The sequence below is a fragment of the Pseudorasbora parva genome, chromosome 5 (genome assembly GCF_024679245.1).
Source record: "Pseudorasbora parva isolate DD20220531a chromosome 5, ASM2467924v1, whole genome shotgun sequence".
NCBI lineage: Eukaryota > Metazoa > Chordata > Actinopteri > Cypriniformes > Gobionidae > Pseudorasbora > Pseudorasbora parva.
The window spans coordinates 17393162-17509940 of NC_090176.1; the positions used below are offsets into that span (position 1 = coordinate 17393162).

Sequence of the window (116779 nt, forward strand, 5' to 3'; positions counted from 1 at the left end):
TACCTTCCGTCCATGCGCCTGTAAATCGATTTTATTTTATTATAAATAAAGGTTTATTTGTTTCTAGTTATTTATTTTGTTCACCCGCATCCACATTCACCCATTATCCTGCGCCGCACTCAGTTGTGCTGGGTCCCGCGGGAGTGCAGGTCTATATTTGGATAGTAACGTTAGGTTGTTAGGGCGGTCTTGCTACACATTAAATCTGTAAATTATTGAAAACAATAAACATACCCCTTGCAAAAAATTATACAGTTTTACTGCCGTATTTTAAATAGTTTAAACTAATATATAAACTCAATAATTACATTTACACAAATTAAATGTACATTTTTATTACAATGCACTTAAATTAGTTGAAGTTCATGCATCTATTTTCATGTTGATTAAAAAAAGTCTACTGACAATGTCTGACATTAACATTTCAACCATTACAAATATTAAAATACAAATATTACTTCTACATCACAATTCTTGAGTTTATTTGAAGCTCGTTGGGCATTGAATGGAGTGCGTAGGGTGCTAGGCAACATGTCAAACGGGTCCGTTTATGTTGCATGGTTTATGGAAGCAAGGTTTCGGAGGTGTGAGACCCAGGCGCTCAGCGCTCATTAACCCCGGCGAGAGCAGTCTTAACTCGGCTCATCCTTCTGAGGACTGCCGCTGCCTGGCAGAAGCCCCTCCCATGACGCAAATTCGCGTCTGTTAGTGAATGAAGCGAATGGATTCAAAATGTTTACGCGTCCAAATTTGCGCGAATTGCACTATTTATTCACGTCACTCGCGTCTGGTGTGAACGCAGCATAACTGTTATGTGTGCTAAACCGGAACTGAGATACCGTCAACCGGAAGTATCGAGTGTCATGGCGACGCCCATAAGACTTGCAGGAAAGTTGTGGATACGCTCTCTCAAAGTACACCTGGCTGCAGCCTGCAGATCGAGGCGGGGCTGCACGTGTCGCCCCGCCCACAACTCTTCTCATTGGTTAGGGCCAAAGTATGACATCGATTGAGGCGGGGTTGCACCTGGAGCGGGACTGCACGACTCGTCCAGCCCGCAACTCTTCTCATTGGTTAGTGGCGTCAAGTCTGATGACGACGTTACGGCAAACAGGAAATGCGGTTAATAACAATGTCCTGAGGCAGTATATGTTCAAGACAGCATGTATTTAGGAGACATTGATGTTCTGAAACACAGTTGTATTAATAAACATATTAGGGATATTATAACAGGTGAAACAGCTACTCATAAAAATGTATTGTGGAACAGTGTATTTGTACATGGTTTGTATAACAACATGCCAAGACAAATAGTTCATTGCACACACACACACACACACACACACACACACAGCTTCTCTATAATTCAATTCAAGAAGCTTTTGGCATGACAAAAAAATACATCTTGTATTGCCAAGGCATTGAAACGTGTGTAATGTATTGCGTCTGAACTCAGTGTGTTTCTCTACTGTCCACCACAGTGACCCTCAGCTCAGTGTGTGTGTGTGTGTGTGTGTGTGTGTGTGTGTGTGTTTGTGTGTGTGTGTGTGTGTGTGTGTGTGTGTGTGTGTGTGTGTGTGTGTGTGTGTGTGTGTGTGTGTGTGTGTATTATATATTATTATTATGATTAATGTTCATGTCATGGGACTTTTTGTGAAAAGTATAATTTTCAATGTGATCACAAGCAATATGATAAGGTATTGAAGTGTATTCCAAAGGCTTTTGGTATGTTGGTTAGAAATACAGTGCCTTATGTAAATGAAGCTCTTCATCTACCATCTTTAAAAGTAAATGGGCAGGATTTTATTATGAATACTTTACCAAACAAAGTAATCAGAACTTTATTAACCCAAGAAAAATTTCCAAATCAATTTGGTCGAAATAATGTGAATACATTTTTTTCGAAGAATTCAATTTTTACATTAAGAACTATGTATCTCTCCTTTCCTATACCCCCCAAAGCCAAGGAAATACATTTTAAAGTGTTTAATGATATTTACCCATCCTTAGAGCTTCTAAGATATAGATTTAATATTGATCACAATAGCTGTACTTTCTGTGATTCTGAAATTGAAACAACAGCACATTTGTTTTTTGATTGCTTGAATAGTAGAGTCTTTTGGGATGGAATGTACGGGTGGCTTAAAATTACAATTAATTCGATTCCTTTATTTTCCATAAAAGACATCACTTTTGGTATATTAATGGAAGATGTACACATTCAATTTTTACTTAACAATATTCTCATTTTGGGGAAATTTTATATTCACAAGTGCAAATGCCTTAAAACAAAGCGTTTGTTTTGTGTTTTTCAGAAAGAATTTTGGATTTTCTGTAAATCTTTAAGAATGCTAAAACGGAAAAATGGTAGAAAACTACTTGATTTATTGAAGAAATTTAAACTATTGGAAGACCTAGTTTATTTTTTTCTTTTTTATTTTTTTTCTTTATCTATATCTAGTTGTGCTCTGTTATTTAGTATTTGATTCTGATTTTGATTTGCCTTATTGTAATTCTGTTTGTTGCGATTAAAAAAAAAATGTTCATGTCATGGCACACGTTAATTTATTATATCTTGGCACCATCTTGTGGTGGTTTGGTGTAACAGCAAAAGGACATTGAGCTGTTTTCTTAGTGGTTGGTTGAAGTCATGTGGCTCTTAAGTTAGAGGTTAACCAGGAAATAACCGCAGTGTTCCAGAATCTTTGAGATCTCTTCTCTCCGTTTTCTTTACGTTTTGTGCCTTGGAAAGGCTTTGCCTGTAAGTTTGTTACCCCTTTTTTCAGTATGTGTACAATGTATGTGCATTTATATAGTAGGGATGGGGAAATGAAGCCTCATGAAGCAGTGACTGCTTTACCCTGACTGTTTCGGGAAAAGATTCGAAGCTTCGCGAGTGTCAAGAACAGCGCCATCTGGTGCTTATTTAAAATAAAGCGGGCAGAAGCCTGTGGAAGATCGAAGCTCTGTCCGATAAAGCAATCACAACACACTCCACCGTTTCAATGCTATGTGTACAAATAAAAGCCTTACATGTTTGTGTTTAATTTGTCCATTAAATAAATTAATTTACCAATTAAAGTGTGACAATAAAATATGAGCTTTATATGTGATTCAAGATCTAATGTAGCCTAGGCATATATTTATAAAAATATACATTAACTTATTAACTTATTTGTAAGTTATTTCTATTGTTATTTCCATCTTATTTGGTTATTTATATTGTTATTATATATCTATATTTTATGGTACACGCATCATTAACATTTAAATAAAAGTTTAATATTCTCAGCAAGTAGGATGTTATTAAAATTAATAGATTATGGATTTACTTAATAATGAAAAGGGTTAAAAAGAATACCAGCATGGTTTGTATAACAACATGCCAAGACAAATAGTTCATTGCACACACACACACACACACACACACACACACACACACACACACACACACACACACACACACACACACACACACACACACACACACACACACACACCCCTATACGGAGCTTCACTTGAAATTGTCTCACATACGCAATACGCGCATCGAAGCTTCAGTGTCATACATAACATCACTATTATATAGTTTTAATTCATAAGTTTGACTTTAAAAACGAACTATTCTACAGTGATGGCAATTTGTTAACAGCAATAACAGTATCTAGAGCTGTATGTAACCTTTGATGTATGTGTTCAGAGAATATTTGTAAATAATGGAACTTCACTTGTGTTTATTTTACGAACATTTTGTAACATAGGTAATCTTTTCATGTTTCAGTTTTACAAAAAAGAGAAAGAAGAGGAAAGAACATTACAGTAAAAATCTCAACATTACTTCTGCGTCTGCCCCTTTTCTGACTCATGTTAGCTATCTGTCAGTGTTGCGTAGATGGGACACGCATCTAGGGCAGAATAGTTCATAAATGTATTATTATTTATGTTCATAAACTCCTAGCTTTGGCAATATTATATGATTTACATTCATGCCAATAAAACAAATCTGAATCTGATCTATATCTGAAAGATATAGAGAAATAGAGAGATATATATCATGTATATAATGTATATGTTCAGTTGTTACATGATTTCTGTATTACATGTTTTATTTTTTATAATTATTTATTTATTTTATCATTAATACTTTATTAAAATGTATTATTTTGCTATATCTAGCCATCTGCACATAGCCTACTATGTCTTTTTATTTTAGTTCTATTATTATTACTAATATGGCAGTGGCGTAACTTTGTTTTAAAAAGTGGGAGGGACATAAATTGCGTATCATATGCACGCGAAAAACTGCGTATGCATATGCACGCCAAAGCTCATTTTGGGGCGCTCATACGTCAAAATGAGCTTTGGCGTGCATATGGTAGGCCTACCCAGTTTTTCGCGTGCATATGATACGCACTATATGGCGTATTAAGGGGGGTTGCATTGCTGATACAATGTTATATCAGATGTAAAATATGTACAATAACAATTGCAGAAAAATTAGTATTAAGATGTCAGGAAATCAATTCAATAGTTAATTTATTGATATAGATCTCGTTTAATCATTGCATCTAAACACAATATAGAGTTGTGCCAAGAATTTTCACGTGAAAAAAGGCATATAGATTTGCACACTTTGCTTATAATCCCTGGTCTAGTCTGTTAAACTTGTTAGAAATTCTTGTTTCTAATCTGCCCTCGTAGCCTATTATTTTTTTTCTCTCATCAAAACCGAATATCATCAGTACATCAAGAGCAGGGGCAGTTTTTATGCATTTTGTTTCGTGATCTGACCGGAACAAATAGAAAGTCTCTGCAACAGCGTTAAGCATTAGATTAAAGCACTCGTCTGTGTGAAGACTGCATGAGCCGCGAAGGAAATCTGCAGCACTGATAACAGCGGCAACGAGCGCCAGATCGCCTCTTATTTAACAAACGAACAAAATGATAGTGCCTACCACTGGCGTAGGAACCGGGGGGGACGGGGGGGACGTGTCCCCCTCAATATTGGAAAATGCTGCATGTGTCCCACCCAAAAATTAGCCTATAGGGCTTGGGCGTCATGACGTCATTACTTGGCGTGGCGGCCATGTTGATGGCATCCTTTACTGCTACTCGGACTACTGCGCACTGTTTATAGACGTACTCCCTCTCAGTCGTGTGTCTTAATTTGATTATTTTGGCGTTATTTCAACTATGGTAAACCGTTGCTGCATTTTGGGGTGTAACAGCGCAACACATAATCACCATGGGAAATGTCGAAAATGGATTAACTTTCCACCGCTTTCATGCTTGGAGGCGCAACCACGGACAAGAAGTAATAACAGTACGATATGCAAAAAGCAAGAATTGTCACACAATCAGATGTTTTTTAGTGTTTATTTGTGTTCATCTCTCTGCATTGGCTACCACTCGCTGCCCGGATCAAATTCAAAGCCCTGACTCTTGCTTATGGATCTTCCACAAGCGCAGCACCCGCATACTTCGACTCACTCCTACGCGTCTACACACCCACCAGAAGCCTTCGCTCAGCTAATGAGTGGTTACCATCACAGAGAGGCATAAAATCCCTCTCTAGAACTTTTTCTTTCATTGTTCCGGGTTGGTGGAACGATCTTCCGTCCTCCATACGCACAACAGAATCACTCACTTCGTTCAAAAGACAGGTAAAAACTCATCTCTTCCATGATCACTTAATCTTACATAAAAAAAAAATATTTCCCCCTCTATTTCTCCTGTCTTCTTTCCTTTTCTGGTCTTTGCTACTCTGAGCAGTGTACAAATCTTGGTATTTAGGGCACTTTTTGTGTTTCGTTGCCTCTTCTTGGATCTCTTCCTGTTCTCCTGAGTTGTAAGTCGCTTTGGATAAAAGCGTCTGCTAAATGCATAAATGTAAATGTAAATGTAAGTAGTGCAACCTGAGAACACAGAAATGTGGAATGCTTCAAGGTAAAAGGTTACAAATAAAAAATGAACACAGAAAACGGAGTGCAAGTTGTTGCACTTTATATAACGGAATGCACTTTATATAACAATAATAAATACACTTTTAAAAAAAATAAATTCTTTCAATACTATATTAGCAAATAAATAGGTATCTATAAAATAACAACAAAAGACAGAAAATGGAGGAAGTGCAAATTATAAATATAGTAAACAATAACATTGCAATAACAAATAAAAACGGAGGCAGTGCAATTTCTTATATAATAAAAATATATACGTTTCGGTTAGACTTTATTTCGATAGTCCACTTTAAACATTCCACTAACTATGTACGAAAACGATGTACGACAGCATGTCAACTAACACTAATTAGAGTATTAGTAAACTGGTAGGTTATGGTTATGTGTTGGGGTTTGGGTTAGTAGAATAAGTTGAATTGTAGTTGCAAAGTTACTTATAGTCAGTAGAATGTCTGTTGGGGACCAACAAAATAAAGTTTTCATCGTCGTCGGTGCTCCGCTCTTTCTTTGGAAATTCATGTGGATCCAAAACTTTAATAGTTCCGATTTTGTCTCTATAGCGGTCCCTGCCTTCCCTTTTTAACGTATCCTGGTAAATTCCACTTCCCTTTCGGGATTTTAACATGTTTTTTCTTTCTCCCAACTCTGCTTCTCCTCATTCGACTTGCTGTATGTTTACTTTCGCGAGGCCATCAACATGGCCGCAATGTCCCAGAATGCAACGCGGCGCCCAAGCCCTATACGCAGGGACAAAAACTGTAACATTTGTAACTTTATTTTGAAAGCGCAACAAAGAAGATATTCGGTTTTGCCAGTCAAACCCAGAGTGATTTCATGCTATGTTTGAATAATCACCATTCGCAAATCACCAGCTTCATAATGCACGCGCGTTGCTACGGTTAACTTCCAGTGTTTGTTTATCGGTCTGGCTGTAGATAGTATGGAGCACTACTCAGTAGAAAAACACATTTTTGACATACTATTCTTGGATAACATTATATATTAACAATCAAGCAGAGAGCACACCAGCGAAAAAATAAATAAAAATAAAATAAAGAATAAAGAGTGTGCGACTGACCAAAAAGCCTTGAATGCTTCATAAATATCATATCTGACTGCATATGACATTGGCGTCTACTGTAATAGCTGTATGTCTAATGTGATTTACTTGTTATTTATTTGCTTGTAATCAGAAATAATCTACTGTAGAGGGAACTTATTGTGGCTGCGTTTACACTTGGCGTTATGCGATCACTGTGATGCGATCAAGCAGATCACTTTACATTTGTTCACGTTGTAACAACAACGACTATGAGTTTAATGTCTCGGGGAATAATTAACTCAAAAGAGATTTAATATTCAATATTCATGAATTTATGAATATAATTTGCTAGTCGTTCATTACGTATTAAAAATTTCCGATAGGGAAAAAATGTTTAATTAAATACAAGTAACCCTTTACGGAATTGCTTGAAATTATCTTACCAAGTTTGCCCTGCAAATTAGTTATAGACTTTCAAATCAATTCTCAATAAGGGATTACTGCTTTACGAGCGCATAAGAAACATTAACTTTACTGATCAGGACAAGTTCAATATTTCAAATGGTCATACAGTTTACTTTACCAAAATAGTAGCATAAGCAGTTAGGTAACGTTAGATCGTGAGTTTCATTGACTTTGTGTATGTGGAAGAATAACAGATTCAACTCATTAAATGTCTTTTGGAAGTTTAATAAACACAGACTAAAAATAACACTACGATTCACACAGAAAGTACATACTAAATATGCATCAAGACAGTAGAAATATAGATAGTAACGAACGAATACATAAACGAGAATAATGAATAGACTAAAATTAGAGAGATAAAAAGAGAGAGAGAGAGAGAGAAAGAGAGTGTGTGTGTGTGTGTGTGGGGGGGGGGGGGGGGGGCAGCTTCCTTCAGTTCATCAAATACAACCTTCACGGAGTTAACTTGTCCCAACGGGAAAATAACACACCCTCTTAACAGCAGTTTGAATTTGGAAATAAGAATACTTGCATGTTCATTTATAGATGGTTGTCTATAATTTGAGGCAAAAACGTGTGTTTTACAAGCTTTAACTTTGGACTTTTCATGTGGCCAAATTCTTTTGGGCCGTAAAACGTCTTATCAGATGGTTTCCAGGGTAACGGAGAATCTTTCTCTGTTGTGTTGGGGGAAGGTCTGTCAGTAAGCACAAAGCATTCAAAACATATTTGTTAAATGTAACTGGCGATTGTGTGTTTGATTCGCCTGAGTCGCTACAACGTCAAGTGGAAGCCATCTTGAGTAACTGATCGGATTTGTGTTTACCGCAAAAATTAATGGCAGTGCATAGAGCACGGGATTTTTGTGATGCAATAGCATTCATATACAATCAATCTCAAATAGGGTACTTAATCTACAAGTTTAAGTTTCCCAACTTTAATCTTATATTATGAAACAAAGAAACGTGTTATTCTGATGCATTGTATAATTGAAAGGCGAGTACGCACGCATTTGGCTACTGTACAGAAAACGGCATAGGTCAAAGGGTTAGTTCACACTAAAATTTGAATTCGGTCATTATTACTCACCCTCATGTCGTTCCAAACCCATAAGACCCTCGGTCATCTTCGGACACAATTTTAAGATATTTACAGGTTTGGATCGACATGATTGAGGGTGAGATAATGACAGGATTTTCCGTTTTGGGTGAACTACCTTTTAAGGAAGCCGTTTCCCCACTCTATATTGAAGACAGAAATGGGAGATTATTTATAATAACAACAAAAACATATACATTAAGATAATGTTGCACAATTAAAATAAAAGATGATAACGGCAGAACGCATAAGAAAGATAATGCAGCCTCTCTTAACCAGAAGTTAAGTTTGAGCCACAAACGCGCGCACGCGCAGTAACGTTTGTTTATGTTGCTGCCGTTCGGAGCATCTGATTGGTAGATATTACACTAGGAAGATACAAATACGTTGGTGCGCACCAATTTTGAACGACTCGACTTTGTATGAGGTAAATTAGTCTCAGTCAAGCGGTTTAAATTAGCAAGCTTTTAAAAATTGAATTATGTATACGAGGCATATGACATTAAATCAATAATGGAATTTTGTATGGCACTAATGCTATGCTTTGGAAAAGGTTATAAATAACGTTACGTTAGATAGCTAAGTTAGCCATATAGATATATAGCTGGCAATCGATTTCTTTGTGTTAACCTTAGCAAAAGTAAAACATTCTTTCATCTAATTTCAGCATAGCCTAATGCCACCCCAGAAAAAAATAAAAACAAAGGAAATAACGTTGCTGAAGTTTTTTTACGAAGAGTAAGAATATTGTCTTATTTAGAATAAGGTCAATAATTAGATCACTGCTGTCCATGTAAACGTAGTCACTGAGGCAGGGAAATAGGAAACACAGGTGGGAGAAATCAAACACTAATTAGATAACAAGGGGGGAGGGATCAGACAATGACAGAAGCACAAAGGCCATACTGACAAAACCTAGCCTGACAAGCCAGACCCACATCAAGATGTTTGGTCTGGAAACTCACCATAGACAGGGCTCAATCCGAGGGACGGGATAAACGGTTGTCTTTCAAACTCCATCTGCACGCGATAGGATAGCGCTACACCAACCAGAGCAACGAAGGTGAAGCGGAGCTAGTTAACAGATTAAACATTCGCCGTATCCAAACACATATTCCCGCTCTTTGTTCTTTTCTCAGAGAAAAGCTTAACTCCAAGTCTTCCAGAGTCGCGGTCATATGGGAGGCCGTTTCAGCATAAAAACGTTCCAGCGTTACTCGTCGTAATTATATTCAATTCAATTATAGAGCTCTGTAATTCAACTGTTACTAGTTACAATTACGATTGTAGAGCTCTCTAATTGAATTCTTACTAGTAACAATTCAATTAGAGAGCTCTGTAATTCAATTATAGAGCTCTGCAATTACACATATCCTTAATGTGTATTTTTACTAGTAATAAATCATTTGAAGAGCTCTGTAATTCAATTGTTACTAGTAACAATTCAATTAGAGAGCTCTACAATCGTAAGTGTTACTAGTAACAATTGAATTACAGAGCTCTATAATTAAAAATGAATGGAAGTCAATGGAGACATATGACTAGTAATAAATGAATTACAGAGCTCTCTAATTGGAATTGTTACTAGTAATAATACAATTAGAGAGCTCTATAATCATAATTGTTACTAGTAATAATACAATTAGAGAGCTCTAAAATCATAATTGTTACTACTAAAAATTGAATTATAGAGCTCTATAATTGTAATTGTTACTAGTACAAATTAAATTATAGAGCTCTTTAATTGAATTGTTACTAGTAAAAATATAATTACGACGAGTAACGCTGGAAGGTTTTTATGCTGAAACAGCCTCCCATACGGTCAAAACTGATTCGAAAGACCGCCGCCGTTTGCCAGTTTCTGTGTTTACTAGAAGCACGCAAACGCAACTCGGCCGTCGTCATTATGGCCCCGCCCGCCGACTCTATACATGATGTGATTGGCCCGTCCAGATTTTGAGGAATACAGCTCAGAATGGTATTGAGAGTGCCTAGACGACACTTGCGGGCAGATTAAATTTGCTGCCGCTAGGGTGTGTCTAGATTTCTAGGCTAGACAAAACCGACATGTGCACACAAGACAGGATAGGCATGTGACAGTTACTAGTAAAAATTGAATTATAGAGCTCTATAATTGTAATTGTTACTAGTACAAATTAAATTATAGAGCTCTTTAATTTAATTGTTACTAGTTAAAATATAATTAAGACGAGTAACGCTGGAATGTTTTTATGCTGAAACGGCCTCCCATAGGGGAGGTGTTACGGGCTTCAGTGTTTCTCCACCAGGTGCCGTTGATCCGTGTTCTGGAGTGAGCGTAAGGAACAGGTGAGTGACTGCTCGAGTACAAAAGGGAATGGCGGAGTTGGATTGAGGCTGTTCTTTTCCTCTTCAGTTCCAGATTATTGTTCTTTTATTTATTTTTTCTTCAGTTTTGTATTATTATTTTGACTTTTTTTCTATTAAATGTTTATTTGTTAAATTGAGTTCCATGTGTCGCCTCCCCTTTTCTTATGTTGCTTCACCTTGAGCCAGGTGGACGTAACAGTAATGCATTTGTTTTTAAGGAGGTAATCATTTATAAATGGCTTACAGTGTTGATAATGTGAACGAGTTACACCTTCCACTGAAGCTCACATCAGCTGCACAGTGTTTAAAGACTCCATGTGTATCAGAGAAGACTATTCCTTCTGTCAGCACTTACACTGCAGTATGCACTGCAATGTTCAACGCCTGTTATAGATGTGTAAATCTTTTACAAAGCTTTCTGCATCCCCTAATCTAAAGTATAAACCATCCATCACTTGTAATTGTGTCACATATCATTTGTAAATCTTTCTTAACTTTTTTTACATTGTGTGTAGGCCTATGTGTATACAACACATTTACAACACTTTCTGCATCCCCTGTGTATACTATTCATCACTTAAGGATATGGATATACGGATATAGACGGTATAGCATATCACGTATTAATAATTTATGAATGTATTAACTATAATCATTCAAACATGACTTATAACTGAATTAATAAAACAATGTTAATATATCACTTATTAAAGGTGCATTATGTAGTATATTTACAGTCAAATATTTAAAAAGAACTAGGCCAGTGTTATATATTTTATCTATTTGAGTTCTTACAATATCCCAACTCTTTCCAACTATTTGTAAATTGTGAGAAAATTGCTATTTTAACCTTTTTTTCCTATTTTGCTGCTCGCGAAAAAAGTATTTAGTCAGCCAGCAATTGTGAAAGTTCACCCACTTAAAAAGATGAGAGAGGCCTGTATTTTCATAATAGGTACACTTTCAGCATGCCACTGATCCCAATAATGGGCAATTGAGTAGTGTCTTCGTAAGAAGCATTTCTATGTCCTGGAGCGGCCTAGCCAGTCTCCAGATCTCAACCCCATAAAAAAATCTTTGGAGGGAGTTTGCCCAGCAACAGCCCCAAAACAAAACTGCTCTAGAGGAGATTTGCTTGGAGGAATGGGCCAAACTATACCTGCAACACTGTAAAAACCTTGTGGAGACTAACAGAAAATGTTTGACCTCTGTCATTTCCAACAAAGGGTATAAAACAAAGTATTGAGATGAACAGTAACACTTAACAATACGGGTGCACTAATATGCACTAATTCATGCTTAACTAATGCACAGCTAATCATGAGTTAATGTATTACTAATGGTGAACTAACCCATTTATTAATGATTACTGCATCAGCAACTAATGAAGATTCTACATGATTAATATATTAAGTAATCCAATTAAATTGTTATTAGTTCAATATGTCATAATGTATTAGTTCCTTAATAACATATATTAATGAATAATTTAAATTAACGTGTTAATTACCACAACAGGTCAAAGCCATGCATTTCAGCTTCCAGTTGTCTGCAATATATATGTAACCGGCCGTACACAGTATTATATAGTATAATCCAGATATCACTGACTACGCCACCTTGGGAATTACACCCAAGGAAATAAGAAAGGAACACAGGTCGGTGGTGCAGTGAAAAGACAGAGTCGGGTCATCCAATAAACCAATGAAGAGTTTTATTTAAAAGACAGAAAGTTAAAATGTTTCACTAGCATCGTTTAATCATGGTATAAATCACTAACATTTATTGTAACAATAATGCTCATGGTTAGAAAAAGACTCCTCCAATCATGCCTGATTCAGATACTGCATCAGATCAAACAACCGAACACAAAAACAATGCACTGTTTTCACCAAATACAAAAATAAATAAATGAAAAGAAAAAAAAAGAAAAAGAAAACAAGCCTAGAGCTTACCTCAGGGGCGGCAACCTAGCTGTAAATAAGTGTTCCACCCCTTATGTGTGCACAGCAAACAAAAACAAGAGGTGCCAACCCTGGTGCATCAAACTCACAGCAAATGTCGCACTCCCTTGACTTGAAAAAGAAAGGAAAGAAAAATTAGTACAGTGCAAATATACAAAACAAATCAGACAATTCTGGTGATAGACCAAATCAGCTGGTACATGGATAAAATCCCTCCAACCTCAGCGGCACTATAAGGACCACAAAGCTATCAATGAGTGACAGTTTGTCAGATGGCACATCCGCTATTGAATACAACACAACTTGGTCCTGGTCGCAATGGCCAAACTGCAATACAAATATAACAAACCACACTAATACAGAAAGAAAAACGAAATACAGGGATTACTAAAATCATGAAAACAATTCACAACAAACACCCAAACATCTAATCACGAAAAACAGCAGCACGACCTGGGTTAACAATCACGTGGTACAAGAGACTGCAAAACAAAACATAACCATCAAGCAAAGATTTACTCCAAGTCAATCAAATTTATTTCTGTAATACAAGCATTCACTAGATCATACATACCCTTGATGTCAGGATACACTTGCGAATGTCCTGTTAAATACACACAATAACCCCCATTAAACCCAACTAACAATAAAAACCCGCACCACAACGGTGATCGCCGACGTACCTTAAAGCTTTCAATGAGCGCTTAACGCAACTCCCAGCACGTCACTGAGGCGACTACAGCGATCACTTCAGAGATCACTTCAGAGACAAGGAAACATACTTTAACAACTTTACAACCACGCAAAGCCGTACATCACCTCCGTCACTTACCTCCACTATACACAAATCCGCCGCGAACTTTATGGGCGCCGCCATCTTGCCTGCCGCCATTACTGCGTGCCTGCGAAGTGCGTGACGGTGTGACACTTGCCGGTGTCCTCTAATGACATTTCAATGAAAGTGGATCCTGCACATTAAAAAAATGTCTGGTGAAAGGGAACATTGGGTAGATGATGTCAGGCATTGGCCAAAACTTACAGAAAGGTATTTTATTTACAACAGGATGTATTAATGTATAAATGAGTCTGCCAAATGTAATGTAATTAAGACAGCAATAAAACTGAACACCGTCATTGTGAGCTGAGAAGTGTTTTCGTGTACGCACTGCTCTAAAGTCCTTAGCAGCAAGGCACGCAGTAATGGCGGCGATGCTTTACTTCCGTGTTTCGCCGGATTTGTGTATAGTGACCAAGGCGGTAATCTAGCGCTCGGAAAGCGATCCACCCATAGGGGCTGCCATTGCTAACCAAGCCATCACCTGCTGTTAGCATCCCATTGACTCCCATTCATTTTTGAGTCACTTTGACAGTGAATAACTTTACATCTGAGACGTTTAAAGACTCCATTTGTCCATTGTTTATTTCTAAAGAAACACGACAATGTATAAAAGGCTCCGTTACCTTGTATCTTACACTATCGCACCGCAGAAGCTGTTTTTGTAAAAATAGGCTAACGATTGCGTCATAACCAACGCGACCCTGTCGCACAGTTGAGAAATTACCGTATAGACCTGAGGAGACGCTCGCAGGCAATCTTTTACTGTCTATGAGGCAGTCGGGGGGACGTGGAGACATAAAGTCTGATAAAGTCAAGGGGGAAGAATGGGGAGAAGCCCATAGTGAGCCGAAAGCAACGGGAGAAAATATTTAAACAACGTGATTCAGATTTCACTTTCCACATCTACTAGAAGACCTACAGCTGTCAGACAGGTTGCTCACGTCACATCTACGTCCTCAAGCTCAGTCTGAGCCGGCGCAGTTCGCTCAGCCATCAGGAAGTGAGTGCCCCTAGGTTGACTTCATTATTTAGCCGTTGACGTCAATGGGATCGCTCGGTCCATTTCTTTTACGGTCTATGATAGTGACACCGATAACCGGAAGAGGGGCGGGTATGACAATCTACGTTTGAAGGTTTCCTGTCTACACACTTAAATACACTGGCCCTAATTATCATGCACACCCAGTCTCATATAAAGGATAATGAACGCAAAAAGAAAAAGCCCCTACTACTACATAAGGCCAATATTTCAAAAAATGTTGTCTTTGTATTGGTCTTAAGTAATATTGTAATTTTCTGAGAGACTGCATTTTGGGCTTTTCCTTACTTGTCAGTTATAATCATCAAAATTAAAAGAAATAAATATTTGAAATATATCAGTCTGTGTGTAATGAATGAATATAATATACAAGTTTCAGTTTTTGAATGGAATTAGTGAAATAAATCTACTTTTTGATAATATTCTAATTTTATTTGATCAGCACCTGTACATTTCATCTCAGTTATCACGAAGCACAGCTCCGTTTACAGCCTCCTCCATCCTCCAGTTGTTGACGTTGTTGAATGTCATGTTTAAGGGATGCCAAAGTTTCTACTGCCTAAAATTACCAGGCTCTGGAAAGGCTGAAACGGGCTCTGCCCAAAAGTCTGAGCCAGCCCTCCTGTGCTGGCTTCCCGGGGGCAGAGGCCGGAATTAGGTGAACTGTAAAGTCCTCTGGTTGGCGGGGATGGACTGGATGATCACGACCTGAACTGCTCTTACCGCAATAATCAACACAGAAATCAGACTCACTTAGAAGAAGAACATAATTAATTAAGTCTTTTACAGACTTATCGCAAACGTCAGGAGATAATTGCACGAACAGGTCATCATCCAGTCCATCCCGGAAGCACGCATTCACCATCGGATCTTTCCAGCTCACCCGATCGAAATGTTCCAGAAATTCCTCCACATACCTCTCCAGCAGACGCCCACCCTGCCGGAGGGAGAGAAGGAATTCCTCTGCCACAGAGCACCGAATTCTTGGCATCTTGGTCATGTCTTGTTTGTCGTGGTCGGGTCTTCTGTTACGTGTAGATGTAACGTAGATGAAGATTCCAAGATTTCTAAAACTCAAAGGAACTTTATTTACAATAAACTGGTATTTACAAGAAACAGCTCACAATTTGGGTATAAAGACTCCAGGACGAGGGTATATACCTTTATACCCAGTATATTTGAGACTAGACAGTATAAAGAGACCAGACAAGGAAGGACAGAACACGAGGGAACTAAATACACACTGATGACTAGACAAACAAGGGGAACAGGTGATACAGATGACTAGACACAGCTGACATAACTAAAGCTAACAAGGTGACTGAACAGTGGCGGGGAAACTCAGAACAAAGGAACATCTGACTAAAACGAAACCAGGAAGTATAGGGGGAAACACAACAGAGAGAACACACATGTGAAAATGAGTGCTAAATTTGATCATTCAGTTATTTTCAAAGACCAAGTAGAATTTGTTGTCCTGGTGAAACCTCAAAACAAATGGTATCTCTGAAAATCCTTTTAATGTGCTCTTTACAGGACATCCAGAAATTAAAAACTGTGACGTGTATGTTGTGAGAGAAATTCACTTAAATATAATTTCCTTGTTTGTGGACAGTGGCAGGTTGGACAAACCCAGGGGGTTAAAAAATAATGTGTACAGAATAAAATAACTGAACTTTTCATCAGGTTTTATGTTGTCTATGATGTCATGAAGCAGACAGGAGTTGCTTTGGAGGTGTTAGTTGCAGTTTGTGCAGTAGGAGAAAAGGAACCAGAATGTCTTTTACTATCTGAAATAAACACAAATGCTTTGACTTTACAAAGTATGAAGACCTTCGTCACAACAGCGGAGAAACAGCTGTGGAAACACTGTCCAAAATAGAGTGGAGATGGCAAGCCTTGTTTACCCCGACAATTTTTTTCATTATGCTAAATGGCTGCACGGGTTGGACTACGCAGCCAAAAGGGGAAATTGTATCACAAATTCATTTTTTTGCAGTAGATTCGTAATTCGTAACACACGTTGAGAATGCAACCATAAAAAACTAATTGGCAAAATGTTGTGAGGACACTGGACACATGGGTGAAAGGCCCTACCAATTGTGTTGATGTACATGAGAATGGGGAAAAGACCCAAAGCAAATTTAAGCCCGTTTGAAATCGTCTTTGGAAGACTGCCATTTACGGGCATGGAAGGGGTAAACAACAGCTTCCATCCACAGATCAGCACGAGCATGACATGTTGAATTATTGCAAATAAATGATGTCTCTGTTATCTAACATCTGTGTGCAGGTAAAGGCAAAAGCCAGCAGAAATTCCTCTCCACAATATCAAACCAGGTGATTTTGTGGTAATACGAGACCTGATGAATAAGAGCTGGAAGGCGAAATTATGGCTAGGACCTTTTGTCGTGCTGCTGATGACACACACCACTGTGAAGGTTTCTGAGAGAGTAACGTGGGTGCATGCGGGCCATTGGAGAAAGGTCCCAGCGGTGACCGAGGAGGAGGAGCCGAGGGGAGAGCAACAGGAAGCACATGTCTTGCTGGCAGAGGTCAAACATAAACATCATCTGCCATGATCGATACAGGAGCAGGGGCATCGGCCAAGAGTGGTAATGAGAGAGCCAACATTCAAGTTAGAGCCCATTGAAAGATATGAAGCTACTGTTTATGTGAAAATGCGAGAACTGAGACAATTTCAAGAGCTAGTGATAAGAGATCCGAGCATCCCTGAGGTGTGCTCAAACGCAGCTAACATATTCCAAACGGGAAAAGCAGTGATTATAAACAAAATGAATGGGTTGGGGTGGACTGTTCTAGCAATAGCTAACAGCACTGCTTTAACAATGTTGAATGAGGAGTGAAACATTTTAGACATGTTAAAAGCAGAAAAGGGGAGAGTTTGCAAATTGTTGGGACTGTCATGTTGTTTTTACAATACAGATTACAGCAGCAATGTCACGAACGTCATCGACCATATGAGAATGGCAGTAAGGTAGCCTGAGAAATGATGATTCCTGGTTTGGGTGGATAACAGATCTGGGGATACTGGATAGGGTTTACTGCCAATTTTAGCAATAATTGTTCTGATATTGTTGTGTCTACCATGTATTTTTCAGTGCATTACTGGACTACTGTAAAACCTCGGATGATTTAGATGACTAGCGATGAGACACTTAAAATGAATTAGGGGATTTATATTTAATTTAACTATACTTTGCTTGCAGCAAACAGGGAATATATCCTGCAAAAATAGCCTATGAATATTTTCTTTCTTCTTTCACAAATTTAAGCGTGATCATTTATACGAAAATAAGAGATGAAAGTGTGATGAAGACACTTCTGTGCTGTGTTTAACACTCTTGCCATGTGTGGAAAACTGAGAGGGATTGTTTTGAGAATGGGGGTATAGAGATTGTGACTTCTGTTATGTCTTCAGTTCACACTCGATGCAGGCACTGATGACTGTGTTGACTGTGGCTCTTTCTTGCAAGAAATAGACCTTTATAAAGATAATTGGCTAATGTTTGTCTCTTATTCTGTAAAGCGACAGAGTTAATTGTTTTGCCAGTACAGTATCTAATGTTCGAGGGTGTGCTGTATATTGACATTTAACACTTAAGAAAAAAGGTACAGTGTTGCCACTTGGGTGGTACACCCTTACAAATAAAGGTGCCAGGAAGAACCAAAAATGGGTTTTCAAAGTGATGTCGTAGAAGAACCATGTTTGGTTCCCTAAAGAACTGTTTTGTGAAAGTTTATTTAAAGGGTTACTTCAGCGATTAGCATATGGCTTTGTATCAGTAGAAGCCCTGGAGTATATTCAAATGATTGTGCTTTCCCCCCCTCATATCCCCCTGAGACAAGAGATTTATGCATTTTATTTCTGGAAAAATTAGGAGGAATGTTTGGCCAAAGGCTAAAGACTACAGCCAGCAGAGGGAACCATTTCCGCATGTTTTGAACCTGCGCATGGGGGATGGAGATTACACTCAGCTGGCAGGGAGAGCTCAGGTCGCAGCTGCAGGCACTCATTTAAACGGAGCTATGGTGAGCAATGTAAGTCTTCTAACTTCTCAAATTAATTTCTATGAAAGTTAAGCTTGCAAAGGCATGAACTGAAACGCGCCAGACTGAACTCGCGTTGTGAATGTATGCCGCGAGTGTAGTCGCGATTACCTCAGCTCTCATCACGAGAGCTCATTTATCTCACTCCTGCAGTTAGTGCACAGTGCTGTAATACTGGCGCGTGACTCACTCATTATATTGAACACACATGTTCAGTTTTTAATTGTAGTGTCCTCTCCAACTCAGTCACAGTAGCGGTGGCTTAGGGAATGGCCTCACAGGGCAGCGAAGCATTCTGGGAATTGTAGTCTTTCATCCCCATGAGACAAAAAAAAAACATTTTTTGTCTTTTCTCAGTCTAGAAGGCACCAAATTCAAAAATTCACATTTCTACTACATTGCCCAGACAGCAAGCTATAGCATTGAATCAATATTGATTTTCCATCTGAATCATCGTTATGGTTGATATTGAAATTTCAATGCAAAATAAACGTTGAATCAACATTGCCATATCGATGAAACCTGACGTTATTAATGTTGATGGCAACAACATTGGAACAACATTGATATATAGTTATTTTTATGATTGATTATGCATTGATATTTGGTTTACCGGGCGATTGTCAACTGTGTTGAAAAGTCATTGATTTAGAGTTGACCGGGAAACGACCTGTTGTTGAAAAATCATCGACATATAGTTGACCGGGAAATATGATTGAAAATGCATCGATATATGGACGTAAAGAGAGCATACACGTCATGGACTGCAGTGCGAGAAGTCGGCATTTTCTCTACGTCTTTGGATGGACCGAGTGAAAGACGATTTAAGAGTAAGTAAAGACAAAAAAATTAAGTCATTATCAATGTTTTTTTTAATAAGAGTATTTTGAGATCAATTTTAAGGGGAAAAAGTCAGAAAAGAGCTTTAAATGGAAATATTCTCGGTTTTTGCCTCATTCGCCTCAAACGGCCTCAAGCTTTGAACTGAAGAGACACTTTTAATATAGTGGGTTTCTTATTTTTTACGTTTTTGAAGTAACTTATGTTAAGAGAGGGTTATCAACAGATTTACAGATTTTGATTAATTTATCTTCGCGATACAACTTGAATGTAAATTAATACTTCACTCAAAGAAACAGGCAATATGTAATACGCTAAAGGTTGAATTATGTGTATATTTTGAAGGGATGTTAAAATTAATGTTATGTATGTAATATTTCAGATTATGAGTTTCGTGTTTTCATCTTGCCCGCGCCGAAAGTAGGCCTAACCGTCACGGGTGTCGGGTCGACGGCTGTGTGTGCGAGGAGAGGCACGGCGCGGTTGCTCTCGCGACCAGAGGGAAAGACGGTTCATGGTAAGTAGCCGGTTTAAAAATTCCACGATGTTATCAGTTGTTTTTGAAACCATGTTTGCTTTTTTGTATATTTACGTTACCAGGCCAGAGACCTATGAGTGCTTCTTCTGAGTTTATGTGAGTTTATTTTTAGAAAATAAATGTTTCTGTTGTCTCCTCCCTGTTTACTTCAAATGTCTTGCTCACATTTTAACTAAATCACTAATGTCCGTGTTATTCATTGCAGAACTCAAACCAACTTTGGAGAAGTGGTCATCTTCTTGGTCTTCCTTTCTTAAAGGGATAGTTCACACACAAAAAAATTGTCATTTACTCACCCTCATGTCTTTCCAAACCCGAAGACTTGTCCATGTTCAGAACGCAAGTGAAAATATTTTTAATATTCTCAGAATTATTTAAAAATCAATTTAAAATATAGATATTAAATATCAACATTTCATTCACTTCAAAAATACAATATAGTATATTGTATAATCAATATACAATATAAGTAATCCATTTATATATGAATGAAATTCTAAATGCCATATAAAATGATATATTCAGACTTGCAATGGATGGACAAAAATTGAGTATTTAAAAAATATCTTAATTTTGTATTCCAAAGATTAAACATTTTATGGTTTTGGAATGACATGAGTGTGAGTAAATTATGACAATTTTCATTTTTTGGTGAACTAACACTTTAAAGAGCAGCCCTCCAAGTTCATCAAAATGTGTAAGGTATGTGTATGTCATGTCTGTTTTAATAGTTCAACAAAGTAATAGTTTAGTAGTTTAATTTAAATTAACAAATGCACATATTGGGCAATTTTGAAAAGTGCTTTGAATGTAGGGAAAACCTGATAGGCTAGCCTACAACACTGGACAAATTGCCTTATCTGATCATCCTAGGCCTAGGCTACTGAATTTGTTTCCAAGTGTGCAAATATGTTCTGTTTAACTTAAAAGCTATTTTGCACTGTGCTTGTTTTTTCTGTTTTAGATGCTCTTACACAGCAGATAGGGACAGCCGCCGTCACCCAATTTACTTTTGCCCCGGCTGTGGAAAAGTGGCTGTGCTATACACCACACCGGCCAAAAGGGACTGGACAACAAACCATTCAGACATCAGAGGACCATGAACTGTAAATAGGCTAAACAGGACAAATAATGAAATTTGAGGCCAATAAAATGTTGTTTTTTTACCTTACAGAGTGTGGTGTGGTCTGTGTTTTAGGCTAGGCTATAGGATAGGCATACAAACTTTCAAATGTTCCATCACTTTTTAACATCCTGTATGTAGATAAAGCAGGATATTCATTATAGGCTATTTAATTTAATCACATTTTCGTATGCCTAGTAATCATTTTCTATGGCTTAATAATGATTGAAATTCCATTGAAATCACGTTGATCCATAGTTTGGTTGAAATTTTAACATTGTTTCAATATTCCTGATAGTTGAAATACCATTGAAATTCCGTTGATCTATGGACAGGATTTCAACATTGTTTCAATATTAAAACAGGGTGCAAAATGATGTTGAATCAACATCAGATTTCAACGTTGATTCAACGGCTTAATGTTGACAACACAATGTTGATTTAACATTGTTTCAATGACTGTTAAGGTTACGTAATATTACTGTTGCGGGTCAGCGTTGGGTTCCGAGGAAAAAGATAGATGAGAGATGGGATCATCTTTAGCCGTTCACGGCATATTTATTATTTTTGCTGACGACACATCAGTCTCACGGTCAGACAGCTTTTTAGTCAGAGACTACCACAAATCAACTGGGACAAACATCCTCAATACGCACACGCGTCTTTTCTCTTTTCCTTTAGTATACACTTTCAGTGCCCCCTTGTGGCATACACATATGCATAACAATGAACAGTATAACATTATATACAACTGAGGACATAATGAACATATTTTAACACCCCCACTTGTACTCAGGTTGCTATACAGACAAAAACAAAAAGTAGAATGAATGTGGACCTCTGTTATACACATATCAATCTCCAAAAAGAGCACCTGCAAACCTAATCCGTTTCAATTTATTTACAGGTTTGGTCATTACATCAGCAATCATGTTATCAGTAGAACAATACCTCAAGGTTACTCTTCCCTCATTCACAGTAGACCTGATAAAGTGATACTTTATGTCTATGTGCTTGCATCTTCGTCTGTTTACGGGGTTTTTGGCAAGAGCGATTGTTCCCTGATTGTCCTCATGTACTACAGTTTGTGTGTACTTGTAGTTATCTATACCTCCCAGTAACTGCTCTAGGTATAAACACTCTTGTATGGTTGAAGCCAGCGCCATATATTCCGCTTCACATGTTGACAGCGCAACAGTTGGCTGCTTTCTAGTCTTCCACGAGACTAGAGAGCTGTTCTGACTAAGTTTCACACAGTATCCCGTAGTACTGCGCCTATCACTGGTATCAGCTGCCCAGTCAGCATCACTGTAGGCTTGTATACCTAGTTTCTCACAGTCATTTCTCCTAAAACTTAACCCCTTCTCTACTGTACCTTTGAGATACCTAAGTACATGCTTCACAGTGACCCATTGTTCCTCTGTAGGTTCAGCAAAATACTGTGATAACCTGCTCACTACGAAACTCAAATCTGGTCTGGTGCAAGTAGTCAGATATATAAGACTTCCTACAGCTTCTCTGTACATTCTTACATCTTCCATCTTTACTGCATTCTCAGTGTACTCTAACTTTTGCTCGCAGGGTGTTTCTCTGGTCCTACAGTCTTGCATATTAAAACGTGGTAATATCTTGTTAGTGTACTTTTCCTGTGTCATTTTTACACACCCATCTGATTGACTGAAATCGATACCCAGAAAATGTTTGAGTTCACCCAGATCTTTCATTTTAAACTTTTCTGCAAGCATCTCTTTCACTTCTTTCAGTTTCTCGTGATTGCTTGCAGCAATGATTAAGTCATCGACCCATGTAATTATGATTACTTTTCCTTCTTTAGACTCTTTGGCGTAAACACAGTGGTCGGCTGGGTTTTGTGTGAACCCATTCTCAGTAAGACAATTGTGTAAAACCTTATTCCAATTTCGCCCCGATTGTTTTAAGCCGTAAAGTGATTTTTCTAGCTTGTAAACTATACCCTCCTTCTCTTGGTAACCCTCTGGTGGATTAATGTAGATCTCATAGTCTATGGGAGCGTGTAAGTACGCTGTTTTCACGTCCATTTGGTGCAGGAGTAAATTTTCCTGTGCTGCTTTCTGTAGCACTACCCTTACACTCGTCAAGTCTGCCGTGGGTGAAAATGTCTCCTCATAGTCTATTCCCATTCTCTGGTTGTAACCCTTGGCCACAAACCGTGCTTTGTATTTTTCTTTTCCATCTACATCAACCTTGATAGAGTAGACCCATCTACCCCCCACTGTTTTCTTGCCTATTGGCAGCGTCGTCGGAGTAAACGTTTTGTTCTCGTTTAGAGACTGGATTTCCTCATCCATGGCTTTTACCCATTCTTTTGAGTTTGTTGACCTCATTGCTCCCTCAAAAGTCCGTGGAATACCACACACCGCTCTGCAGCAATAGTCTACCGTGATATTAACCCCGTCACTATCACTGTCTTCGGTTACGAAGTCATCTAAGTAACTCGGTGTTTTTCTTTCTCTAGTCGGAAATCTCCTACTCTGGGGTTCACCATTTGTCCCACTCTGTTGTGTTTGATTGTGGTCACTAGACCTCATTACTTCACCTGGACTATCGCAATGTGTACTCCTACTCTGTACACTTGGCTCTGGAGCATTTTCGGTACCCCTACTCTGTGTAGCCTCACTAGTCCTAGGATTCACACTGCTGTAGCCATCACTTAGATATGGCTCGCATGTTTGTGTCTGTTTCTCCACAGCTATCTTTCTCACAAACTTCACTAGCCTGTGTTTTTGTACTTTGTTTGTATCTGGATGATACACCAAATACGCCGGGCTGTTTTTGTCGTAACCTACAAAACGACCCTGGTCACATCTGGAGTCAAATTTTCCCTTGTCCTGTTTGTACGTGTAGCATACAGATCCAAACTTTTGCATTTTAGACACATTAGGCTTCTTTTCTGTCAACAGCTCATAAGGGGTCTGCCCTGTACGCCTGTTAAAACACCTGTTGCGTACCACTGCTGCTGTCTGCACCGCATAGTGCCATAGCTGTTTTGGTAGTGCACTTTCGGCTATCATGCACCTACCCATCTCAAAAAGAGTACGCCAACCTCTCTCTGCCATTCCGTTCTGGTGTGGGGAATATGGAGCCGACGTTTCATGTCTAATTTTGTTTTTTCTCAACAATGCTTGAAAATCATTGCAAGTAAACTCTGTTCCGTTGTCGGATCTCATGCACGTCACTTTCCCATAAGGGGATACATCTGCTAGGAACTTTTCAGTAGCCTGTATGGTGTCACTTTTCCTCTTTAGGAAATATACAAATACTGCGCTTGAGTAATCGTCAGTGAATGATTGCACATATTTGTAACCATCTATCGACTCTGTGGCTACCGGACCTGCAAGATCTGTGTGTACCATCTGTAAGGGAGCCTTTGCTCTGGTATCGGGGTTCCTATTTCTGGTTTGGGCAAATTTTCCCTGAATACACACCTCACACTCTTGTTCGGGTTTGCATGCCTTACCCTTGATCTGCATACCTTCAACTACATCCTGCAACTTAAGAACATCGTCATAGTTACAGTGGCCTAAAATCTTGTGCCATGTTTGTATGTCGTGACATGCATTACACTTATCATTAGATTCAGCCCCGGTGTGCAAATAATACAACTTGCCATATACATGAATGTTGAATCTGGCACCGTCTCTGGTTATCAGGGCGTCTTTATCTTCTTTGAAAACAACCGTAGCCCCACTTGTGGTGGCTGCCTTCACTGAAAAGATGCTTTGGGGGTATGACGGTACAAACAAAGCGTCTTTCAGCACCGCCTTGCGTTGCTGTCCTCCACTGTCGATGAGGGAAACCTCTGCATTTCCCTTCCGCTGAGCGACCCCGTTGCACCGAGTGCCGTCTGCCAGCTCGACACTGTGCGTTTCTGGCCTGAAAGTGCTGTCAAAACTCTTGAACATGGTAATGTCTGTGATGATATGAGAGGTAGCCCCCGTGTCCACCATCAGACCCTTCTCCTGAATGTTGCATGTAGGCCTCCACTGGACACCGGTCACTTCATCTCTCATCTTGAACACGTAGTCCTCAACATCTTCTGAGGCTTTACTCACACCATCCTTTTTGTCTTTAACGTCCTTGTCCTTACGCCTACATGTTGCGTCTTTGTGTGTGTCGCTTCTGCAGATACTACACCACGCTTTCTGTCGACATGCTTTCGCTCGATGGCCTTTTGTACCACACTTGAAGCATACTATCTCTGTGTCGTCCCTGACCCAGCCACGTGCACTCGTCTTTGCGGGCTGCCGTCTGGTTTTCCCTTGTGTTTTCATCACGCTGTCGCTCGACTCAGCTGCTTTTATCTTTTCTGTTTCTTCAAAACTACGCAGTTTAGTCTTGAACTCCGCGAACGTGATTGTGTCATCTGTATGCGCCACATGTATTGCGAATGGCTTAAAACTCTCAGGCAATCCCTTCAAGACCATAGCCACTAGCAGTCCATCTCCTAACGTTTCACCTGCGTTTCGCAGTGCCGTGATGGCTGTCTCTGCTCTGATGATATAGTCCATTACACTTTCATCATTTGCCTTTTGAAGCGATGTCAACATGGTGTACAAGCTGATTATGCGGGGCTTTCCCCTCCCTGCATAATACCCTCTCAATATTTCCAGGGCTTTTCTTCCGTCGTTGGGCGCATCCCTCATAACTAGTGAGAGGCTTTTATCATCTAACAGTAAAATCAACTCGGCACATGCGTCTGCATTTTTCTTTGCATCCGCTGCTATCTCGGCTTCTGACTGCGGTACTTTTAGCACCGTGTCCTTTAGCCCTGATAAATGAAAATGTCCCAACATTTTGGTCTCCCAAAGTTCATACTTAGTCTCATCTCCGTCGAATGCCAGTCGAGGTAAACTGTACGTCCTCCGTTGTTCCGCCATGTTAGCACGCAGTCCGTCGCGACTTTCTAAACGGTGGAAAACAACAAACTTTTCTCCCGAACAACTTCTGGGCCAATAACCTGTTAAGGTTACGTAATATTACTGTTGCGGGTCAGCGTTGGGTTCCGAGGAAAAAGATAGACGAGAGATGGGATCATCTTTAGCCGTTCACGGCATATTTATTATTTTTGCTGACGACACATCAGTCTCACGGTCAGACAGCTTTTTAGTCAGAGACTACCACAAATCAACTGGGACAAACATCCTCAATACGCACACGCGTCTTTTCTCTTTTCTTTTAGTATACACTTTCAGTGCCCCCTTGTGGCATACACATATGCATAACAATGAACAGTATAACATTATATACAACTGAGGAGATAATGAACATATTTTAACAATGACTATTTGCTATCTGGGTGATGACCCAGTTTAAATACAGATTCATCTTCCCAGCGCTGAAGTACCCCTTTAAAGAACCATTTTTTCTAAACATTTTATTGTCTAAAGAACCTTTTTGCACTACAAAGAACCTTTTGGGCAATGGAAAGGTTCTTTGGATATTAATGGTTCTTCATGGAACCATACACCCTGCCAAAGAACCATTTAAGAACCTTTATTTTTAAGAGTGTACTCTAACGTACAAAAGTGAAAAGGTACATCTTTGTATCATACTCATCTCTAAATGTTACATATTAGTACCTTAAAAGGTACATATCAGTACTTTAAGAATGCGTTCACACTTGTCATACTTGGTTTGATTAAAAAAAAAAACGTGGTGCAATTGCTCAGTTAGTGCAGTTTATTTGAACAAATGTGAACACTGCCATGATCCGGACCCTGGTGAGCACCAAAAAAGCGGACCGAGGCCCATCTTTTTAGCAGAAAAAGAACCAAAAGAACTCTGGTGCAGTTCGATTGATACATGAACACAATATGGACCAAAGACATGTAAACAAACCAAAAACAGGATATTATGTAACACGATGTACTTTATTCTTTATTTTGAAAAGACATAATGTAAGCATACCTGGTTCTTACCATCAAAGGACCTGTGTTGCCCATTAGTCGGTACAGATGACAGAACTGCCATCTCTTTGCAGTAGATTTTCGGAGTTAGGACGATTCTAAGGGCCCATGCACTTTTGGGGCCCCCAAAGATCGGTTTTATTAGTAGTTACAGTACTAGTAATAATGTAATAATTATACATTTCAAATGTACCTAAGAGTTACAAATAAAAAAATGCGGCTTATTAATGCATTTCTGGAGGCAAGTGACCCCCCCTCCCGACCCACACTGCATGGTTGCACGGTTACTGGAGTGCAATCCTCTACTCTGTCTGTGGGTGGCGCATACACCCCAGGGATTTTCTAAATAAAATAAAAACACTTTTCCTCCGGTGAAGACGCTGCTAGAAAGCATCAAGGACTGGTTGAAAGCTGTGAGAGAGAGAGTTTAGCCGCATGATGCGAGCTTCTCAAGATACCTCCGGTAAGGATGTTGATACTAACGCGAGTGTTATGTTGACTTTGCTATCCTCATAATGGCACAAAATACTCTTCTTCTAAAACCAATCGGAGTTTGTGACCCTGATTCTTGCTTTTTGATACCATATAGACACGGATTCAGATTGTTTTATGTTGTTTAAAATGTTCATGAAAGATCGCTAAACGCGCTAGCCGCGTGTAAACCTCTAACATATAAATGTGAGTTTGGTTATATACTAGCACTGCTGTTAGCTCAGCTAAGCTAGTAATCACTGTAGTAGATCTTTGATAATATTCACACCGCTAAAGATGCATTTATACCCTGTTCTGTTGACTTAGAAGTCATTTGATTGATGGAGTATTTATCCTCTTGTTGTCATATGTAAAGTAAGGGTGATTTAGTTCATTTAATTGCCAATATACATGTTTGATATGTGTATGATGAACAGAAGTTTATTGTAACTGTTAAAAAGAATGAATATATTCAATTGTGATGTTTAAAAGGTAATTAAGATACATAAATAGATTTAAAAGATTAAAAACATAAATATCTGGTTTCAGAAATCTCATGATTTTATTTCTATACTGTGAGATGGAAGTACATTTTTGATTGACTGATTGTTGTTCATTGGAACTGATTTATGTTATGTGGTGTGATGTGTATCTATTCATTTACATAATGTTTAGAGAATATATATATCCTTTACAATCGGTTATATTTGATCTGACATTTTGATGGCGATAAATTGATCAGATTTGAACAGAAATGAGGCAACAGTAACTAATGTATTCTGTACTATACGTATAGATTGTTTTTTTTGAGTGATGGATCATCTGAATCTGATGAAATCAGTGAACGGACCAAGAGCCTGGTGTGGCCAGCCGTGGCATCTTTGGAACCGTCATAATCCTGTGCCTTCATTTGAAATGAAGATAAGAACACACATAAATCTACCCTGGTAGTGAAAAGAACATACATAATCCAAAAAACACACACCAAGGACTTTCATAGACTCTTTCTTTGTTTAAGGTTGTTTATTTTGGTTTTATTACTGTGCGCTTGTGCACTCAGGAAGCCGGCTTAGATAGGCAGGGAATGTAAATAACTGTCTTTATTTTTTGTATAATACACTTCTAAAACTTACCTATTTTGTGTTATCTGTTCTCTGCTGACCTTTCACTACTTCAGGCTCCGTAGTCGTACCTAGAGTTTCTGATATCAGCCCAGCTGTATTTTATAGCTAATTCAGTCATTATCAGTTACACTAACCCTGAACCCCGGGTTACAAGTGGCGAGCCAGCCAGGAGTCTGGTTGTGTGTTAGCAGTGAACCATATTTCAAGTGTGTAAGCTCTTTGTTATCTGTTATAGATCACTCTTTACTAAAGATTGAGTTCATAACAAGCTCAGGTATTAAAGTCCTTAATGCAGTAATGGTGAGTGGTTTCCTTGAATCACTAAAAGATGAGGAGATCATAGACTTCCCTAGGAAGTATGGCTCCATGAGACCTGTCCCAGTTACTGACACTAGCTCAGAGTTTTATTAAAAAAAAACAACTGATTATTGAGTATCAAGATTGTGTTGCTATTGAGGCCTTGGCCCCTCTTCTGTCCTACACGCATGAATTTAAGGCTAATCCAGAAGTAAAGTACTATGTCCAGGCTCTGGCAAGTGTGTACACCACCAAAGTTGGCTGCAATGTTACCAAAGCCTACCTTGATGAAATAAAGAAGTTAGCGAAATTGAGTGGACGGGGCTTCGAAGAGGTGCTGAAAGACATGATGTCAGAGATCAGTGAGACAATCGAGACTGATGGCAGTGGTGAAAATGAGTTTGGAGCCAGACAGCTCAACATGTCTCTTGACACATTTGAACCAAGCCTGCAGTCTCCCTCTCATTTACTGAAGCTTTCGCACCTCGATCGCCCCCCGGTGACCGGTCCCAGTATAGCCGCCCCTCTGTGATTTCTAATGGACGCGAGGCAAACGAAATAATAATATTACACTTCAAAAATGTTTCCCCAAAGTTAGTTTATGTCACTGAAGGCAGTTATCATCACGATGATTTCATTTCAGGTGTTCGTTTTAAAAATAAGTTTAGTTTGAGTTAGTTATTTGATGCTATAAAAACGGGGGTGTGACATCATGATTGACAGCTGAGACTGACGGCTTCTCTGAGTGAAGTTGTCACTGAGGCACTAACGGACTTTTTTCGAAATTTTTGGGAGCAGATTAGAGCTTTAGCTTTAATTTCTACATTTCCATAACTGTTTATTTCACACCAACATAATTAATTGTTCTGCATCTGCGAGAGTGTGGGCGGGCTTTTGATATTGCGGCTGTACTTCCTGCTCTACTTCCTGCGCTCTACTGCGCAACTCCGGTCCCGAAATCGCTACTGCGCAGACTCGGTCCCAAGATGTCAGCGCCGTGCAAAAGGCCGCCTGAAAGCTTCAAATATGGCAAGCGGAAACGGATGATGTCGAGTCGTCCATATTTTTTTACGGTCTATGATTTGAACCCTTACAGCCTCAGCTGCTCCCAGACTCTTCTCGGGAAAGGTTCATTCATAGTGGTGCTGAGCCATGCCCAACAGCTGATGTGAAGCGAAGTCTGTCCATTGTGGAGAGTGACCTGAACCCACCTGAAATTCAAAAAGTCATTGTGGAGCACATTGTGAGGAGAAATGAATTAAATGCACAGTCACACTTTCCCATCAAGCTTTGTTCATTCTCAGGTAAGCTCCCTAGATCCAATGGTGAGACAGACTACAACACATGGCGTTCACATGTTGAGCTTTTCAGGAAAGACCCCACCCTGTCTAATCTTCAGAAATCACGGAAAATCTATGAAAGTTTGCTCTTCCCTGCAGCAGATATTGTCAAAAGACTAAGCCCTGAAGCTACTCCTGAAACCTACCTTCAACAGCTGGATGCTGCACAGCAGGTGGCGTCTCTGCAGAGCCAACTCACTGCGTTGATGTCTAAGAAAGCCAAAAAGGCCCCAAAGACCAAGGGGGACACTAAGCATCCATCAGGTGGGCCAACATCTAAACTTGACCCTAGAGCACAAAGCTGGAAACCTACCAACTCAAAGACAAGTACCCAGCCGAGACCTTGGTATTGTTTCAACTGAGGATGGTCACATCTCCTCAGCTTGCAGTAGCAATCCAAACCCCACTCTCATCAATGAAAAAAGAGAGCAATTGAAAGAAAAGCAGCACCTCTGGGAGGCAAAAGAACACTCACCAGACAATAGGGATTTTTAGATGGAGTGTCAGTGCAGGGCAAACTAAGGCTGGAGCAGTTCACGAACGCCCTGCTTAGGATAAAAGTGATGCGAACCCAAGTTCAGTGCTGCCTTGAACCAATCTAATGTTAAAAAAAAAAAAACCTCAGAGTCCCGCAAAAACTCATAGGCATAAAAAGTACAGGCCAAGTTACCATCCAAGGCAAACAGTTCAGCTGTCTCCTTGACACAGGTTCACAAGTAACCACAGTCACCAAGTCCTTCTATGACGAATACTTACCTGAGCAAAAGATTGAACCACTCTATAACCTTCTGGAAGTTGAAGGGGCCAATGGTCAATCTGTGCCCTACCTCGGATATGTTGAAGGCACAATCGTCTTCCCAAAACAATTCCTTGGAGCTGAATGTGAAGTCCAAACATTGGCCCTGGTTGTTCCGGACAGCAGCACTTTAGGGCACCAGATACTGGTTGGTACAAACACACTCGATGCAGCATATGGTATGTGCAGAGAGAAAAGTCAAGCAAACTGCTACCCTGTCCCAAACGGCTACAGGATGGTGCTGAAAGTACTCCAACAGCGACAGGAACAAAGCCATGACAGTACCATTGGACTGGTAAGGATGCAAGGCAGAAACAGAAAACTCATTCCAGCTGGAGGAACAGTTGCTCTGGAGGGGGTGGTCTTAGTTAAAGAGATCCATACAGAGAGGTCTGCTATCATGGAGTACCCTTCATCCTCTTCTCTGCCTGGAGGGCTGCTAGTAAAGCCCTGTCTTGTTGATCTACCAGTCAGACAACCAGTTGTGGTCTCAAATGAGTCGGAACACGATATTATAATCCCAGCTGTGTCATTGCTGAGCTCAGTGCAATCCAGACCATTCTGTCTCACAGACATAGTGTGACTAACCTATCTGAACCAGAACCCTCCAAGGCAGCTGACCTAGCCTTTGACTTTGGTGAGTCCCCAGTCCCTCCAGAATGGAAAGACAGAATTATTCAAAAATGTAATAGCATGCCTGAGGTTTTCACTCAAAACAACACTGACCTTGGAAGGACAGACAAAGTCAAGCACCACATCAAACTGTCCGATGAAACACCATTTAAACTCAGGGCTCGGCCAAGCTGTTCGTCAACATCTTCAAGAGCAAATTGATGCTGGGGTGATTCGTGGAAGTGAGTCTCCATTCTCCTCTCCAATCGTTGTAGTCAGGAAGAAGAATGGCCATGTACGCCTCTGTATTGACTACAGGAAATTGAACCTGCAGACGGTGAAAGATGCGTATGCACTTCCGAGGATGGATGACACCTTCACAGCACTCTCTGGTTCCAAGTAGTTTAGTGTCCTCGATCTATAGTCTAGGCTACTATCAGATCGAAGTCAACGAGGTTGACAAGCCAAAGACTGCCTTCGTATGCCCGCTTGGTTTCTGGGAATTTAATCACATGCCTCAGGGAGTGACAAATGCCCAAAGTACCTTACAGAGACTAATGGAAAAGTTCATGGGGGACATGAACTTGAAGGAGGTTGTCGTTTTCCTAGATGACTTGATAGTTTTCTCAAAAACTTTAGAAGATCATGAAGCCAGACTCACCAAGGTCCTTAATCGCCCGAAGGAGTATGGGCTCAAGCTATCCCCGGAAAAATGTAGATTCTTTCAGTCCTCAGTCCGGTACTTGGGGCATGTGGTCTCAGAACAGGGAGTGGAGACTGACCCGGAAAAGATTGCAGTGCTAAAAACCTGGCCAGTCCCTCAGCATCTAAAAGAGTTAAAAGCCTTCCTCGGATTCTGAGGGTATTATAGGAAGTTCATTAAAGGCTATTCAAGTATAATGAAACCTCTAAATGACTTAACATCCGGCAATATATATAGATAAGATTTAGCTGGGTTTTCACAGGCAGGGTCACAATTGGCTACAATATATGAAAGGCTTTTGGGCTAAGGTTCTGTAGCGGCAATGGGAGATGGTAGTGAGTTAATAATTAACCATCTGTCCGGATGACCAGAGGTCCGATAATCACGTAGCCTGGGATGATGTAATCACCCTACAGAAGTCCCTTGTTATAGCAACTATACTACTAATTAACTGATGAGGCGCCACATTATAATCCCCAAAGAAAGGATTTTGTGTGTTGAAGTCCTGGACACCTCAGGCCTTTTAGGCTGCAGCATACACGTCACCCAAACAACCCCCCTGCTTTCGACCTCTGACCCATACACACACACATACACAGAGAAACTGCTCTGAGAACACACAGATCAGCAATATATGGACTTTTAGATTAAATTACCTCTTCAATGTACCAAACATATGTATTGTGATGATGCAATGCTTTATATGATGTTTTGAAGTAACTTGGATGTTTACTGCATGTAAAATCAATTTCTGTAGGCTAGTAACTGTAAATTCTATATCTCTGCATTCTTGAATGTCAATACTGTCATTCATGGTATCGTTAAAATCGCAAACGCCCGACGCCAACGAATTCAGTATTTAAATATGTGACAAATGGCATCAATATGAAACTATACACTTTCCGGGAAAAGAAAGAAAAATGGGCTCTTAATACATCACCCATCTTTGTTTGAGTCACAAGGAAGTGGGGGCTTTCAATAAGAACACAGGGGGTCTTGTGACCACTCATCTCCTGATTGAATTATCTCAGCCTATCTCATCTATAAAACCTAGACCCACAATGACTCTTTGCGAGCGCCTTTCACCAAAGAGGGACCCACGCTTCCAACTTGAGAGATGGGATGAAGAGATGGCACTTTTCCGCCACTCTGGAGAGATGAACGATTGAGCACGAGAGCGGGCAAGGAGAAACGAGAAAACCAGCCATCACGCCCGGAAAACTCCTCCAAGAACATCCAAGCTTCATTGCCTTGAAGAGAACCTTAAGAAACTGCAACAGACCTACACACCTAAAACTTAAAACTGCGCTTAAAGGTTGTCTTGACCATTCTTGTTTACGGGAATAGTATGAATTTAACTGGGGCCTCTAAAAGTTGTCTCTCTCTCTCTCTCTCTCTCTCTCTCTCTCTCTCTCTCTCTCTCTCTCTCTCTCTCTCTCACTCTCTCATTCTATGTTACTTTTGTTTTATTCGTTTAGATTTTTCCCTGTATGTTGTTTTGTTACCCACATATATGCATGTTTTACCCTGTGTGAAATCGTAGTTTTGTATACTCTAGTGTCTATGAAAATCCAATAATTACATTGAAGTGAATGCCTTGCTCATGGATTTGAAGTCAATGATGACGTAAGATCTTGGCTACAAATTAAGCTTGATATTTGTGTTACTATTTCAGTAATACAAATTGTAAAAATTTATGAAGTATTATTTGTCCTGATCAAACAAATTAATATTTCTTCGAGTTTGTTAGATTGATACTCGATGAAGAAATCCCATTTTCCACTCACAAGTCGAGAGGAAAATCTGGATGACTGAAATCGACTTTGATAATAACAGGATTAAAAGGCCCGTTATAAAGTTAATAACTAATGTACAATCAGCGAGTCACATTATAGACTCATGAATATGAGTCCCATTTAAATAAATTATTCCCCGAGTCTCGTTATCGCTACAGTTAAAAAATTAGAACATTTTTAACACTGTATGCTGTAAATGTGCATAGTTTGCACAACTGTTAAGCTAATTGTCACATTTAGCTGAATCTACTTTTTGTACTAAGATCATGATTGACAAATTTTGGATACTGCTGGAAATGCTGGTGTTACAAAAGTAGTCTATTTATTATTTTAGGCTTTTTTGTGTTCTATTAATATAACTTTTTAGGTAGTAAAACTCATTTCATATCAGCAGAATAGTGTTGTACATAAACTCTATGTCCACGTAGAACAGGTTTTGAATTAATGGTATATCCTTTGGATATTCCAGAGCCAGGATGTTCCTTAGGCCAGTCTGTCAGAGAGGACACAGAAAGGGATTTAAAGACAGCAGATGAGGCTCAGGAGAGTATAAGTAACAGCAGCACAGATGAGGAGGAGGAAGCAGTCAGGACTTTACAGTGAGGTTAAGATGGACACTTTGGATACTGATCCACATGACCTGCTGTCAGTTGACCAGGGTTTGTGGCCTAAAAAAAATAAGTGACAAAGACAGAGCAGCTATCGTTGGTAAACTGGCACAAAGAGAAGAAAGAGAAATGCCTATTGATTCACAGGGAAAGCAATTTCCAGACTACTTGAAATACAGTAAGGCTGCAAGTGGTAGAGAAAAGATGAAAAGGGATTGGTTAATTTAGTGCAGAGGCACTGTTTTGCTAGCCTGGTCTGGTCTGGAAACTCACCATTGACAGGGCTCAATCCGAGGGGCAGGATAAACGGTTGTCTTTCAAACTCCCTCTGCACGCGATTAGATAGTGCTACAACTAACCAGAGCAATGAAGGTGAAGCAGAGCTCGTTGACAGATTAAACTTTCGCCGTATCCAATCAGAAAAACTTAGAACACATTTTCCCTTCTTCAGAATGACTTCAATGCCTTTCTTTGTTATTTTCTCAGAGAAAAGCTTAACTCCAAGTCTTCCAGAGTCGCAGTCAAAGCTGATTCGACAGACCGCCGTTCGCCAGTTTCTGTGTTTACTAGAAGCATGCGCAAATCGGCCTTCATTATATTAAGCCCCGTCCACTGACTCTATACACGATGTGATTGGCCCGACCAGAGTTTGGCGTTTACAGCTCAGAAGTGAATTGAGAGTTGCTAGACGACACTCGCGGCAAATTAGATTTGCTGCCGCTAGGGTGCGTCTAGATTTCTAGGCTACTGTTTTGCATCCCATGTGTTCTTTTTTCTCATGGGCAGAAAAGACCTTCTCATAGTCTTCTAAATAGTGACCAGGGGTACAAGATGTGTGATGTTAAATGCCGTTGTCATGTATGATAAACTCCCAAACCATGAAAATAACGAACTCACAGGGACTGCTATTTAAAATGGAAAAACCTGCAGTGTTCTGTAAAAGCTGCAAGTGGCATCGACATTCAGATGCAGAGAGAGTTACAGTCTGAAATGAAGGAAATAAAGCTCTCTTGCAGAGGCTCCTTGCTGTAACTCTGCACTTGGCATCAAGGAATTTACCTTTCAGAGGTAAAACTACAGACTTAGATGATGTCCATAACGGAAATTTCTTAGGCACTCTAGAGCTGTTGTACCTTTATGATCCACTGTTGAAAGACTACTTAGAGAAAGTCAAGGAATCCAAAAAAGAAAGCAGGTTAACCAATTATTTGAACCTAAACACCCAAAATGAGTTCATTGAATTGTGTGGCAAAAGAGTACAGAAAACTCTTGAAGGAAAGGGAGGATGCCATATATTATGGGATCATTTGTGATGCTACACCTGACATTTCCCACACTGAGCAGAATGTTGTGCTCATGCGATATGTGCATTACAATAAAAATGTGGATGAATGGGAGATTACTGAAAGATACAGAGTGTACTTGTGGACCGAGGGATAGACATCAGTGACTGCAGGGGGCAAGGGTATGATAAATATGTCAGGGAAGATCAAGGGAGTCCAGGCCCAAATATTACAAAAAAATAATCTTGCCACATTTTCACCTTGTGCCTCCCATACATTGAATCTTGTTGGTGTGCATGCCGCAGGGTCAAGCCCTGAATGTCTACATTTTTTGGTTTCATCAATCACACAGTTTTGTAAGTGCCAGTCCACAGTGATGGGCTATATACAAAGACATTGTAGGCTGCTCTGTACATAGCTTGTCTGACACTCACTGGAGTGCTCGTATTGATGCTGTCAAGCCTGTGGCAAAATACTTGCCGGATGTCATAAGCCCCGTTTCCACCACAGGAACTTTACCCAAGAACCAGGAACTTTGGGTGGTACTTCGTGTGTTTAGACCGCAGGAACCAGGGTCTAAATGAAGTTCCGGGTAAATATTTCCCCCTCCAAACGGCCCTGCTCGCGAGGTAGTACTTTTTCTAAGTTCAGGAACTTTCGAGGGGCGGGACTTGGGCGCTGAACATGCTGATTGGTTGAGCTGACGCAGCATTTTATTTCAACTCGGCATTTTTAAAAGTCTTTTGCGAGGTTCGGTCTACGTTCAGTAATAATCTTCTTACACGCCGCGCTCATGTTGACAAGAGAGGAAAGTTAATTTTTCTGAGGGGTTAACTTTTTATTTCGTAAGTTATGAATATAATGTTGGAGTAATGACACAGCGTATATTGCCCCAGGCAGTTCTTACTTTAACTGCGCCTGACAGAATTTTTTTTTTTCTCAGATGATTATTTAAACAAATAAATAGCTTATAATATAATACTGTATTAGTCCTGGTGGCCGTTAAGAGTTGCTATGGCTTCAGTTAACACACTCCAGCTGCTGGAGAAAACAGCGTTGACATTTTTGATGTGGCAGACAAACTGCTTATGTCACAAAATGATTGCGATTGAAAGTCATTACATGTAAACACCAAATCGGTTTAGATAACGTCTCATGTAAACAGTCCACTAAATCTTTCAATCGGTACACACAAAAATGATTACTGTCCGTTAGGGCTGTCATTTTTGAAAAAAATCTAATTCGAACGGAATTAAAATATCAAGCAATGCATTCGAATATATTCAATTATCTACAAAGCCGTCATCTCCAGCAGCTGGAATGTGTTTACGGATGCCATAGCAACTCTCAACGGCCACCAGGACTTTACGGTTTTATAAAAGCTATTCATTTGTTGTAAAGTGTAATAATCATCTCAGAAAAAATAAATTCTAATGTCAGGCGCAGTTGAAGTAGTTAATGATTGTTTGCTTACATAGGCTTAGGGACAGTGTCATTATGCCAACATTATCTTCATAACTTCTTATGAAATAAAAAGTTTCTCCCTCAGAAAAATGTATTTTCCTCTCTTGTCATGCTTGGTGCATGAGCGCGACGTGTGCTCTTCAGTTGTGAAGGCGTGCGCTGTGCCTACATCACATAAGGACGCACACTCAAAAGTAATCCGGTCAGGTCGTTTACATGGTGAAATGTTTAGTTTGATCGATTCATGAAAAGGTTTATCCACCCATCTCAAAACGATTACAATTTCATTCAGTTTGGGCATATTTATTACGATTGAGGTGTTTATATGGAGCATTTTCCTTCAGATTGGACTTTTAAACTGATTACAGTGCTCCATGTAAACGCACCGACAGTAAAAACAATTGCGCTACATGGCACTTTAAAAAACGGATAGTTTATTTATAGTTCGTTTACGGATATTTCACGTCATCTTCGAATGCATATCGAAAAGTGACAGCCCTGGTCCGTCACTGGCTTGGAGGAACAGTCGCGTGCAGTCCTACATCACCGGACTAATTTGCCTAATCTTCTCGGAACTTTATCGCGGTCGAAACGCAGACAGCTGCAGGTCTGGGGGGGAGAAAAGTTCCTGTAAAAAAGTTCCTGGTACAAATTGTTCCGGGTAATTTTGGTGGAAACGGGGCTATAGATGCCCTGAGTACCATACTGAGCACATGCAGTTTTTCAAATAATGCCAGGGCAGAAGCTTATGGACTCAGAAAGTACTTTACCTCATTTGATGCTATAGTGCTTTTAAATATTTGGGTAAAAGTTTTGCAATGCATTGATGACAGGAGTAAAATTCTCCAGTCAGGGAAAATATCCCTCGAGGCAGAGGCAGCTAATGTAAGGGATCTTAAAAATGAGATGCAAAATCTCAGGGAGTGTTGGGATGCTCTCTTCTCAGAGGCCTCCTTGATTTCCAGTCAGATGAGGGTGCCACCTAGCCTAGATATCAAGACGCACCCTAGCGGCAGCAAATTTAATTTGCCCGCAAGTGTGGTCTAGCAACTCTCAATTCCTATCTGAGCTGTATTTCTCAGAATCTGGACGGCCCAATCACATCGTGTAGGTAGGCTATAGAGTCGGTGGGCGGGGCCATAATGACGACGGCCGAGTTGCGTTTGCGTGCTTCTAGTAACACAGTCTTCTAGTCAACACAGAAACTGGCGAACGGCGGCGGTCTTTCGAATCAGCTCTGCCTGCGCCTCCGGAAGACTTGAAGTTAAGCTTTCCTCTGAGAAAAGAACAAAGAGCGGCACTGAAGTCATTCTTAAAAAGGGAAGATGTGTTCGGAGTTTAGCCGACCGAATACGGCGAATGTTTAATCAGTCAGCGAGCTCCCCTTCACCGTCGTTGCTCCGGTTGGTGTAGCGCTATCTAATCGCGTGCAGAGGGAGTTTGAAAGACAACCATTTATCCCGCCCCTCGGATTGAGCCCTGTCTATGGTGAGTTTCCAGACCAAACATCTTGATGTGGGTCTGGCATGTCAGGCTAGGTGCCACCTAAATTTAATAAGGAACTAGGTCGTGAGAGGAAGAGAAAGAGATTACATGACGAGATCCCTGGCTCTGAAGAAGGACAGTGGTGACAAAGTGTTTCGCAACACTGTTTTTTTCTTTGCCATAGAAAAAAAAAAAGACCTGAAATCTGGTATCTCAATGCAATATTTTCAGCCACTTTCTTTTGCACTCTTCCTGTCACTGTTGCTGGTGGAGATACGGTATTTAGTAGGCTTAAATTGATAAAGCACTCAACCTCAGGAGAGGTTAAACAACCTTGCCATAATGTCCATTGAAAGCAAGTTGGCTTTAAAGCTGGATTTTAAGGATTTGATTGAGGATTTTGCCAGCAAGAAGGCCAGGCGTTTGACTTTTGGCATTTAAGTCACTTTTGGCATTAAATCAGAAGGCCATTTTCTTATTTATGTTTTGTCTAATTTATTGTTAAAAATCACAGTTGCAGTGTTTTACATTTTGCACTCTGTTTATACATTTGGGTTTAATATAATGTATGTTTAATCATTGTTTAAGAATGTTGCATTTTCAATAAATATTTGAGTACTGTACTTTTCTTTTTACATTTAATTTGCTTAATAAATCATCTGCTAGCTACGGCTGTGGTAAGTCTCTGACTAAATACTGATACCTAGTGGTCAAAAGCAATAGTAATATATTAATAGTACAAAATATTAGACAAAGAATTTGCTTTATGTTTGGTGCTGATGGGTGCCGTTGGGGGCCCAATCTCATATTCTTTCATAGGGCCCAAAATTGCTAGTGATGCCCCTGCCCTATAGTGCGTATTAGTACCTTAAAGGTAGGTCTACATTGTAATACCATAAAGGTACATATAGGTACATAAAGGTACGTATTAGTACCTTTTCAGTTTTAGGGTATCGCCCCAGATTTAGCAATGTACCTTTTTTCTGACAGTGAAACAAACTAAAATGTATTCAGACACCTTCACCATTTTCTCACATTATCACAGTGTTTGCTATTGTTTAGAAAATGGCAATAAAATATGACAAGAAACTAATGTCAGAACAAATTCATCTTAATAATGTCAGATAACTTGTATAGATGGCTATGTAATGGAAAAAAACACTTAAGCAAAACATGGTCAGGTGTCTGAATAATTTTGGTCCCAAATGTTTATACATTTTACTGGCACTCTACTGAAAAATGTTGTGGTATAAGATGTCACTGTTTACTTTATTTTGCTATTATTTCATAAATTAACTATAGTGTCCTGCACCCAATAGTAAAAAAAAAGATATCTGTTGTTTGGATAATGTTTGGTTTGACTGTATGAGCGCACATAGGTACACATAGATTCTATGCAAACAAATACAAATATTTAAATTATAGAGCTTCTTTATTCACTGTTAAAGTTATCACATTCCACTGTTACATTTATAGCAACAGCATGAGTGCTTTGTGACACAAACTTTCACATAGGCTCCTTGCAGGTTATCACAAAATTAAAGGGTTTGTTCACCCAAAAATGAAAATGATGTCATTAACTTCTGGAAAGGGACAGTATACTGTGCATACGTTTTCAATGGAGAGGCAGAATCGCTCAGACTAAATCTAAAATATCTTATACTGTGTCTGAAGATGAACGGAAAATGAACAATTTCATTTTTGCGTGAATTAACCCTTTAGTTACACAAATAATGACTGCTGACATATTGAAGACATCTGAGGTAAATTTAAGTTTAGCTTAAATGTATTCTTAAACACAACAACAACAACAAATATACATCATAGTTGTCCATAGACAGAGTTGTATCTCTCAAAGTACTGACTGTTTTGAGTCTGTATCCTTCCTCTTCTCGGTACTTGTGGCTAAAGTAAAATAAGAAATTAAACTCAATTACTCAATGATCTAAAGAAATATTGTTTGTATGAAAAGAATCATTTATGACTAAGGGCCAGATTTATTAAACAGGGCAAATTAGCGTGCGAGTGCAATTAAAAAAAAAAACACAGATGGAAGAGGAATTATTTAGCACATGATCTACCATTAAAGAAAACAGACGCAGCCGGATTTTTCATTTTCTATAATGACCAACGCAAACTACCAAGAGCTGCGCAAATTAGCAGCTGGTGTAGGATATGCTTTTTTGGCCGGTAAATAATGCCGCAAATACCAGTGCATACGGGCGCAAACCTTAGTAAAGCACCTTGCGCGATTCATTTAAATACTCTCCTCACATAAATTTTGCATCTGAAAGGGAAACAGATGCATATTATGCAATAAGGTCAGCCGCAAAAATAACTCTGTCCGCGCATTTTCAGTTAAAATTTTACACATTGCGTGTCGTTAGTAAATACCGACAGACGCCAAGAGGGTTTGCACTGGCACAAGCTGTTAGTAAATCTAGCCCTATTTTATTCATGCAAAGGGGAAAACTCACAATGTCCTGTCCTGTTTCTCTGTCATTCTGTTTGTTGTTTTTACATCTCCTTTAAATATAACAACAAAAAACCTGTTCTCACATTTGTACAAATGTTAATGATACTAAAACAATTACTAAAATGTGGTCAACTTTGCATCTCACATCACTTTCTAAGTAAAGATGACACAATAAAGCTAGAGAATAAAATATATGCATAGGCTACTCATGAATATGTGATACATTTTACAAGCACATATAAGGCAAGAGTTAATGTTAATGTTAATGTTAATTTAAATTCTTAATTTAAACAAATAAAACCTGAAGTCAGTAAACAATCTCAACACTCAACAATCTCATGTGTCAGTGTCTCTCACCTGTGAATGCAGATGCTGATAGTGATTATCAGACAGACCATAATGACTCCAGAACATGAGACGATGATGATGATGATGTAGAGCGGCATTTCTCTGGGTGACGCTGGTCTGTTTTCTGAAAAGAGTCAAACTCAGATGATGTCAACCGGCACTACTAGATACTAGTAACTGATTAAAACGTACTTATAGTGCACTTGTCTGTAAAGAAAACAAATCCAGCAACTGAAATCATGTAATAACCTGTTATTGTTAATATCCATCTTATCGCTGCTGGAAAACAGGTGTAGTTTCCTGCATCAGACGCTTGTATTTGATATATTTTTAATTCTCTTGGAGCTGCTGGGTTGATGTAAATCCTGTTTGAGCTGAAGTTTGTATTAGTTATGTTAAAATCAGGCACCTGCCTAAAAATAACAGAGTTGTTCATTTTCCATGTGAAATCATCATCATATGAGGTTTTGTTGCAGTGAAGTGTAACTGTTTCTCCCACAAACACTGTTTTGTTGATGTGCTGTTGAATCTTTTGCTCTTGATTTGATTTGGAACAATCTGATGAAAAGACAGAAAATCACATAGCACTGCAGGTTTATAGTAACAGCATCAGACAGTATAAGACACATTTGTGAATACATGTATGCAAATGCTCATGAAAGACACCATGTTGCTCATTAGTCAACTCTAACAGACACAAGGACAACACAACACAAAACTAAACAATCACAAAAAACAATGTTACAACATACCTATGAAAGTCAGTAAAGTAATGATGACCCATATATTATGATGCAGGATCCTGGTTTGTAAAACCTCCATTAACGCAGAAGGTAGAAATTAACATGTCACTCTCCCTTCAACATTTCAAGCCTTTCTGATCAACTGCGAGTCTGCAGACAGGAACAAGGGGAAGTGGTTACATGAGAGTGGGACACCGCCATGAACCACTGAGCTCAAGAGAGCAACATGATGATCTAAAGATACTGATTATTACAGCTGCTCTGTGACAACCTAAGAATTAGTCAAGTAAATGCACCTTCATTTATATAGCGTTTTTTACAATAAGGATTGTTTCAAAGCAGCATCACAGTGATAATAGGAATTTAATGAAAGAGTTTTGACTGTACAGCAGCTCTAGAAAAATTATGGACCAGCTAAAGTAAATTTTTGATTGATTAAATTTTTAATTTTTAAATTTTGTAAATAAATCACTAGTTTTTGATTTTGAGGACACTTACACACCATTTTCAACCAAAATATAAAACTTTTAATGCTGGCCGTTCATTTGCATGGCAACAGTGTTTGGTGGCTTGAGAATGCTAACGTTGAAATTGACAGTTTTGAAACGATGCCATTATAATCGTTGCGTAACTTCAAAAAGCATGTGTCTGAGAATGGTGACGGCATGCACAGTCTATAAGCGCGCTTGAATGCATATGTGTGCAGGCGGGTAGTTTTCCTTTACAAAATGACCACCAAATTACTTGTATAGCATACAGCATGTTTAGTCGTTTCCACAGATCCATGTGAATGGGAATCATTTTGATAAAGTTTTTACTATTATCCATAAGAATATTCAGAATTCAATATTTCTTACATTATATTTAAAATGTATTGTATGGGTAAATTGCTTTTAAGCACATATTTGTTCCTGTTTGATCAACATCAAAAATTTGTTAAAATGTATAAAAAAAAATGTGTTTTGCATTCATTAGTTCATTTAAAATGGTCCTATAGTGTGACAAATGCATTTTTAATTTAAAAGTTGAATAGTTTCCTCAAAGATTTGATCATTAATGTATAACAATAAAACAAGTTTTAGATGGAGTTTAACATGTAACACCAGTATATTGTCATGTTTAATTAAAAAATTATTCTTATTCTAATGATTTATTGCTATATTTTTGATTAAGTCTCAGGGCTGTAAAAAAAACATGGTTCTTGTATAAACTAAGGCAGAAACTAAGCATTCGTGCTTGGCCTGTATGGTGTAAATGCACCCAGAATTCATATGGAAAGTTAATTTGAAAAAGTAACTAATGTAGTGGCAGGACTAATATAAAAAAATAATTCAGACACTAAACTTAAGTGCATTAAGATAGTCTCTTTGATGAGTTTTGAGACAAGCCTCATAACCCACACACTTCCTGTATTCTAGGACCCTCTGTACCTTCGAAAACATTTGCGGATCGATGCCAAAACACGTGCAAACGTCTTCTTTCATAAGCACTTATAATGACCTACACCATTTGGAATGGACTTCTTCAATGTGGGTGAAAATGAAAAAAGGATGTAATTCGAACATCACCTCTGTTTAAAACTAATTATAAAAGGGATGGTTCCAGTTCTGCAAAACAACTCTCTTTACAACATTGTATCAGGGACTATATTGTACAGTGGAAAAATGTCATTTTTTGATAAAAATTAAAACATTCAGCTTGTGCTGTGACTGTACTGACAATACTGCATGACCTGTGATATCTTATTAAATAATTGTTTGTGTGAGAATGGAAAGATCTGTACAATCAGGTTTGTAGGTAAATGATGCATGTGGTGAATAAATTCCATGGTCAAAGCACTTGAAAGGAATACATGCACAGACCGTTGTAACTTTTTTCCGCCTTGGTAAGCGTCATAGAAGAAGCAGATTTGAAGCAAATAGACCAAAAACCACTACAACATGAGGTGTAGATATGGGCTTGCATAATAGGGGATTGGTTTAATTCACAAGCTAGTAAAATAGTCTTGTTTATTTAGTCTCCTGTCTTTTATTGACACAAGGTGTCATTATAATTACATAATGAGTGCAGTAAAAAATGCTTCAATAAATCTTTAATTAATGAATCATTTTAAATGTTCCAATGAATTTGCTGGCCTGGTCCAACAGTTTCATTTCAACTTATAGCATACATTTGCACATTTGTTTTATCAATGACCAGCTTAAACGCAATATGAGGGAAGATAAAGTGTAACTTTTCATGATGGTGGTTTTAATGTTGATTGCTGTTTTAATGTAACAAAAATTGAGCTGCACTGAGGTAACCTTTAAACACATTTTCAACAGGCCACATTTGCTTTAAATAACTATGAATACCATTTTCTAGACAATTGCATTTTCAAGTCAACACAACAAATTCAAGTCAGCATTTTATGTTTTTTGTTTTTGTTTTTTTTAACTGAAATACATACATTCAATCAATTATGTACATTACAGTTAAAATTGTTTAGCAATATATGTTGTACAATATGATATTTTAAATTCAAATTTCTATATGACTCGAGCGAAGTAGAGCGAAGTATCTTTTACTAACCGCATACACTTTGCTCCACATTGTAGCGTATTCTTGTAAAGAACCACCCACTTACAAAGGAAGAGTCCGTCTGACGGATATATAAAGCGACCAATCACAGTTTGTTTTGTTTTATGTTCCATTTATGGGCGGGTTTATAACTTTTTAAGTAGTTAATATCACATTATTAGAATGACATGGAGCAACAAGCAGTGTTGTTTCACAGTCAGTTGCACAGATAGCAGGAAATGAATAGACACTTTGTATAATTGTCTAAAGAAAAGCAGAATACACAGACTGTCGATAATTAGTTTAGTTGCTAAGTGCCTCTAACAAAACTCTGAATGTCTTTCAAAGATTGAATGCCACAAAAATGGCAAACTTTGGCCTATCCAGTGATTAGTTCTTCCTTAAAAGCTTTTTATTGGAAAACAAGTTTGTTTCCAGGTGCACCCAAACCAGACACACAGACTGAAACTCGAAATCTTCAGACAGTATTTGGTAGTTTGGGGGCAGTCAGTGAAAAGACTTGTGAGACTTGTGTGTGGTGTGTCATCTTAGACTGAAACTACATTAAAGTGAGGCATTATGTTCATGAAGTAACTATCTTGAAGAGTGGGAGGGCTGTCAAAAAAAAAAAAAAAAAAAAAGTTGTCATTTGCCGTCTAGAAGGTCATGCAACATATCACCTTGGGTTAAAAGCTTCTGACATAAAACCACAGAGAGAGACAGGAAGGGGTTTTATTAGGCCCACAGAGAAACCTAGGAAGCGTTAGGACGACCGTTTCACATGATCAAAAATATTCCACTGAAACAGCTACCTGAATTTATAATAGTAGGCTACATTAATTATTAAAAGCTAGGTAAGATATAGTAAAAGTGCAAAGTGAAATAGACATTTAGAGCACGAGCATCTCCTCACCCACAGTCCTTTCACTGATGATATGATGCATGCTGCAAACAACATTGAAAAGACATTTTCAATCTAAACTATTTTGGCTGATTGTAAGTGAAGTGCACAGATCAGATTCATAAATGCAACAACTTAGTTTGGAACAACAATGCACCTGAAAGTGGATTGTATTCATACTAGCCGCAGCATAGAGTAAACAGTGTTTGATTGTCTTGCTTGTCAGTATCTCTCTTCCTGTCTAAGTGAGCCGATCTTGGCCTGAACAAGCTGCAACATTGGAGTTGCCGTTTAGTCAATGGTCTGGTGGTTACATGCAAAACTAGGTTGAGGGGTTTAATGGAGTTCAAACTAATATTGAAGTTAAATTGTGTGTTTTGTTTATTATGCATTTTGCATAAATAAGTGTTCTAACACTGAATACACATATACTAACTCTGCTAAATTACTTGTTTATATGTTTGTCATCACATTGTGACCATTTGATAAAACAAAATAATTAATTCACTGGATGATTGCTTGTGAACAAAAAGATTTAAATAATGTATGTAAAAAAAGAATGATAGCAGTGGCCTAAATTTGTTCTTTGCTAGTCTGAGATGTTTTCTGGAAACTATTTTACACCTCAACCACAAGGCAGAAGTGTCAAAGGCCTTCGCCGCCTTTAGTGCCCTTTCAGGTTAAAAGACTTAAAAAAAGAACATCATGAATAATATAGTAAATAATATAAAAGTTTATAATATTAAAGGTCCCATTCTTTGCGATTCCATCTTTCAAACTTTAGTTAGTGTGTAATGTTGCTGTTAGAGCATAAATAATACCTGTAAAATGATAAAGCTCTAAGTTCAATGCCAAGCGAGATATTTTATTTAACAGAAGTTCCCTTTCAAAGCCTACAGCGAACGGCCGGTTTGGACTACACTCCTGCACTTCCTTCAGAAATGACGTCACTAAAACCGTTTGTTGACGAACCCTCCACCCACAAGAACACGCAAATTTGGGGGCGTGGTCCTTTTGCTCTCGCAGGTCGAGAATAGGAAGCGTTGTTTTGGTATAGTGTGTTTGTCGCCATGCCATTGAAACGCTGTTATTTTCATCCCGGAGTCAAATCACCTTTGTTTTGTCTTCCCACGGACGATGTACGTAGAGATCAATGAAACTATGTGCAGCACATTTTGCTGAGGACTGCTTCCTCAATCTCAATCAGTTTAATGCCGGATTCGCAGAAAGATTATTCTTAAAAGATGACGCAGTTCCCTCTTTGTCTGGAGAAGGCGTTGATTATGGTGCACAACCGGTGTGGCAAGGGGGGCGTGGTTCAGCGAGGTCTGCAGCGGGAGAGAGAGCCGCGGGACGAGCGGTAAGTGAGTGGGTTGGACGCAGATTAATAACACCTGTCTCTTGTTCCAGTAATGAGCGCGGAGAGGGTATAAAACCTCGGTGGAACCAGAGACCAGGGAGAGAGAGAGAGACGGACGGTTGATGCACAAACCCCAGTAACCGGAACCCGGAAGTGCTGACCCGGAAGTGATCGTTGTGACATTGAGAAAGAGAAACTATACACCACTGAGTGTGTTTTGACAGTGAATGAGAATAAATAAAGAAAGCATCAACCGTCTAGCCGACCCCCGTGTCCTCTTCCTTCCTCCTATTAACGAACTTTGCTACAACCGGTAAGTGTATTTTATTATTTAAGTTGGTCCGTTTAACAGTTTATGTAACTCATGACACAAAGTGCAACGCTGTTTAGCTTTGTTAACTAACGTTAGATGGTAATTGAAACTAATCCGAAAAACGTAGTATATAAAAGTGTAGTAATTCATTCAGACACCATCGATTGTTGGCGTTTGTAATGATCAGTTTAAACTACTGAATAGACAGCTTACCATTCTGAAACATTCAGCAAAAGTCTTTCCTGAGCAGGTTGTAATCAATCCTCTTCGATATTCTCCGGGTCTGATTCCGGCTCAAATTGATAAGGCAATATAGACATTTTTGCAATAACATTGAGCGCGTTATGGTAAGAGGCGGGACCTTTCCGGGCAAAGTGTGCTAAGCTGCTGTCCAATCACAGCGCGGGAAGCGCTGGCCTAATCAGAACTCGTTACGTATTTTTGAAGAAGGGACTTCACAGAACAAGGAAATCATCAGGCCGTTTTTAGGACAGAGGAAACAGCGGTATACAGATAAGTAAATTGTGTGAAAAATACTGTGTTTTTTTACATGCGAAACATGAACTCATGTTATATTGCACACTGTAAACATAATCAAAGCTTCGAAAACATGCGAAAAATGGGACCTTTAAATTATATTGTAAAATATTAAAAACCAGCAATTGGGTTGTTTTAAGCAAACATTTAAACCAACTGCTGGGTTAAAAAAAAAAATATTTTTAAAATTACCGCTTTTGAGGTCCGAAAGGGATAGAAGGACATAGGACCACGCCCAGGTCGCACTTTCCCATGGCGACTGCCCTGAGTGTGACAAGATAGCGCTGCAAACCCTGAGACCTCGCCCCACCGGCGCCTCTAAAACCGCGCAAAAAAAAGCACCGTGATCAGAGGCCACCTGAGCGTTCGGGCAAGTTCTGAAGTTTCTGTAAGTGTACATACCCTGAAAGTTGCCTCCGTTTTTGGAGCCGAAAGTTGAGCTTATCCACTAACATACTCTTAAACATACCAAGGGATGTCACATAACCTGCTTTGACATAGGCTTGACATAGGCTTGACTTATCCTGCTTTCTCAGGTTTGAAATACTGAAATACTATTCTGAAATGGGGAAAAAAAACAGTGTCCCTCATTTCAGGGTTAACATACTCAGAGTTTTCCCTTAACCTCCTTTATGGAACAGGTAACTGGATTTGTTTTGTATTTCCTGTCTTAGTGCCATGTTTCCTTAATCTAGAAATCTAGACGCAGCCTAGCGGCAGCAAATCATATTTTCGCCGAGTGTCATCTAGCAACTCTTCATAGACTTGTGAGCTGGAAAAAACAAACTCTGGTCAGGCCAATCACATCGTGTATAGAGTCGGTGGGCGGGGCTTAACATAATGACGGCAGAGTTGCAACGGTTTTGTTACTTGTAAACAAAGAAGCTGGTGAACGGCGGTCTTTTGAATCGGTTTTGGCCGCGAGTCTGGAAGACTTAAGCTTTTCTCTGATAAAAGAACAAAGAACAGCACTGAAGTCATTCTTAAAAAGGGAAGATGTGTTCGGGAAGATGAGTTTTCCGACCGGATACGGTGAAAGTTTAATCTGTCAACTAGCTCCGCTTCACCTTCGTTGCTCTGGTTGGGTGTAGCGCTATCCAATTGCGCACACGCCGTGCAGAGGGAGTTTGAAAGACAACCGTTTATCCGCCCCTCAGATTGAGCCCTGTCAATGGTGAGTTTCCAGACCAAACATCTTGATGTGGGTCTGGCCTGTTAGGCTATGTTTTGTAGTCCATTGTAGTTTTTTGTTGTTGTTGATTAGTCCTTTAATTGTTCTCAGGTGTGTCTTGTTTTCCAATCACCCCATGTGTATATACCCCAGTGTTTCTCATGTTCCTTGTCTGGGGCCTATTGCACAAACTAGGATAAGGGATTAAGCCGGGATATCTTGGTGATCTTGTCATCTGTATGCAAAATTTAGTTCACTGCTGTCATGTAAACGTACCCTGAAGGCACACTCACACCAAGAATGATAATGATAACGTATCCCGGCAAGATATTCCCTGCTTAATCCATTATCCTATTTTTGTGCAATAGGCCCCTTGGTGTTGTCATATGGATGCTATGTGTGTGTGTTTGTTGTCAGTTTTGTTTGCCTTCCTTGCCCGTGTCTGGATTAATCAGTTTTGGATATAGTTTGATTATGTTTGTCTGAATAAATGTTCGCTTCATCTGAATCAAACTCTCGTTCCTCTGAAACAGCCACCGTTACAAATACCCACACTTGAAGTCTTGGCCATTTAAGAGCATGTACACGACGTCCGCAAGACTGTCTCATGTTTTAAAAATACCAAAGTGCAGTGCAATTTAGTGCCCCTAATGCACACTAAACCCACACTGTCTTAAATACCACTTCGGAGCGGCCTCACTCTCTGAGTATGCTATATAATAATAATAATAATAATAATAATAATGCGTTCGATTTATATAGCGCTTTTCAAGGCACTCAAAGCGCCGGTTTAACCTCGGTTCAGGACCTCGGTTTAACGTCTCATCCGAAAGACGGTGCTCTTTGTCAGTATAGTGTCCCCATCGCTATACTGGGGTGTTAGGACCCACACAGACCACAGGGTGAGCGCCCCCTGCTGGCCTCACTAACACCTCTACCAGCAGCTACCTGGTTTTCCCAGTTGGTCTCCCATCCAGGTACTGACCAGGCTCAGCCCTGCTTAGCTTCAGTGGGAAACCAGTCTTGGGCTACAGGGTGATATGGCTGCTGGATAATATGTGTATTTTGTACAACATTTGCAACTGCTTTTAACACTTAATCAGAAGCAACTGACATATTACATAGCAACTAAAGAACAAGTTTATTTTAAAACGCAAAGTATTGAAAATAAAAAACAGGCAAATATAAAATACAATGAAAACAATCATGAAACGGAACATCACCCTGACAGGTCTGATATCCAGCACAAATTAAGCTTATCATATAGAGTATTTATATTCTTCTAGCTACCTTTTTGGACAACCTTTATAGGAAATCGACATAAATCACATGCTTGCTGCAGCACATTAATGTTAGGCTATATGGGATTCATATAATTTCATCATGAATGCTTACAACAGATGCAAATAACTATATTTGCACACTGTCTGGGCATCTACGATTTTGGTTTGGAAACAGGTTAAAATTTTGTTTTTGTTGTTGTTGTTGGTATTATATCATGCATGTGTGTATCTTTCCACCACATGTTGTTTGCACAGAGCGTTTTGAGCAGGAGGGGTAAATCTGTCACTCCACTCAAATACAATGTTCCAGTAGGGCTTTTAGTCTGTGCGTTGCTTGGAGCTTCATGATGCTTTGGTGTTTTGTTTTTTTTGTTTTTTTACTGTGGGCCTGTCCCAATACACAGATTTGTGGTCTTTGCACTTGACCACTTATATTTACCTAACCTATATCCTGTGTTTAGCCGATGGTGTTTCCTCGGGTGTGAAGACCGCAGGTGTGCATATCATTTTTGATTACCTGATGGGACACTACAAAATTTGGGTTGCAAAGAGCTTTATTTACACATTTATTAATACTTGCACTTTAAACTAAACCTCTAAATATCTGTTCAGTAGTTCCTTTGCGGCACTTCTAATTAAGAGATTAAGAAGAAAGAACAAAAACAGTTGAAAACAATTTACAAACTACACATACTTATTTCTGCAACCATAAAATGTGCAACACTTTACGTTTTAGTACAAAATTATACATTATATCTTATTATTAATTTACTGTACACTGCAAAGTTTTCCTCTGCATTGCATTATGTAAGGTGACATGAGTTCCTGGACATGCTGAATGAAGGGAATTAATTAATAATTATTGATCTGAAGCATTAAAGATTACTTGTTTATAGAGCTGTATTTAGGATTTAGTGTGTGTTAAGGGAACTGATCTTTGACATTTTTCGACCAGTTTTGGCCACAATCTTACCTACACTTCCTTTAAGTGTGATGTCCCACCTTCATTTAAAAAAAAAAATATATATATATATATATATTTAGAATTTAGAAAAAGGTATCACTGAAAAAAAAAAATCTGAATTATTTAATGGTTTATCCAAAACAAGCACATCCAAACACAAGTGTGATATATTTATGTGAAATAGAGAAGGTAAAAATATGTTAAATACCTATTTTATGTTTATTTTGTTTCAGTGTCTTGCCTAAGAACATAACGTTTTCAGAAACTAGAAATATGACAAAATGATCTGAATTTGAATTGTATAAATCCGCATTATTGACAAGTGTAATCTAACAAAATTGAATATTATGTTGCATTTTACACAGTTCTGAATTTTAAATTTTAAATGTTGAATATAGAACATTTGAAATTGAACACATCTAAAATGTTTTTTTTTAATGTCAAAATTGTGTAGACATGTATTTTCAAACAGCAGATATTTTGTTCTGAATTAATAGACTGGAAATATTCAGTTTTAAAAAAAAATACAGATTAAAGATTTCAGATGAAGAAGAAATTCATCCATCCATCCCATCTATCCTTTATCTTCCGCTTATCCGGGGCCGGGTCGCGGGGGCAACAGTCTAAGCAGAGACGCCCAGACTTCCTTCTCCCTAGCCACTTCCTCCAGCTCCTCCGGGGGAACCCCGAGGCGTTCCCAGGCCAGCCGGGAGACATAATCCCTCCAGCGTGTCCTGGGTCTTCCCCAGGGCCTCCTCCCGGTGGGACGTGCCCGGAACACCTCCCTGGGAAGGTGTCCAGGAGGCATCCGATATAGATGCCCGGGCCACATCAGCTGGCTCCACTCGATGTGAAGGAGTAACGTCTCTACTCTGAGCTCCTCCCGAGTGACCAAGCTTCTCACCCTATCTCTAAGGGAGCGCCCGGCCACCCTGCGGAGAAAGCTCATTTCAGCCGCCTGTATCCGGGATCTTGTCCTTTCGGTCATGACCCACAGCTCATGACCATAGGTGAGAGTAGGAACGTAGAATAACCAGTAAATCGAGAGCTTCGCCTTACGGCTCAGCTCCTTCTTCACCATGACAGATCGGTACATCTCCCACATTACTGCAGATGCTGCACCGATCCGTCTGTCAATCTCCCGTTCCATCCTTCCCTCACTCGTGAACAAGACCCCAAGATACTTAAACTCCTCCACTTGAGGCAAGAACTCTCCACCTAGAAGAGAGCCAGGCCCGGGGTTGGGGCTCGTATGCGAGCGCCTGATGGCCGGGCCTTCCCCCACGGGGCCCGGCTGGGCTCAGCCCGAAAGAGCGACGTGGGGCCGCCCTCCTGTGGGCTCACCACCTGCAGGAGGGATCATAAGGGGCCGGTGCGTAGTGGATCGGGCAGCAGTCGAAGGCGAGGCCCCCAACGACCCGATCTCTGGACACGGAAACTGGCTCTAGGGACGTGGAAGAAGAAATTCAGATTATCAAATTCAATATTCTGAAATTCAAACCACAGAAATTCAGATCTTATAGAAAGTAGGCCAGAGGTCATCATCAGGGAAGAGTAAAGGATGTCAGAAAAGTCAAACGGAGCACCATCTTAACAGTTCATTTCCTATTTGTAATGGAATTAAGAGAAACAATCAAATGGCCCTTTTATACTTTTTTGTTTAGTTTAGATTAATGCATGGAAAATTAGATTTCAACTAGATTTCTCATTTTTCTTTATTATTGCTGCGGCCCCATTCTCTAACCCATGACAATGATTTACAAACATCTTCCTGTATTGAAATGCTAATTAGAAGAGTGACAGACACATAACAACAAAGACTATGGCAACATGAGGGCTTAATGCTCGGAATTATCGTATTTACGAGTTTTCTAGGTAAAAATTGCACATGAACCCTCACATTTCAAAATTTGAATGCGATGAGCTCGTAATCACGACTTCAGAAGTGGGAATTATCAAATTTCCGATAGCACGTGTAGGCAGCATTAATACACAGACTAATGACTGGACAAGACCCACCTGTGAACGACATGACACAGGAACACGTGGCAGGAACACATGAGGACATAGAATCACATGACACAACCAGGAAGTGCATGACAAAACATCCCAGTGAGTATGATAAACTCAAAAACATGAAGCATGAACCTACACCAAAACACCCTGTGACATTCAGCTCCAGTTCAAAACTGTTGTGCAACTTCAACTTATAAGTGATAACCTATATTTATAGTTGTTCATTTATAAAAAAAACTATTTTCAATAGATGGAACAAAATTTTACAAAGAAGTAGTTTGATTGCACAACATTTTTCCATCAAGTGTGTCAGTGATATTTGTTATGTTTTGCAGCAGTTGTGGCCGGTGATAGATGGAGGCAGTTAAGAAACCTGGTGAACATGGTGGAGGTGTGTAGGTGGGTGTCAAGTTGAACTGACTTACACAGTACATGTTTGTTACAGTGAAAGATCATCTTTGCCTGTACAATTCATGCGCACATAGAAAAAAGTGTGAAGTTGAAGTGTGAATCTTTTAGCAGGGTCCCGGGCCATGCTTCCTTGTGAGATTTATTTATTAATGTACTGTATTTGTTCTTTTGTGGTATCATCCACACATGCAATTATAATAGCTGCAAAAAAAGTAATAGCCTATTTAACTTGTTTACAAATAGGATATGATGTATTTTATTTTATTTAAGCCCCAAAAAAACGTATCAGTTTGACAGAATTTTCTAAATTGAAGCGCTATCATAGGTCAAACTAACTGTACTTAAAATGTCCTTATTTTGAAAATGTACATTTTCTGTCATCTTTTCAAATATCTGAAAGCCATGTTTATCTAGAGTATTAGCAGAACACATTTTACACATGGGGAAAATCAGTTGTTTAATCAATAATTCAAGAAGCTTCTAACGTGTACTTGGCCTTATGAAAAGTAACAGCAGCAAATTGTATTTGTTTAACTAGTGTTTGTTACAATAAGGAGTTAAGACAATTGATGACTCCTCGTTACCATGCTAAAGCACATGTTAACCCTTTTCTTTCCTTTTTTATCTCTATATAGCATTCGTAATGAAAACTCACACACAATTAAATAAATCAGGCTTCGTTGGCAGTGGAAGACCAATGATTTTTTGTGAGGTTTTTATGACCCTCTGCTCTTTCAGCTGTGCGTGCCCAGTCTCACACTCTGTGAGTGTTCACTGAGAAAGTCCTTGATCCACACAAAAACAGTTGGTTGCTAAGGCCAACTTTTGGTATTAAAAGCAGAGGTACAAATATATCCTTGTTCTCCAGATGTTTCAGTGCAGTGTAGAAAGCAGTATTTATTGCATCCTCTGTGGATCTATTTGACCTGTATACATATTGATGGGGGTCTAAAGTGGGAAGAAGTGCAGATGTGATGTATCCTAGAATGAGTCTTTCCAAGCATTTGGGTATGATAGGTGTAAGTGCTATTGGTCTACAAAAAAAGGTACAAAAGTATAAAGTACAAAAGTGAAAAGGTAGATCTCTGTGGAAATGGTACATATTAGTACCTTAAAAAGTACATATCCATACTTTAAGAGTGCCTATTAGTACCTTAAAGGTACGTAGTATCTTTTCGGTTTTGTACCTTAGGGTACCACCCCAGTGACAGCAATGTACCTTTTTTCTGACAGTGTAGTCATTCAGGGAAGTAATGTTGTACTGCTTGGGCACTAGGAAGATGGTGGCAGTTTGGTTACAACAGCATGTGCAATTGAGAAATTAAAGATATCTGTTGAAAACCTCTGCAAGCTGATGGACACAGTCCCGGAGAAGCCTGCCTGGGATCCCATCTGGTCCACCTGCCTCCTTGGCATTCACAGTTCTCAGGAATCGCTTAACCTTGTGTCTGGAGGGTGAATGTGCAGTCGGCAGAATCTAGATGTTGTGAAGCTGCGTTGTCCGGTCTTCTCTCAAATTGGGCAAAGAAGCAATTCAGTTCCTCAGCAAACATGGTGCTGCATGCTATTACTGGTTCTCTGCTGCCCCTGAAGTTGGTTATATGATGCATACCCTGCCACATGCGTGCTGTGTCTCTGAAATAAAAGTGATCCTCAATTTTCTCCTTGTAGGCTATAGCTGATTTTATCCCTCTATTGAGTTTGTGTCTTGAAGTGCTGTATTTATTACTAGATCTAAAAGCTGCATTACAGGCTTTCAGAAGAAGTTAGACCTCCTAAGTCATCCATGGCTTCCTGTTTGGGTAAACGTGGATGTGCGTTGATGGTGACACTTTCCACACCGCATCTAATATAAAATATCACAGTATATGTATTCGAAAACAGACTCCAAACAGTGCTTTGAAAGCAGTCTTGCAGGTGTGAGGATGCTCTCTCCGGCCAGGTTTTAACCACTTTAATAACAGTTTGCTGTCTCATAACCCTTTCAACTATACGATCACACCAGTGTGATCAGTCTTGCAGATTAAAGTAAATTAGTAATAAATGAATAATAAAGTAATGTTAAAGCCCAAAATTATTAAATGGTTATTTTGCAACAAACCATAATTCAATCACTTTGTTTACCGTCAGATCTTTTTTGTATTCTTTTCTCCTGGCAACACCCTGATTATATGGAAAATGGTAAATGATAGTATCTAGTAAGGAATATCCTTATTAAAATTCACATTACTCTGTAAAATAACAATAAAGGCATTTATTTGGTAGATATTTTAATCAAATAAGCAAATTTAAGGACAAAAACACATACTCTGACAAATCCATTTAGGCTGTATGTGTACATATTATTGAGATGGTCCCATTCTCTAACTGATGAAAACGACTGACAAACATCTTCCTGTATTGAGATGTTCATCTGATCAGCGACAGACACATAAACTTGTGTCTTGAGAAGGAAAGATCATGTTCATGAATCTGTATAAAGACTGTAGACCTGATGAAAACAAAGATAAAGCAAGTCAAACACACACAACAGGCAATTCAGTTCCAGTTTTCAATTAGATTCAGAAGTATTTTTACAAAGTATTTTTTCCATCGAATAGTGTGTGTGTGCGTGCGTGTGTGTATGTCTCAGTTGGTTATGTTTTGCAGCAGTTGTGGCCAGTGATAGATGGCGTCTGTGAACAGACATCATGATGTGGTGAACACGATGGAGGTGTGTGTCATGTTGAACTGACTTACACAGGCTGTTAATGTGTGTTTGTCACAGTCAGAGATCATCTTCACCTGTGCAGATCATGCACACAACATAAAATGTGTGAAAATATGCAATATTTAACAGATCTTTTACTGCAGGGGTTCCAAAACATTTCCATTCCAGGACCCACATAGTCAAGTACAAGACCCACCAAAATAATTTTAAAGCATGAATGTAGGATGAGGGTGAAAGGCGTTAAAGGGCTAGTTCACCCATAAATGAAATTTATGTTGTTCCACACCTGTAAGACCTCCGGTCATCTTTGGAACACAGTTTAAGATATTTTATATTTAGTCCGAGAGCTTATCTAAGTTTAACCACACTATACTCTCCATGTCCAGAAAGGTAATAAAGGGTATACTGTACATCATCAAAGTAGCAGAGGTGGACAAAGTACACAACTTCATTAGTTGAGTAAAAGTAAAAGTACTACTGGTCAAATATTACTCCGTTACAAATGAAAGTTGTAAAAACAGATTTTTACTTAAGTAAAAATACAGAAGTATTTGTTTTTAAAAGTACTTAAGTATCAAAAGTAAATTTCCTTTTTTATGTCAACGCATTATTTTATTTTTGTTGTATAAATGCACATTATGCCATCATGGTTTAAGCCAGTTAGTGATGCTCCATCCAACACTAGCATACAACTAACTTAAACTCATTTAAATACTTGTATAAAAGTTACAAAGCTGCTGTCACTTTAAAGGTGCACTATGCAACTTTCCGTTTGCTAGAGAGCGCCTATTCGAAACAAATGCATAGTTTGATGACACAAATATTGAGCGCAGCATCTTGGGACATGTGGTCTTCACCTCACAGCCGGTGGAAAATAGGACCGGGCAGAAATCACGTTCATGCATCCGGTTATTAACGTTACTATAGTATGAAGCGGAGCAGGACAGAGTGTTGTGGAGCTGAGCACGGCTGTTGGAGCAATTGTTAAACAAATATCCACCTCGCGAACACCGGGGCTTTTATTATGACGGGACGGTACACAGTCGCCAGGCGCCTGCACTGATCTGCTCTTCCGGTTATGATTATGAGGTAATGTTTAATGAGCTCTGTTTGTCATATTAGATACATTTAAGTGTGTTGAAATGATGTTATGACGTTACTCTGTGCGTTCACTGGTTCACACTGCTAAGAGTAAAGCGCTCCTGCCAAATAAAAGCCGAAACCGAGGGTAGCGCAGATATGACGCAATTGACAGGAGACTTCCTCAAACGCTATGCTGAAACGTCCCGGTCCTTGGTTAAAATAGCAATTTTCTCACAATTTACAAATAGTTGGAAACATTTGGGATATTTTAAGTACTCAACTGAACAAAATATATAATACCGGCCTAGTGGTTTTTGGATATTTTACTGCAAAAATACTACATAGTGCACCTTTAAGGCTGAATGCACAGATCCAATACACTGATACACATCTGATATTCTCCAACGGTTTACCTAAACTTAAGACATCATCAACTTTGTTTATGTGAATACTCGCTAAAATGAACTTTTTGACATCCGTCTTCTTCCATTTTGCTATAAACTGATCAGTGTTAAAAAAAAAAAATGCTGTGAAATCAATCATTAAACTTCACGTGACTCTACAAGAGTGATTCCTGAAAGGCTTTCTGCAAAAACCCAAACACCTTTTAAAGAAGAAAAAAATCATCCACTGACTTTCAAAGCTTCTACGGAAATGACTTTCGACTTTGAGGACCTTGATAGAAATGTAGTGGAGTAAAAAGTATGATATTTGTCTTTCAAATGTAGTGAAGTTAAAGTCATAAGTTTCCAGAAAAATTATACTCAAGTAAAGTACATATACTCAAAAAGTGTACTTAAGTACAGGACTCAAGGAAATGTGCTTAGTCACTGTCCACCTCTGCAAAGTAATCACTATGTGACATCAGTTAGTCAGTAGAATCTCTTGAAGCATCGGAAATACATTTTGGTCCAAAAATAACAAAAACTAAGACTTTATTCAGCATTGTCTTCTCTTCTCTTATTATTCAAAATCAATAAGCTGATTCATGATTCGGATCGCGTGTCAAACTGCCAAACTGCTGAAATCACGTGACATTGGTGATCCGAATCATGAATCAATACGCTGATTCATGACCGCTTGAATCTTTATTTGTGCATAGACTTAGATAAGCTGTCAGACTAAATATAAAATATCTTAAACTGTATTCCAAAGATGAACGGAGGTCTTACGGGTGTGGAACAACATTAGGGTGAGTCATTAATGACATAATTTTTTTTTTTTTTGGTGAACTAACCCTTTAATTCTCTTAAGAGCAGTTTTTTGTCATAGTATGATTGACATACACATTTCATTGCAATAAAAACTTAGGGTACATTATAAAAAATATATGGAAGAGTCTACTGTATGTGCTGAATAGCCTGTGGTGTGGTAAATATACTTACATTCTCCTGAACGGTTTCACTGAGACCATACTTCATATTCAGCATCTGTTTCCTGTTAAATGATGAAGCATTATCACATCATATGATGCAGTTTAGTTTATTATGATATACCTATCAGACTACAACATAAATATATATATATATATATATATATATATATATATATATATATATATATATATATATATATTGGCCTTCTTGTATGCTGTTTGAACTGTATGTCTGCATTCCTCTGCTGGCTTGTTAATAAATTACTGCAGATGACTATGACCTCTTTTCACCCAGGGGACTTTTACAAACAGCCCTCTTAAAATGTGCCCAGGAAATATCACACTAGCAACATTCATCTTAAAATCGCCACAATGATTTAACCTTATTTCAATTTGTGGTATTTAGTGTTGTAGTCAAGAACACCTAAACAGATACCAAGTCAAGACCAAGACCAGCATGTGCGAGGTCAAGACAAGACAAGATCAGATTAAATTAACATTAAAATATTAACATTATTTAACATCATTCATTTAACATTAATCATTTATTCAACTGATTTGTTCAACGCAGCTGATTCATTTATAACGCAACATTGCCCAATTAGTAAAGACAGTTTCAAATGTAATATTACAATGTAATAATAACTTCTTGTTTTTTGGACATTTGTATAAATCAATATAATTTGCAGTCATATTCATGAAAACAGCTCTCTTGCTATTGTGATATTGCTTAATTATATTCTATGTTATATAAAAAACTAAATATCTGAATTTTGTGGGCCTTTATATCAATTTGGGGCATTTTTAACACAATGCTGCATTGATTTTAAACACCACAGTAAAGTAAGAAGTCACATCACGTTATTGATTGCATTTTAAGTACATAAAAATCTCAATGATGTTAAATCATACTTTCAATTTAGACAGATCAATTTAGTGATATCCTTGCAGTTGTGGTCTGGACTGGTCCGAGACCGAGACAAGACAGAGGAGAAATGTCAAGACCAATAAAAGACCATAACCTTCAAAAATGGGTCTTAAGACTGGTCTCAAGACTGGTACTACAACACTATTTACATTATTATTATTTTTAATTTTACAAATTAAATGGCTCGTAAACATACTTCATCAGTAGAAATCTTTTGAAATAACTTATTAAACATGAACATAAACGAGTATTATAAAATGATTTAAGACAACCTTCTGAGCATCACTAATTCTGTAAAGAACATTTCAACCAAAGAGTTATTTCCATCACATCTCAAACAATTATTATGTTTAATAGCATTCTGTGGTATAAACATTTGAAACATTTGTGGAATAAAATGACTAACTCCTTTGTCTTACTTAGATTTATTTAATTGCTAGCATTTTATGTAGGCCTTTATGTCAGGTTAAGTAATATCTTCACATTTCCATAATTGAACTAAATTACAGCTTGACTGTATATGGTACAAAGTATAATATACAGACTTTTCTTTATTTTCTTCACTCATCAGATACATTTTTCATCAAATAGAATTATTATTATTATTATTATTATTATGATAAAATATAGATTGTGTTAACATGTAAATAGGTCATTTTCACACAGTGTTGAAATGGTTTGTGATTATAATAATTTAGTTGTTTAGTGTTTAGTCATACAGTATTGCAAGATTATCTGTGCATTAGGTGATTATGAGATAATGCACATTAGTTCTCCTGTATTGTAAAGGGTTACCCAAATCTGTTTGTTTTAATAAGAATCAACCCCTGGGACATAAAAGTGTGTCTGAGTTGAAGAGAGATTTATAGAAATATAGTGACGTGTGCATAGCCTACTTGTGAAACATTTAAAGGATATTCATAAAAGCCAATTGAAAAAAATAAAATTCAAAAAGAATGTCTCTCACCTGTGAATGCAGATGCTGATAGTGATAATCAGACAGACCATAATGACTCCAGAACATGAGACAATGATGATGATGATGTAGAGCGGCATTTCTCTGGGTGACGCTGGTCTGTTTTCTGAAAAGAGTCAAACTCAGATGATGTCAACCGGCACTACTAGATACTAGTCACTGGTTAAAACTTACTTATAGTGCACTTGTCTGTAAAGAAAACAAATCCAGAAACTGAAATCATGTAATAACCTGTTATTGTTAATGTCCATCTTATCATTGCTGGATTACAGGTGTACACTGTAAAAACTGTTACTTAAATAAAACTCAAAAAAATTAAGGCAACATTTTCCAACTACTTTTTGTAAGTTTAGTGAACTTCTTGGTTTTTTGAGTTGGTAAAAATCAGTATTATCTATTTTACTGTATGCTAAAAAATTAAGTAGAGTCTACAAGCTAAAGTAAAACATTTGAGTTTAACCATTGTGTTAATGAGCAGCATATCAACCAAATCATACTTAGTTAAAATAAGTAAAATTTAAAATAAAAATTGTTTTTATTTTAATTAATTAATTTACTCATTAATTTAGACAAATTATTTCTTAATCCACTTTAAATAATTAGTTACCATTGCCATAACTTTAATAAATAAGGAAAGCGATGTATTCGTTTCCAACGTTTATTGCTCTATAACAGCTGTCATAAACAATTGGGTACATTTTCTGTAATCAATTTTAATGTAACAATAATGGTAATGTAAACATTTGTAACATAAAAAATTACAGAAACTTCTGACCTCATCTTTAAGTGCAGCATTGAACACCTTCAAAGTTCAATCTGTGTACTCTTAACACTGACATTAAAATACAGTGACTCTTCACCTGAGCGATACATAAAATGTACAGTACATTACCTTTTCATATTTATTAAAACATAATAAATTAATACAAGAACACATTTTAAGTACAATCTGTGCCATATTCTACTAGCCAATTAACAATTAAACATTCAGAACAATCTTCTGAAAAACACAAGATTGCCATTTATGAGTGTGAGGCTGGCATTTGACCAACTAAATCAGAAGTTTGTTTTTTAATGTCATGAATCAAGAGGAAGGTTTTGGGCGCAGTGTGTCAAGTCCCACAAAAAGTCTTTGGAACATCTCAGATGTTTTGCAGAGTTGTGGTGGATACTGCAGGTTCAGAGCATATGTCATACCCAGAAGCAGGCAACATGCCCTAGGATTCCCTCAATGATGATGCCCACTGCATCTGGTTCACGACAGACATATATCTGCATATTGCGCAAGTCCTTGTGCACACTGCTCTCTGTTTTTCCCTGTATGAGACATAAACAGAACAATAAATGGCAACAGAGAACAATCTTCAAAAGCCTTCAATAAAATCACACATTAAAAGTTCACAAAAGGTTTTAAGTTTGGTCGAGCCAGCTCCTGCACAGTAAGCCTGGCCTGTTGAATTGGCTTCATAGTACAACTTTCAGTACAGTCTCACTTGACACAACCAACCTGCGAGACTAAATCACATACACAAGTCACCTCCAAGGCCTAAATCCTTAAAGGGGAGAGGGGTTCAGCTGGTAACACATAGGTGTGGTTAAGTAAAAGTATCTGAAAATGCCACTCTTACAATTATATCAGCAGATAATTAATAACTCCTGCATTCATGTAAACAAGGATTTTACTTCTGTGAAGCTGCAGTTGAAAAATATGACAATATATTTTAAATCAAGTTTACTAGCCACTGGAAGACTAATTTTGATTAGACTAATTAAAAGATTAATTTTGATAACTGGTTTCTGTGCAGACATTTGGTTGTTTGTAGGTGTGTTTTTGAACTTTTGACTGAGCCATCAGACAAGCCATTTCCACCCAATTATAGTATTTGTTCTTAGACAAGCTAACCAATCCTCAACTCCAGCTCCGTATTAAACTCAGACAGACATAAGATTGATATCTGAGGAATAAAAGCTTCCCCCCCAAAAAAAATTAAAACTATGCTTTTTAAACAATACTTACATAGTAGTCAGAGATGAGCTCTTGCCCACTCTCTCCCATGTTTTCGCATCTCAGAGTCTCTCCTTCACCACAGAGGTACTTGGATCCTATAGTTGGCAAATGAATAATGAAAAACTGAATCTTGCAGGCAATATAACTACAATGCAATTATCAGTGTGGGTCTGTACTACCTATTTAACAGGGCTTACCGGCATATTTCTTTCTTTTATATTTAAAATTAATTAGCAGCTGTAAACAAAAATGTTTTTTGCAATATTCATCTATTGACAAGAGAATAAAGTACTTATTGTATGAATATGCCCCTTCAACATTGTTACCACTTTTGCCTCACCTGTATCAGTTCCATTAACAAGTTATTGATGCGTTGACCAACCGCTCCACCCTTCGCACTAAACAGGTCGAGAAGTTTTGGAGAGTACTTGTCCAGCTGGGACATAAACACTGATTCTAGTGGAACTGCAGCACACCTTCGGAATTCTTCATTTACCTGCAATACATCAATTGTTTAACTGTTATTTGGAACACAAGAATTGACAACCTTTCATTTTAATGCAATCCAAAAATCAGAAAGGGATGATACTTTTTTTTTTCCGTTCCTTTTTTCCTGACACTCAATAACTGACTTTTGGTTACCTTAATTCCTTTAAATGACAGATAACAACAAACCTCTGAAACATTTATCTCAATTCAACCTACAAAGCTTAAAGCTTACCTACTCCATGAACTTTTCCTCCCAATAGATTTGATGGTCTTCTAAAGAAGCAACACAGATGAAACAAAAGTTTATTTAGGAAAATATCAGGATCATTGATGTTAATGCAACGCAAAATAAATATATAATCTTTTTACTAGATCAAATGGTTTCAAAATATTTCAGACAAATATATCAACAGATTAAGTTAAAGCATTTAAAAACTGATTAAACAATGTTGAAGCGGACTAGGTCCATAAACAGCTGCTTTGCAACACAACAACACATTTACGAATTTTCATGATACCACGTTGCAGAGACACCAGGAATATATTATGTCATGTCCTCATATTTTTCAGCCATGCGGGGATAACAGTAACTACAAACCTAACAGTTAACGTAACTTTTATTGTTAATTTCACGACCTTCGGTAGGCCTCATGCGGCGCCAGCAAAACTGACAAACTTAATGCTGTCTGAAACAGGCGACGCTTTTACATTTTAGTTAAAAAATGCGTGCTCATTCGGCTAAAACCTAACATGCAATGTAAATAGCTATACTTACATCGGTTGCACGTTGTAAGATCCTCAAAAACTCCACAGAAACCCGAAACTGGTCCGGTACAGCCAGGTGACAACGCGCAACGATCTTGTTCGTTGTTTTGCTGCAGCATGTGGGCGTGTCGTGACGTTTTACTTTAGATATAAACACTTAAATAGAGTTTTGTAGAAACAATTTATTGTGAAGGTCAGGGAAATCATTTTTTTGATAGGTAATAATAAGTTGCAAAAACATTCACACTTTTTACTTATGTAAAACTTAAATTAATTCAAAAATAAAAGAAAATCAATTTATTGGAATAAATATACTTTTTAAAATAAATTCCTACAGACAACACCCTGAATTACTTTTTACAGTGTAGTTTCCTGCATCAGACGCTTGTATTTGATATATTTTTAATTCTCTTGGAGCTGCTGGGTTGATGTGAATCCTGTCTGAGCTGAAGTTTCTCATAGTTTTGTTACTGGTCGAGTCATAACTAAAAATAGAAGAGTTGTTCATTTTCCATGTGAAATCATCATCAAATAGGGTTTTGTTGCAGTGAAGTGTAACTGTTTCTCCCACAAACACTGTTTTGTTGATGTGCTGCCGAATCCTTTGCTCTTTATCTGATTTGGAATAATCTGATGAAAAGATAGAAAATCACAATTACTGCAGTTTTACATAACTTGAGTGATGATAAAATCATGATGAGATTTGATCTTTTAACCTGATTAAAGAATTACATAAAATAAAAATAAAACATTATTTATTAACATTAACATTAATAAAGCATTATTTTAAAATACAATATAATCAATATATATTTCAACAGCTCCAAGTGAATTATTTTATCATCAAACTATGTTGAGTTTTATACTCATATCATCTAGCATAATCCTGTTTATCAGCTTCGAGACGAGGGCATCATAAAATAGTCAGGGTTTAAAGAAATGTTGGTCTTAAATCAGTACCTGTGTAAGTCAGGAGAATAATGACGACACAGAGATCCAGATGAAGAATCCTGGCCTGAAAATTTGCCATAACAGACACTCAGTTTAAGAGCTGTGAAGGAGGATAAACTATCGTACTGTCCGCTCAGTATCTTGTAGACGTGATGCAGAGACTCAACTAGTAAAGGAAGAAGTGAAGACAGCGGGCGAATAGAGCTGATGAGTTTATTGAACCTAAAGTAACATAATAATTACTAAATAATGTGGAATAACTTTTATGATTTTACACTGTCAGCCATGTGTTTGAAATACATGAATATCAGAGTTAGAAACAAAACCCTTTAATCAAACTGAATTCAGAGATGTTTAAATGGTGTACATACAGCATATGCACTCAGAATAAGTGCAAAGTATAATAGAATATTTTAAGTACAACATATTAATAACAAAATTCAAAACTTTTTGAACATAGTTTGGTAAATGGCAAGACAAGTAGATCTGCCTTTCCATTAATTGAGCTAATTACTTAGCAAAGTTAAGTTTAAATTAATCAAATGTATTATTTAAACCATGTTTAAAAATAGGATTATTTAAACGTTATAATGCAATAAACAGAAGAGTAAAGTACTGAGTTTAGAATTCATGACACTGAACGCATCTTGTTGAAGTAAACCAGTGACGATTATAGGTGACAGGAAAAGACAAGCAGGAAGCCACAGAGAGAAGCCAATGATTCACTCTAATCAAGATGCTGCAATGAAGCATATAAAGCACATGTGGGAATATGCAACTTAAATCACAAATGTGTGAAAAAAAGTTGAAATGTTAAACATAATACATTCACTCTTAAATTAATGGAAATACATAAGCGGCCATTGTACCTTAACATGGTAACTGAACACTTCTTTAACCACAAATGGGTGGTTGCATCTCTGAAAGAGATAGTCATCATTTATCATATTAGCCTAAAACTTCAACCTAACCTTAAACTTTACTTGTTACATGATCAAACTTCTTGATTTGAGGTTTATGGTGCCACATTTGACATTGAAATTGATCAGTGTTTAGATTCTAGAGTAAATAAAGGCTTGAATACCTGTTCATCATGCAAAGTGATTGTTTTCCTTCAGAAGACTTACAACATTTACATTACGGAAGTGTTTTTCAATAGCATACATCAGATATTAGCAGTTTGCCCATTTTACATCATTTAGATTAACCCTTAATGCATACCTCGGGTCATTAGCAAACCGGGATGTCATTTACTATCCTCCTCCTTATTTATTTTTTTAAGTTAGACATCAACCTTCTTAGTCTTCCTCAATCAATTTATTATGAACAATATAACAAGAAAAAACAATACAATTATAAAAATGCCTAGCTTGTATAGGGTCGCTAATGACCCAAGTTGTGTAAAAGTGTACTTATATTTATTTCTGCACAACAATAAGTGAATCTTTAATGACGGAATAAGTGCAATTCACCTTTATTCCTCAAGGAACAAGCACTGTCTGATACGCATGATGAAGTGACGTTTCACTCACTTACTGCAGACAGAAAACTGGAAATGGCTCAGCGATTTACTGCAGAGCAAGGGCTGAACACAATCAAATATTAGTGTGACAGTCACTTGATGGAAGAAGCTGTCCGCGATCAAAATATTGATTTTGAAGATGCAGGAAATTATAGTTTTGAGAATGTTTGAGATGGCGAATATAAACCAGATGCTGAATGTACTGGGAAATTGTCACGGGAATAAAGGCATGAACAGAGCAGAGCGATCCTCTGAGAACAAGCAGAGTGATCCTCCGTGAGAGAACAGAGCGAAGTCTGTGCTCAGGTAACACCAACGATCCTGCTGGAGAATGAGAGAATGCCAACACACACACACACACACACACACACACACAGGGAACAAAGCAAACGATCTGACAAACACAAGACGCTAGACACTAGGTATAAGTAGACCCAGGAAACAAGTGGCAACTGGTGCTGTAATCAGCAGAGTGATAATCAGCTGCCACGCCCCCCACCACCACACACAGACACCAATACTCACGTACCACATGACACAGTGCAGGGCGAGAGGGTGAATTCATGAACCGTGACAGTACCCCCTACCCTAGGAATGCCCCCTGGCGTTCCCTGAAAAGCTAACACGTTGATTGAAATCATCAATAAGAGAGTGATCCAGAATGTCCCTAGCAGGAACCCAACTGCTCTCCTCTGGACCGTAACCTTCCCAGTCCACCAAATACTGAAATCCGCATCCCCTCCGTCTCGAGTCCAGGATACGATTGACTGAATATGTTGGTTCCCCATCTATGAGTCACGGCGGTAGAGGAATCGGGACCGGCGGATTAATATGTGAATGAAACACAGGCTTTTATTTGGAAACATGGAATACAGAATGGATCCTCCTGTACACTGGAGGAAGTTTGAGGCAGACTGCCACCGGATTAATGATTTTGGTGACAGTAAACGGGCCAATAAATTTGGGAGCTAACTTATTGCTAACGGCGTGGATCGGAATATTCTTGGTAGAAAGCCCCACTTTTTGACCAACGACGTAAACGGGAGGCTTCTACTGGTGGCGATTGGCAGAGTGTAGTGGTTGGCCTGGTGCAGAGTCTCGCGGGCTCTGGTCCATGTGCAGCGACACCTCTGGACGAAGGCGTGAGCAGAGGGGACTGCAACTTTGGATTCCAGACTGGGAAAAATTGGTGGCTGGTACCCTATACTACCTTCAAACAGAGTGAGACCCGTGGATGACACTGGTAATGAATTGCATACTCCACCACAGAGAGTTGTTGGCTCCAGGAGGAAGGATTCTTGGCAACCATACATCGTAACACTCTCTTGAGATCCTGTTGGCTCGCTCCATCTGCCCATTGCTCTGGGGATGGAAACCCGAAGACAGACTAACCATTGCCTCCAGCAATCTACAAAACTCACGCCAGAATTTGGACACAAATTGGGGCCCCCTGTCAGAGACCACGTCTATCGGGAGGCCATGTAAGCGAAAGACATGGTCTATGACAGCCACCGCTGTCTCCTTGGCAGAGGGTAATTTGGCCAAGGGAATAAAATGAGTTGCCTTCGAGAACCGGTCCACGACGGTTAAAACCACCATCTTGCCCTGGGAGGGTAGTAGGGCGGTAACAAAACCTAGCACTATGTGGGACCAGGGTCTTGAAGGAACAGACAGCGGTTGGAGTAACCCATCTGGAGGGCGATTGGAAGTCTTACCTGTGGCACAGACTGAAGAAGCCAAAACAAAATCTCGGATGTCACGAGCCATAGTTGGCCACCAGAATCGTTGCTTGACCAAAAAACTAGTACAATTAGCTCCTGGATGGCAAGCTACGTTAGAACAATGACCCCAACAGATGACGTCTGACCGTAGCCCCTCTGTCACAAATAAACGACTCAGTGGCCCACCGGGCGGAGGCATTACCCCTTCTAAGGCCGCTTGGACCTTTGACTCGATCTCCCATGTGAGTGTGGAAACAATGATGCTTTCCGGCAAAATACGCTCGGGAGTAGACGGGCGTTCGGAGCGGTCAAAAATACGAGACGACGTGTCGGGTTTGATGTTCTTAGAACCCGGCCGGTAAGAAAGCGAAAAATCGAAGTGACCTGGGTATGTCATCCAGGTAGACATAACTGAAATGATCTACCATGTCTCTCAGCACGTCATTGACGAGTGCTTGGAAAACTGCAGGGGAGTTGGACAGCCCGAAAGGCATGACCAAGTACTCAAAACGGCCCCTAGGGGGGTTAAACGCTGTTTTCCATTCATCCCCCTCTCTTATGTGAACCAAATGCTATGCATTACGTAAATCCAGTTTTGAAAAAAAAGGATGCTCCCTGTAACCTCTCGAAGGCTGAAGACATTAACGGCAAAGGATAGGTATTCTTTACCGTAATGTTGTTTAACCCTTGGTAAAAGGGTTATAAATGGTATAAAACATCTGCTCAAACTGAACCCTTCCAAGCTCGAAAAGGTAACAAAATGCTTTATTTTATTCTTCTGTTACTCTAATTTTAGGAGAGTTTTATATTATCGTGATAGGTAGAGATCCATCTGTGTTAGATAGCCGGGTCGCTAAAGACCCGAATATGTAAGAATGATTGGCGAAACAGTCATGCGTTTAAGGGTTAAGCAATATGAGATTATATGCAACCCACAACCAAATCACAGTCGTGCTGATATTCAAAACAATGGCACTCTTCCTTTTTTGATAATGTTTAATCTCTATGCAATAACAATATAAGCAGATTATTTAACCCTTGGACAGTGCAATTAAATTGTGTTTTAGCCGATCACCATCAAAACCTGAAGTAGTTAATCTTGCAAGTAAATTGTGTAACTATGGATTTGTCATTGGAGAAATTCAAGCTGGAAGTATTACCTTCATGGTTTAATCAAACTAATTAAAACTAATAATATAATAAAATAGATTTTTGTTATTATGCCAGTATTTAGCTTATCTGAAACGAGCAGATCCAATAGTGTGTGTTCATGTGGAAGGTGAAATATGCTGAATGCTTCTTCATTACTTTCTGCTGTTGTATTGCCTCTCGAGTTTTCAGAGACTCTCCTTCTTCATATTTCCTGTTTGTAATGCTGCATTTCTGCATCAGCTCAGTGTTTGCTATGGCCCCACCTTGTGTCCTCCTGCACTGTCAGTCACATCAGCAGTATGTAAACTGTAATAGTCCAAAATAATTTATGTGTTCACATTTGTTATAGTCATTTGCAGCCAATCATAATTCAATCACTCTGTTTACCCTGTCAGATCTTTTCTGTATTCTTTTCATCTGGAAACACCCTGATTATTCGAAAATGGTAAATTACAGTATCTAGTAAGGCAAATCCATATTCCTCTGTCTAAAAATAATAATAATAATGATAATAATAATAAAGACATTTATTTGGAAGTTTGTTTAATCAAATAAGCAAAGTTATGGACAAAAACACATACTCATACAAATTTAGACTTGTACATGGGATGGTCCCATTCTCTAACTGATGAAAACGACTGACAAACATCTTCCTGTATTGAGATGTTCATCTGATCAGCGACAGACACATAAACTTGTGTCTTGAGAAGGAAAGATCATGTTCATGAAACTGTATGAAGACTGTAGACCTGATGAAAACAAAGATAAAGCAAGTCAAACACACACAACAGGCATTTCAGTTCCAGTTTTCAATTAGATTCAGAAGTATTTTTACAAAGTATTTTTCTATAGTAGTGTGTGTGTGTGTGTGTGTGTGTGTGTGTGTGTGTGTGTGTGTGTGTGTGTGTGTGTGTGTGTGTGTGTGTGTCAGTTAGTTATGTTTTGCAGCAGTTGTGACCATGAACAGACATCATCATGTGGTGAACATGAGGTGTGTGTCATGTTGAACTGACTTACACAGGCTGTTAATATGTGTTTGTCACAGTCAGAGATCATCTTCACCTGATAACAGATAGAAAGAAAACACATCACAGTAATCACAATCAGAAAAGATGAGAGACCAATAATAAACAGTGGTGTGGTAAATACTTACATCCTCTTTTGCTGAACCAGAGTTGATCTTTTGCCTCAATTTCCTATTACAATGATGTAGCATTTGGAGGACAACAGAATGCAGCTCAGTAAATAATAAAAGCAGGGGATGATTATGTAGTATGTGTGGATATCACAACTAGCTGAGATCTTTGCATTTTTTTCATATCCTAAATACAAATAATTTCTCAAAATAACATGGCTGTATACCCAGCAAGCAATAGCCGTCATTTCACCGTCTTGTATTATAGACCCGATTTAGTCCGGCTATGAGTAACCCACTTCTAGCTTAAATAATGCTTGAATTTGGGTACATGTCGTTTTTGTCTAAATAACTTGTCTAGTCTATTGACTAGTCTATGTTCTTGGACTATGGTTAGACTTCTGTTAAATTTTCACTGACAGCCCAAGTTTTGTTTTGTTTTCTATTACATGTGAAAATGCTTGCTGGGGTTATGTGTGGCAGGTGCTATTTACACATTTACAAAGTGTAAAAAGATACTGTGGTACAGTGGTAAAAGATATACTGTTTGCAATTGCACAAGATTGTTGTTATCAATAACTGTGATAGATGTTCATACACACTGTAAATAGAAGTGTAGTGCTATCCGTGCTGAATGTAAAACCTCAGCAATGGAGTTAAGGAAAATAACCTTTGTCAATCAAGCTGCCGGTTTGTGCTGAGTTTAAATAGACACTACCCACAAATATACATTTTAGGAAAAAAAGAATGAAAAAATATGAAGCAGTTCATCACTTGGCATGTACAGTACACTCTAAAAAGTGCTGGGTTAAAAACAACCCAAGTTGGGTTGAAACTGCACCGACCCAACAATTGGGTTGTTTTAACCCAATGGTTGAGTTGTTCTTACCCAGCAATTGGGTTGTCTTAAGCAACATTTAACCCAACCACTGGGTTAAAACAACTCAACCACTGGGTTAAAACAACTCAACCATTGGGTTAAAACAACCCAATTGTTGGGTCGGTGCAGTTTCAACCCAACTTGGGTTGTTTTTAACCCAGCATTTTTTAGAGTGTAGCTTATGGTTTATTTCTATTGCACAGGTTTAGTAGCTATTGATGAGCTGGAAGTACATCTAAAGGAACAAAATGTTGAAGAAAAAAAAACTAAATGTCTCTCACCTGTGAATGCAGATGCTGATAGTGATTATCAGACAGACCATAATGACTCCAGAACATGAGACGATGATGATGATGATGTAGAGTGGCATTTCTCTGGGGGACGCTGGTCTGTTTTCTGAAAAGAGTCAAACTCAGATGATGTCAACCGGCACTACTAGATACTAGTCACTGATTAAAACATACTTATAGTGCACTTGTCTGTAAAGAAAACAAATCCAGCAACTGAAATCATGTAATAACCTGTTATTGTTAATATCCATCTTATCGCTGCTGGAAAACAGGAGTAGTTTCCTGCATCAGACGCTTGTATTTGATGTATTTTTAATTCTCTTGGAGCTGATGGGTTGATGTAAATCCTGTTTGAGCTGAAGTTTGTATTAGTTATGTTAATATCAGGCACCTGCCTAAAAATAACAGAGTTGTTCATTTTCCATGTGAAATCATCATCATATGAGGTTTTGTTGCAGTGAAGTGTAACTGTTTCTCCCACAAACACTGTTTTGTTGATGTGCTGCTGAATCTTTTGCTCTTGATTTGATTTGGAACAATCTGATGAAAAGACAGAAAATCACAATCACTGCAGTTTTTACAGTAAATAAAAGGAATGGTAAACTTGTGAAAACCATTTACCAAAACTACTTTCATCATGCAGTAAATAAGCAAGTGTGTACCTTGTTTTAATCTGATGAATAAAACATATTTTTTCTTCACTTCATTGTAATATAGTAAATCATATTGTTTAGTCATCAAACTATATGGCCTTTTACCCATATCAGTTTGCTAAGGGTATATCCTATTTATCGGCTTTGAGACACCAGAAAACAAGTGAGGAATGGAAAGAAATGTTGGTCTTAAATCAGTACCTGTGTAAGTCAGGAGAATAATGACGACACAGAGATCCAGATGAAAAATCCTGGCCTGAAAATTCGCCATAACAGACACTCAGTTTAAGAGCTGTGAAGAAGTATAAACTGTCGTACTGTCCGCTCAGTATGCAGACGTGATGCAGAGACTGAACCAGTAAAGACAGAAGTGAAGTCAGTGGGCAATGCCTATAAGACAGCTGATTTTATTGACATAAAAATAACATTGTCAATTATACAGAATGCAGTTTCCATTATCCATTATACGTGTACAAAAAATAAGTATACTTAATTCAAGTTCAAGTTTGCTTTTTAATATACTTTATGTAGTAAGTATACTAATATTACAAAAGGATCACATGAGAATGCATATCAACGAGTATGCGTCTGCAATGTAGTGGAATGTATACACCAAAATGAGTGCAAATAGTGTGCCGTATTTTGCATGCATATGATACGCATTTTATGGCATGTACATATGTCACGCTCTTGGGTAGGTTGAGGGTGAGGGGTTAAGGGGTTCGTGCATATAATACACCATAAAGTGCGTATCATATGCACGGGAAAAACTGTCTGTCATATACACGCGAAAAACTGTGTACCATTTGCACGGCAAAATGAGTTTTGGCGTACACATTTCACGACATTGCACACTCGTATTATTTATACGCATTTCCGTGAGATCTGTCTCAGTATTAATGTACTGCTTGGGACTAAATTCATTCAGTAACGTTAGGCTGTTTTGAACTTATACATGATGTTTAATGTTTGAAGTATGGCTGGGAGATAAAACGATAGTAATTATCACGATATAAATTTCCTCGATAAAATGATAACAACAGTTCGATAAATTCTCAATATAATGCTTGCGTGCTATGATTAATGCTGCGCATTTGTATTGCAGACCGGGCTTCTGGGTGCTGCACGCGCTGTTGTTTACAGTCAGTGTCTGACAGGCTTGGAGGATCGGAGTGAAGTGGAGTGAGAAAAATGAGCGATAGAGTAGAAAACTCAGAGCTCACGACCAGCTCGGACGACACCGATATCACTGACAAGTTAGTTCGCTCGACTTCAGTGGTTTGGAGATATTTTGGCGATCCCATCCGACATAAAACAGCGACGTACGTGGACTGCTTATTATAGTTCTTGTCACCACACAGAATTTAGTTATTAAATTATCGTGTTTCTTCGAAGTTCTTTCATATAACATTGAGCCCAACACAGCGGTAAATCTACATTAACTACATTCACACACAGGCTTATTATCACCTTGTTAGTTGCGGTGGGTGACTTACAACAAAATAACACTACCAAACTATAGACCAGACCATGCTCTCAAATGGGGCCCTAAGGCTTTTCTGTCAGTATAAGTCAAGTATACTCCCTAGTGAAAAAAAGTATACTTTATTGTATTTCAAATATATTCTCTTTTCCGATAGTATATTAGAAATATACTTACAAAAAATGTACCATTTCTAAATATACAAAAAATATATTAGCATCATATTTCACAATACAACTTTTAACACACTTTAAAATAATTGTATTTTAGTATATTTTCTAAAAATATATTTTAGAAAAATATACTTTAAATGAAAGTTCAGTGTGCTTTTGTAAAGTGTACTTATTTGAACATTACTTTAAAATATATTTTTTATATATTTTAAACTTATGCTCAAAATTGTCATTGTTAACAATGCACTAAAAGCATATTTTAAAAATACATAATTAATATCATTAAGCTGTATAAAAAGTTATAAATACTGTTTAAGGTTATTTATTCATGCTTAACTGTTCAAGCTTAAGCATTAATAAATAAGTGATAATAAATTATTATTTTATAGGCCTAAATAAAATATGGACTAAAACCCCATTTTTAAATATACGCAGTGTATGCTATAAGCCCTAGTTTAGTTGTGATTTAAGTGTAAATATGTTTAATAAGTTTACACTGACAAAGAAGAATCCAACAGAACACTTAAAATACAACGCAAGAAAATATGAGTTAAATAGTTGTTTCTTATCGGAATTCAAATGTCTCTTCATTGATCTGTGACCAATCAGATTGTGTTGCTCAATGCCTGCATCCAATCAGAGGCAGAGCTTCTGACGGTACTCGTCTGTATGACGCTCACTCACGGGAGGTTTGCAGCCTTGCAGGTGAAGTACAATGTTGCGTAACATTAATTATTTAATAAAACACTGAAAGCGGAAAGCACATTGCTCATTCTTCGGACCAGTTCAATTACGTCACATCGCTGCCTGACCTTGATGGTGACGATAAACTGTTTTGGAATAAAATGGCCAAACGTTACGAGATCCCGAAAAGCACCGGAAAAAGTCCTTCTGTTTGGAGGTAAGTAAGTTAATATGTAATGTCACTAAACGTGAATAAAAAGTTAAATGAACATGCACCTGACCTTATCTCGTATATTCTGTTAACAGATTGCGTTCTTCACGAGTGTTTGCTGTCAACTGTCCCTGATGATGTGTAAGCGGCGATCAGACGCAAGTGTAATGAGCAGCTCACCAGAAAATTTAATATAATGTGTAATTTATATTTATGTATTGAGATGGTCAGTGGAATTAGTTCAATTATATGTTTTCCAACATCTTCCAGTGTTAATTTAATGAAAAACATAGTTAATTTTGTTTAGCTTTGCTGAAACCATGTGAAACCATTTATAAAAATCGTTGGGCTTGTTTAATGAAATGTCTCTTCATTAGTTATGTGTGTTAGATTATATTAATTTATTGTAATGTCCTTGAAAACAAATGCATTCAACATTGGGAAAGTAAGTCAGTAAGTAATTCATTAAAACGTAAGGTAGCACATTAAAATACTGTATTGTGTGACATTATGTAATTCAAAGTATATTGTACAATGTATAGCTAAGTAATAACACATTAAATTGTTATTGACTACAAAGTGTATATTTTTAGTCATTTGAATGAGTCAAGGTAAATAAAATATATATTATATTCATAGTATATTGCTTGTGTGTTCTGAATATACTGGTAATTAATTTGTAATTTATTAAAACACAAATAAAGTATGCTATAACAAAGTGTACAAATAATACAAATAAAGTGTACTATAACACGAATAAAGTATACTTATAATACAAATAAAATATACTTAACACAAATAAAATATACTTATAATACAAATAAAGCACATTTAATATCACTAAAGCATGTAATTAGTCACTATACTTAAAGTGTACTAAGTATACTTAAATTTGTTCCAATTTAGCACACAAAAGTATACTAAATACACTTAAAGTTGTGCTTTAACACAATTTAGTTACAACTTAAATATACTTAGTACAAAATTAGTTGTGTCAAAATAGCACACTTCAAGTTAACTAGTCATTAACACACTTCAAGTATACTGAAAATGAGTCTGGCCGCAAGTATACCTAGTATACTTTTTTTCCACTAGGGCTTAAGTGCAATTTTAAGTATATTTCTGAGAATTACATAAAAAGCAGACAAAGAATACTTTATTTTTGGTTTACAAGAAGTACTAATAGCACACTTGAATAAACTTTTTCGTAAGGGGAGTCAGTCATGATTTTTTTTTTATGCAGTCTTTGAAAAAAACAATGCCTAACCCATTTAACGGTTAAATACAAACACAGGTCGCCTAAACATAATGCTCACATATGCATTACTTATATAATGATTGTATAATCTGATTAATTTTGTGCTCTTATCTGCAGTGACCTGTGAAACCACAGAGCTCATTTTCCACAGAAGAACTGTCACATCCTGTCACTATCTACGGTGTTTACTTGTCTTATTAAACAGCTCATGCTTGTTCATGTTTTACTTTATTTTGTCAAATATATATATATATATATATATATATATATATATATATATATATATATATATATATATATATATATATCAATTACTCTTGAAACTGAGTTTTGCTCTGCTCTATTGTAATCTCTGGTATAAACAGAATATTGTTCTGTTATAGTAGTAACATTATTTAAAATGAACATGCAAAATAGCTGCAACATTGGGAAGACTGACCAATATAGAAAAAATATCTAATCGTGTCTTTAAATAAAAATATATACATTTTACACAATTTAATCATCTAAGCCAGGCAGGGTCGGTGTTAAACTGAGACGTGTGGGTTTTATTTTCTCAATAACAACACAAACTAGCCCCACACACTCTTTCATAAACATTTAAACTCTATAAACATATAAAGTCTCTGACTCTGTAACACAGTCTCGCCCGGGACTCTCAGCTCTGTCACCCACCCACGAGTCCTCAGCTGGTCTCTCTCCCCAGCCATTGTTCCAGCGTGGTTTTAGCCCGTCTCTCCGCACCAATTACTGCAAGCAGACACAGGTGTTTATCATCATGCAGTTGACCTACTTGCTCACCGCGTTTCTCCCCACTCTCTCAGTACGTGCAGAACCTGCTAAACCACGCCTCCATTGCCACATGATACCAGACATGTTCCCTGTGGTCCGAGTCAAGTCTCAAGTCTTTAAGGTCCAAGTTTAAGTCAAGTCTTTGTTCTATTTTTTGCATATTTTTTTTTATATTTTATTTTTATATATATTTATTTTTTATATATATATATATAAAATTATTTCATAGATGTGATTTCCTGCATTATGGTGCGTTTTAGGCCATATCCCTTTACTATACCAAAAAAGACCTCAAACCAGTCAATACAAATAGTCTAATAAAAAGGCTATATTCATTTAACTGCCATAGAAATCAACAGTTTCACAGATAATGATAATGAACAAGTTGCATGTTTTTTATGCTCCGTATCCAGACAGAAAAAGTGCTGTTTACTAAACGATTGATTGGGCCAGACAAAATTACAGAAATCACTGAGATAATTACCATGGCTTTAGAGTAGGGGTAAGACCATAAGATGCATAGCATATGTTTTGACGCATATCGCGAACATAGGTTCGAATCCGCCTTTTGCCACCCTCGCTCTACTCCCTTTCCCCATCACATATCAGATCGGAAAGGTATTTATTTTGAATAAAAAAATAGAAAATATTAGAAATGGGGAAATAAAGTGTTTAACATGTGTTTATTAGTTTCTTAATAAGTTTCTCGGTTAAGGGGTAGTCAATGTAAGCAGACATGTGCTGAAAAAGAGACGATAAAAGTTAGTGGGTCCAATATCATTGGTCTTAAAAAGTGGGTGGGTCTTGTCCCACCCACACACAATGGTTCCGACGCCCATGTATACATATATATATATATATATATATATATATATATATATATATATATATATATATATATATATATATTTTTTTTTTTTTTTTTCTCCAGCTAGTTGTTTTAATTAACAGTGTATTGAGCTATCAAAATAGATACATTTTACTTTAAAATTGCATAATAAAGCACACAAAATACTACCTTAATCAGTACTGTTACTTTCTGGTAAGGCTTGACTAAATTGTTACTATTTGCTGCTAATTTATTTAACAGCATTTTTCTAATGGTGATAAATTTGTGTGCCTCCAGATGCGTCACACGCTTGCTGGCTGTGTGTGTTTAGAAAAGTTATGTGATATTTGCTGCTGCAGCACATATTTGTGAACGAATGAATAGTAAAAGGTCCCGTAGTAAAAGGTTTCCTGCTGTCAAGAGGGGTAGTAAATAGAGAACGTAATCTAGAATGCCGTGCCAAAATACTTGCATTTTTTCCACAAGTCCATGTCCAGTCCAAGTCAAGTCTCGAGTCTAGTCTTGGGCCAGTTGTTCACGAGTCCATGTCCAAGTCAATTCACAACTTGCAACTTAAGTGCGACTCGAGTTCAAGTTGCAGACTCGAGTGTCCATCTCTGCCACATACCCCACTGCCCGACTCAGGCCTAGGAGCCATACAGGAAGCAGAAAGTGTCCCTTAGTTCCCTGAGTGGGAGCGAGACGCTGCGTCACCGCGCTGGGAACGCCTCTGCGTGATTGCGTCGTGAAGCACATATGTAATCAGTCCAATAGAGAGACGGAACTTCATAGGCGGGTGACGTCATAGACCTGGAAACTATAAAGCCTGCCAGCTAACACATGCCCCCAGCTTATGTAAAGAGACTGAAGCGAAACGCTAGTGGGCAAGCGGGGAGTATGGCTGGGTGACGCAGCGTCTCGCTCCCACTCAGGAAACTAAGGTTACAGACGTAATTGAGACATTCCCTATTATAGGAACTCAAGCTGTGTCTCCGCTCTGGAAATGAGAATACCCACGTCCCCATACGATCTGGGTGTCTGCCTGTATCATTGTCTAAGGAGCGAGCACACAAGCCCCAGGAGTGGAATTTACGTCCAGTTCGTAGAGCCTGACGAAAGTGTGAGGCGATGACCACCCTGTCGCGTCACATATATCTTGCAGGGAGGCCCCTTAGTGATGTCCGGTTCGCGAACGAATCGTTCTTTTTAACCGGATCTTTATAGTGAACCGGTCGAACCAGTTCACCAAATCGAACTGAATCGTTCTAAACGGTTCGCGTCTCAAATCAGGGCTGATCCCACAAATACTGTAGATATTAACTTTCTGCCATCAGTGACAGTCTCTCAAACTAAAAAATAAAACGAATATCTTGAAGTAGATGTTGTAACTCCAATCGTTAGCTGAAGTGAGACATGTTTTGCTGAGAGATCTGATGAACTCACGAGCAGCTGATACTGAGCATGCGCGTGTAACCGAACGTACCGGTTGTCGGATCCTCGGATCAGCAGTACAGAATCAAAACCGTTTCTGTCGGACACGTTCGATACTGAGAACCGATGAGCCAATGAGCTGCGCATGCGTGTTATTTGTTCAGAGGAACGAAATGCAGGTTAAGTGTATAAAACTAATCACGTTTGGAAACATTATAACAAAGCTGTCACTGTATTATTTTAAAGTTTTGGAAACAATAGATTGTAAAACGGTCAAATTAAACATTTATTTGTTTTATCAATAATGCATGATATTTTCAGGAACAGCTTTTATCTTATTTAATTTCTAAGTCGATAAAGATTTTAAAATAGATGTAATCAAAACAGTAGGTTTGATATAGACTATTCAGCTTGCAGCAGTTCGCAGCTCAGCACCCTGTGCTCAGCACACACACACACACACACACACACACACACACACACACACACACACACACACACACACACACACACACTGATACAGCGGTTCTCGAGTCAGATCGACCGGTTGCAATGGATCACCGGTACAGAATTGAGAACCGTTTCTATCGGACACGTTCGATCTTTCGAACATGTTCGATTCTGAGAACCGGTGAGCTGAGATACTGAGCATGTGTGATAGCGTAGTAACCGAACTGTTTCTCTCGGACTGGGACAGCTGATGCTGATAATACATGAGCCCGGGTGAACACTGAGGATTTGTGTAAGTAGGCCTATTCTGTCAATGTACGTTTATTTAATCCGTGTAAAACATCAGTGTTTGCACGACAGTGACAGTGACAGTCTCTCAAACTAGAAATAAAACTAATATCTTGAAGTAGATGTTGTAACAATCGATTCAGTTCGATTTGGTGAACTGTATTTAGTGCTGTTGCAAAACATAAATGAAAAAATGTTTCCAAGATGATGATGATGTCAATTATAATTATTACTATACTAAGTTTTGATTACAAATACTTTATATGGATGTGTTTGAATGTATTTTCATCCGCCGGGATGATAGAAATGACGTCATTACGTAAAGGCGTAAAAGTACCGGTGATCCGGTTTTTTTAACTGGATCATTGAAACGAACTGTCCGAAAGAACCGGTTCGCGGAAAAGAACCGAACTTCCCATCACTAAGGCCCCTGCCAGAAGAGCCTAAGAGCCTGCCGTACCCCGGGTTGAGTGGGCCCGCATAGCCAATGGAGAAGGCTGTCCGACCGCCACATAAACAAGTGAGATGGCCTCGACCACCAACTCGCTCATCCTCTGCTTTGACACCAGACATTTCACTGCGTCATCACAAATAAAACACACACAATTACCCAATATGCTTACAAAATCCTTTTAATAATATTTGAATAAAGATTGTCGATTCAAAAAAATGTTAATTGTATTAACTCAAATTTTTAATTTCAATTAACTCAAAAAGGCAACAGGGTAACTTATTTGTTTTAAACATTTTTTTACAGTGTAGGTCTTGAATCATTATATTGTGTACTCAAATTCAGGCACTGACCCTGGCTCACACATTGGGACACTCTCTTCCATCGACATGACAACATAATTACTGGTATTTATGGTTTATATGACAGCAGAACTAATTTCTTTTTGACTTTATTTTAAAGGGGTACTTCAGAGCTGTGGGAAGATTAATGTGTATTTAAATTGGGTCATTTATGTAGTAGAAACGTGAAATAATTATTTGAATTTGGTGCCTTCTGGACTGAGAAAAACAAGAAAATATTTTTGGCTCATGTGGATGAAAGACAACAGCTCCCAGAATGCACTTGCTTCGCTGACCTACAAGGGCACTCCCAAAGCCACCACTTCTGGATCACTTGCCCACTGTGGAACCGCCCCTACCATTGTTTTTATTTTCATAATATCATTTTCATAAAATAAAATAATTTAGTTCAGTTAGAGAACAGAAACTACAATTAATAAACTGAACGTGTCTGTTCAATATAATGTGTGTGAACCGAGTGAGTGTCATGACACAAACGCAGCAGGAGTCAGATTATATTACTAGAGCTGAGGTAAGTGCAGCAGTCATTCACGGCACGTGTTCAGTCTGGCGTGTTTACAGTTCATGCCTTTGCTTTGCCAAGCTTAACTTTCATAGAAATTAATTTTAAAAGTTGAAACACTCACTTTGCTCGGCACCACTCCGTTTACAGCCGAGTGCTGTAAGTGCGATCTCACCATGGACCGGTTGAAAATATGCGGAAATTGCTCCTACTGCTGGCTATTGGAGGATTTTTCCAGAAATTAAATGCATAAATCTCTTGTCTCAGGGGGATATGAGGGGTTCAAGCTAGATCATTCAAATATACTATCAGATTTCTACTGATAAAGCTTAAAGCTACACTGTGTGATATTTTCCCCCATCTAGCGGTGTAAAGGTATACGACAATCCAGTGAATATTAGTTTCTGTTCCTCTCAATTCCGATTTCGTTTTAACTCCTACAGTGGTCGATTTAGTGCAAGATTAACATGGCTTCCAGTTCGACCTTGTCAATGAGTGCCTTCGAGTGTTAAAACGTGAAAAGCGAAGCTTGAATTTACGGGTATGTCCCTCTTTGGCTAATGTACTTTCAAGATGGAGGGGCAACATGGCGACCAGCATTCGAACCCCTCACCCATATGTATTTTCAATGGCATATTATAAACTTACGAGAATACTTTATTACTTGAAAGAAGTAAATATACATTAATGAGCACATATATTTTTGAAAGAACTAAGTGTTTTTAGCTAAGAATAAACTAAAAAAGTTACATAGTGTAGCTTTAATGCTAAATTGCTGAAGTAACCATTTTAAGTACATTATAAAAAATAGTTTACTTGTTACATATAGGCCATGTGATGGAAATATTTGATATAATGGCCTCAGAAATTGTAAAAGGATTATTTAACATGAAACTACAGAAAAAAACGCAGAATAAGGATGTTCAGGTCAAAGACCACCCAAAAAAAGTGCTTAAAGGACAACTCCGGTGAGAAATGAACCTAGGGGTAATTAACAGATGGTTACAGAGTAGATCGTTCTCTGGGATGCGTTTTCATGGAACTTGAATGTAAAGAGTTTTATCTCTAAAATCAGATTAGCTTATAGTGCTTGTCTGTGGGGCACAGAGTAGTGAAATTAAATCGCTAATACCACTAACAAGGCTAAAAATAGCCTCACACTAACACGGTAGCATAATGAGGGTCCCTACATGCAAACCGAAGCATTGAGAACTTTGTAAGAGTACAAACAGTTTAATAAGAAGACACTTTATAAACATAGTACATTACGCGTTCACGGACAGGCGCCATCTTGGAAAACAGTCTCGACTCATCGAGCGACGAGAGCTCTGCTAAGTGATGAACTGTGACTTGGAATCTTATATGGTCCGTTGTTTCCGGAAGAAAACACTGAACACAACAGAGAAAATAAATAAATAAATACAAAAATGTCCATGTTATTACATTTCACAAACTTAATTCCTATCGACCAGCTCACTTAGAACAGCGCTCGTAGATCGATTCATCGAGACTGTTTTTCGAGATGGTGCCTGTCCGTGAACGTATCTTCTTATTACACTGTTTGTACTCTTACAAAGTTCTCAATGCTTCGGTTTGCATGTAGGGACCCTCATTATGCTACCGTGTTAGTGTGAGGCTATTTTGAGCCTTGTTAGTGGTATTAACTAGCGATTTAGTTTTACCACCCTGTGTCTACCCTGTGCCCCATAGACAAGCATTATAAGCTAATCTGTTTTTAGAGATAAAACTCTTTACATTCGATTTTCAAGAAAACGCATCCCAGAGAACGATCTACTCTGTAACCATCTGTTAATTACTCCTAGGGTCATTTCTCACCGGAGTTGTCCTTTAACACAAATAGAAGTCATATGATAGAACATTATAAACCAATCGCCAGAACCAATCACAGTGAAGGAAACTTGAGTGACATTGATTTTCACTCAAGCTGTATTGTTTAAATGTACATGTTTCTTTCTGTTCAGGAGACTCATTTGGTTCTTGTGACCAGTGATCTCCCGGCCTGTGAATAAAACTTCATTTCAGCAAATAGCAACTTGGGAGTGGTGTCAGTTTGCTACGTAGCTGAGAAATAGAAGTACTCAAAGATTCTGCGCTTAATAGATCACAGCAGCAGAGACAGTAATAGTGTTGGAAGACTACAGAGACATCCTCCAGGTGAGGCTATAATACGAAAGTATTAAGGATCCTGCAGAGACCAGCATACTGCTGAGAAGGACGGTGACAGTGTATAGATGCTAAAGATCTGTGTGCTCACGTGTGTTTGAGTAAACGCTAGTGATAGTAGCTTCTCGACGGGACGCCATCACTTTACTTCGAGAGGCGAATTACCTCGAAGGATTGAAATTGTGTTAGATGTATATTCGAGAAGGGGATTACCTCGAGATACTTTAGTTTTATATCAACAACTGTGAGTTGTTTTGAATTGTTCGTGGTGAAGTCAGATATTCGTATTGAGAATTTCCACGACAGCCACATGCAACATTTTTAGCATAACTTGTACCTAACGTGTAATTTATTACCTGTCTAGTGATGTATGTTTATGCTGAAATATAAATGAATACTGGTTTGTATTTAAAATATTTATTGCATTATGTTTCACACTTCAGAAAAGCAAAATAGTGAGCATCAATGCCCTCTGATTTTCACGGTGCATTGTGGGACTTTTTAAGGAGTGACCGTTTCAGTGCACTGGTATGATTTTGCAGCCATTAAAATGGCTGACTCCCTGATCCCTGTCCTGACTACTGAACTAGGGTGCTGATTGAGACACATACAAAATGTGCAAATTGGTAAGAGAGCCACTGTTCTAAAAAAACAAAAGTTACTGAAATTATTTGAAGGGTGGAACATTTGATCTTTTTAGCATCTGTAAGTGTACTTTGGCATGTCCTTTAAAAAAAACTGGTTGGTTTTACAAACTACATTAACCCCAAAATTATATTGTTACGATATGATTTTAACAATTTTCTTAATTATTGATTGAAAACACACACACACACACACACACACACACACACACACACACACACACACACACACACACACACACACACACACACACACACACACACACACACACACACACACTCATACAGAGCCTGTACTTATATTTATTATTGCGATGGTCCCTTTCTGTAACTCATGAAAACGACTGAAAAACATCTTCCTGTATTGAGATGTTCATCTGATCAGCAACAGACACATAAACTTGTGTCTTGAGAAGGAAAGATCACGTTCATGAAACTGTATGAAGACTGTAGACCTGATGAAAACAAAGATAAAACGAGTCAAACACACACAACATTTCAGCCCCTGTGCAAAATTCTGTGCAATTCATAAATTATCATATAATTGATTAATATAAATTATACTATTATCAAGATATAAATGAATAATTATAATTAATGTAAATAATAATTATCTTTTAAAATGTGTTATGTTAGCAGTTGTGTACAGTGATAGACAGGGACAGTGAACAGGATGATGAAGGTGTGAAGTTTAACTGACTTACACAGATTGTTAATGTGTGTTTGTCACAGTCAGAGATCATCTTCACCTATGCAGTTCATGCACGCATAGAAAGAAAACACATCGCAGGAAGTTTAACTTCTCAATTGGGAACATGTATAAAAGCCCAATAATAACCTGTGGTGTGGTAAATATACTTACATCCTCCTTATGTGGTCCAGAGATGGTCCTCTGCCGCAATTTCCTATTACAATGATAAAGCATTTGGAGAACAACAGAATGTCTTTTAAAACAAAATCTCAGTTTACTTTATTTGCCCATCAACAGTTTAATGTGATTGAATTTATATTTTATAAATGGTTGAATAATTTAGCTAGCATTTTATATATCCTAAATACAAGTTTGAATGAAGATTGAATGTTTGGGTCCTGGACAAGTGTTAAATAATACAACCCCAAATCAGAAAAAGTTGGGACAGTTTGGAAAACGCAAATAAAAAAAGATTTCTAAATTTACTTTGACTTGTATTTCATTGCAGATAATATGAACACAAAATATTTAATGCCTAGTCAACTTCATGTCATTTGTAAATATGCATTCCTGTCATTTAGACCTGCAACACATTTAAAAAAAAAGTTGGGACAGGAGCAATTTAGGACTAATAATGAGGTAAAATGGTTAAATAATGATGTGATTTGAAACAGGTTGTGTCAACAGGTGATTGTAATTATGATTTGGTACAAAAATCCAAGAAAGTTCTAATCCTTTAGGAGCAAAGATGGGCAGAGGATCGCCAGTTTGCCAACAAATATGAATGAAAATTATTGAAATGTTTAAAAACAATGTTCCTCAAAGAAAGATAGGAAGAGATTTGGATATTTCACATTCAACAGTGCATAACATAATTACAAGATTCAAGGAATCTGGAGGAATTTCAGTGCGTAAAGGACAAGGCCACAAATCTCCGATTTTGGTGACATCATCGCAGACTTCACTTTCTTGTCAAATCTTCTGTCCAATCAAAATGCTCTCTAGAATCTAAAGCCCGCCCCATTACACTGCTGAAGCTGCAGAAATCGGTCAGTTGTTTATACACGTTTACTAATTTCTACATGGTGAAAGGCACATAGCACACTATATGTGATAGGAAATGATTCAGTGTAAATATGCTTTCATTTGAGGCAAATAAAGTCAGTTTTCACGTTAGTTTCACGCACCGCCTCGCACACCCCAACGTTTCTGTTCTGTGTCAGCCGCGGGGCGGCTGCGTGGCGTTTTCTCTGCCTTTGCACACCAGAAGCGTGTCTGATGCGGCGCTGCTGCTGCTATTAATGTACAGGGAAGCCCTATACTTTATGTTAAATATAAATATATATTTAACATAAAGTATATGTTCTTCCGGCCTATTCTATTTTGCCTGGAAACACTTCCAACATGCTTGCGTGTCGCGTGAAAAAAGGCGTCTCTTCTAATTGAAGCATGCACGCGTTGACCGCGTGTCACGCAGGCAGTATCCAAGCTCTAACCGGTTAACATGGGAGCCGAAATAAAAACGGACACGCCACGCAGCCGAGACGCTCACGACACGCTTGCAGTGTGTCCCCGGCCTTAGACTACAGACACGAGAGCGCAGCGCGGATCATATGCGAGAGTCCGCGCTGACAACAAACATATCGACCCATTTGAATTCTGCACAGAATGCTGCATTTCAAAAGCGATATGGAGGAGATTATGATGGTAAACAGTGTTAGAGGAAACTGACTTTACCAAACAGAGATAGGTCCGCTCTTGCGCTCTAGCCAAACTGTATATTAACGAAACGCTATTGGCTGTTTCAAAAAAGGGAAGGAGCTGCTAACAGCTGGAGCCGTTTCAGAGGAAATTACGTCAACACAATAGGCTTGTTTGACTTCACCCAGCGATGCGCAGACCAATCAGCGGCTGACTTGAAGCACTGTATGCCGGTTAGAAATTTTGTCCGACTTGAGGCAGCGCTGACGGCACGTGAATGTGACGTATGTCAACAAAGTACCGCGAGAGCGATTCGAGAGCAGCCGGCTGATGCAGCCGCTGCAGATTAGGCTTGTTTGAGATGCGCCTTGCCTCGCCTGAAATAAAGGCGAGACTAGGCGGCTTCAGTGAGGGGAGGAGTGAAAAAAGAGCAGGCAAGCCGGACAGTTCTCTCCTCTCATAGTGGATCAGACACCTGCGAGATCAGTTGCGGATATCGCGGAATTCACTCTCGTGCGCTCTGTTGCTGATAAACTGGATGTAATTTCAGTTCTGTTGCCTTTATATGAAAATAAATATTATGAACAAGACACCCAAAGTTTTAGTTATATATTTCCATTCAAAAGATCTGTTTATCAAGCATTTTTACTTTAATTACATACATGTTTTTATATATTTTTATTAATATGACAACAATCACATAACCAACAGAGAGATCGCACTCTCCGAGAGTTTAAGAATATTCACACATAATTTATTCACATAAAAACATGATATCAGAGTTTTAAAATCAAATATTTAAAAAAAATAACTATACATCACGGTTGTTTAAACCAATAAGCATTAAGCTGTGTCGTCAGCAAGTCGTTTCCCATCATGCTTTTGGTCAGCGCAGTCGGTGGAGAGCAACTGCGCTCGACTGCAGAATCCGACACGTCCGCCTCGCCATCGCAAGAGATTTTTGACATACGTCAGCATGACATCAGAGCAAGGCGGACCGCCCTCGGACACATTTCTAACCGGCATGCATCTCGCGCTGATCACCGGTGATCGGTTCTGCGCAGATTTTGCTCATCTCAAACAAGCCTATTCTCAAGGGGGACTGCAGGAGGAGGCAAGAGCTCTGATGACGACACAGCTGATCCACGATTGGCCGATTCACCACATGACAGCGATCACGTGCGTTTCCTGTTTCTTCTAAAACCTTATGTTACACTAATGCTCACAAATCATTAATTTATAATAGTAAAACTTCTTTTCATGTACTCGCAATGTTTTATTGTCATGTTTATCAAACTAAAACTGATAAAAACCGTTGACAACACTTCATTGATAGTGTATGTTTATATGTTAAACATTAATCTTGTCCAAATAGATGCTTTATTAAGCAGTACATAAAGTATTGAATGAAAATATCATTAAAACATCTGTGTGTTTGAGAAATATTGCATTTATTTAACTTCAGCTGTGATAAAGTTTGCAAACACAGCACAAGCGTCACCACGGGAAGCAGAAAGTGTCCGACTTAACGTCTCCGTTTGCTGCTCCTCCCCGCCTGCACTCGGCTACTCTCGCGGATAGCATGCATCCAGCCGCAGCCGATGTCGAACACACCTATTGAATAATGCGGCGCGTTCCAAAGGACTTCAGTGGGCCTTTAATGAAAATAACTTTTGCAGACAAAGTTGGATATTTCTACTCATTTTAAACAGGAGGTCAAGGAGCTGCAATACATGTCAGAGTACATGTCAAATCTAAGAAATGTTGATTTTTTTTTCTTCTTTTTTTAAAAATCAATATCTCAATCACCTCCCTAGTTCAGTAGTCAGGGCACTGACCAGGACAGGTCAATGAGCTGACTCCCTGATCAGTGCCTTGACTACTGAACAGGGAGCTGATTGAGACGCACCCATTGTCTCTCACCTGTGAATGCAGATGCTGATAGTGATTATCAGACAGACCATAATGACTCCAGAACATGAGACGATGATGATGATGATGTAGATCGGCATTTCTCTGGGGGACACTGGTCTGTTTTCTGAAAAGAGTCAAACTCAGATGATGTCAACCGGCACTACTAGATACTAGTGACTGATTAAAACATACTTATAGTGCACTTGTCTGTAAAGAAAACAAATCCAGCAACTGAAATCATGTAATAACCTGTTATTGTTAATATCCATCTTATCGCTGCTGGAAAACAGGAGTAGTTTCCTGCATCAGACGCTTGTATTTGATGTATTTTTAATTCTCTTGGAGCTGCTGGGTTGATGTAAATCCTGTCTGAGCTGAAGTTTGTATTAGTTATGTTAAAATCAGGCACCTGCCTAAAAATAACAGAGTTGTTCATTTTCCATGTGAAATCATCATCATATGAGGTTTTGTTGCAGTGAAGTGTAACTGTTTCTCCCACAAACACTGTTTTGTTGATGTGCTGTTGAATCTTTTGCTCTTGATTTGATTTGGAACAATCTGATGAAAAGACAGAAAATCACATAGCACTGCAGGTTTATAGTAACAGCATCAGACAGTATAAGACACATTTGTGAATACATGTATGCAAATGCTCATGAAACACACCATGTTGCTCATTAGTCAACTCTAACAGACACAAGGACAACACAACACAAAACTAAACAATCACAAAAACAATGTTACAACATACCTATGAAAGTCAGTAAAGTAATGATGACCCATATATTATGATGCAGGATCCTGGTTTGTAAAACCTCCATTAACGCAGAAGGTAGAAATTAACATGTCACTCTCCCTTCAACATTTCAAGCCTTTCTGATCAACTGCGAGTCTGCAGACAGGAACAAGGGGAAGTGGTTACATGAGAGTGGGACACCGCCATGAACCACTGAGCTCAAGAGAGCAACATGATGATCTAAAGATACTGATTATTACAGCTGCTCTGTGACAACCTAAGAATTAGTCAAGTAAATGCACCTTCATTTATATAGCGTTTTTTACAATAAGGATTGTTTCAAAGCAGCATCACAGTGATAATAGGAATTTAATGAAAGAGTTTTGACTGTACAGCAGCTCTAGAAAAATTATGGACCAGCTAAAGTACATTTTTGATTGATTAAATTTTTAATTTTTAAATTTTGTAAATAAATCACTAGTTTTTGATTTTGAGGACACTTACACACCATTTTCAACCAAAATATAAAACTTTTAATGCTGGCCGTTCATTTGCATGGCAACAGTGTTTGGTGGCTTGAGAATGCTAACGTTGAAATTGACAGTTTTGAAACGATGCCATTGTAATCGTTGCGTAACTTCAAAAAGCATGTATCTGAGAATGGTGATGGCATGCACAGTCTATAAGCGCGCTTGAATGCATATGTGTGCAGGCGGGTAGTTTTCCTTTTCAAAATGACCACCAAATTACTTGTATAGCATACAGCATGTTTAGTCGTTTCCACAGATCCATGTGAACGGGAATCATTTTGATAACGTTTTTACTATTATCCATAAGAATATTCAGAATTCAATATTTCTTACATTATATTTAAAATGTATTGTATGGGTAAATTGCTTTTAAGCACATATTTGTTCCTGTTTGATCAACATCAAAAATTTGTTAAAATGTATAAAAAAAATGTGTTTTGCATTCATTAGTTCATTTAAAATGGTCCTATAGTGTGACAAATGCATTTTTAATTTAAAAGTTGAATAGTTTCCTCAAAGATTTGATCATTAATGTATAACAATAAAACAAGTTTTAGATGGAGTTTAACATGTAACACCAGTATATTGTCATGTTTAATAAAAAAATTATTCTTATTCTAATGATTTATTGCTATATTTTTGATTAAGTCTCAGGGCTGTGAAAAAAACATGGTTCTTGTATAAACTAAGGCAGAAACTAAGCATTCGTGCTTGGCCTGTATGGTGTAAATGCACCCAGAATTCATATGGAAAGTTAATTTGAAAAAGTAACTAATGTAGTGGCAGGACTAATATAAAAAAATAATTCAGACACTAAACTTAAGTGCATTAAGATAGTCTCTTTGATGAGTTTTGAGACAAGCCTCATAACCCACACACTTCCTGTATTCTAGGACCCTCTGTACCTTCGAAAACATTTGCGGATCGATGCCAAAACACGTGCAAACGTCTTCTTTCATAAGCACTTATAATGACCTACACCATTTGGAATGGACTTCTTCAATGTGGGTGAAAATGAAAAAAGGATGTAATTCGAACATCACCTCTGTTTAAAACTAATTATAAAAGGGATGGTTCCAGTTCTGCAAAACAACTCTCTTTACAACATTGTATCAGGGACTATATTGTACAGTGGAAAAATGTCATTTTTTGATAAAAATTTAAACATTCAGCTTGTGCTGTGACTGTACTGACAATACTGCATGACCTGTGATATCTTATTAAATAACTGTTTGTGTGAGAATGGAAAGATCTGTACAATCAGATTTGTAGGTAAATGATGCATGTGGTGAATAAATTCCATGGTCAAAGCAGTTGAAAGGAATACATGCACAGACCGTTGTAACTTTTTTCCGCCTTGGTAAGCGTCATAGAAGAAGCAGATTTGAAGCAAATAGACCAAAAACCACTACAACATGAGGTGTAGATATGGGCTTGCATAATAGGGGATTGGTTTAATTCACAAGCTAGTAAAATAGTCTTGTTTATTTAGTCTCCTGTCTTTTATTGACACAAGGTGTCATTATAATTACATAATGAGTGCAGTAAAAAATGCTTTAAAAGATCTTTAATTAATGAATCATTTTAAATGTTCCAATGAATTTGCTGGCCTGGTCCAACAGTTTCATTTCAACTTATAGTATACATTTGCACATTTGTTTTATCAATGACCAGCTTAAACGCAATATGAGGGAAGATAAAGTGTAACTTTTCGTGATGGTGGTTTTAATGTTGATTGCTGTTTTAATGTAACAAAAATTGAGCTGCACTGAGGTCACCTTTAAACACATTTTCAACAGGCCACATTTGCTTTAAATAACTATGAATACCATTTTCTAGACAATTGCATTTTCAAGTCAACACAACAAATTCAAGTCAGCATTTTATGTTTTTTGTTTTTGTTTTTTTTAACTGAAATACATACATTCAATCAATTATGTACATTACAGTTAAAATTGTTTAGCAATATATGTTGTACAATATGATATTTTAAATTCAAATTTCTATATGACTCGAGCGAAGTAGAGCGAAGTATCTTTTACTAACCGCATACACTTTGCTCCACATTGTAGCGTATTCTTGTAAAGAACCACCTACTTACACAGGAAGAGTCCGTCTGACGGATATATAAAGCGACCAATCACAGTTTGTTTTGTTTTATGTTCCATTTATGGGCGGGTTTATAACTTTATAAGTAGTTAATATCACATTATTAGAATGACATGGAGCAACAAGCAGTGTTGTTTCACAGTCAGTTGCACAGAAAGCAGGAAATGAATAGACACTTTGTATAATTGTCTAAAGAAAAGCAGAATACCCAGACTGTCGATAATTAGTTTAGTTGCTAAGTGCCTCTAACAAAACTCTGAATGTCTTTCAAAGATTTAATGCCACAAAAATGGCAAACTTTGGCCTATCCAGTGATTAGTTCTTCCTTAAAAGCTTTTTATTGGAAAACAAGTTTGTTTCCAGGTGCACCCAAACCAGACACACAGACTGAAACTCGAAATCTTCAGACAGTATTTGGTAGTTTGGGGGCAGTCAGTGAAAAGACTTGTGAGACTTGTGTGTGGTGTGTCATCTTAGACTGAAACTACATTAAAGTGAGGCCTTATGTTCATGAAGTAACTATCTTGAAGAGTGGGAGGGCTGTCAAAAAAAAAAAAAAAAAAAAGTTGTCATTTGCCGTCTAGAAGGTCATGCAACATATCACCCTGGGTTAAAAGCTTCTGACATAAAACCACAGAGAGAGACAGGAAGGGGTTTTATTAGGCCCACAGAGAAACCTAGGAAGCGTTAGGACGACCGTTTCACATGATCAAAAATATTCCACTGAAACAGCTACCTGAATTTATAATAGTAGGCTACATTAATTATTATAAGCTAGGTAAGATATAGTAAAAGTGCAAAGTGAAATAGACATTTAGAGCACGAGCATCTCCTCACCCACAGTCCTTTCACTGATGATATGATGCATGCTGCAAACAACATTGAAAAGACATTTTCAATCTAAACTATTTTGGCTGATTGTAAGTGAAGTGCACAGATCAGATTCATAAATGCAACAACTTAGTTTGGAACAACAATGCACCTGAAAGTGGATTGTATTCATACTAGCCGCAGCATAGAGTAAACAGTGTTTGATTGTCTTGCTTGTCAGTATCTCTCTTCCTGTCTAAGTGAGCCGATCTTGGCCTGAAGCTGCAACATTGGAGTTGCCGTTTAGTCAATGGTCTGGTGGTTACATGCAAAACTAGGTTGAGGGGTTTAATGGAGTTCAAACTAATATTGAAGTTAAAATGTGTGTTTTGTTTATTATGCATTTTGCATAAATAAGTGTTCTAACACTGAATACACATATACTGACTCTGCTAAATTACTTGTTTATATGTTTGTCATCACATTGTGACCATTTGATAAAACAAAATAATTCATTCACTGGATGATTGCTTGTGAACAAAAAGATTTAAATAATGTATGTAAAAAAAGAATGATAGCAGTGGCCTAAATTTGTTCTTTGCTAGTCTGAGATGTTTTCTGGAAACTATTTTACACCTCAACCACAAGGCAGAAGTGTCAAAGGCCTTTGCCGCCTTTTGTGCCCTTTCAGGTTAAAAGACTTAAAAAAAGAACATCATGAATAATATAGTAAATAATATAAAAGTTTATAATATTAAAGGTCCCATTCTTTGCGATTCCATCTTTCAAACTTTAGTTAGTGTGTAATGTTGCTGTTAGAGCATAAATAATACCTGTAAAATGATAAAGCTCTAAGTTCAATGCCAAGCGAGATATTTTATTTAACAGAAGTTCCCTTTCAAAGCCTACAGCGAACGGCCGGTTTGGACTACACCCCTGCACTTCCTTCAGAAATGACGTCACTAAAACCGTTTGTTGACGAACCCTCCACCCACAAGAACACGCAAATTCGGGGGCGTGGTCCTTTTGCTCTCGCAGGTCGAGAATAGGAAGCGTTGTTTTGGTAGAGTGTGTTTGTCGCCATGCCATTGAAACGCTGTTATTTTCATCCCGGAGTCAAATCACCTTTGTTTTGTCTTCCCACGGACGATGTACGTAGAGATCAATGAAACTATGTGCAGCACATTTTGCTGAGGACTGCTTCCTCAATCTCAATCAGTTTAATGCCGGATTCGCAGAAAGATTATTCTTAAAAGATGACGCAGTTCCCTCTTTGTCTGGAGAAGGCGTTGTTTATGGTGCACAACCGGTAAGTGTATTTTATTATTTAAGTTGGTCCGTTTAACAGTTTATGTAACTCATGACACAAAGTGCAATGCTGTTTAGCTTTGTTAACTAACGTTAGATGGTAATTGAAACTAATCCGAAAAACTTAGTATATAAAAGTGTAGTAATTCATTCAGACACCGTCGATTGTTGGTGTTTGTAATGATCAGTTTAAACTACTGAATAGACAGCTTACCATTCTGAAACATCCAGCAAAAGTCTTTCCTGAGCAGGTAGTAATCAATCCTCTTCGATATTCTCCAGGTCTGATTCCGGCTCAAATTGATAAGGCAATATAGACATTTTTGCAATAACATTGAGCGCGTTATGGTAAGAGGCGGGACCTTTCCGGGCAAAGTGTGCTAAGCTGCTGTCCAATCACAGCGTGGGAAGCGCTGGCCTAATCAGAACTCGTTACGTATTTTTGAAGAAGGGACTTCACAGAACAAGGAAATCATCAGGCCGTTTTTAGGACAGAGGAAACAGCGCTGTACAGATAAGTAAATTGTGTGAAAAATACTGTTTTTTTACATGCGAAAAATGAACTCATGTTATATTGCCCACTGTAAACATAATCAAAGCTTCGAAAACACGCGAAGAATGGGACCTTTAAATTATATTGTTAAATATTAAAAACCAGCAATTGGGTTGTTTTAAGCAAACCGCTTTTGAGGTCCGAAAGGGATAGAAGGACATAGAACCACGCCCAGGTCGCACTTTCCCATGGCGACTGCCCTGAGTGTGACAAGATAGCGCTGCAAACCCTGAGAGCTCGCCCCACCGGCGCCTCTAAAACCGCGCAAAAAAAAAGCACCGTGATCAGAGGCCACCTGAGCGTTCGGGCAAGTTCTGAAGTTTCTGTAAGTGTACATACCCTGAAAGTTGCCTCCGTTTTTGGAGCCCAAAGTTGAGCGTATCCACTAACATACTCTTAAACATACCAAGGGATGTCACATAACCTGCTTTCTGGAATACCCCAGGTTAGGTTCACAGAGAAAGTTACGATGGTAACTAAGTATAAGTTGCCTCTCTTTCAGAAATAGGCTTGACTTATCCTGCTTTCTCAGGTTTGAAATACTGAAATACTATTCTGAAATGGGGAAAAAAAACAGTGTCCCTCATTTCAGGGTTAACATACTCAGAGTTTTCCCTTAACCTCCTTTATGGAACAGGTAACTGGATTTGTTTTGTATTTCCTGTCTTAGTGCCATGTTTCCTTAATCTAGAAATCTAGACGCAGCCTAGCGGCAGCAAATCATATTTTCGCAGAGTGTCATCTAGCAACTCTTCATAGACTTGTGAGCTGGAAAAACCAAACTCTGGTCAGGCCAATCACATCGTGTATAGAGTCGGTGGGCGGGGCTTAACATAATGACGGCAGAGTTGCAACGGTTTTGTTACTTGTAAAAAAGAAGCTGGTGAACGGCGGTCTTTTGAATCGGTTTTGGCCGCGAGTCTGGAAGACTTAAGCTTTTCTCTGATAAAAGAACAAAGAACAGCACTGAAGTCATTCTTAAAAAGGGAAGATGTGTTCGGGAAGATGAGTTTTCCGACCGGATACGGTGAAAGTTTAATCTGTCAACTAGCTCCGCTTCACCTTCGTTGCTCTGGTTGGGTGTAGCGCTATCCAATTGCGCACACGCCGTGCAGAGGGAGTTTGAAAGACAACCGTTTATCCGCCCCTCAGATTGAGCCCTGTCAATGGTGAGTTTCCAGACCAAACATCTTGATGTGGGTCTGGCCTGTTAGGCTATGTTTTGTAGTCCATTGTAGTTTTTTGTTGTTGTTGATTAGTCCTTTAATTGTTCTCAGGTGTGTCTTGTTTTCCAATCACCCCATGTGTATATACCCCAGTGTTTCTCATGTTCCTTGTCTGGGGCCTATTGCACAAACTAGGATAAGGGGTTAAGCCGGGATATCTTGGTGATCTTGTCATCTGTATGCAAAATTTAGTTCACTGCTGTCATGTAAACGTACCCTGAAGGCACACTCACACCAAGAATGATAATGATAACGTATCCCGGCAAGATATTCCCTGCTTAATCCATTATCCTATTTTTATGCAATAGGCCCCTTGGTGTTGTCATTCTATGGATGCTATGTGTGTGTGTTTGTTGTCAGTTTTGTTTGCCTTCCTTGCCCGTGTCTGGATTAATCAGTTTTGGATATAGTTTGATTATGTTTGTCTGAATAAATGTTCGCTTCATCTGAATCAAACTTTCGTTCCTCTGAAACAGCCACCGTTACAAATACCCACACTTGAAGTCTTGGCCATTTAAGAGCATGTACACGACGTCCGCAAGACTGTCTCATGTTTTAAAAATACCAAAGTGCAGTGCAATTTAGTGCCCCTAATGCACACTAAACCCACACTGTCTTAAATACCACTTCGGAGCGGCCTCACTCTCTGAGTATGCTATGTAATAATAATAATAATAATAATGCGTTCGATTTATATAGCGCTTTTCAAGGCACTCAAAGCGCTTTACATAGAAGGGGGGAATCTCCTCAACCACCACCAATGTGCAGCATCCACCTGGATGATGCGACGGCAGCCATATTGCGCCAGTACGCTCACCACACACCAGCTGATTGGTGGAGAGGAGACAGAGTGATGAAGCCAATCAGAATAGGGGGATGATTAGGAGGCCATGATGGACAGAGGCCAATGGGCAAATTTGGCCAGGATGCCGGGGTTACACCCCTACTCTTTTTCCGAAAGACATCCTGGGATTTTTAATGACCACAGAGAGTCAGGACCTCGGTTTAACGTCTCATCCGAAAGACGGTGCTCTTTGTCAGTATAGTGTCCCCATCGCTATACTGGGGTGTTAGGACCCACACAGACCACAGGGTGAGCGCCCCCTGCTGGCCTCACTAACACCTCTACCAGCAGCTACCTGGTTTTCCCAGTTGGTCTCCCATCCAGGTACTGACCAGGCTCAGCCCTGCTTAGCTTCAGTGGGAAACCAGTCTTGGGCTACAGGGTGATATGGCTGCTGGATAATATGTGTATTTTGTACAACATTTGCAACTGTACATGAATGTTAGGCTATATGGGATTCATATAATTTCATCATGAATGCTTACAACAGATGCAAATAACTATATTTGCACACTGTCTGGGCATCTACGATTTTGGTTTGGAAACAGGTTAAAATTTTGTTTTTGTTGTTGTTGTTGGTATTATATCATGCATGTGTGTATCTTTCCACCACATGTTGTTTGCACAGAGCGTTTTGAGCAGGAGGGGTAAATCTGTCACTCCACTCAAATACAATGTTCCAGTAGGGCTTTTAGTCTGTGCGTTGCTTGGAGCTTGATGATGCTTTGGTGTTTTTTTTTTTTTTTTTTTTTTTTACTGTGGGCCTGTCCCAATACACAGATTTGTGGTCTTTGCACTTGACCACTTATATTTACCTAACCTATATCCTGTGTTTAGCCGATGGTGTTTCCTCGGGTGTGAAGACCGCAGGTGTGCATATCATTTTTGATTACCTGATGGGACACTACAAAATTTGGGTTGCAAAGAGCTTTATTTACACATTTATTAATACTTGCACTTTAAACTAAACCTCTAAATATCTGTTCAGTAGTTCCTATGTTGCGGCACTTCTAATTAAGAGATTAAGAAGAAAGAACAAAAACAGTTGAAAACAATTTACAAACTACACATACTTATTTCTGCAACCATAAAATGTGCAACACTTTACGTTTTAGTACAAAATTATACGTTATATCTTATTATTAATTTACTGTACACTGCAAAGTTTTCCTCTGCATTGCATTATGTAAGGTGACATGAGTTCCTGGACATGTTGAATGAAGGGAATTAATTAATAATTATTGATCTGAAGCATTAAAGATTACTTGTTTATACAGCTGTATTTAGGATTTAGTGTGTGTTAAGAGAACTGATCTTACCTACACTTCCTTTAAGCGTGATGTCCCACCTTCATTTAAAAAAAAAAAAAAAAAAAAAAAAAAAAAAAAAGGAAAAAAAAAAATATATATATATATATATATATATATATATATATATATATATATATATATATATATATATATATATATATATATATATATATATATATATATATATATTTAGAATTTAGAAAAAGGTATCACTGAAAAAAAAAATCTGAATTATTTAGATGGTTTATCCAAAACAAGCACATCCAAACACAAGTGTGATATATTTATGTGAAATAGAGAAGGTAAAAATATGTTAAATACCTATTTTAGGTAGGTATTTAACATATGTGGGGCCGCCCTCCTGTGGGCTCACCACCTGCAGGAGGGATCATAAGGGGCCGGTGCGTAGTGGATCGGGCAACAGTCGAAGGCGAGGCCCCCAACGACCCAATCTCAGGACACGGAAACTGGCTCTAGGGACGTGGAAGAAGAAATTCAGATTATCAAATTCAATATTTTGAAATTCAAACCACAGAAATTCAGATCTTATACAAAGTAGGCCAGAGGTCATCATCAGGGAAGAGTAAAGGATGTCAAAAGTCAAACGGAGCACCAGCTTAACAGTTCATTTGTAATGGAATTAAGAGAAACAATCAAATGGCCCTTTTATACTTTTTTGTTTAGTTTAGATTAATGCACGGAAAATTAGATTTCAAATAGATTTCTCATTTTTCTTTATTATTGCTATGGCCCAATTCTCTAACCCATGACAATGATTTACAAACATCTTCCTGTATTGAAATGCTAATTAGAAGAGTGACAGACACATAACGACAAAGACTATGGCAACATGAGGGCTTAATGCTCGGAATTATCGTATTTACGAGTTTTCTAGGTAAAAATTGCACATGAACGCCCTCACATTTCAAAATTTGAATGCGATGAGCTCGTAATCACGACTTCAGAAGTGGGAATTATCAAATTTCCGATAGCACTTGTAGGCAGCATTAATACACAGACTAATGACTGGACAAGACCCACCTGTGAAGGACATGACACAGGAACACGTGGCAGGAACACATGAGGACATAGAATCACATGACAATAACATGACACAACCAGGAAGTGCATGACAAAACATCCCAGTGAGTATGATAAACTCAAAAACATGAAGCATGAACCTACACCAAAACACCCTGTGACGTTCAGCTCCAGTTCAAAACTGTTGTGCAACTTCAACTTATAAGTGATAACCTATATTTATAGTTGTTCATTTATAAAAAAAAAAAAAACTATTTTCAATAGATGGAACAAAATTTTACAAAGAAGTAATTTGATTGCACAACATTTTTCCATCAAGTGTGTCAGTGATATTTGTTATGTTTTGCAGCAGTTGTGGCCGGTGATAGATGGAGGCAGTTAAGAAACCTGGTGAACATGGTGGAGGTGTGTAGGTGGGTGTCAAGTTGAACTGACTTACACAGTACATGTTTGTTACAGTGAAAGATCATCTTTGCCTGTACAATTCATGCGCACATAGAAAAAAGTGTGAAGTTGAAGTGTGAATCTTTTAGCAGGGTCCCGGGCCAGGCTTCCTTGTGAGATTTATTTATTAATGTACTGTATTTGTTCTTTTGTGGTATCATCCACATATGCAATTATAATAGCTGCAAAAAAGTAATAGCCTATTTAACTTGTTTACAAATAGGATATGATGTATTTTATTTTATTTAAGCCCCAAAAAAACGTATCAGTTTGACAGAATTTTCTAAATTGAAGCGCTATCATAGGTCAAACTAACTGTACTTAAAATGTCCTTATTTTGAAAATGTACATTTTCTGTCATCTTTTCAAATATCTGAAAGCCATGTTTACCTAGAGTATTAGCAGAACACATTTTACACATGGGGAAAATCAGTTGTTTAATCAATAATTCAAGAAGCTTCTAACGTGTACTTGGCCTTATGAAAAGTAACAGCAGCAAATTGTATTTGTTTAACTAGTGTTTGTTACAATAAGGAGTTAAGACAATTGATGACTCCTCGTTACCATGCTAAAGCACATGTTAACCCTTTTCTTTCCTTTTTTATCTCTATATAGCATTCGTAATGAAAACTCACACACAATTAAATAAATCAGGCTTCGTTGGCAGTGGAAGACCAATGATTTTTTGTGAGGTTTTTATGACCCTCTGCTCTTTCAGCTGTGCGTGCCCAGTCTCACACTCTGTGAGTGTTCACTGAGAAAGTCCTTGATCCACACAAAAACAGTCAAGCCAAGGTCAAGCATCTTTGTGAATAGCCTACTGTGGACGATGGTATTAAAAGCAGAGGTACAAATATATCCTTGTTCTCCAGATGTTTCAGTGCAGTGTAGAAAGCAGTATTTATTGCATCCTCTGTGGATCTATTTGACCTGTATACATATTGATGGGGGTCTAAAGTGGGAAGAAGTGCAGATGTGATGTATCCTAGAATGAGTCTTTCCAAGCATTTGGGTATGATAGGTGTAAGTGCTATTGGTCTACAAAAAAAGGTACAAAAGTATAAAGTACAAAAGTGAAAAGGTAGATCTCTGTGAAAATGGTACATATTAGTACCCTAAAAAGTACATATCCATACTTTAAGAGTGCCTATTAGTACCTTAAAGGTACGTAGTATCTTTTCGGTTTTGTACCTTAGGGTACCACCCCAGTGACAGCACTGTACCTTTTTTCTGACCGTGTAGTCATTCAGGGAAGGAATGTTGTACTGCTTGGGCACTAGGAAGATGGTGGCAGTTTTCAGGCAGTCTGGTTACAACAGCATGTGCAATTGAGAAATTAAAGATATCTGTTGAAAACCTCTGCAAGCTGATGGACACAGTCCCGGAGAAGCCTGCCTGGGATCCCATCTGGTCCACCTGCCTCCTTGGCATTCACAGTTCTCAGGAATCGCTTAACCTTGTGTCTGGAGGTTGAATGTGCAGTCGGCAGAATCTAGATGTGGTGAAGCTGCGTTGTCCGGTCTTCTCTCAAATTGGGCAAAGAAGCAATTCAGTTCCTCAGCAAACATGGTGCTGCATGCTATTACTGGTTCTCTGCTGCCCCTGAAGTTGGTTATATGATGCATACCCTGCCACATGCGTGCTGTGTCTCTGAAATAAAAGTGATCCTCAATTTTCTCCTTGTAGGCTATAGCTGATTTTATCCCTCTATTGAGTTTGTGTCTTGAAGTGCTGTATTTATTACCAGATCTAAAAGCTGCATCACAGGCTTTCAGAAGAAGTTAGACCTCCTAAGTCATCCATGGCTTCCTGTTTGGGTAAACGTGGATGTGCGTTGATGGTGACACTTTCCACACCGCATCTGATATAAAATATCACAGTAGATGTATTCGAAAACAGACTCCAAACAGTGCTTTGAAAGCAGTCTTGCAGGTGTGAGGATGCTCTCTCCGGCCAGGTTTTAACCACTTTAATAACAGTTTGCTGTCTCATAACCCTTTCAACTATACGATCACACCAGTGTGATCAGTCTTGCAGATTAAAGTAAATTAGTAATAAATGAATAATAAAGTAATGTTAAAGCCCAAAATTATTAAATGGTTATTTTGCAACAAACCATAATTCAATCACTTTGTTTACCGTGAGATCTTTTTTGTATTCTTTTCTCCTGGCAACACCCTGATTATATGGAAAATGGTAAATGATAGTATCTAGTAAGGAATATCCTTATTAAAATTCACATTACTCTGTAAAATAACAATAAAGGCATTTATTTGGTAGATATTTTAATCAAATAAGCAAATTTAAGGACAAAAACACATACTCTGACAAATCCATTTAGGCTGTATGTGTACATATTATTGAGATGGTCCCATTCTCTAACTCATGAAAACGACTGACAAACATCTTCCTGTATTGAGATGTTCATCTGATCAGCGACAGACACATAAACTTGTGTCTTGAGAAGGAAAGATCATGTTCATGAATCTGTATGAAGACTGTAGACCTGATGAAAACAAAGATAAAGCAAGTCAAACACACACAACAGGCAATTCAGTTCCAGTTTTCAATTAGATTCAGAAGTATTTTTACAAAGTATTTTTTCCATCGAATAGTGTGTGTGTGCGTGCGTGTGTGTATGTCTCAGTTGGTTATGTTTTGCAGCAGTTGTGGCCAGTGATAGATGGCGTCTGTGAACAGACATCATGATGTGGTGAACACGATGGAGGTGTGTGTCATGTTGAACTGACTTACACAGGCTGTTAATGTGTGTTTGTCACAGTCAGAGATCATCTTCACCTGTGCAGATCATGCACACAACATAAAATGTGTGAAAATATGCAATATTTAACAGATCTTTTACTGCAGGGGTTCCAAAACATTTCCATTCCAGGACCCACATAGTCAAGTACAAGACCCACCAAAATAATTTTAAAGCATGAATGTAGGATGAGGGTGAAAGGCGTTAAAGGGCTAGTTCACCCATAAATGAAATTTATGTTGTTCCACACCTGTAAGAGCTCCGGTCATCTTTGGAACACAGTTTAAGATATTTTATATTTAGTCCGAGAGCTTATCTAAGTTTAACCACACTATACTCTCCATGTCCAGAAAGGTAATAAAGGGTATACTGTACATCATCAAAGTAGCAGAGGTGGACAAAGTACACAACTTCATTACTTGAGTAAAAGTACTACTGGTCAAATATTACTCCGTTACAAATGAAAGTTGTAAAAACAGATTTTTACTTAAGTAAAAATACAGAAGTATTTGTTTTTAAAAGTACTTAAGTATCAAAAGTAAATTTCCTTTTTTATGTCAACGCATTATTTTATTTTTGTTGTATAAATGCACATTATGCCATCATGGTTTAAGCCAGTCAGTGATGCTCCATCCAACACTAGCATACAATTAACTTAAACTCATTTAAATACTTGTATAAAAGTTACAAAGCTGCTGTCACTTTAAAGGTGCACTATGCAACTTTCCGTCTACTAGAGAGTGCCTATTCGAAACAAATGCATAGTTTGATGACACAAATATTGAGCGCAGCATCTTGGGACATGTGGTCTTCACCTCACAGCCGGTGGAAAATAGGACCGGGCAGAAATCACGTTCATGCATCCGGTTATTAACGTTACTGTAGTATGAAGCGGAGCAGGACAGAGTGTTGTGGAGCTGAGCACGGCTGTTGGAGCAATTGTTAAACAAATACCCACCTCGCGAACACCGGGGCTTTTATTATGACGGGACGGTACACAGTCGCCAGGCGCCTGCACTGATCTGCTCTTCCGGTTATGATTATGAGGTAATGTTTAATGAGCTCTGTTTGTCATATTAGATACATTTAAGTGTGTTGAAATGATGTTATGACGTTACTCTGTGCGTTCACTGGTTCACACTGCTAAGAGTAAAGCGTTCCTGCCAAATAAAAGCCGAAACCGAGGGTAACGCAGATATGACGCAATTGACAGGAGACTTCCTCAAACGCTATGCTGAAATGTCCCGGTCCTTGGTTAAAATAGCAATTTTCTCACAATTTACAAATAGTTGGAAACATTTGGGATATTTTAAGTACTCAACTGAACAAAATATATAATACCGGCCTAGTGGTTTTTGGATATTTTACTGCAAAAATACTACATAGTGCACCTTTAAGGCTGAATGCACAGATCCAATACACTGATACACATCTGATATTCTCCAATGGTTTACCTAAACTTAAGACATCATCAACTTTGTTTATGTGAATACTCGCTAAAATGAACTTTTTGACATCTGTCTTCTTCCATTTTGCTATAAACTGATCAGTGTTAAAAAAAAATGCTGTGAAATCAATCATTAAACTTCACGTGACTCTACAAGAGTGATTCCTGAAAGGCTTTCTGCAAAAACCCAAACACCTTTTAAAGAAGAAAAAAATCATCCACTGACTTTCAAAGCTTCTACGGAAATGACTTTCGACTTTGAGGACCTTGATAGAAATGTAGTGGAGTAAAAAGTATGATATTTGTCTTTCAAATGTAGTGAAGTTAAAGTCATAAGTTTCCAGAAAAATTATACTCAAGTAAAGTACATATACTCAAAAAGTGTGCTTAGGTACAGGACTCAAGGAAATGTGCTTAGTCACTGTCCACCTCTGCAAAGTAATCACTATGTGACATCAGTTAGTTAGTAGAATCTCTTGAAGCATCGGAAATACATTTTGGTCCAAAAATAACAAAAACGAAGACTTTATTCAGCATTGTCTTCTCTTCTCTTATTATTCAAAATCAATAAGCTGATTCATGATTCGGATCGCGTGTCAAACTGCCAAACTGCTGAAATCACGTGACATTGGTGATCCGAATCATGAATCAATACGCTGATTCATGACCGCTTGAATCTTTATTTGTGCATAGACTTAGATAAGCTGTCAGACTAAATATAAAATATCTTAAACTGTATTCCAAAGATGAACGGAGGTCTTACGGGTGTGGAACAACATTAGGGTGAGTCATTAATGACATAAATTATTTTATTTTTTTGGTGAACTAACCCTTTAATTCTCTTAAGAGCAGTTTTTTTTTGTCATAGTATGAATGACATACACATTTCATTGCAATAAAAACTTAGGGTACATTATAAAAAATATATGGTAGAGTCTACTGTATGTGCTGAATAGCCTGTGGTGTGGTAAATATACTTACATTCTCCTGAACGGTTTCACTGAGACCATACTTCATATTCAGCATCTGTTTCCTGTTAAATGATGAAGCATTATCACATCATATGATGCAGTTTAGTTTATTATGATATACCTATCAGACTACAACATAATATATATATATATATATATATATATATATATATATATATATATATATATATATATATATATATATATATATATATATATATATATATATATTGGCCTTCTTGTATGCTGTTTGAACTGTATGTCTGCATTCCTCTGCTGGCTTGTTAATAAATTACTGCAGATGACTATGACCTCTTTTCACCCAGGGGACTTTTACAAACAGCCCTCTTAAAATGTGTACAGCCCAGGAAATATCACACTAGCAACATTCATCTTAAAATCGCCACAATGATTTAACCTTATTTCAATTTGTGGTATTTAGTGTTGTAGTCAAGAACACCTAAACAGATACCAAGTCAAGACCAAGACCAGCATGTGCGAGGTCAAGACAAGACAAGATCAGATTAAATTAACATTAAAATATTCACATTATTTAACATCATTCATTTAACATTAATCATTTATTCAACTGATTTGATCAATGCAGCTGATTCATTTATAACGCAACATTGCCCAATTAGTAAAGACAGTTTAAAATGTAATATTACAATGTAATAATAACTTCTTGTTTTTTGGACATTTGTATAAATCAATATAATTTGCAGTCATATTCATGAAACAACTCTCTTGCTGTTGTGATATTGCTTAATTATATTCTATGTTGTATAAAAAACTAAATATCTGAATTTTGTGGGCCTTTATATCAATTTGGGGCATTTTTAACACAATGCTGCATTGATTTTAAACACCACAGTAAAGTAAGAAGTCACATCACGTTATTGATTGCATTTTAAGTACATAAAAATCACAATGATGTTAAATCATACTTTCAATTTAGACGGATCAATTTAGTGATATCCTTGCAGTTGTGGTCTGGACTGGTCTGAGACCGAGACAAGACAGAGGAGAAATGTCAAGACCAATAAAAGACCATAACCTTCAAAAATGGGTCTTAAGACTGGTCTCAAGACTGGTACTACAACACTATTTACATTATTATTATTATTTTTAATTTTACAAATTAAATGGCTCGTAAACATACTTCATCAGTAGAAATCTTTTGAAATAACTTATTAAACATGAACATAAACGAGTATTATAAAATGATTTAAGACAACCTTCTGAGCATCACTAATTCTGTAAAGAACATTTCAACCAAAGAGTTATTTCCATCACATCTCAAACAATTATTATGTTTAATAGCATTCTGTGGTATAAACATTTGAAACATTTGTGGAATAAAATGACTAACTCCTTTGTCTTACTTAGATTTATTTAATTGCTAGCATTTTATGTAGGCCTTTATGTCAGGTTAAGTAATATCTTCACATTTCCATAATTGAACTAAATTACAGCTTGACTGTATATGGTACAAAGTATAATATACAGACTTTTCTTTATTTTCTTCACTCTTCAGATACATTTTTCATCAAATACACTGCATGAAAAGTGGGATTTTCGTCCCCGTAAACGGCCGGAAATCTCCCTGATTTTCGACAATTAACGTCAGTTTACAGCCTGTGAACGTCGCGTTCGTCTGTGCCACATATTGACGGAAACAACCATGACGTATGTGGAGCTTGCGGAGCATGCTGGCGCCGGCGCTAATGGCTCTAATTAGCGTATGAATAGCAGCTCTGGGCGGCGCCTTGCCGGAATGGCTTGAATTTCCTCACTCAGTATTGGTTGAAACTACTACATTGAAACAAGAAATATCACTCGTGATTGGTTGGCAGATCTGTTACTATTGGTCAACCTGGGTAATAAATTAATAAATTTAAACCCCCAAATTATAATAATTTTACACACATATATATATAAAATTATGATTTGCATATTATTTTTTAATTGTATATATTCATGTGATATGCTATTATGTTTAATATTCATGTCATTGTTATCCTATGGACTACGCTATTATAACCATCAAGGACATTCATTTATTGAGGAAAGGAAAATATGCCAGGGACGTGCAGTTTATTCAAAGAAAGAGCTTTATTAGAACAAACACACAACCAAATGCAAAACGTTTGAGATCTGCCCACACAACAATAGGAAGCTCACGAGAAGCCCAAAATCCTACAGCACCATGAAGTCTCTGTTTTCCGCTTCAGAGCTGTAGGTAACTAGCGCCATTCTGTCTGTTTTAAGTCCATTTTTCAGACGTCTGTCGTGCGTTGCCCTGTTCTTTGGAATCGCCTCTAATCTCGATTGCAGCGTGGCACAGAGCTCGGCGAGCTCCTGGCTGGTCGAACAGTCCATCCAGACACCGCGCGAACGATGCCGTCTTCCTCATCAGACATCAGGTCTATGGTAGCGCACTTCCAAAGGCCCACCTCATATCCTCAGCTAACACACTCTTTCTTGCTTGTAGCAGCTGTAAAAAAACAATAAAGACAATCAGTATTGCGCGATGTACTGCGTAAAATGCACCTGAAAAATAGTCACACTGACCAAAAACGGATCTAATCTAATAAATCTTACCCTCTTTCTTCTCAATCGACTCCGAGCTGAACTCTTCACAGCTTCTGCGTGCGATGCAAGAACTGGATGTTTGTACCTCCTGCGTACTGTCTCTATGTCTTACATGCAGCTGGAAAACAATGAAATGAGTGTTATGACGAAGTTGTGAAGACGGCGTGCTGCTTCCTGTAAAATGACCAGAAAAAGAAAACACTTTTATAAAACAAGGCTAATTTCAGCTTGTGCTACTTAAAAAGCTTTACTTTAGGTTACTTTAGCTTAGATAACAGTCTTACCGCAATCTTAGGACTGGTCTTCTCTTAGGCACTCGTCTTCTCTTCCTAAAGTTAGTATCTTCCACACAGTTTTTCGACTCCAAAGCAAGCAACCTATCGTCTATGGACAGCAACCTGGAGATTACTAAAGTTAACTGCTCGTTAAAATCGGCAGCAAACTGAGCAAGCTGACGAGATAGCCCACTGATTGCATTCAGCTGTTTCTTCCCGCCGGTGTTACGGATCAACTGGGGATCATGTTATCTGGGGACGGGCGCGTGCACGCAGTTAGTTTTACCTGGATTTACAGCAGATGTTAGGTTAGACGAGGACAGATTCGTCACAGCGGATTTTCCACTGAACAGATTTTAAACGCTTTCCACATTATTGGTAAATGTTTGCATAATATCAGGCTCTGTGTTTTCCTCTGTCGCTGCTTTGCTGTATGTTTCAAACGCAATTTAAGGGAATTTTTAATGTGGTTTCATTTCACAACACAGACCACGCCCACATTTTGTTACATTCTTTTCGATGAAAGTCGTATCCAATGACAATTACATTCAATAAATTACATTGTGTCGTATTAGTATCGGAATTTTCATTTTATTTTTAATAACTATTGTTTTTGTAATTTGCTTAGGGTATTTTTTAAATTATATATATATATATATATATATATATATATATATATATATATATATATATATATATATATATATATATATATATATATATATATATATATATCCTAACTAAAATAACTCATAGCCTGTCATATTACCTTTCTCATATTAGCCTATTATATTCTATTATAATCTATTATATTGCCCACCCCTTGCCCACCTGCACATCCCAGCTGATATACAAGATTTGGGGGGTCACTCTGCATTTGAAAGTTTGAAAGGGTTTTAAATCTTCTAAATAAAGTAAAATGATTCAAAATCAAGTAATTTATATATGCCAAAATCAACTTTAAACATATACAATGTAATTTCCAAACAGCAAAATTGTGGCCAGTGAAAATGCTGAGTGACTAGTAACTTTGGAAAACCACTAGCCACGGTGGCCGGTGAGCAAGTTAATGTCAACCCCTGTATGTATATATGTATATATGTATATATGTATATATATATATATATATATATATATATATATATATATATATATATATATATATATATATATATATATATATATGTATGTAGTGCCGTTAAAATTAATTTGCGTTAACATGTTAATTTTGACAGGCAATGATATATGATATATAAAGTTTGCTGATGTATGACGCCGCTTATTAGCAGGAGACCGCAATGATTGGTCAAAATTGCGAGTCGCACTGAATTCACGGGGACTGATTGCAAATGACACACAATAAATAATCTAGAATACTTTCATCAAATATATAAATTCAAGCTTAAGTTTAAGATTTTACAATTAGGCTATACTGAGCCTGATCTATCTAAGAGATTTTCTTAGAAGGAAGTTAATACCTTTTAAATGTCACATGGGTTAAAACTCCTGCTACCCTGATTTGCATTTGTATAGCTCACAGCATGTTCATTTACATGTTAAAGCCTCCCCTGGAGTTAAGGGAAGGGGGGTCTTGGGGGGGACAACTGCCAAGCAAGGCCCACGTCAATTTCTGACAATTCACGGCAGTTTTCGGTGTCGCCTGCAAACTGCCGTGTACAGTCGTAAACCTGATCTTCCACGACAATCTACAGTGCCGCTTACTGACGAAAATCCCACTTTTCATGCAGTGATAGAATTATTATTATTATGATAAAATATAGATTGTGTTAACATGTAAATAGGTCATTTTCACACAGTGTTGAATTGGTTTGTGATTATAATAATTTAGTTGTTTAGTGTTTAGTCATACAGTATTGCAAGATTATCTGTGCATTAGGTGATTATGAGATAATGCACATTAGTTCTCCTGTATTGTAAAGGGTTACCCAAATCTGTTTGTTTTAATAAGAATCAACCCCTGGGACATAAAAGTGTGCCTGAGTTGAAGAAAAGATTTATAGAAATATAGTGACGTGTGCATAGCCTACTTGTGAAACGTTTAAAGGATATTCATAAAAGCCAACTGAAAAAAATAAAATTCAAAAAGATTGTCTCTCACCTGTGAATGCAGATGCTGATAGTGATTATCAGACAGACCATAATGACTCCAGAACATGAGAAGATGATGATGTAGAGCGGCATTTCTCTGGGGGACACTGGTCTGTTTTCTGAAAAGAGTCAAACTCAGATGATGTCAACCGGCACTACTAGATACTAGTCACTGATTAAAACATACTTATAGTGCACTTGTCTGTAAAGAAAACAAATCCAGCAACTGAAATCATGTAATAACCTGTTATTGTTAATGTCCATCTTATCATTGCTGGATTACAGGTGTAGTTTCCTGCATCAGACGCTTGTATTTGATGTATTTTTAATTCTCTTGGAGCTGCTGGGTTGATGTGAATCCTGTCTGAGCTGAAGTTTCTCATAGTTTTTTTACTGGTCGAGTCATAACTAAAAATAGAAGAGTTGTTCATTTTCCATGTGAAATCTTCATCAAATAGGGTTTTGTTGCAGTGAAGTGTAACTGTTTCTCCCACAAACACTGTTTTGTTGATGTGCTGCCGAATCCTTTGCTCTTTATCTGATTTGGAATAATCTGATGAAAGAAGAATAGAAAGATAGAAAATCACAATCACTGCAGTTTTTACAGTAACTTCAGTGGTGGTAAAATCATGATGAGATTTAATCTTTTAACCTGATTAAAGAATTACATTAAAAAAAAAAACATCACAATGAATTATTTTAAAATACAATATAATCAATATATGTTTCAACAGCTCCAAGTGGTATAGTAAATAATTTTATCATCAAACTATGTTGAGTTTTATACTCATATCATCTAGCATAATCCTGTTTATCAGCTTCGAGACGAGGACATCATAAAACAGTCAGGGTTTAAAGAAATGTTGGTCTTAAATCAGTACCTGTGTAAGTCAGGAGAATAATGACGACACAGAGATCCAGATGAAGAATCCTGGCCTGAAAATTTGCCATAACAGACACTCAGTTTAAGAGCTGTGAAGAAGTATAAACTGTCGTACTGTCCGCTCAGTATCTTGTAGACGTGATGCAGAGACTCAACTATTAAAGGAAGAAGTGAAGACAGCGGGCGAATAGAGCTGATGAGTTTATTGAACCTAAAGTAACATAATAATTACTAAATAATGTGGAATAACTTTTATGATTTTACACTGTCAGCCATGTGTTTGAAATACATGAATATCAGAGTTAGAAACAAAACCCTTTAATCAAATTGAATTCAGAAATCTTTAAATGGTGTACATACAGCATATGCACTCAGAATAAGTTCAAAGTATAATAGAATATTTTAAGTACAACATATTAATAACAGAATTCAAAACTTTTTGAACATAGTTTGGTAAATGGCAAGACAAGTACATCTGCATTTCCATTAATTGAGCTAATTACTTAGCAAAGTTAAGCTTGAATTAATCAAATGTATTATTTAAACCATGTTTAAAAAAATGATTATTTAAGCGTTATAATGCAATAAACAGAAGAGTAAAGTACTGAGTTTAGAATTCATGACACTGAACGCATCTCGTTGAAGTAAACCAGTGACGATTATAGTTGACAGGAAAAGACAAGCAGGAAGCCACAGAGAGAAGCCAATGATTCACTCTAATCAAGATGCTGCAATGAAGCGTATAAAGCACATGTGGGACATGCCACTTCAATCACAAATGTGTGACAAAAAATTTCAAATGTTATACATAATACATTCACTCTTAAATTAATGGAAATACATAAGCGGCCATTGTACCTTAACATGGTAACTGAACACTTCTTTAACCACAAATGGGTGGTTTGCATCTCTGAAAGAGATAGTCATCATTAAAGGACAACTCCGGTGAGAAATGAACCTAGGGGTAATTAACAGATGGTTACAGAGTAGATCGTTCTCTGGGATGCGTTTTCATGGAAATCGAATGTAAAGAGTTTTATCTTTAAAAACAGATTAGCTTATAACACTAGTCTATGGGGCACAGGGTAGTGAAATTAAATCGCTAGTTAATACCACAAACAAGGCTCAAAATAGCCTCACACTAACACAGAAGCATAATGAGGGTCCCTACATGCAAACCGAAGCATTGAGAACTTTGTAAGAGTACAAACAGTTTAACAAGACGACACTTTATAAACATAGTGCCTTGCGCGTTCACGGACAGGCGCCGTCTTGGAAAACAGTCTTGACTCATCGAGCCACGAGCGCTCTGCTAAGTGATGAACTGTGACTTGGAATATCATATGGTCCGTTGTTTCCGGAAGAAAACACTGAACACAACAGAGAAAATAAATAAATAAAACTAAAAATGTCCATGTTATTACATTTCACAAACTTAATTCCTATCGACCAGCTCACTTAGAACAGCGCTCGTGGATCGATTAGTCGAGCCTGTTTTCCAAGATGGTGCCTGTCCGTGAATGCGTAAGGCACTATGTTTATAAATTCTCTTCTTATTAAACTGTTTGTACACTTACAAAGTTATCAATGCTTCGGTTTGCATGTAGGGACCCTCATTATGCTACCGTGTTAGTGTGAGGCTATTTTGAGCCTTGTTAGTGGTATTAACTAGCGATTTAATTTTACCACCCTGTGTCTACCCTGTGCCCCATAGACTAGCGTTATAAGCTAATCTGTTTTTAAAGATAAAACTCTTTACATTCGATTTTCATGAAAACGCATCCCAGAGAACGATCTACTCGGTAACCATCTGTTAATTACCCCTAGGTTCATTTCTCACGGGAGTTGTCCTTTAATCATATTAGCCTAAAACTTCAACCTAACCTCAACTTTACTTGTTACATGATCAAACTTCTTGATTTGAGGTTTATGGTGCCACATTTGACATTGAAATTGATCAGTGTTTAGATTCGAGAGTAAATAAAGGCTTGAATACCTGTTCATCATGCACAGTGATTGTTTTCCTTCAGAAGACTTACAACATTTACATTACGGAAGTGTTTTTCAATAGCATACATCAGATATTAGCAGTTTGCCCATTTTACATCATTTAGATTAACCCTTAATGCATACCTCGGGTCATTAGCAACCTGGGATGTCATTTACTATCCTCCTCCTTATTTTTTTTTTTAAGTTAGACATCAACCTTCTTAGTCTTCCTCAATCAATTTATTATGAACAATATAACAAGAAAAAACAATACAATTATAAAAATGCCTAGCTTGTATAGGGTCGCTAATGACCCAAGTGTACTTATATTTATTTCTACACAACAATAAGTGAATCTTTAATGACGGAATAAGTGCAATTCACCTTTATTCCTCAAGGAACAAGCACTGTCTAATACGCATGATGAAGTGACGTTTCACTCACTTACTGCAGACAGAAAACTGGAAATGGCTCAGCGATTTACTGCAGAGCAAGGGCTGAACACAATCAAATATTAGTGTGACAGTCACTTGATGGAAGAAGCTGTCCGCGATCAAAATATTGATTTTGAAGATGCAGGAAATTATAGTTTTGAGAATGTTTGAGATGGCGAATATAAACCAGATGCTGAATGTACTGGGAAATTGTCACGGGAATAAAGGTATGAACAGAGCAGAGCGATCCTCCGAGAACAAGCAGAGTGATCCTCCGTGAGAGAACAGAGCGAAGTCTGTGCTCAGGTTACACCAACGATCCTGCTGGAGAATGAGAGAATGCCAACACACACACAAACACACACACACACACACACACACACACACACACACACACACACACACACACACACACACACACACACACACATACAGGGAACAAAGCAAACGATCTGACAAACACAAGACGCTAGACACTAGGTATAAGTAGACCCAGGAAACAAGTGGCAACTGGTGCTGTAATCAGCAGAGTGATAATCAGCTGCCACGCCCACCACCACACACAGACACCAATACTCACATACCACATGACACAGTGCAGGGCGTGAGGGTGAATTCATGAACCGTGACAGTACCCCCTCCCCTAGGAATGCCCCCTGGCGTTCCCTGAAGAGCTTACACATTGATTGAAATCATCAATAAGAGAGTGATCCAGAATGTCCCTAGCAGGAACCCAACTTCTCTCCTCCGGACCGTAACCTTCCCAGTCCACCAAATACTGAAATCCGCGTCCCCTCCGTCTCGAGTCCAGGATACGATTGACTGACTATGTTGGTTCCCCATCTATGAGTCACGGCGGTGGAGGAACCGGGACCGGGGGATTAATATGTGAATGAAACACAGGCTTTTATTTGGAAACATGGAATACAGAATGGATCCTCCTGTACACTGGAGGAAATTTGAGGCGGACTGCCAACGGATTAATGATTTTGGTGACAGTAAACGGGCCAATAAATTTGGGAGCTAACTTATTGCTAACGGCGCGGATCGGAATATTCTTGGTAGAAAGCCACACTTTTGACCAACGACGTAAACGGGAGGCTTCTACCGGTGGCGATTGGCAGAGTGTAGTGGTTGGCCTGGTGCAGAGTCTCGCGGGCTCTGGTCCATGTGCGGCGACACCTCTGGACGAAGGCGTGAGCAGAGGGGACCGCAACTTTGGATTCCAGACTGGGAAAAATTGGTGGCTGGTACCCTATACTACCTTCAAACAGAGTGAGACCCGTGGATGACACTGGTAACGAATTGTGTGCATACTCCACCATAGAGAGTTGTTGGCTCCAGGAGGAAGGATTCTTGGCAACCATACATCATAACACTCTCTTGAGATCCTGTTGGCTCGCTCCGTCTGCCCATTGCTCTGGGGATGGAAACCCGAAGACAGACTAACCGTTGCCTCCAGCAATCTACAAAACTCACGCCAGAATTTGGACACAAATTGGGGCCCCCTGTCAGAGACCACGTCTATCGGGAGGCCATGTAAGCGAAAGACATGGTCTATGACAGCCACCGCTGTCTCCTTGGCAGAGGGTAATTTGGCCAAGGGAATAAAATGAGTTGACTTCGAGAACCGGTCCACGACAGTTAAAACCACCATCTTGCCCTGGGAGGGTGGTAGGGCGGTAACAAAACCTAGCACTATGTGGGACCAGGGTTTTGAAGGAACAGACAGTGGTTGGAGTAACCCATCTGGAGGGCGATTGGAAGTCTTACCCGTGGCACAGACTGAAGAAGCCAAAACAAAATCTCGGATGTCACGAGCCATAGTTGGCCACCAGAATCGTTGCTTGACCAAAAAACTAGTACGATTAGCTCCTGGATGCCAAGCTACATTAGAACAATGACCCCAACAGATGACGTCTGACCGTAGCCCCTCTGGCACAAATAAACGACTCATTGGCCCACCGGGCGGAGGCGTTACCCCTTCTAAGGCCGCTTGGACCTTTGACTCGATCTCCCAAGTGAGTGTGGAAACAATGCTTTCCGGCAAAATACGCTCGGGAGTAGACGGGCGTTCGGAGAGGTCAAAAATACGAGACGACGTGTCGGGTTTGATGTTCTTAGAACCCGGCCGGTAAGAAAGCGAAAAATCGAAGCAACCTGGGTATGTCATCCAGGTAGACATAAGTGAAATGATCTACCATGTCTCTCAGCACGTCATTGAAGAGTGCTTGGAAAACTGCAGGGGAGTTGGACAGCCCGAAAGGCATGACCAAGTACTCAAAATGGCCCCTAGGGGGGTTAAACGCTGCTTTCCATTCATCCCCCTCTCTTATGTGAACCAAATGATATCCATTACATAAATCCAGTTTCATAAAAAAAGGATGCTCCCTGTAACCTCTCGAAGGCTGAAGACATTAACGGCAAAGGATAGGTATTCTTTACCGTAATGTTGTTTAACCCTCGGTAAAAGGGTTATAAATGGTATAAAACATCTGCTCAAACTGAACCCTTCCAAGCTCCAAAAGGTAACAAAATATGCTTTATTTTATTCTTCTGTTACTCTAATTTTAGGAGAGTTTTATATTATCATGATAGGTAGAGATCCATCAGTGTTAGATAGCCGGGTCGCTAAAGACCCGAATATGTAAGAATGATTGGCAAAACAGTCATGCGTTTAAGGGTTAAGCAATATGAGATTATGTGCAACCCACAACCAAATCACAGTCGTGCTGATATTCAAAATAATGGCACTCTTCCTTTTTTGATAATGTTTAATCTCTATGCAATAACAATATAAGCAGATTATTTAACCCTTGGACAGTGCAATTAAATTGTGTTTTAGCCGATCACCATCAAAACCTGTTGATCAAAACCTGTTGATCACCATCAAAAAAGTAGTTAATCTTGCAAGTAAATTGTGTAACTATGGATTTGTCATTGGAGAAATTCAAGCTGGAAGTATTACCTTCATGGTTTAATCAAACTAATTAAAACTAATAATATAATAAAATAGATTTTTGTTATTATGCCAGTATTTAGCTTATCTGAAACGAGCAGATCCAATAGTGTGTGTTCATGTGGAAGGTGAAATATGCTGAATGCTTCTTCATTACTTTCTGCTGTTGTATTGCCTCTCGAGTTTTCAGAGACTCTCCTTCTTCATATTTCCTGTTTGTAATGCTGCATTTCTACATCAGCTCAGTGTTTGCTATGGCGCCACCTTGTGTCCTCCTGCATTGTTAGTCACATCAGCATTATGTAAAATGTAATAGTCCAAAATAATTTATTTATTCACATTTGTTATAGTTATTTGCAGCCAATCATAATTCAATCACTCTGTTTACCCTGTCAGATCTTTTCTGTATTCTTTTCATCT

The 116779-nt window shown here is 38.2% G+C and overlaps 1 protein-coding gene, 4 long non-coding RNA genes and 2 pseudogenes across 5 annotated transcripts; all 7 read right to left on the minus strand.

The window, feature by feature from the left end:
- Positions 1-40778: 40778 nt before the first annotated feature.
- On the minus strand, positions 40779-42208 carry LOC137075996 (uncharacterized). Its single transcript, XR_010905149.1, has 3 exons — positions 42091-42208; positions 41735-41783; positions 40779-41162 (listed from the first exon to the last, which is right to left on the minus strand). It is a non-coding gene; the product is annotated as an uncharacterized lncRNA (long non-coding RNA).
- Positions 42209-50600: 8392 nt separating this feature from the next.
- LOC137076228 (5S ribosomal RNA) lies at positions 50601-50717 on the minus strand (annotated as a pseudogene).
- Positions 50718-59472: 8755 nt separating this feature from the next.
- Positions 59473-89914, minus strand: LOC137075850 (uncharacterized). Its single transcript, XM_067444802.1, has 5 exons — positions 89777-89914; positions 89275-89583; positions 72556-72864; positions 61403-61517; positions 59473-59569 (listed from the first exon to the last, which is right to left on the minus strand). Exons 1-5 carry the CDS (start codon positions 89844-89846, stop codon positions 59473-59475), a joined length of 900 nt encoding a protein of 299 aa, XP_067300903.1. The 5' UTR covers positions 89847-89914.
- Positions 62054-65013, minus strand: LOC137075997 (uncharacterized). Its single transcript, XR_010905150.1, has 5 exons — positions 64684-65013; positions 64141-64181; positions 63760-63915; positions 63429-63514; positions 62054-62728 (listed from the first exon to the last, which is right to left on the minus strand). It is a non-coding gene; the product is annotated as an uncharacterized lncRNA (long non-coding RNA).
- On the minus strand, positions 85422-89152 carry LOC137075998 (uncharacterized). Its single transcript, XR_010905151.1, has 3 exons — positions 89035-89152; positions 85582-85624; positions 85422-85468 (listed from the first exon to the last, which is right to left on the minus strand). It is a non-coding gene; the product is annotated as an uncharacterized lncRNA (long non-coding RNA).
- Positions 89915-97423: 7509 nt separating the features above from the next.
- Positions 97424-97540, minus strand: LOC137076229 (5S ribosomal RNA; annotated as a pseudogene).
- A 9666-nt stretch (positions 97541-107206) lies between these two features.
- On the minus strand, positions 107207-108245 carry LOC137075999 (uncharacterized). Its single transcript, XR_010905152.1, has 3 exons — positions 107995-108245; positions 107720-107828; positions 107207-107612 (listed from the first exon to the last, which is right to left on the minus strand). It is a non-coding gene; the product is annotated as an uncharacterized lncRNA (long non-coding RNA).
- Positions 108246-116779: the final 8534 nt, after the last annotated feature.

Bases quoted from the DNA above. Each gene is read 5' to 3' on its own strand.
- LOC137075850 (XM_067444802.1), bottom strand. From the start codon at position 89,846: ATGGAGGTTTTACAAACCAGGATCCTGCATCATAATATATGGGTCATC. The intron at 72,865-89,274 runs GTTATTACATGA...TCTTTTCATCAG, and splicing joins ATGGATATTAACAATAACAG to ATTGTTCCAAATCAAATCAA. The intron at 61,518-72,555 runs GTTATTACATGA...GACTCTTTTCAG, and splicing joins ATGGATATTAACAATAACAG to AAAACAGACCAGCGTCACCC.